The sequence below is a fragment of the Balaenoptera physalus genome (genome assembly GCF_965194825.1).
Source record: "Balaenoptera physalus genome assembly, chromosome: X".
Lineage (NCBI taxonomy): Eukaryota > Metazoa > Chordata > Mammalia > Artiodactyla > Balaenopteridae > Balaenoptera > Balaenoptera physalus.
This window is the reverse complement of record NC_138903.1, coordinates 109,728,522-109,872,700: the sequence shown is the minus strand read 5'-3', so window position 1 is coordinate 109,872,700 and position 144,179 is coordinate 109,728,522.

Genomic DNA, 144,179 nt, shown 5'->3' with positions numbered 1-144,179 from the left:
AAGAACTTCACTGACTCTATATATTGCTTTAGTGAGTACTGCCATCTTAGCAATATTAAGTCTTCCAATCCATGAACATAAAATGTCTTTCCATTTACTTAGATCTTTAATTTCTTTCAGCAATGTCTTGCACTTTTCAGTATAAGTCTTCCACCTCCTTAGATAAATTTATTTCAAAGTATTTTATTCTTTTGAATACTATTGTAAGTTGAATTGTTTTCTTAATTTCCTTTTTTGAGTGTTCACTCAATGTATAGAAATACAACTGATTTTTATGGGTTGATCTTATATACCGCAGCATTGCTGAAATCATACAATATTTTTTCCTGGATTCTTTAGGTTTTATTATATATAGGATCACGTCATTTGTGAATAGTGATAGTTTTACTTCTTCCTTTCCGATTTGGATGCCTTTTATTTATTTTCCTTGCCAAAGTTATCTGACTAGAACATCCAGTACAACATTGAGTAGAAATGGCAGAAGCAAGAACCTTTGTCTTGTTCATGATTTTAGAGAGAAAGCTTTCAGTCATTCACCATTGAGTATAATGTTAGATGTGGGTTTTTCATAAATACCCTTTATCAGGTTAAGGAAATTCCCTTATATCCTTAATACGTTAAGTGTTTTTATCAAGAAAGGGTGGTGGATTTTTTAAAATTCTTTTTCTACATTAAGATGATCATATAAACTAACATAACACTGTAAATCAACTACACATATATATATGATCATATAGTTTTCTCCCTTTGTTCTATTAATATGCTATGATAGGTACATTGATTGTTTTTCATATGTTGAACTACTCTTGGATTCCTCAAATAAATCCCACTTAGTCATGGCATATAATCCTTTCAATATGCTACTGGATTCAACTTGCTAGTATCATGTTGAGAAATTTTACATCAGTAGTTATAAGGGTTATTGGTTTGAAATTTTCTTTTCTCATAATGTCTTTGTCTGGCTTATTATCAAGGTAATACTCGCCTTATAAAATGAGTTAGGAAGTATCCTGTCCTCTTCTATTTTTGGGAAAAGTTTAAGAAGGATTGGTGTTAACTCTTCTTTCAACATTTGACATAATTCACCCTTGTACATGTCCAGTTGCTTCTCTCTTGCTACTTTCAAGATGTTCACTTTATTTTTATCTTTTGACATTTTTATTATAACATGTCCTGATGTGGATCCCTTTGTGTTTATTCTACTTAGAACTTTTTTTTTTGGCTGTGCCACATGGTTTGTGGGATCTTAGTTCCCCAACCAGGGATCGAACTCAGGCCCTTGGCGGTGAGAACAAAGAGTCCTAACCACTGGACCGCCAGGGAATTCCCCTACTTAGAATTTTTTGAGCTTCTTAGATGTGTAGATTCATGTCTTTTATAATTTGGGAAGTTTACAGCCATTATTTCTTCAAATATTTTTCTTCTTATTCTACTCCTCTCATTCTCAGTCTCCTATTATATATATGTTGTTATGCTTAATGGTATCCCATAGGTTTCTTAGGCCGTGTTCATTTGTCTACACTCTTTTTTATTTCTGCTTCTCAAGAACGGATACTCTCAATTAACCTATCTTCATGTCCACTGAGTCTTCCTTCTGCCTCCCCTACTCTGCTGTGAGCTCCTCCTCTAGTGTAACAATTTCAACTGTTACACTTTTCAGCTCCAAAATTTCTCTTTGATTCCTTTTGATAATTTTTATCTTTTTAAAAATATTCTCTATTTAGTATGACATTGTTCTCCTGGTTTCCTTCAGTTCTTTCTCCATGGTTTTCTTTAGCTCTTTGAGCATATTCAAGACAGCTGACTTAAAGGCTTTCTTTAATGAGTCCAATTTCTGTGCTTCCTCAGAGACAGTGTCTATTAATTTTTTTTTCTGGGTATGGACCAACTTTCTTATTTCTTTGTATGCTTATAATTTTTTGCTGTAATTGGATGTTTTGAATATTATAATGTGCTAACTCTGAAAATCAGATTCTTCCTTCTCCTCAGGGTTTGTTGTTCTTACTTACTGTGGGTCGTGGATACTTGCTTATTTAGTGACTTTTCTAAAGTATATTTAAAAACTATTTGTTTGTTGTATGTGGCCTCTGAAGTCTCTGTTTCTTTAGCTTGTGGTCAACTAGTGATTTGACAGAGATTTCCTTAAATGCCTGGAGCAAAAAAGAAAAAGGAAAAGGAAAAACTCTCCTGGTCTTTGCAAATTATATGTGCACTGGATACTCCCTCAATACTTACCAACCCTCTTAACAACTTTACCTTAGCTTTCACTTCCTAGTTGGGCTGAGCCTAAAGCTCAGCCACAGGTGAAAGCTTAAGGCCTTCACAGGTCTTCTCTGAACATGTGCACATGACTTCCCAGATTCCCTGTTATTTATGGGAGTTTTTCAATTCTCTTACTCACCAAAATAACTCTTTCCCCAGATTTTCTACCTGAGCTTTCAGCATGTCTATTATTTTTTTCCAACTGTAATACTTTGCCCCTAGTAGGCAGTAGTTTATTCATATGCCTTACAATTTTTTGACGAACACCCTCTATTTAGTCCTTTTCCACCCTGAGAGAGTTCTGAGTTAGGTAAAAAAACAAAACAAAACCTTGTGTCAGGCCTTTGAGGAATCCTCAGATAGGTCAAAGCAGATACACACAAGTTCTTAGAAATAAGCTCTGCTCTGCTCCCTCTGAAAACAGGTACCCACACCAAGAATGTGAGTGCTGTCTCTAAGACAACTGCCATTCCAGCAAAGGGAATGGAGTAAGGCTAATTAAAACACCACAAAACCTGACTTCCATGTGTAAGTCACCTTTTTCTTGATTCTGTTATTGCTTGGTTGCTATTAATTTTTGCCTATTTTCCAGAGTTCCAAAAAAGTTGATTTTGAAAGTTTTCACTCATTTTTCAGTGTTTATTTGGAGATATCAGCCCTTGGAACTCCTTCCTCCTCCATTTTCACTCTGATCATACTATGAAAGTAGCAGATGGGTGATGGGATATGGTCAGGAAGGAGGGCAGAAGGAATAATCAAAGGTGATATGACTTACTTTTGCTTGTATACTATTTTACCAATTATGGAGCATTCCCACCACAGTGAATATATAAAAAGTTTCAAAAGATGTGACCCTCACAGTTCACAGTGTTGAAAACCAAGTCCTTTTGTTTTGTAATATAATAGACCCTTAGAACAACACAGGGGTTGGGACACCAACCCTCCACACAATTGAAAAATCTGTGTATAATACACAGTTTACACAGAAATCCTCTGTATCTGTGGTTTCACATCCATGGATTCGAACAACTACAGATCATGTGGAAAACATCCATGTATAAGTGGACCCACACAGTTCAAACCCACGTTGCTCAAGTGTCTACTGTATTGGTAATGAAGGGATAAGGCGAAAATGTGTGATTTTGCCAGAGAATCTATACATAGAAGAAATCAGAGGTCTAGTCAGATTTAGAAGAGAATTTAGAGGTATAAAAAGCAATATTGCAGGGCTTCCCTGGTGGCGCAGTGGTTGAGAATCTGCCTGCCAATGCAGGGGACACGGGTTCGAGCCCTGGTCTGGGAAGATCCCACATGCCGCGGAGCAACTAGGCCCGTGAGCCACAATTACTGAGTCTGCGCGTCTGTAGCCTGTGCTCCACAACAAGAGAGGCCGCGATAATGAGAGGCCCGCACGCCACGATGAAGAGTGGCCCCCACTTGCTGCAACTAGAGAAAGCCCTCGCACAGAAACGAAGACCCAACACAGCCATAAATAAATAAATAAAAATAAAAACCCAAAGTTAAAAAAAAATGATTGTGGTTTGTGGCACAAGGGCAGGCACCCCAAAGCGGACGTGACATTATCATCTCCAGGGAACAACTATTCAGCTTTCTGCCCTCGTCGTTTCATTTATATATGTAATATATAATGTGTGTATGCGTGTAGGGAAATAAAGATAGGTGCTGGAGATATATGCCGTTAAAAAAAAAAAAAAAGTAATATTGCAGGTTGGAGGTCTCTGGAACCAAGTTCTAACATTTGGAAGGAAGAGGGAGAAAGCAAAATTGGGCACAGGGTGAAATCAAACTGTGCTGTAGACCTAGACATTTTTGGTCAACTCCACCGGGAGCTCTGTAGCATATATGGCCCTTCAGACTTATCCCACAGTGGACCAAAATGGTTGGGCCTTTATACCTCATCTCAAGCAGTCATTGGCTATGGGCTGCCCCTGGAAGGACGTGATCTCAAACAGGGCAATTTTCTGCAGTTGAGTCACTACCTAGAGCTGCTGACAGCTGAGGCAACTAGTCCTTCCTTGCAGGGTCTGAACGATACATCTCTGAGTCAACCGTAAGTCGAAATTCTAGTCTAAATTAGGTACATGTTAATATAACTGGCACTGTTCCATCTTCATAGAACTTTGAAGAGAGGTGTATAATACAAAGTTTAAATTAATGCTTAGATATCAATAGGGATATACATTATAAAGATAATGTCATTTCAAAGCCCTTCACGAGTGCTTCTTAAGAAAGTAGATTTTAAGTCAATTTATGTTTCAAAGGAAAATAAAGAAATTTGATAGTGCAGAGAAAGAGTTGTGCTAAGATAGGAGATATCAATACATTATTTAACAACAATTTTTGGTTGCCTGTTTTTTCCCCAAGGATGATCTGGGGACAGAATAGATGTAGTCTTCTCACTGAAAATTTCTTTAGGTACACCACGTTAGAAGTCTGTAGAACATCTTACTTTTATTGTTTTTATTCATTACCCTTTCAACCATAAAACTATACATCAATGTACTCCTCTATTAGTTATAAAATGGCAATAAGGGCACATAATCCAGATTGAATCCCTGAAAAACATAGTTATTCTAATTTTAATGACCATTCCCAATAAGATTCTAAAAGACAGCATATAGCATTATATTCTCCAGAAATATGACATTGCTGATCAAGAAGTTAGAAGGATAACATATCATAAACATAATGCCTCTCCTTCCTGACTTGTTATGGAAAAGGTATAGAAATAGTAAACATATTAAAGACTCATCAATATTAGTGATGATGATATTACAGTAGGTTATTAATAAGCTCTGATTTCAAAATTAGTAATTGCTGTCTTCTGCTTTAAATATTCTATTTGTCCTGCTATCCAGTGTTATAATAGGACACTTCTGTATTCTTTGTTATTCAAAAAATGTTTACTCCTAGAAAAATCTGAAGAATGAGTAAATGCCTCCTTTTTAAAACAAAATGCATCTAGAAGGTTTAAAGGATAAAGCAATTAAGTTGTGTCTCATATTTCTTTGTAGCTAAAACGAAAATGCCAAGACTCTTAGAACACTGGCTCATGTGTATGTAAGAGTAGACTTGCCAATGAAATTGATACAACTCAACAGATTTTTTCTCAATTTTCAGTTCTTTGCCAAATATCTTTATCATCTCATAGCAATTCTCTAAAGGCTTATAACAATTGAGAAAAAGGGAACAACTTAAAATTTTAGTCTGAATCAACAAGCTACTATATCAATTCAAGCTAGTGTATCAATTCAAATTTTAAAAGTTCCTGAGCCAAGTGGTTTTTACCTATAGTACATTATACATACCTAAACCTATATGAAGGATCATACATGAATACAAACTGAGGAAAATATAAGCAGTGCTAAGTATTGTAGTCTAACAGAAACACCAGAAGCAGCAAAAACTTCCCAAGTCAATAAACAAAACCATTCTCATATTTAGGGGTATTATGTGATGTGATCAGTAACATAAATACGTACAGAAAAATTCCTGGTATGGGCAGGAGAAATATTTTTGTTTCCCAAGGGTGATTTAACAGCACAAGAAGATGTTATACACTGTCTCTTGGAGCTCCATAGAGTCCTCATCTTTTAATAGAACACTTTTTTTCCATTTTAATTTTAGAAATGTCTGTTTTACATCAAAGAGAGGGAAAAGCTTTATTCGGTCATTCAGTCAGTCATTCAAGAAATAGTTTTAGTGCATCAGCTATGACAGGAAATAGACAAATAAATAATTCTTTAACAAATGAAAAGTTGGTAGTTGGTATAGAGAAGAATAAAGCAAAGAAATAGGAAGTGATATGGTGGAGAAAGTAGAAGGGTTGCCTCGCAGGCCACAGAGCTTCACGGGGAAGAGTTAGGAATAGGATGATCTAGGATTCTAGAAATCCTGGACTTCTTTCAGGGATTGATGAAAACAGGGGAGAGGACATCATGGGATTCATCCGGATAGTCTCACAACACATAACAGAGGTGAAGCTGGGACACTGAGAGGTCCAGAAGGGTGGTGGACTGAAGTTCTGGGCCCTCCCCTTCAGTCCTGCCAGTGATTTCCGGGAAAGAAGGTAATCTTGTCCTAAGCTAATGGAGACCTCCTCTTGACTCTGGGACTTCCTTTTGACTCTTCTTGAATGAGATGTGGAGGCCTCCACACGATAAAATAGAACATGTGTTTTATTCAACACCTCAGAAATAGCCAACAACCTATTCAATGAAAACCAAAGGAAACATTTTTACAACTGTAAATAAAGCCTCACACACACACTATTTGAGAGACTGCAAAGGTTTGTGGCACATTGACAGATTGTTGGTGAATTCTTTTTTTTTCTTGAAAAACTGTGCAAGTTCATGGGACTGGAAATTGCTGATGGAATTTACTCCATGTCTTACAGATATTTTGTTGGACAGCACAATATAAAGCAAAGTATAGTAATCATGTTTGGTTCACATTTATTCTTGAGTTTCTACAATATTTTACTGTCCACCAACATGAAAGCAAGTAACCTGAGGCACTGGCAAGACTTTATTGTGGCATTCTTCAATAACTTTTATATACTGTTTCCTTTCATAATTTGAGATGCAATAATGATTTTTGTTATAAATTTCTTCATAAATATTCTTAATGATGGATGATGCATTTATTTAAGCATCAGTGGACAAATAAAGTTATCCACGGGTGACTAACAACCTTGAATAAATACTACTTCACTCAGTTACTATCCATAGTACCTAAGAAATGCAATTACATGCTGGGACCTATTATCCCAATTAATGGACTGTTTTATATTCATTGTGCATTATACTTGAAACACTTTAGAGGCCTGGCCTTCACTTAGCTATAGGCAAAGTAAAATTTATAACAAATAACCAAGAAAAGGCTTTCATTTACTTACCAAGATATGTAGCGTGTAATTATACTTTAAGCATAACTAGGCAGGGCTCAAAAACGCCCTTTGATTTAAACCACAATAAAAGTATATTTTTAAAATCATAACAAATATAACTTTGTAATGAACAAGTCATTGTGGGTTGTTGCAACACTGGAGTTTTCATTATCAGCTATGTCTATCTTTCCCTTCTTGTAATGATGTGGCCAAAGGTTAAACTTGATTATTATTTATTATATTCAGAGAGAATCTCATTATTCCAGGCATATGAACTAAGAGAGCAACAATACACGGAGGTCTTCCATTAGTAGTATGGGTGAACAAATAAAATAGTCTGCTAAAAAGTACACAACCCCTTGTTGTGTTGCTATTTTGTAAAATGTCAGCCTGAGGCTATGTTTTACCGCAATGGAATTTGACCACTGAAGTCTAACTCTACTCCCTCTGGTGGTTTCCAAAGCTGTATTACCAAAGCTATAAAATAAAACACAGTTGTAATTCTTCTCCTTATTGTAAGAAGCATTGATCGCCTCTGATTGTATATTATAGCAAAGGGGTAGTCTATTACATGAATTTACTGCACTTTCTTCCTGATAATTACTGGAAGTTATTGAACAAGGCAGGGAGTTATAGCCAGTAAGTTCCTACGCTAGCTGAGGAAGCAAATCTACAGATATTTAGTGGATCTAAACAGCTGTAAACAACACATCCTGTTTACAGCGTACTAGAAATTTATAATTTACAGTGCATTTGAGGTTATTTTAAGAATCACACTCTCAATTCCACAAATTTAGAATTGAAATATGAACTGCAGCAAAATGTCATGCTAACTATATCATCTTTGTTTTTTAAAACCGATTTGACAACACTTAAAATGTCAAAAGTCAAACCATTTGGATTGGCTATTTCACTTTGTTAAGACAGATGAGTTTTGTTAATTTTTATTTAAATTTGTCATGTATAGCGAATATATCATCTTTGGTCATATTTATTTCTGCACTTGAAATTATAATTAGTTATGTATCTAAACTCATCTTTATTTAGTAGAAAAACTGTCCAATAATAAAAAATATAACCAATTTAAAAACATCAAGTTCCCCAAAAGAAAAAGATACAAGTTAAAATATAATACTTACATTCTCATTCTGCAAAATATACAATTAAAAAGGGGCAAACATAAGAAATAAAGAAACATTAAAATTAATCAATCAACCTCCAATTACTTCTACTGATATATTAAGTCTGAAATAAGATTATATTTGTACAACAGTCAACAAAATATAGATTGGGAATCAGCTAGTATCATTTACTATCTTATTTATATATTCTAAAATCACATAGTTTGAATATTCCCTGTCTGATAACGGAGAATTAACTACTATAAAACCAACACTCCTAGAGATACAACTCTAGGGAAAAAATGCCTGAAGGTACTAGAGAGCAAGCAGAAGCAAGCAGATACTTTAGGGAGATTATACTTGGAAAAAGGAAAGGGCAACGGTTGAGTTTCCATATTTTAGAGCTTTCTGCTTGAAGGCAGGCCCTAGGCAGTCCCACCTGACACAGATAAAATTGAATAGAAAACCCCAAACCACAATGACTTGAAGAAATAAATAAGGGACTTAGGAGCAATGACAGCAGCTGGAAAGTGAAGGCAGTATCTCATAAAAAAGAGAGCTACAGAGGAGGAGCTACAGAGGGGGATCTAGTGTGTAAAATCTTCCTATATATCTAGCTGCCTTCTGAATTACACAGGTGTGAGACAGATTGAAAGCATCCCAATTATGACTAAAAGAACTAAACAGAGATTTCAACTCCTGGCCACCACAGGGGAGACAGAGCTAGGAGCAAAGTTAACTGCCTGTTGTAACAAAAACAACAATGACAAAAAGCAATACCCTTCAGAGGAATATAACAGAATTCAGAATTTCTGGATTGTATCATTTATAATGTCCAGAATATAATCTAAGACTACCAGACATATAAAGAAGCAGGAAAATGTGACCGATATTCAAGTGGAAAGGGAACCAACTGAGACTGTATCAAGATGACCCAGATGTTGGAATCAGCATATAAAAATTTTAAAGTAGCTATTATAACTATGCTCAAAAACACAGGAAACTCTGCTTGTAAGAAATTACATAATAGAAACTTTTAGCAAAGAAATAGAACTATAAAAAAAAGAGCCAAAGGGAAATTGAGAAAAGAAAATATAATTTCTGAGAAAGAATATCACATGGCTAGATTTATTATCACATGGGAGATGACAGAAGAAAAAGTCAATGAACATGAAGATATATCAATAGAAAGTATCCAATCTGAAGGACTGGGAGAAAAATGATTGAGTCTCAGTAACCTGAGGGATAATATCAAAAGGTTAAACATGTATGTAAATTTAGTACCAGAAGGAGAAGAGAGAAAATAGGTCAGGAAAACAAAACATATGAAGAGAAAAATGACTAAAATTTTCTCAAATTTGGTGAAAAATATAAATTTAGAAACTCACAAAACTCAGCAAACCCTGTCAAGTTAATACAAGGAAATCCATACCAAGGTATATCATGTCATTTTGCTAAAACATAGATATGTAATATTTTATATCTATATACCTAAGGCTTATAAGATATATATGTACCATATATATCTTATAAGATATACATAGTACTATATATTATATATAATATTCCTTGCCCCTCTCTCTATAACACACACACACACACACACACACACACACATATATCTCCATCCATTCCCAGGCCTTCTTTAGACTTTGATAAAGTGATTCTAAAATGTATGTGGAGTCGAAAGACCCAGAATATCTAAAATAATCTTGCAAAGGAAGAATAAAGTTGAAGGAATTATCTGTATGTCAATTACATCTCATTAAACTGGAAGGAAAAAAAAGTTGGAGGACTGTTCTACTTGATTTCAACACTTACTATAAAACTATAAAAATCAAGAGAATATAGTCCTGGCATAAGGATAGACAAATGTATCAAGGGAACAGAACAGGGGGCCTAGAAATATACCCACATTATATGGTCTATTGATTTTTGGTAAAGGTACCAAACCAATCCAATAAATGTCACTAGAACAACCTACCTCGCATCACACACAAAAATTAAGATGTGCCATAGTCCCAAACTAAAAACTAAAACTATAAAATTTCTAGTAGGAAACAAGAAATTTTTTTTTTACTTGGGGGTTGGCAAGGGTTTCTTAGACGTGACACAAAAAGCAGCAATGATGAAAGAAAACTGTGATGAATTTGACTTGATTAAAAATAAAACTTCTGCTCGTTGATAGACACAATTAAAGAAATGAGTGGCCAAAACATAGGCTGGAAGAAAATATTTGAAAATCATAGTCTGATAAAATATTCATCCAGAATATATAAATAACTCTTCTAACTCAATAATAAAAAGACAAAAGCATTTTTAAGGGACAAAAGATTTGAACTGACATTTGACCAAGAAGATATACAAACAGCCCATAAGCACATGAAAAAATGCTCAACATCATTAATCACCAGGCAGATGCAAATTAAAACCACAATGATATACCATTAGACACCCTCCAGTTACAATTAAAAGACTACAATATCAAATGCTGGCAAGGATGTAGTGTAACTAGAACTCTCATACATTGTTATTAGGAATGTAAATTATATAACTACTTTGAAAAAGTATCAGGCAGTTTCTTATAAAATTAAACATATACTTACACTATCACCCAGCAATTCTACTCCTTAGTATTTACCAAAGAGAAATGAAAGTTTATGTTCACAAAAAGACTTATATGAGAATGTTCAGGACAGTTTTATTCATAATAACTAAAATCTGGAATCAATTTGGATCCACGACCAGAAAAATGGATAGACAAAATGGGATGCATTCATACAATGGAATTCTACTTAATAATAAAGGAAATAAACCTCTACTAAATACAACACGGATGAATCTCAAAACCATTAATCTGAATGAAATAAGTCTTACACAAAAGAGTAGAAAATCTATAGTAACTTTTATATTAAGTTCTAGAACAGACTAAATTTATAGTAGAAAAAAATTAGGCAAATGCCTTCTTGGGGTGCTAGCTACATGACTTAGAAGGGACATAAAGGAATTTTCTGCAGCAGTGTTAACATCCTATATCTTCATGAAGGCTTGGGGTTATACATGTGCACGAACTGGTTAAAACTCAGCAAATTTCACTTAAGATCTCTGTGTTTCATTGTATATCAATTTTCTCTCAAAAGAAAAATATATATATAACCACATATTGAACTCTGGGCAGCTGTGGCTCACCATGCGGAGGACACTGGCAGCAGAAGTTCTGGGAAGTACTCCCTGGCGTGAGCCCTCCTGAAGTCTGCCATTAGCCACACCAAAGAGCCTCTAGGCTCCAGTGATAGGTCGCCTCAGGCAAAACAAAAGGGAGGGGACTCAGCCCCACCCATCAGCACACAAGCAGATTAAAGTTTTACTGAGCTCTGCCCACCAGGGCAACACCCAGCTCAACCCACCACCAGTTCCTCCCATCAGGAAGCTTGTACAAGCCTCTTAGATAGCCTCATCCACCAGAGGCCAGATAGCAAAAGTAAGGAGGAACTACAATCCTGCAGCCTGTGGAACAAAAACCACATTCACAGAAAGATAGACAAGATGAAAAGGCAGAGGCCTATGTACCAGATAAAGGAACAAGATAAAACCCCAGAAAAACAACTAAATGAACTGGAGATAGACAACATTCCAGAAAAACAATTCAGAATAATGATAGTGAAGATGACCCACAACTGCAGGAAGAGAATGGAAGTAAAGATCGAGAAGATGCAAGAAATGTTTAACAAAGACCTAGAAGAATTAAAGAAAAAACACCTAGAAGAATTAAAGGACAAACAGAGATGAACAATACAATAACTGAAATGAAAAATACACTAGGAGGAATCAATAGAATTACTGAGGCAGAAGAATGGATAAGTGACCTGGAAGACAGAATGGTGGAATTCAATGTCTTGGAACAGAATAAAGAAAAAAAGAATGAAAAGTAATGAAGACAGCCTAAGAGACCTCTGGGACAACATTAAATGTACCAACATTCGCATTATAGGGGTCCCAGAAGGAGAAGAGAGACAGAAAGGACCCAAGAAAATATTTGAAAAGATTATAGTCAAAAACTTCCCTAACATGGGAAAGGAAATAGCCACCCAAGTCCAGGAAGCGCAGAGAGTCCCAGGCAGGATAAACCCAAGGAGAAACATGCAGAGATACATAGTAATAAAACTGACAAAAATTAAAGACAAAGAAAAATTATTAAAAGTAACAAGGGAAAAATGACAAATAACATACAAGGGAACTCCCAGAAGGTTAAGAGCTGATTTCTCAGCAAAAACTCTACAAGCCAGAAGGGAGTGGCACAATATATTCAAAGTGATGAAAGAGAAGAACCTACAACCAAGATTACTCTACCGGCAATGATCTCGTTTAGATTTGAAAGAGAAATCAAAAGCTTTAAAGACAAACAAAAGCTAAGAGAATTCAGCACTACCAAACCAGCTCTATAACAAATGCTAAAGGAACTTCTCTAAGTGGGAAAAACAACAAAGGAAAAGTACCTACAAAAACAAACCAAAACAATTAAGAAAATGGTCATAGGAACATACATATCGATAATTACCCTAAATGTGAATGGATTAAATGCTCCCACCAAAAGACACAGGCTTGCTGAATGGATACAAAAACAAGACCCATATATATACTGTCTACATGAGACCCACTTCAGACCGAGGGAAACATACAGACTGAAAGTGAGGGGATGGAAAAAGATATTCCATGCAAATGGAAATCAAAAGAAAGCTGGAATAGCAATACTCATATCAGATAAAATAGACTTTAAAATAAAGAATGTTACAAGAGACAAAGAAGGACAATACATAATGATCAAGGGATCAACCCAGGAATATATAACAATTAAAAATATATATAACCAACATAGGAGCACCTCAATACATAAGGCAAATGCTAACAGCCATAAAAGAGGAAATCGACAGTAACACAGTAATAGTGGGGGACTTTAACACCTCACTTACACCAATGGACAGACCATCCAGACAGAAAATTAATAAGGAACCACAAGCTTTAAATGAGACAATAGACCAGATAGATTTAATTGATATTTATAGGACATTCCATCCAAAAACAGCAGATTACACTTTCTTCTCAAGTGCATAAGTAACATTCACCAGGATAGATCACATCTTGGGTCACAAAACAAGCCTCAGTAAATTTAAGAAAATTGAAATCATAACAAGTATCTTTTCCGACCACAAAGCTATGAGATTAGAAATCAATTACAGGGAAATAAACGTAGAAAACACAAACACAAGAAGGCTAAATAATACGTTACTAAATAACAAAGAGATCACTGAAGAAATCAAAGAGGAAATCAAAAAATACCTAGAGACAAATGACAATGAAAACACGATGATCCAAAACCTATACGATGCAGCAAAGGCAGTTCCAAGAGGGAATTTTACAGCAATACAATCCTACCTCAAAAAACAAGAAAAATCTCAAGAAAACAACCTAACCTTACACCTAAAGCAATTAGAGAAAGAAGAAGAAAAAAAAACAAAGTTAGCAGAAGGAAAGAAATCATTAAAATCAGATCAGAAATAAATGAAAAAGAAATGAGCAACAGCAAAGATCAATGAAACTAAAAGCTGGTTCCTTGAGAAGATAAACAAAATTGATAAACCATTAGCCAGACTCATCAAGAAAAAAAGGGAGAAGACTCAAATCAAGAAAATTAGTAATGAAAAAGGAGAAATAACAACTGATACTGCAGAAATACAAAGGATCATGTAAGATTACTATAAGCAACTCTATGCCAATAAAATGGACAACCGTGAAGAAATGGACAATTTCTTAGAAAAGTACAACCTTCCGAGGCTGAACCAGGAAGAAACAGAAAATATGAACAGACCAACCACAAGCACTGAAATTGAAACTGTGATTAAAAATCTTCCAACAAACAAAAGCCCAGGACCAGATGGCTTCACAGGTGAATTCTATCAAACATTTAGAGAAGAGTTACACCTTTCCTTCTGAATCTCTTCCAAAATACAGCAGAGGGAGGAATACTCCCAAACTCATTCTATGAGGCTACCGTCACCCTGATACAAAAACCAGACAAAGATGTAACAAAAAAAGAAAACTACAGACCAATATTACTGATGAACATAGAGGCAAGAATCCTCTTTGTTTATTCAAATTCTTTGCTCAAGGGAAACCATAAACAAGATGAAAAGACAACCCTCAGAATGGGAGAAAATATTTGAAACTGAAGCAACTTGACAAAGGATTAATCTCCAAAATATACAAGCAGCTCATGCAGCTCAATATCAAAAAAACAAACAACCCAATCCAAAAATGGGAAGAAGACCTAAATAGACATTTCTCTAAAGAAGATATACAGACTGCCAACAAACACATGAAAGGATGCTCAACATCACTAATCATTAGAGAAATTCAAATCAAAACTACAAGGAGGTATCACCTCAAACTGGTCAGAATGGCCATCATCAAAAAATATACAAACAATAAATGCTGGAAAGGTTGTGGAGAAAAGGGAACCCTCTTGCACTGTTGGTGGGAATGTAAATTGATATAGCCACTATGGAGAACAATATGGAGGTTCCTTAAAAAACTAAAAACAGAACTACCATACGATCTAGCAATCCCACTACTGGGCATGTACCCTGAGAAAACCATCATTCAAAAAAGAGTCATGGGGGCTTCCGTGGTGGCACAGTGGTTGAGAATCTGCCTGCTAATGCAGGGGACACAGGTTCGAGCCCTGGTCTGGGAAGATCCCACATGCCGCAGAGCAGCTGGGCCCGTGAGCCACAATTACTGAGTCTGCGCGTCTGGAGCCTGTGCTCCACAACGAGAGGCCGCGATAGGGAGAGGTCCGCGCACCGCGATGAAGAGTGGCCCCCGCTTGCCGCAACTAGAGAAAGCCCTCGCACAGAAACGAAGACCCAACACAGCCATAAATAAAATAAATAAATAAATTTTTAAAAATTAAAAAAAAAAGTCATGTACCACAATGTTCACTGCAGCTCTATTTACAATAGCCAGGACATGGAAGCAACCTAAGTGTCCATCATCAGATGAATGGATAAAGAAGATGTGGCACATATATGCAATGGAATATTACTCAGCCATAAAAAGAAACAAAATTGAGTTATTTGTACAGACGTGGATGGACCTGGAGTCTGTCATACTGAGTGAAGTAAGTCAGAGAGAGAAAAACAAATACCATATGCTAACACATATATATGGAATCTAAATTTTTTTTTTAATGGTTCTGAAGAACCTAGGGGCAGGACAGGAATAAAGACGCAGATGTAGAGAATTGGCTTAAAGACATGGGGAGGGGGAAGGGCAAGCTTGGACGAAGTGAGAGGGTGGCATGGACACATATACACTACCAAATGTAAAATAGATAGCTAGTGGGAAGCAGCTGCATAGCACAAGGAGTTTATCTCGGAGCTTTGTGTCCAACTACAGGGGTGGGATAGGGAGGGTGGGAGGGAGACACAAGAGGGTGGAGATATGGGGATATATGTATATGTATAGCTGATTCACTTTGTTATACAGCAGAAACTAACACAACATTGTAAAGCAATTATATTCCAATAAAGATGTTTACAACAAAAAAAGGAAAACTAAAAGACACTGATGAAAGAAATCAAAGATGATACAAACAGATGGAGAGATACACCATGTTCTTGGATTGGAAGAATCAGTATTGTGAAAATGACCATACTACCCAAAGCAATCTACAGATTCAATGCAATCCGTATCAAATTACCAATGATAATTTTACAGAAGTAGAACAAAAAAATCTTAAAATTTGTATGGAGACACAAAAGACCCCGAAGAGCCAAAGCAATCTTGAGGGGAAAAAAACAGAGCTGGAGGAATCATACTCCCTGACTTCAGACTATCCTACAAAGCTACAGTAATCAAGACAATATGGTACTGGCACAAAAACAGAAATATAGATCAATGGAACAGGATAGAAAGCCCAGAGATAAACCCATGCACCTATGGTCAACTAATCTATGACATAGGAGGCAAGGTTATACAATGGAGAAAAGACAGCCTCTTCAATAAGTGGTGCTGGGAAAACTGGACAGCTACATGTAATAGAATGAAATTAGAACACTCCCTAACACCATACACAAAAATAAACTCAAATTAAAGACCTAAATGTAAGACCAGACACTATAAAGCTCTTAGAGGAAAATATAGGATGAACACTCTTTGACATATATCACAGCAAGATCTTTTTTGACCCACCTCCTAGAGTAATGGAAATAAAAATAAACAAATGGGACCTAATGAAACTTAAAAGCTTTTGTACAGCAAAGGAAACCATAAACAAGACGAAAAGACAACCCTCAGAATGGGAGAAAATATTTGCAAATGAATCAATGGACAAAATATATAACATCTCATGCAGCTCAATATTAAAAAACAAACAACCCAATCAAAAAATGGGCAGAAGACCTAAATAGACATTTCTCCAAAGAAGACATACAGATGGCCAAGAGCACATGAAAAGCTGCTCAACATCACTAATTATTGGAGAAATGCAAAAATCAAAACTACAATGAGGTATCACTTCACACCGGTTAGAATCAGAATCATCAGAAAATCTACAAACAACAAATTCTGGAGAGGGTGTGGAGAAAAGGTAACGCTCTTGCACTGTTAGTGGGAATGTAAATTGATACAGCCACTATGCAGAACAGTATGGAGGTTCCTTAAAAACTAAAAATAGAACTACCATATGACCCAGCAATCCCACTACTGGGCATATACCCAGAGAAAACCATAATGCAAAAAGACACATGCACCCCAATGTTCACTGCAGCACTATTTACAATAGCCAGGTCATGGAAGCAACCTAAATGCCCATCAACAGATGAATGGATAAAGAAAATGTGGTACACATATACAATGGAATATTACTCAACCATAAGGAGGAACGAAATTGGGTCATTTGTAGAGACGTGGATGGACCTAGAGACTGTCATACAGAGCGAAGTATGTCAGCAAGAGAAGAACAAATACATGTGGAATCTAGAAAAATGGTACAGATGAACCAGTGTGCAAGGCAGAAATAGAGACACAGATGTAGAGAACAAACATCTGGACACCTAAGGGTAAAGGGGGCGGGGATGAATTGGGAGATTGGGATTGACATATGTACACTATTATGTATAAAATAGGTAAGTAATAAGAACCTGCTGTATAAAAATAAATAAATAAAATTCAAAAAGAAAAAACTATCCCAAAGCTTGGTAATTAAAAATTACAACCATTTTGCTTTACCACATGATTCTGGGAGTCAGGAATACAGTCAGGGCTTGGCTTGACAATTCTGCTTCACATACTGTTGACTGGAATCACTCTGTAATATTCAACAAGCAGCTAGACTGATCTGGAGGGTACCAGACAGTTTCACTCACATGCCTGGAACCTTGGCAGAATTGGCTAGAAGGCTGGCCATAGGTAGGCCCTTAGCCCTTTCCTTGTTGTTTCTAGAGCTCTCCCACTGGTCTTTCCAGCCATATTGTTAGATTCCTTACATGACAGTTCAGGGTTCCGAGAGACCATCGTGGAAGCTCTTTTAATGGTTTGGCCATCATATTCTGTTAGTCAAAACAATCATAAACCAGCCCACATTTAAACAGAGGAATGTCAAATACTTTGCAGCTATCTTTAATCTGCCAAACCTAGCAGAAGCATTTGTTAACTGAAGCAATTTTGGTATTTAAGTGTTTGAACTACTGAATACATATGAATTGACTACTTATTATAAGAGGACAGAATTTAGTGATACATGGTTTGAAAACGTGAGTCTTGCCTTCAGTGAGCTTACTGTTTAAATTATGAAAGGAGTGGTAAATATAAACTTAATACAATATGATAATTACTTTAATGGAGAAATATACAGGGCAGCTGGGAACATAGAAGAGGGGGCAGAGAGGAGTCAGGGAAATTTTCCTAGAAGAGAGAAAAACTCTGTAGACTGTAAGAGCAGTAGTGGAAATTTGCCATACAGATAATAACAAGATGGTATTCCGTAAAGAGGGGGGAAGCATGTTACCTGGAAATCGTAACATTAATTCCAATATGATAACATTAATTCCACTATGTTAAGGAGGGACGCTAAGAACTAAGCAAAGCCCTTTGTCATTATAAAGAAAAATTAAAGCAAATAAAAAGCTACCAAACATCCTATCAACTAAGGTGAAAAACCTTGTCTCCTGCTCTGATCCTCTGGTTTGAAGAACAGAGTCAGAATGAATAACCTCTTCAAAGGTCCCTAGTGAGATAGCCAAGGGCAGAGAGTCCTTTTCTCAACAGAGCCTTGATCAGATGCTTTCATATTAGATTCCCACAGGAGTAGGGACAGCCTCAGCCATTTCCCTGTCTAGTCAGAGATATCAAAACTTACAAAAAACAGATCCCAATCTCTCTTCACAAAGATTCAGCTTTACCTGATACCAAAGCCCTAGTATTAAATTATTACTAAAGAGAGAAAAATAATCACTCCTTAGCTCAGGAAGTCTCCTTAGGACCATTCTGTTTACTCTGATTATGAGAAAAGCCTAGATTGAGAAAGCAAGTGTGCAATGTTCACATAGTTGTAATATTCTGAAACACTGTCTGTCACTGATAGCAATTAATGCTATAATAAACAAGGAGACCTGTGATGGGCAAGTAAGAATTGTGGTGGACAAAAGAAAAATAAATGTGAACAATCAATGAGTTAATAATTGGTCTCTCTTTAATAAGAATCCCAATTTCTTCTTTAGCTATGGATCTTCCAGTTCCATCTTTCTCTCCTGTGTATATAATTTACATGTACATTTCTCCTGGTTGTGAACAATTTTTTTTCATATTGACACAATTATATTTTCATTTGAATGAATGTTTATCTATATAGCACACATGCTTAGGACTAAGCCTAAAGAAAAACAGAAAGAAATTTTGATGCATTTTCCCAAACTTCTTTTGTCTAATTGAAAATTATTAAAATTGTTTTATTATTATACATGGCAAGCTTCCCTAAAGGTTGTTGGCTAAACAAATATGTATGTCTTTTTACTTTAAATTTATTGACACATCATATTACTTTGGAGAAGATAAAGGATTTATCTTTAGTACAAAGTCATTATTGCCATAATATTTCACAACTGACTTGCCATTTCCTCTATTATCATAAAATCCAAATTATCCCTGATGACCACCCAAGTCAGAGCTAAAGACAGAATAAAAGGAACCATATTAAAGGAAATTTTAAAACTATTCATCATTGTCCTTGTCTTATTTTTTTTAATATAAAGAACTTCAGATAAAATATTTAGAATTATGCCCTTTTAATCTTTTTTTAAATAAAATGGATCTTTTTCTCCTAAAACTATTTCCTTCCAAAATATTTATATTTATTTTCCACTCAATGCATATTTTATTATTTAATCAGATACAGGAAATTCTTGTTACATAATAAGAGCTAACATTACTGAGTCCCTACAATGTGCCTGATACTGTTTTACTTGTTTTATATAATAATACTAAATATAATATAATAATATAATAATATTATATTATATAACATAATAATATTATATAATAATATAATAATACTAAAAGCAACATTCATATTGACAGATAACATTTAATGAGTCAAGTATTATTCTAAGTACTTATATTCATTTAATTCTAACAACCTTATGAGATAGCATAATCATTACAATTGTACAGATAAGAACACTGAAATGCATCAAGATACGACTTATGACACTAAAGCATGAGCAACAACAGAAAAACCCAGTTCAACTTGACTTCATCAAAATTAAAAACTTTTGTTCTTCAAAGGACACCATCAAGAAAGTAAAAAGATAACCCACAATATGGGAGAAACTATTTGCAAATCATATGTCTAAGCAACTTGTATCCCAAATACATAAGAATACTTATGATTTAATAATAAAAGACAAATAACTCAACTAAAAAACGGGGAAAGGTCTTGAATAGACAGTTCTCCAAGGAAGATACACAAATGACATCATTAGTCATCATGGAAATGCAAAACAATACCACAATAAAATACAACTTCACACCCGCTAGTATGGCTAGAATAAAAAAATCAGAAAATAACAAGTGTTGCCAAGGATGTAGAGAAATTAAAACCCTTTAGCTGTTCTAGTGCACCATGTAAAATGGTACAGTCACTTCTGAAAATAGACTGGCAGTGTCTCAAATGATAAATATAGAGTTACTATGTGACCCAGCAATTCCACTCCCAGATATATATCAAATAGAAATGAAAGCATATGTCCACACAAAAACTTAGATATAAATGTTCATAGCAATATTATTCACAATAGCCAAAAGATGGAAACAACTAAAATGCTCATCAACTAACAGATAAACAAAATCTGATTTTCCATACAGTGGAATATTATTCTGCCTTAAAAAGGAATGAAGTTCTAACTCATGCTTATATATGAATGGATCTTAGAAACATTATGCTAAATGAAAGAAGCCAGTCACCAAAGATCACATATTATATGATTCCATTCATATGAAATGCCCAGAACACGGAAATTTACAGACACAGAAAGTAGATTACTGGTTGATAGGGCTGAGGGAGAGGGAAAGGGAAAGGGGGATGCTGGGATGATAGCAAAATGGTACGGGAGTTTCTTTTTGTGGCAATAATAATGTTCTAAAATTGACTGTGGTGATGGTTGCATACCTATGAATACACTAAAAACAACTGTATTGTAAATGTTAAAGGGACGAATTGTACGGTATGAGTTATATTTCAATAAAACTGTTTTTAAAAAAGATTAAGTAACCTGTTCAAGATTTCACAGCTGGTAAGTGACAGAACTGGGATTCAAACTCAGGCAGTTGGGTCCCTGAGTTCAAACTTTTACCCAGCATATCCGTAGCCTCTCATGTGTTTTCTTTTGTTTAATCTTTATAATAACCCAGAGAGATGGGTACTGTTATTAAATGCATGTTATAGATAAATGATAAATGAATATATAAACATGCTCTCTGCCTTTGGGGAACTTTTAATCTAGCATGGAGGAGATACATGCATTAAAAAATAACTAAGTATAATACAAGGCAAAATAAAATGAATATTATAATAAAGTATGGAATACTGATATAGTGCAGAGATCAGAGAAGCATTTGTTGTATAAAATTATTGTTGTAGAACATTCAAGAAACTTAATCCATATAGCACTATTCCTTTAAATGAACAAAAAGGACTTAGAACCATTTTTGGAAACTGCTCAAAAACCTTCACTGCTCTGTCTTACCTACCCATCATCACATTGCCAGTAGAATGAAATTCAAACTTCTTATCAATGATATTTAGGGTCTGTCACCATCTGGCCTTAAATGTACCTCCTAGCTTCTTCAATGACTGCATCCTAACACATATCCTATGTGCTAGCCATAGTAAGCCATGTATTTTCAGGCCTCATCACTTCTGTCATGATTCTGGTATGGAATACCCATTTCTCCCATTTTCCCATCCATTTGGTATTAATTATTCCTTCCTCTGCACTCTACATCAGCTTTGTGTACCACTATAATAAAGCTTATTTCAACTTATTTTGTTCCATCTTGTATTATACTTCATTTCCCCCCCAACTCCCACTAAATTACACACTCCCTGAAGGCAGAGCCCACATCATCCTTTCCAGTACTTTAAACGTCAAAAATGTTTGCTGAATGAAATCCTGCTAGCTCTAGATGGCAATTATATAATTGTTTCCCCTATTTTACCTGTGTTCTTATTTAGATATTTGTGTCACAAACTTGTTATATACTTCATTAGCAACTGTCACTTGGAACAATTAGCTTATGCATGAACTGTAATGCATAGACCAAGTGCCCTGGAGACTCTGACTTTATATTTTGTATCTGTATCTCTAATTCTGTGACTAGTACACATTAGGCCCATAGTGAAGTGTTACTGAATGAATAAACAAACATTCAGATGAGACTATTTCTCCTAGTAACATAAAACATGCACCCAATTATTATAGATATCATATCTGAGCAATATAAACAATGGACATAGCAGCTTAAAAGTTGTATAAGTAAAGATTAACACCTAATAGTGCAAATACTGGTTTGTCACTCTCATTTCCCTTAAATTGCACTGCCAATCCTTAGTTTCAGGACATTTGTAATCACAGTTGTTTCTTAAATAACTCAAGAGTCTGGTTATAAAAGGGAATTAACGTAAAAACACATTTAAATGAGTGTCGTGTCAGAAAATACAGTGTTACCATGAATGCTATAATTAAGGCTAAAAAGGCAACTAGACTATAAGCACATAATTTTAAGGCTTTTATTTCTCACAGAAAGATTTGTGAAGGTAAACGTTTTCATGGTTGTTCTTAGCCTAACTGTCCATTTTATTTTAGAAAGTTTTAGAAAATGCGTCAACGTTTTGTAGTGAGTCTGGCCTAAAATACATATTCTAGTCACTACGAAATTATTTATATGCTTTTCTCACTGCTAAATGATTCAAAACAATTTTACATTAAAATGTCAAGCTTGTCACGTGTGCAATACTGAATGGTGACGTGTGACGTTACTATAATCAAGTGAGTTTGATTTTCAAAATTGAAAAAATATTTATGGAATTTTAAATAGCATACTTAAAATAGTATGCACTACAAGGATTACTGTTTCTCTTCAAAGGAGACAAGTCTGATGTTTGCTCTACTCTCTGCAGTTGTAGATATTAAAGGTTCCAGTAGTCAGAGAGAGAGGAGGGAGAGGAGGAGGAGGAGGAAGAAGGGAGGAAGTGGGGGAGGGGGGGAGAGAGAGAGGTTGATTCAGCTCTCTCTTTTTAAGGAAATGTGTTCTTTTTAAACATTTCTTCTTGGTGTTCCAAGAACATTTATATGACAAAAACATTACTATTCTATTGGAAGAGTCAGGAAGAAGAAATAATTCTCCACTGCAGTAATTGATCCATGCAAAGCTCATTTTAAAAATTATTATATTATAAAATAAACACATGAGATTTACCCTCTTAAATTTTTAAGTACAATACAGTATTATTAACTGTAAGCACAATGTTTTACAGCATATCTCTGAATTTTTCATCTTGCATGACTGAAACTTTATATGCAATGAAAGAACCTCCCCATTTCCTCCTCCCCCCAGTTGCCAACAACCACCATTCTACTTTCTGCTTCTGTGAGTTTTACTACTTTAGATACCTCGTATAACTGGAATCAAGCAGTATTTGTCCCTCTGTGCTGGTTTATTTCACTTAGAATAATTTCCTCAAGGGTTCATTCATACTACAGCATATGACAGAATTTCCTCCCTTTTTAAGTCTGAATAATGTTCCACTGTATTTATATATCACATTTTATTTGTTCATCCGTCAATGGACATTTAGGTTGTTTCCACCTCTTGGCTCTGAATACTGCTGCAATGAACATGGGAGTGCAAATATCTCCGGCAGATCCCGATTTCAATGTTTTTGAACACCCAAAATTGGGATTGCTGGATAACATGGCAGTTCTGTTTTTAACTTTTTGAGGAGCCTCCATACTGTTTTCCATAGCAGCTGCAACATTATACATCCCCGCCAACAGTGTGTCAGCATTCCAATTTCTTCACATCCTTACCAACACTGGTTATTTTCTGGTTTTTTGATAATGGCCATTCTAACAGATGTCAGATGATATCTCATTGAGCTTTCAATGTGCATTTCCTGATGATTAGTGATGTGGAGCATCTTTTAATGTGTCTATTGGTTATTTGTGTCTCCACTTTGGATAAATGTCTATTGAAGCTGTTTGCCCATTTTTTAATCAGGTTATATGTTTTTATGCTAAGTCATAGAAGTTCCCTATGCATTTTGGATATTAACCCCTTATCAAATATATGGTTTGTAAATATTTTCACCCATTCCATAGGTTAGTTTTTCACTCTGTTGATTGTTTCTTTTGCTGTACAGAAGTTTTTTAGTTTGAAATAGTCCCACTTGTTTTGGTGTCATGTCCAAGAAATCATTACCAAGCCAAAGTCAGAAAGCTTTTCCGCTATATTTTCTTCTAGGAGTTTTACAGTTTCAGGTCTTAAATTTAAGTCTTTAATATCAAGTTGATTTTTGTGAAGGTCCAATTCCATTCTTTTGTATGTGGATATCTAGTTTTCCCAGCATCATTTGTTGAAGAGACTATCCTTTCCCCATTGTGTATTATTAGCACCCTTGTCAAAGATCATTTGATCCTACATACATAGTTTTATTTCTGGGTTTTCTATTATATTCCATTGGTCTATATGTCTCTCTTTCTGTCAGTGCCAAACTATTTGATTACTGCAGCTTTGTAATATATTTTCAAATCAGGAAGTGTGAGGCCTCCTGCTTTGTTTTTCTTTCTCAGGATTGACTTGGCTATTCGGGGTCCTTTGTGGTTTCTTACATATTTTAGGATTGTTTTTTCTATTCCTATAAAAATGCCATTGGGATTTGATAGGGATTGCACTGACTCATTAGATTATTTGGGGTAGTATAGACATTCTGACAATATTAATTCTTCCAATTCACAAACGTGGAACATCTTTCCATTTATTTTTGTCTGCTTTAATTTCTTTTATCAGTGTTTTGTAGTTTTCAGTGTACAAGTTTTTTTGCCTCCTTTTTTAAGTTTATTCCTAAGGATTTTATTCTTTTTGATACTGCTGTAAATGAGATTGTTTTCTTAACTTTCTTTTCTGATTGTTCACTGTTAGTATACCAGTCAGTGTATACAATTATTCATTGTTAGTGTAGTGTTCATTGTTAGTGTATCAATGTGCACAACGGATTTTTATGTTGATTTTATAGGATGCAACTTTACTGCATTCATTTATTAGTTACAACAGTTTTTGTGGAATCTTTAGGGATTTCTATATATATGATCATATCATCTATGAATATAAATCTACTACTTCCTTTACAATTTGGAAAATTGGAAATATTTCTTTCCTAACTTCTCTCTCAAGGACTTCTAGTACTATGTTGAATTGAAGTCACAAGAGCAGGCATCCTTACCTTGATCCTGATCTTAGAGGAAAAGCTTTCGGTTTTTCATCATTGAGTATGATGCTACCTATGGGCTCTTCATATATAGCCTTTGTTATGTTAAGGTAATTTCCTTCCATTCCTAGTTTGTTGTTTCTATCGTGAAAAGGTTTTGAAATCTGTCAATGCTCTTTCTGCATCTATTGAGGTGATCAAGTGATTTTTATGCTTTCTTCTGTTAATGTGGTGTATCACTTTGATGGATGCTTTTTTTCATGAGATGGTCAGTCAGGTTCAGCCACAAGAGGGGGACACAAGAGGGGTACAGGAAAACAAAATGTATTATACTCACAAGCCCTAGAGAGACAGAGTCACTGCATTCCATGAGGGGACCACATAGGGTGAGCACCAAGGAAGCAGGCTCCACCAAGCAGGTAGGAGCTGAGAGAAAGAGCAAGAACCCATGGGCAAGTGCCTTTATTGGGGGTCTGGATGGAGTACCAAGCAAAAGGCATGAGGTGATTTCATTGGTGTGTTTGAATGTCGCAGTGAGGGGAGGGCAAAAAGGGGAACTAGAGGCAGGGGCCAGCCTTATCACACTAGTGCACCAGTCACCTGAACAGGGTGTAAACAGCCTGTTTGTGGGGATGTTGAAACAGAGGTAAATAATTAAGTTTTTAAATTTACTATAAAATTTACTTTTGTATGGTTTTAAACCATCATTACCATCACAGGGATAAACTCTAATTGGTCATGGTGCATGATCCTTTTAATGTGCTGTTGAATTCAGTTTGCTAGTATTTTGTTGAGAATTTTTGCATTTATATTCATAAGGGATACTGGCCTGTGGTATTCTTTTCTTTTAGTTTGTTTTTGTTTTTGTTTTTAAATTTCTGGCTTTGGTATCAGACTAATACTGGCCTCATAAAATGAGTTTGGAAGTATTCTTTCCCCTTCAATTTTTCCGATGAATTTGAGAAGAACTGGCATGAATTCTTTAAATGTTTGGTAGAATTTATGAGTGAAGCCATCTGGTCCTGGGTTTTGCTTTGTTGGGAGATATTTGAATACTGATTCAATTGACGTACTAGTTACAGGAATGTTCAAATTTTCTATTTCTTTATGATTCAGTCTTGGTAGGTCAAATGTTTCTAGGAATTTATCTATTTCTTCTAGATTGTCCAATTTGTTGGCATATAATTGTTCATAGTATTCTTTTTTAATGCTTTTTTATTTCTCTGGCATCGGCTGTAATGTCTCCCCTTTCATTTGATTTTGAGTCTTCACTCTGTTTTTCTTAATCTAACAGAAGATTTGTCAATTCTGTTTATTTTTTAAAAAAACAACTCAGTTTCATTTATTTTTTCCATTGTTTTTCTATTTCCTATTTTATTTCTGCTCTCATCGTTATTATTTCCTTCCTTTTGTCAGCTTTGCGCTTAGTTTGTTCTTTCTTTTCCCTGAGGTGTACAGTTAGGTTGTTTGAGAATTTCCTTCTTTTCTATTGTAAATATATCCCTATAAACTTACTGCTATATTGCTTTTCCTGCATCCAATAAGTTTTGGTATGTTGTGTCTTCATTTTCATTTGTCTCAAAATACTTTCTAATTCCCCTTTTGATTTCTTCTTCGACACATTAGTTGTTCAAGAGTTTAATTTTGACATATTTTGAAATTTACTTTTCCTTCTGCTATTGATTTCTAGTTTTCATTCTATTATAGCCAGAAAAGATACTTAGTATGATTTCAATCTTCTTAAATTTTGTTTAAGAAAGGCTTGTTTTGTGATCTAACATTGATCTATCCTGGAGAAATGTTGTGCTTGAGAGTGTGTATTCTGCTGTTGGGTGGATTTTTTTTTATATGTTTGTCAGGTCCATTTGGTCTTTAGTATTATTCAAGTCCTCTGCTTCCTTATTGACCTTCTGTCTGGATATTCTATCTGTTATTGAAAGTGGGATATTGAAATCTACATTACTGTGTTACTGTCTGTTTCTCCCTTCAGTTCAGCTAATGTTTGCTTCATATATTTAGGTACTCTGATGTGGAGTGCACATATGTTTATAATTGTTACATCTTCCTGGGGAATTGACCCTTTTATCATTATATAATGTCCTTTATCGTCTACTGTGACAGTTTCTGACTTGAAGTCTATTTTGTTTGATATAAATGTGGCCACCTCTGCTCTCTCCTGTTGCCATAACCATGGAATATCATATTCCATCCTTTCACTTTCAAGTATGGGTATCCTTAAATCTGAGGTGAGTCTCTTTGTAGACAGCATAGAATTGGATCCTGTTTTTAATTCAGTCAGCCACTCCATGTCTTTTGATTGGGGAGATTAATCCATTTACATTTAAAGTAATTATTAACAGGGAAGAATTTACTATTACTATTTACTATTGCCATGTTGTTGATTGTTTTCTGTTAGTCTTGTAGTTCTTTTGTCTGTCTTTTCCTCTCTTGCTGTCTTCCATTGTGTTTCACTGATTTTTTTGTAATGACACACTTTGTTTCCTTTCTCTTTTCCTTTTGCATATTTTCTATTGGTATTTTCTTTGTGGTTACCCTGGGGATTATATAAAGCATCTTGAAGCTATAACAATTACTATTTATTTTAAACCAATAATAATTTAAGTTCAATTGCATACAAAAACTCTACACTTTTTGCTCTCCTTTCCCAACACTTTATGTTAGTGATGTGACAAATCACATCTTTTTATACTGTGTATTCATTAACATATTTTTATAGTTTATTTACTTTTAATTTCTATGCCAGAATTAAAAGTGATTTATGTACCACTGTTACAATATTACAATATTATGTATTTGCCTATATATTTACATTTACCAGTGAGCTTTATCTTTCATATGCTTTTATGTTGCTGTTCAGCACATTTTTGTTCCAATTGGAAGGACTCTCTTTAGCACTTTTTGTAAAGCAAGTCTATTAATGAACTCGCTCAGCTTTTGTTTGTCTGGGAATGTCTTTATCTCTTCTTCATTTTTAAAAGAAATTTTTGCCAGGTATAATATTGTTGGTTGACAGGTTTTTCTCTTTTGGGACTTTGAAAGACTACCATCCTGCTCCCTTCTGGCCTGCAATGTTTCTGCTGAGAAATACACTGATAGTCTTATGGGGGTTCCCATGTATATGCTAAGTCACTTTTCTCTTGCTGTTTTCAAGTCTTTGTCTTTGAATTTTGACAATTTGATTATACTGTCTCTCAGTGTGTTCTCTTTTTAAACACCAGTCCAGTGGTATTCTTGAATATGGATGTCCACTTCCTTCCCTAGATTTGGAAAGTCTTCAACCAGTTTCTCTGAATAAGGTTTCTGCCCCTTTCTCTCTTTCTTCTCCTTCTGGGACTCCTAAAATTTCATGTTTCATAAGTCCCTTAGGCTTTCTTCACTCTTTTTCATTCTCTTCTCTTTTTTGCATTTCTGACTGAATAATTTCAAATGACTTGTCTTCAAGTTCACTGATTCTTTCTTCTGCTTGATCAAGTCTGCTCCTGAACCCCTCTAGTGAATTTTTCAGTTTAGTTATTGCATTTTTTAGCTGTAAAATTGGTTTTGTTCTTTTATGTATTTTCTCTTTGCTGAAATTCTTGTTTTGTTCACACAATGTTTTCCTGAGCTCATAGAGCACCTTCATGATGTTTTGTTTGTTTGTTTGTTTTTTATGGTGGTTATTTTTAATTCTTTGTCAGGTAATTCAAATACCCTCCATTTCTTTAGGGTCAGTTTCTAGAGATTTATTTTGTTCCTTTGGACAATTTTTCCCTGTTCCTTAGTGTTCCTTGTAACTTTGTGTCAGTATCCATACATTTGAAGAAACCAGGCTGTATAGACTGACTTTGTATAGGGAAAGATCATCAATCATCCTGACTAGAGATTTGGGGGGGCCTCTCAAACCTTTTCTGTGGATGTGACTTCTCTAACCTTCTGTGTGTAGGTTCCTTATTAGAGGGATATGCCAGTTTCTTTTTTTCAGGAGCTTGCTATCTCTTGATCCTTCTGGTGTCTCTCTGCTGTCCCTTTGGACCATGGAGTAGTAACACACCACCCATCCCTTTTATTATTTCCAGTGGCTCTCAGGTGGTAGAGTACCCTCAGTCCTATCTACATCCTGTTGGGTGAGACAGAATCCAGTTCCTCATGCAGCTCTCCAAAAAGCCAGAACATTGTACACTTGCTCCACTCTTCTCTTTCCCCCCTAAGGGAAAGGCCACAAGCTGTATTATCCTCTGTCTGATTTACCACAGGCCCTTTGGAACAGTAGCATGAGTCCAGCTCTTCTATGTGCTCAGTGCCCCAGGCTTCTAGGGTATGCCAGATCCTGTTCATATTTTGAGAGAGGTGAGACAGATACCAGTCCCTCAGGTCACCCTTAAAAAAAGCCAGAATGTTCCTTTCTTCTCTTTCCCCATGAGGAAGAGACTATTAAGCTGTATTGACCTTTGTCTTCTGTACTACAGATCCTCTGGAGCAGCAACATGCTGCCCAGAATTTTTGTTTTTAAGTCTTAGTGGTCTCCATGCATCTAAAGCATGAAGGATCGTATCAGTGCTCCAAGAAGGTGAGACAGAAGCTCGTATTTTGGGCAGCCCCCTGAAATGTCAGAACACTGGACATATGATTCCTCTTTTCCTCCCCAGGGAGAAGCCAGAAGCTGGGAGTTTCCTCCCAATAGGATGGCACTGTGTCAGGGAAAGAGAGTATCAGGAGGAGGTGACATGAATTTTCCTACTGGCTTCAATGTGGTCAGTTTCACACTCACCTGGGGTGCAGGAGCCTCTTAACCTTCTCACGAAGGAAACTGGTGCACGTATTATTGAATTGGTGTCTCTGTGAAAGGAAGGTCTGTTGCTTACTTTTCTGCCATCTTGCTGATGTCACTTCTGTTAAAATCTCATCTTGACTGGTAGAATATAGATAGAATTATTTGGGAATATTATTTTAATTCCTATGGAATTAAAGGAGATTTCCAAAGTACTATGTTAAATTAGACTTTTCTAGGATCAAAATGCGTGTTTGTCATGTTCTTTTTAACAGGAAGCAAACACCTAAACTTTGCCTATTTTAACCACCCAACTTCACAACAGAATGTCTTGACTAAGTATCCTTTAGTTTTCATCTAGTTTAGTTTAGTTTATTTATTACTTATTCATTCTTTCATTCATCCATTCTCTAATTTATTTATTAACATTCTGCACTTTAGTTAGGTGGCTTAGGAGAAACAGAGTCCACAGAGCTTAGCAAACTATGGCCCAGCTCCAAACTGACACATCACATGTTTTTATTAAGGTGTTATTCGAATATGGCCACACTTATTCATCTTATCTAGGCCTATTTTCATTGTACAATGGCAGAGCTGAGTAGCTATTACTAAGACCATATGGCCTACAAAGTATTTATTATCTGGTCTTTTATAGAAAAAAATTTGCCTACCCTCCTCTATGCTATAGTTAGTTCTCATTATTGGCTTGTGTAGACATTCTTCTTTATATAAAATAGTGATATTTATAAATGTTTGTGTTCAAATTATATTTTTGTCAATTGAATCGTGTTATAGGAACCCCATCTCTAAGTTCTGTCATCCATGAAGAAACCCTTGGGAGTACAAATAGTACACTGCATATGTTCTACTGGATTTAAATTCAAAAGAACTTTTTCTATAGTAGCACCCAGATAGAACAGCATGGTGTACCAGTGGAATGGCATCAAAGAGCATTTTGCTCTTAAAAATAAGAAATGTGTCTTTTATAATTCACTATTTAAAAATTCTCTGTTTTGAAAATAGGATATACACAAAAACACCATACACCCGAAGTTGAGATTGTTAATTATCACCCTGCACTTTTAGTGGACTATTTAATGTTCATTTGAAACCTAATTGTGATTATTTATTAATTTCCTGCTCTATTTATTTTAAACCTGTAATTTTTTTAATAAGAGGCTGTTTTAAAGTAAGTTGCACTTTTACCTTTACTTAGAATGTATTTTTACCCACATACAGTGTAGTTTATACATATAAATACATTTTTCATGAATAATTGCAAACTAGAAGGCTATTTCTAATGTGTATATTTTATTACTTTATGTAAGAATCTTCCAAAATCTTTCTGTAGCTGTATCATGTTCCTTTTTTAATTTTCCAAAATACAGCCAAGTAAAGATATCTCTGTGAGTAATAAAATTCATTTTACTTAGTCATGTGTACATTTTAAATAAAGAGATCATTTGGATAACCAAACAAGATGCTATTTGGCAGCAAATGTAGTAGAACTCATTTGACATGTTTCTTTATCCATTTTATGGTCCTCTGGTTAGAAATGGAGGGGAAAAAAATGAATTCAGCATTTCTCAGAAATTACACATCATTATAAAAATAATATAAACAAATATCCAACTTTTCTTAAAAAAGCTAATCAGCTTCTCCTTTAGATTTTTACTATAAATAATTAGCTCATAGAATGATTTTGCTTCCATAAATGAAAACAACATAATTAGATTCCAAACAAAATGTAAGTATCCCACCACATAAAACTGTATGGTAGAGAGACGTTCAAGATGGCAGAGGAGTAAGACGTGGAGATCATCTTCCTCCCCACAAATACATCAGAAATACATCTACATGTGGAACAAACCCTACAGAACACCTACTGACCACTGGCAGAAGACCTCAGACTTCCCAAAAGGCAAAAAACTCCCCACATACATGGGTATGGCAAAAGAAAGAAGAAAAAACAGAGACAAAAGAATAGAGACAGTACCTGCACCTCTGGGAGAGAGCTGTGAAAGAGGAAAAGTTTCCACAAACTAGGAAGCTCCTTCACTGGCGGAGACATGGGGTGGCAGGGGTAAAGCTTCGGAGCCACAGAGGACAGTGCAATAGGGGTGCAGAAGGCAAAGCGGAGAGATTCCCGCACAGAGAACCGGTGCCGACTAGCAATCACCAGCCTGAGAGGCTTGTCTGCTCACCCGCTGGGGCGGTTGGGGGCTGGGAACTGAGGCTCGGGATTTGGAGGTCAGATCCCAGGGAGAGGACTGGGGTTGGCTGCGTGAACACAGCCTGAAGGGAGCTAGTGCGCCACAGCTAGCCGGGAGGAGGTCCAGGAAAAAGTCTGGAACTGCCGAAGAGGAAAGAGACCACCGTTTAGGGGTGCACAAGGAGAGGGGATTCAGAGCACTGCCTAAATGAGCTCCAGAAATGGGCGCGAGCCACGGCTATCATCGCAGAAAACTGAGACAGGCATGAGACACTAAGGCTGCTGCTGCAGCCACCAAGAAGCCTGTGTGCAAGCACAGGTCACTATCCACACCTCCCCTCCCAGGAGGCTGTGCAGCCCGCCACTGCCAGGGTCCCGTGATCCAGGGACAACTTCCCCGGGAGAACACATGGCACACCTCAGGCTGTTGTGATGTCACATGGGCCTGTGCCGCCGCAGGCTCACCCGGCATTCTGTGCCCCTCCTTCTCGCCAGCCTGACTGAGCCAGACTACCTAATCAGCTGCTACCTTAACCCTCACCTGTCTGGATGAAGAACAGGCTCCCTCAGGGGACCGACACGCACGGAGGAGACAAATCCAAAGATGAACCCCAGGAGCTGTGTGAACGAAGAAAAGAAAGGGAAATTTCTCCCAGCAGCCTCAGGAGGAGCAGATTAAATCTCCACAATCAACGTGATGAACCCTGCATCTCTGGAATACCTGAATAGACAACGAATCATCCCAATATTGAGACAGTGGACTTCGGGAACAACTGTAAACTTGGGGTTAGCTTTCTGCATCTAATTTGTTTCTGGTTTTACGTTTATCTTAGTTTAGTAGTTTCAGTTTATTATCATTGGTAGATTTCTTTATTGATTTGGTTGTTCTCCTCGGTTTTTTAATATATAAATATATTTTTTTCCTTTTTCCTTTTCGTGAGTGTGTATGTGTATGATTCTCTGTGTGATTTTGTCTATATAGCTTTGCTTTTACCATTTGTCCTAGGGTTCTGTCTGTACATTTTTTTTCTTTGTTTGTTTGTTTTAGTATAGTTTTTAATGCTTGTTATCATTGGTGAATTTGTTTTTTGGTTTGGTTGCTCTCTTCTCTTTCTTTTTTCTCTTTTTTAATACTTTTTAACTTTAAATAATTTTTTTAATTTTAATAAATTTATTTCTTTTTATTTTATTTTTTCTTTCTATCTTTCTTTCTTTTTTTCTCCCTTTTCTTCTGAGCCATGGGGCTGACAGGGTCTTGGTGCTCCGGCCGGGTGTCAGGCCTGTGCCTCTGAGGTGGGAGAGCCGAGTTCAGGAAATTGGTCCACCAGAGATCTCCCAGCTCCACATAATATCAAACAGCGAAAACTCTCCCAGAGATCTCCATCTCAAGGCTAAGACCCAGCTCCACTCAACGACCAGCAAGCAACAGTGCTGGACACCCTATGCCAAACAACTAGCAAGACAGAAACACAACAACACGCATTAGCAGAGAGGCTGCCTAAAATCATAAGTTCACAGACACCCCAAAACACACCACTGGATGCAGTGCTGCCCACCAGAAAGACAAGATCCAGCCTCATCCACCAGTACAGATGCACCAGTCCCCTCCACAAGGAAGCCTAGACAACCCACTGAACCAACCTTACCCACTGGGGGCAGACACCGAAAACGAGAACTACGAACATGCAGCCAGTGAAAAGAAAACCCCAAACACAGTAAGTTAAGCAAAATGAGAAGACAGAGAAACACACACAGATGAAGGAGCAAGATAAAAGCCCACCGGACCAAACAAATGAAGAGGAAATAAGCAGTCTACCTGAAAAAGAATTCAGAGTAATGATAGTAAAGATGATCCAAACTCTTGGAAACAGAATGGAGAAAATAAATGAAACATTTAACAAGGACCTAGAAGAACTAAAGAGCAAAGAAACAATGATGAACAACACAATAAATGAAATTAAAAATTATCTAGAAGGAATCAATAGCAGAATAACTGAGGTAGAGGAACGGATAAGTGTCCTGGAAAATAAAATAGTGGAAATAACTACCACAGAGCAGAATAAAGAAAAAAGAATGAAAAGAATTGAGGACAGTCTCAGAGACCTCTGGGACAACATTAAACTCATGAACATTCAAATTATAGGGGTCCCAGAAGAAGAAAAGAAAAAGAAAGGGAGTGAGAAAATATTTGAAGAGATTATAGTTGAAAACTTACCAAATATGGGAAAGGAAATAGTCAATCAAGTCCAAGAAGCACAGAGAGTTCCATATAGGAAAAATCCAAGGAGAAACACACCAAGACGCATATTAATCAAACTACCAAAAATTAAAGAAAAAATATTAAACGCAGCAATGGAAAAGCAACAAATAACATACAATGGAATCCCCATAAGCGTAACAGCTGATCTTTCAGCAGAAACCCTACAAGCCAGAAGGGAGTGGCATGACATATTTAAAGCAATGAAAGGGAAAAACCTATAACCAAGGTTACTCTATCCAGCAAGGATATCATTCAGATTTGACGGAGAAATTAGAACCTTTACATACAAGCAAAAGCTAAGAGAATTCAGCACCACCAAACCAGCTTTGCAATAAAGGAACTTCTCTAGGCATGAAACACAAGAGAAGGAGAATACCTAAAATAACAAACCCAAAACAATTAAGAAAATGGTGATAGGAACATACATATTGATAACTGCTTTAAATGTAAAGGGATTAAATGCTCCAACCAAAAGACATAGACTGGCTGAATGGATACAAAAAGAAGACCCATACATATGCTGTCTCCAAGAGACCCACTTCAGACCTAGGGACACATACAGACTGAAAGTGAGGGGATGGAAAAAGATATTCCATGCAAATGGAAATCAAAAGAAAGCTGGATTTAAATGATAAGTTAAACAAGATGGACTTAAATGATATTTATAAGACATTCCATCCAAAAACAACAGAATACACTTTCTTCTCAAGTGCTCATGGAACATTCTCCAGAATAGATATCCTGGGTCACAAATCAAGCCTCGGTAAATATTAAAATGTTGAAATTGTATCAAGTATCTTTTCTGACCACAATGCTATGAGACTAGATATCAATTACAGGAAAAGAACTGTAAAAAATACAAACACATGGAGACTAAACAATACACTACTAAATAACCAAGAAATCACTGAAGAAATCAAAGAGTAAATCAAAAAATACCTTGAAACACATGACGATGAAGACACGATGACCCAAAACCTATGTGATGCAGCAAAAGCAGTGCTAAGAGGGAAGTTTATAGCAATACAATCCTACCTCAAGAAACAAGAAACACCTCAAATAAACAACCTAACCTGACACCCAAAACGATTAGAGAAAGAACAAACAAACGCCAAAGTTAGCAGAAGAAAAGGAATCATAAAGATCAGATCAGAAATATATGAAAAAGAAATGAAGGAAACAATAGCAAAGATCAATAAAACTAAAAGCTGGTTCTTTGAGAAGATAAACAAAATTGATAAAGCATTAGCCAGACTCATCAAGAAAAAAAGGGAGAAGACTCAAATCAATAGAATTAGAAATGAAAAAGGAGAAGTAACAACTGACACTGCAGAAATACAAAGGATCATGAGCGATTACTACAAGCAAATATATGCCAATAAAATGGACAACCTGGAAGAAATGGACAAATAGAAAAGCACAACCTTCCAAGACTGAACCAGGAAGAAACAGAAAATATGAACAGACCAATCACAAGCACTAAAATTGAAACTGTGATTAAAAATCTTCCAACAAACAAAAGCCCAGGACCAGATGGCTTCACAGGCGCATTCTATCAAACATTTAGAGAAGAGCTAACACCTATCCTTCTCAAACTCTTCCAAAATATAGCAGAGGGAGGAACACTCCCAAACTCATTCTAGGAGGTCACCATCACCCTGATACCAAAACCAAAGTTGTCACAAAAAAAGAAAACTACAGGCCAATATTACTGATGAACGTAGAGGCAAAAATCCTCAATAAAATACTAGCAAACAGAATCCAACAGCAGATTAAAAGGATCATACATCATGATCAAGTGGGGTTTATCCCAGGAATGCAAACATTCTTCAATATATCCAAATCAATCAATGTGATAAAGCATACTAACAAACTGAAGGAGAAAAACCATATGATCATCTCAATAGATGCAGAAAAAGCTTTTGACAAAATTCAACACCATTTATGATAAAACCCCTCCAGAAAGTAGGCAGAGAAGGAACGTACCTCAACACAATAAAGGCCATATATGACAAACCCACAGCCAACATCGTTCTCAATGGTAAAAAACTTAAACCATTTCCTCTAAGATCAGGAACAAGACAAGTTTGCCCACTCTCACCACTATTATTCAACATAGTTTTGGAATTTTTAGCCACAGCGATCAGAAAAGAAAAAGAAATCGAAAGAATCCAAATCAGAAAAGAAGAAGTAAAGCTGTCACTGTTTGCAGATGACATGATACTATACATAGAGAATCCTAAAGATGCCAACAGAAAACTACTAGAGCTAATCGATGAGTTTGGTAAAGTAGCAGGATATAAAATTAATACACAGACATCTCTTGCATTCCTATACACTAATGATGAAAAATCTGAAAGAGAAATTAAGAAAACACTCCCATTTACCACTGCAACAAAAAGAATAAAATACCTATGAATAAACCTACCTAAGGAGACAGAAGACCTGTATGCAGAAAACTATAAGAAACTGATGAAAGGAATTAAAGATGATACAAACAGTTGGAGAGATATACCATGTTCTTGGATTGAAAGAATCAACATTGTGACAATGACTATACTACCTAAAGCAATCTAAAGATTCAATGCAATCCCTATCAAACTACCAGTGGCATTTTTCAGAGAACTAGAACCAAAAATTTCCCAATTTGTATGGAAACACAAAAGACCCCGAATAACCGAAGCAATCTTGAGAAAGAAAAATGGAGCTAGAGGAATCAGGTTCCCTGACTTCAGACTATACTACAAAGCTACAGTAATCAAGACAGTATGGTACTGGCACAAAAACAGAAATATAGATCAATGGAACAGGAGAGAAAGCCCAGAGATAAACCCACGCACATATGGTCGCCTTATCTTTGATAAAGGAGACAAGAATATACAATGGAGAAAAGACAGCCTCTCCAATAAGTGGTGCTGGGAAAACTGGAGAGCTACATGTAAAAGAATGAAATTAGAACACTCCCTAACACCACACACAAAAATAAACTCAAAATGGATTAAAGACCTAAATATAAGGCCAGACACTATCAAACTCTTAGAGGAATACATAGGCAGAACATGCCATTACATAAATCACAGCAAGATCCTTTTTGACCCACCACCTAGAGAAATGGAAATAAAAACAAAAATAAACAAATGGGACCTAATGAAACTTAAAAGCTTTTGCACACCAAAGAAAAACATAAACAAGACCAAAAGACAACCCTCAGAATGGGAGAAAATATTTGCAAATGAAGCAATTGACAAAGGATTAATCTCCAAAATTTATAAGCAGCTCATGCAGCTCCATATCAAAAAAACACACAACCCAATACAAAAATGGGCAGAAGACCTAAATAGGCATTTCTCCAAAGAAGATATACAGATTGCCAACAAACACATGAAAGGATGCTCAACATCACTAATCATTAGAGAAATGCAAGTCAAACCTACAATGAGGTATCACCTCACACCGGTCAGAATGGCCATCATCAAAACATCTACAAACAATAAATGCTGGAGAGGGTGTGGAGAAAAGGGAACCCTCTTGCACTGTTGGTGGGAATGTAAATTGGTACAGTCACTATGGAGAACAGTATGGAGGGTCCTTAAAAAACTGAAAATAGAACTACCATATGACCCAGCAATCCCACTACTGGGCATATACCCTGAGAGAACCATAATTCAAAGAGTCATGTACCATAATGTTCATTGCAGCACTATTTACAATAGCCAGGACATGGAAGCAACCTAAGTGTCCATCGACAGATGAATGGATAATGAAGATGTGGCACATATATACAATGGAATATTACTCAGGCATAAAAAGAAACGAAGTTGAGTTATTTGTAGTGAGATGGATGTACCTAGTGTCTGTCATAGAGTGAAGTAAGTCAGAAAGAGAAAAACAAATACCATATGCTGAGACATATAAATGGAATCTAAAAAAAAAAAAAAGGTTCTGATGAACCTAGGGGCAGGACAGGAATAAAGACGCAGACGTAGAGAATGGACTTGAGGACACGGGGAGGGGGAAGGGTAAGCTGGGACGAAGTGAGAGAGTGGCATGGACATATATAAACTACCAAATGTAAAATAGATAGCTAGTGGGAAGCAGCCACATAGCACAGGGAGATCAGCTTGGTGCTTTGTGACCATTTAGAGGAGAGGGAGATGCAAGAGGGAGGGGATATGGGGATATACGTATGCATATAGCTGATTCACTTTGTTATACAGCAGAAACTAACACACCGTTGTAAAGCAATTATACTCCAATAAAGATGTTAAAAAAAAAACTATGGTCATGATTAACAATGTCAGTTTCTAATGTACAATGCTTGTCTCTATGTCCCATTTTCAAACATAGACTATGTCACTTTTAATAGCAAATTTTAAAACACATATTTTATATTTTTAACTTTAAAATCTTCTTTGGTGTCATTTCACTGGCTCACCAAGTCACCTCTAGCTATGTTCTGCTATAAAGTACTTCTCTGTTTAGAAATTTAAACCTCCAGAATTTGTGCCATTACACTAAAACATATCTTATATCTTTTTGCTTAAATAATGGTGGATGCTTCCAATCTTCCCATTTCTTTAGTTTGTCAAGCAAAATAACAGAGTAGATTCAAGTGACCTTGGATATCTTTTATTTTAAAAAGAAATGTTTCTTTGTTAAGAGATTCTGTGTACTTTGGCAATGATTCTCATGGTGAGATCAAAGGCTATCAGTGGCAACCCATTAATTTAGTGCCAATTCTGCTCTTATTAAGCTTAGCTAATTCAAGATAACAAGTACAAGCGTTAGTCCCAATCTGAGTTTATTGAACCTGCTTAAGCAATTGATATGAGAGTAAGTCAAAAGTTGTCTTATTTTTAAGGTGGTTCACTCATCATCTTCATTCTTTTATCACATACAGTCTTAATTTGTCTTAATTTAATTTAAGTAATCAATAAACATTAAGGACCTACTCTCTATACTATATAAAAGATACTATATTGGGCTCTACTGGTCATAGATAAGTAAAAAGCAATCTATATATACATACATATATATATATATATATATATATATATATATATAACTAAGTTGCAGTAGATATTACATAAGTTCCTTTAATATTAATAAATGGAAATCTATCCCATTATTTGACAAGAAATTAAGACTCTAGTTAGGATTTAAGTTAGTGGAAGACATCAGAGTATCTGCCTTCAATTATTCCTTCCAACAAAAGATTTTTAGCTGTAAATTTAGTCACGAAGTTTTACCAGTATCAGGGAAAAACACAAAGTGTTCTTCTGCACTGAAGAAAAGCTAAAAACGTTGGCAGAAAAAAAAAAAAGCCAACACACCACATTACAGGATTTGGAACATTTTATAATAATGACACAAGTTTCTCTATTCATTCTATTATGGGAATGGAGTAGCAAACCCTGAGTTGCTTTTTGAATATAAACATTGAAATAGCCAAAGAAAATATGGGCTTCGGCAACAATGAAGTAGTCTGCTTAATATTTCCTCTTCATATCCAGGACCTCTTGGTAATTCATGAGAATGGGATACTTTGACTGGCTGCTGCTATTGGGATCTTGGGATTTTGGAACGTTTGGTCATTGTGTAAGGAAAATAGAAGGAAAAACGCCAAAATGGAAAAGAGGTTTTAGTGCTCAGATAATCTATCTAGCTCTGTAAATTCAAGCTTGTCCCCCAAATTGGCATGGAAATTCACCAAGTATGTATTTTCATTTATTGTTTTTTTACTTTTTATTTTAAAATAATTTTAGACTTACACAAAGTTTGCAAAAACAATACACAGTTCTACCATATGACCCAGCAATCCCACTACTGGGCATATACCCAGAGGAAACCATAATTCAAAAAGAGACATGCACCCCAATGTTCATTGCAGCACTATTTACAATAGCCAGGACATGGAAGCAACCTAAATGTCCATCAACAGAGGAATGGATAAAGAAGATGCAGTACATATATACAATGGAATATTAGCCATAAAAAGGAAAGAAATTGGGTCATTTGTAGATACATGGATGGACCTAGAGACTGTCATACAGAGTGAAGTAAGTCAGAAAGAGAAAAACAAATATAGTATATTAACGCATACATGTGAAATCTAGGAAAATGGTACAGATTATCTTATTTGCAAAGCAGAAAGAGAGACACAGACATAGAGAACAAATGTATGGACACCAAAGGGGGAAGGGGGGAGATGAATTGGGAGATTGGGATTGACATATATACACTATTGATACTATGTATAAAATAGATAACTATATAGCTCAGGGAACTCTACTCAATGCTCTGTGGTGACCTAAATGGGAAGGAAATCCAAAAAAAGAGGGGATATATGTATACGTATAACTGATTCACTTTGCTGTACAGTTGAAACTAACACAACATTGTAAAGCAACTATACTCCAATAAAAACTAATTTTAAAAAATACACAGTTCTATTTAATGCCTTCACTCAGCTTGTTATGTCTTTCATAGCCATAGTAAAGTTATCAAAACTAAGAAATTAACTTCGGTATGCTACTAATAGCTAAACTACACATTTTGGATTTCACCAGTTTTTCCAATGATGCCATTTTTTTTTAAAAAAAGTCTTTATTGAATTTGTTACAATATTGCTTCTGTTTTATGTTTTGGTTTTTTTTGGCTGTTAAGGCACGTGGGATCTTAGCTCCCCAACCAGGGATCAAACCCGTACCCCCTCCACTGGAAGGCAAAGTCCTAACCACTGGACCGCCAGGGAAGTCCCAATGATGCCATTTTTTAAATCTTTTTTTAATTTTAAAATTTGTAATTGTGGTAAAATACACATAACATAAAATTTACCATCTTAACCATTTTGATTACACACTTTAGAGGTATTAAGTATATTCACATTGTGCAACTCATCTCCAGAAATTTTTCATATTGCAAAACTGAAAGTCTATACCCATAAACAAAAGCTCCCCATATCCCTCTTCCCCCAGGCCCTGGCAACCACCATTCTTTTTTTTTCTATTGAGTTTGATTATTCTAGATACTTTATATAATTGGAATCATACAGTATTTATTTTTTTGTGATGGGCTGATTTCACTTAGCATATGATCTCAAGGTTCACCCATGCTGTAGCATGTAGCAAAATGTCCTTTCTTATTAGGACTGAATAATATTCCATTGTAGGTTATATTACATTTTGTTTATTCCTTCATCCACCAATGGACATTTGGGTTGCTTTCACCTTTTGGCTATTGTGGAGAATGCTATGAACATGGGTGTACAAATATCTCTTCAAGACTCTGCTTTCAATTCTTTAGGATATATACCCAGAAGTTGAATTGTTCTATTTTTATTTATTTTTATTGTGAAGTATAAAACACCTAGAGAAGAGTGCACAAAATGGAAATGAACTTAAATGAGTTTTCACAAAGTGAACATCTATGTAACTCCTAGCCAATTGAGATCATTATCCCAGAACACTCTCCAAATCCTACTCCTTCCCTATCAGTACTCCTTCATTCCTCTCTGAATTTAACCACTCTTTTAATTTCTAAACATCACAGTTCAGATTTGTGTATTTTGGGACTTTTTATAAATTGACTAAAACAATATATATTCCTTTGTGCCTAGCATGTTTCATTCACATATGTATATTTGTAAGAGTCACCCATGTGATTGGTTGGTTACATGTAGCTGTAATTCATTCATTTTCATTATCACATACTATTCACTGTGTGACAATAACACAATTTCTTTATCAATTCTACTCTTGATGGGCATCTGGATTCCTTCAAGTTTAGGGATACTCCAAGTAATGCCACTATGAACATTCTTATATATCTTTCTTGGGGCAAATGTACACATATTTCTTTAGGGTATTTATCTAAAAGTGAAAATCTTGTGTTGCTCCACATTATTGCCAATATTTGGTATTTTTCATCATTTTCATTATAGTCATTCTGGTGGTAAAATCTTGTGGTGCATTTAATTTTCATTTTCCTAATTACTAATGAAGAGCACGTTTACACAATTTATTGGTCATTTGAATGTCTTCTTATGTGAGTGTCGGTTTAAATCCCCACCTACTTTTTATTAGGTTGTCTATATTTTTCTTATTGATTAGTACAAGTTCTTCAGATGTTCTGGATATGAGTCTTTTGTCAGTTACGTGTGTTATAAATGATTTTTTCCACCCTGTGTCTTGGCTCTATTTTTAAACTCTATTAATGATGAACGTTTATCAAGCTTTTCTTTTATATTAGTGCTTTTCAGTCCTCTTTAATAAATCTTTTCCTACCTGGAGTTCATGTAGATAGTCTTGTGTTATCCTGTAGACATTGTGTCGTTTTGCCTTTGATTTTAGGATGTGGAATATGCATTTGCATATGCTGTGAGGGGCCAAATTTACTTTATTTTCCATATGAAAATCCAATTGACCCAGCAACAGTTACTAAAAAGGTTGTCTTCTCCTCACTGTTCTGCAGTCTCTTTCGCCCATATATGTGAAGGTCTTTTTTTTTAACTCTATTATGTTTCATTTGTCTTTTATCCAATCCAGTACCAATACTACATTCTCTTCATTACTGTACCTTTAAAATGGACACTGATATCAAGTAGACCAAATACTCTGAAATCCTTCTTCTTCAACATTGTTGCACTATTCTTGGCCCTTAGTATTTCAATAATAAATCTTATAATCTGTCAAGTTCCACTTAAAATCTATTGGTATTTAGTTGGAATTGCACTGACTTTTTTTTTTTTTTTTTAATTTTATTTATTTATTTATGGCTCTGTTGGGTCTTCGTTTCCGTGCGAGGGCCCTCTCCAGCTGTGGCAAGCAGGGGCCACTCTTCATCGCAGTGCGCGGGCCTCTCACTATCGCTGCCTCTCCCGCTGCGGAGCACAGGCTCCAGACGCGCAGGCTCAGCAACTGTGGCCCACGGGCCCAGTTGCTCCGCGGCATGTGGGATCCTCCCAGGCCAGGGCTCGAACCCGTGTCCCCTGCATTGGCAGGTGGATTCTCAACCACTGCGCCACCAGGGAAGCCCTGCACTGACTTTTTAAATTGCATTTTCTTATTGATACATAAGTCACGTACCATAAAATTTACCATTTTAAGGTGTACACTTCAGTGGTTTTTAGTAATTCACAATGCTGTGCAACCACCACTATCTATTTCCAGAATATTTTCATCACCCCAAACTGAAACCTCATATTTGTTAGTAGTCATTCCCTATTCTCTCTTTCCCAACCCTCTGGCAACAAATCTACTTTCTGTATCTATGGGTTTGCCTGCTCTGGACATGATATAAATGGAAACATAGAGGTATCCTTTTGTGGCTGGCTTCATTCACTTAACATGTTTTCCAAGGTTCATCCATGTTGTAGTATGCATCAGTACTTCATTCCTTTTTAATGGCTAAATAACAACCCACTGTATGGACACACCAATTATGTTTATCTATTCATCACACCAATTATGTTTATCTATTCATCAACTGCTAGACACTTGGCTTGTTGGCACATTTTCGCCATTATGAATAATGTTGCTATGAATATTTGTCTACAACTTTTGTGCAGACATATGTTTTCATTTCTCTTGTGCATAAACTTAGGAGTGGAATTTCTGGATCATAGAGGGTAACTCTGTTTAACCATGTGAGGAACTGCCAGACTGTTTTCCAAAGCACCTGCACCATTTTACATTTCCACCAACAATGTATAAGGGCTCAAATTTTACCACATCTTTACCAACTTTCCTTATTATCATTTTTTTAAATCTGCATTCCCCTAACAACTAATGATGTTGCATACCTTTTCACGTGCTTGTTGGCCATTTGTGTATCTTCTTTGGAGAAAAGTCTATCTGGATCTTTTGTCTATTTTACGGTTGGGTTGTTTGTATTTTGATGATTGAGTTATAAGAGTTCTTTATATATTCTGGATACAAATCCCTTGTCAGATAAATCGTGAGCAAATATTTCCTTCCATACTATAGGTTGTCTTCAGTTTCTTGATAATGTCCTTTGAAGGATACAAGTTTTCAATTTTGATGTAGTCCAATTACCTATTTTTTTCTTTTATTGATTATACTTTCAGTGTCATAACTAAAGAAACTGTGAGCTAATCCAAGATCATATTTATACCTGTCTTCCTCTAAGAATTTTACAACTTTAACTCTTGTATTTGGGTCCATTTTGAGTTAGTCTGTGTCTATGGTGTGAGGTAGGAATCAAAATTCATTCTTATGCATGTGGATAAACACTTATTCCAGCACCATTTGTTGGAAAGATTATTTTTTACCCCACTGAATGGTCTTGGCACCCTTGTCAAAAATCAACTGATCATACACAGCAAAGGAAACCATAAACAAAACGAAAAGACAACCTACAAACTGTGAGAAAATATTCGCAAACATGCGACTGACAAGGGCTTAATTTGCAAAATATACAAACAGCTCATATAGCTCAATATCAAAAAAACAAACAACCCAATCAAAAAATAGGCAGAAGACCGAAATAGACATTCTCCAAAGAAGATACACAGATGGCCAACAGACACACGAAAAGATGCTCAACATCATTCATTATTAGAGAAATGCAAATCAAAACCACAATGAGGTATCACCTCACACTGGTCAGAATGGCCATCATCAAAAAGTCTACAAACCGAAAATGCTGGAGAGGGTGTGGAGGAAAGAGGACCCTCCTATACTGTTGGTGGGAATGTAAACTGGTGCAGCTACTATGGAAAACAGTACGGAGGTTCCTTAAAAAACTAAAAATAGAGTTATCATATGACCCAACAATCCCACTCCTGGGCATATTTCCAGAAAAGATGAAAATTCTAATTTGAAAAGATATTCGCATCCCAATATTCATAGCAGCACTATTTACAATAGCCAAGACATGGAAGCAACCTAAGTGTCCATTGACAGATGACTGGATAGAGAAGATATATATACACAATGGAATATTACTCAGCCATAAAGAAGAATGAAATATTGCCATTTGCAGCAACATGGACGGACCTAGAGATTATTGTACTAAGTGAAGTCAGACAGAGAAAGACAAATGTTATATAATATCATATATATATAGGGAATCTAAAAAAATAATACAAATGAGCTTATTTACAAAACAGAAACAGACTCACGACAGAAAGCAAACTTATGGTTACCAAGGGGAAAGCCAGGTGGCAGGGGAGGAATATATCAGGAGCATGGAATTAACATATACAAACTGCTATACATAGAATAGAACAGATAAGCAACAAGGATTTACTTTATAGCACAGGGAATAATATTCAATATCTTGTAATAACCTATAATGAAAAATAATCTGAAATATATATATATATATAACTGAATCACTTTACTGTATACCTGAAACTAACAGAATATTGTAAATCAACTATATTTCAATTTAAAAAAAAAACAGCATGAGGGGAACTCTGAGAATCAAGGGGAAAAAAAAAAGGATAACCAACACAGATTTTTTAAAAAATGGAGGTGAGAGTCACATAACACAATTAACCATTTTAAAGTGAACATTTCAGTAAATCAACTATACTTCAATAAAAAATAAAGTGAACAGTTAGAGAAAGGAAGGAAGGGAGGGAGGGAGGGGGAAGGGGGAGGGGGAGGGGAGGGGGAGGGCCAAGGGAGGGAGGGAGGGAGGGAAGGAAGGGAGAGAGAAAAAGTAAGAAATGAAATAAAATCTACGGCTTAATGCTTTTCATCAGTTTTGGAAAATCCTTGACTGCTATCACATCAAAGATTGTTTCTGCTTCATTTTCTTTCTCTTTTCAATACGTGACTACATTACAATATGTGTTAGAACTCCTCCTATACCCCTTATGCCCTTACATTCTTTTTCTGTATGTCTTAAAAATTATTTTTTCTCTTTGCTTCAGTCTAGATATTTACTCTAACATATTCCATTTCCCTACATAACTCCTCAGCTGAGTCTAATCTCTTAAACCCATCCATTGAGTTCTTAATTTCATTCATCGTATTTCTTAGTTTTAAAAATTTTATGTGGCTCTCTTTTATAGTTTTTAGAGTTTTGTTATGTTTTTTGTTTATAATCCTTGATCTTAAAAGGCAGTTATTTTAAAGTTTGGTTTTCAGAATTCTATGATCAGAATTTTCTGTGTTTCTCTCTTTGTTGTGTATTGTTTTCTTTTTGTTCATTTGTTTGGTTTTGGTCACCCTGTTTCATTATCCTCATGTGCCTGGTTGGTTTTTTATGGTGGACTGGCTGTTGTATATTAACATCATAAAAAATATACTGAGGCCTGGGATGATGTTGTCTTTCTCCATAGAGGACCTGCATTTGCTTCTGGGAAAGGGGCTAGGATACTAATCATGTAGATCAGTGTAATCCAGTTATACAGTTTGAGATTATTTGAAGTATACCTTTAGTCCACCAAGAGTGCCAGAGTATTTCTAGCTCACCCTTAATCTAAGTTATAATTCTTTGGAGTCTGAACCCAAAGCATAAAGGGTTTACAAAGTTTTCCACTCCGTGGTGAGCCATAGATAGCCCTATAAACTGTGTTCAGCTTCTCAGGCTCTCAACAGCCTCTTCCAAAATCAACAAGTATCCCTTGAGAAAAAGCTGCCCCAAAGAAGAACTCAGTTTCCTTCTTCTCCCCAGTTCTCAACTCCATAATTCTTCAATACCAGTTAATTTTCCTATGTCTTCCAACAGATGCTTTTAAACATTTGGTCCAGGTGTTCTAGGTGTTCTCAGTAGGCAAGTTGGTCAGCATTAGCTAGTCTGCCACAGGAAGTGGAAGTTTTCCTAAATAGAAGTTTAATTAAAAACTTCAGGGCTTCCCTGGTGGCGCAGGGGTTGAGAGTCTGCCTGCCAATGCAGCGGACACGGGTTCGAGCCCTGGTCTGGGAAGATCCCACATGCCGCGGAGCAACTAGGCCCGTGAGCCACAATTACTGAGCCTGCGCGTCTGGAGCCTGTGCTCCTTAACAAGAGAGGCCGCGATAGTGAGAGACCCGCGCACCGCGGTGAAGAGTGGCCCCCGCTTGCCACAACTAGAGAAAGCCCTCACATAGAAAGGAAGACCCAACACAGCCAAAAATAAATAAATTTAAAAAAAAAAAAAAAAACTTCAAAATTCTTCCAACCAGTATGTTGAAACTTGAGTGCTTTCTCCTTTCCCTGCCCTGAAGTTCAACTGTTACCCCAAAAATAGACCAAGAGGAAAGGAGAAAGGAGGAAAGTGAAAAATAATGCACAACCTGAATAAGTCTTCCGATCATTCAAGAAGTAGTTTTATGTTAATAATAAAATGTGCATTAATTAAAGGAGCAATCACTATGATGAATATTGAACACTACTTATTTCTAAAACTTTAATTCCCAAACTTATTATTGATTAGTTCCGCCTTTCCCTCTGATCTAAATGCCACTTCTGCCATATACCAATTTCTTATTTATGTGCAGTTCTGTTCTACTGATCCATTTCTTCCGCTCTACCCCACCTCCTTCTCTCCTCCCTCCCTCTCTCCCTCCCCACAATATGACACTTTAGTTTTGTACCTTTATAATATGCCTTAGAAACTAGCAGCTAAAATGGACCTTTCTTTTTCCTCAAATTGTTTTGATAATTCTTCACCATTTTTCCATTGATCTGTGAAAAAACTAGTTGTCACTGACGGTAACTGCACTGAATTTATAAGTAAATTTAATGAGAATTGATATCTTGACAATACTGAATCCTTGCCTTCCACCATTATGCATCTTTAATTTACACTATACTTTGGACACTTAATAAAGTTATAAATATAATTTTCTCTAAATAGTTCTTACACATCCGTTATTAGACTTACACCTAGTTACCTCATGAATCTTTTGAGAATATGATTTTTTAAAATTTCAATTGCAATTTCTAGTTGCTGTTGCTGGTGTGTAGGATCACTACTGGCTTTTGTATATATTAACATTAGGTCCGAGACCTTCAAGATGGCAGAAAAGTAAGACATGGAAGTCACCTTCCTCCCCACAAATACATCAAAAATACATCTACATGTGGAACAACTGCTACAGAACACTACTGAACGCTGGCAAAAGACCTCAGACTTCCCAAAAGGCAAAAAACTCCCCACGTACCTGGGTACGGCAAAAGAAAAAATAAAAAACAGAGACAAAAGAATAGGGACACGATCCGCACCTCTGGGAGGGAGCTGTGAAGGAGAAAAAATTTCCACACACTAGGAAGCCCCTTCACTGGCAGACATGGCGGGTGGGCGGGGGGGTGGAGCTTCAGAGCCACAGAGGAGAGCGCAGCAAAAGGAGGGCAGAGGGGAAAGTGAAGAGATTCCCGCAGAGAGGATCAGTGCTGACCAGCACTCACCAGCCTGAGAGGCCAGTCTGCTCACCCACCGGGGCGGGTGGGGACTGGGAGCTGAGGCTCAGGCTTCGGAGGTCAGACCCAAGGAAGAGGACTGGGGTTGGCTGCATGAAGACAGCCTGAAGGGGACTAGTGCACCACAGCTAGCCTGGAGGGAGTCCGGGAAAAAGTTTGGAACTGCCTAAGAGTCAAGAGGCCTTTGTTTCTGGGTATGCGAGGAGAGGGGATTCCTTCCCACTGGGCCCACAGAAGGCAGAGCACCACCTAAACAAGCTCCAGAGACAGGTGTGAGCCGCAACTATCAGTTCAGACCACAGAGACAGGCATGAACCGCTAACGCTGCTGCCGCTGCCACCAAGAATCCTGTGCGCAAATGAGGTCACTACCCACACCCCCAGGGAGACTGTGCAGCATGCCACTGCCAGGGTTCCACGATCCAGGGACAACTTCCCTGGGAGAACACACGGCACGCCTCAGGCTGTGGCAATGTCACGCCAGCCTCTGCCACCTCAGGCTCACTGCCCATTCCAATTATAACTACCATACCCCTCCCTCTCCCCGGCCTCAGTGAGCAAGAGAGCCCTAATCAGCTGCTGCTTTAACCCCCTCCTATCTGGGAGGGAAAAAGACGCCTGAGGGCGGCCTACGTGCAGAGGCAGAGCCACAAGCAAAGCTGAACCCCAGAAGTTGTGTGAACAAAGAAGAGAAAGAGAAATTTCTCAGTGCAGCCTCAGGAGCAGCAGATTAAATCCCCATAATCAACTGGATAAACCCTGCATCTGTGGAATACCTGAAGAGACAACAAATGTTCCCAAAATTGAGGCAGTGGACTTTGGGAGCAACTGTAGGCGTGGGGTGTGCTTTTTGCGTCTGATTTATTTCTGGGTTTATGTTTATTTTAGTTTAGTTTTTAAATGCTTGTTATCATTGGTAGATTTGCTTGTTGGTTTGGCTGCTCTCTTCCTTTTATATATATATATATATGTGTGTGTATATATATATATATATATATGTGTGTGTGTGTGTGTGTGTGTGTGTGTGTGTTTTCTCCCTTTTCTTTTTTGGTGAGTGTGTAAGTATATGCTTCCTTGTGTGATTTTGTCTGTAAAGGTTTGCTTTTACCATTTATCCTAGAGTTCTGTCTGTTCGTTTTGTTGTTTTAGTTTTTGTTCTTGCTTTTGTTTTCTTTCTTGCTTTCCTTCTGAGCCGTGTGGCTGGCAGGGTCTTGGTACTCCAGCCAGGTGTCGGGCCTGAGCCTCCAAGGTGGGAGGGCCGAGTCCAGGACATTGGACCACCAGAAATCTACTGGCCCCATGTAATATCAATCAGAGAGCGCTCCCAGAGATCTTCGTCTCAACACAAAGACCCAGTTCCACCCAAGAGCCAGCAAGCTCCAGTGCTGGACGCCCTGTGCCAAACTAGCAAGACAGGAACACAAACACACCCATTAGCAGAGCGGCTGCCTAAAGTCATACTAAGTTCACAAACACTCCAAAACACACCACCAGAAACGGTCCTCCACACCAGAAGGATGAGATACAGCCCCACCCACCAGAAGGCATGTACCAGTCCCCTCCACCAGGAAGCCTACACAACCCACTGAACCAACCTCACCCACTGGGGGCAGACACCAAAAACAATGGGAACTACAAACCTGCAGCCTGCAAAAAAGAGATCCCAAACACAGTAACTTAAAGAAAATGAGAAAACAGAGAAAAATGCAGCAGATGAAGAAGCAAGGTAAAAACCCACCAGACCAAACAAATGAAGAGGAAATAAGCAGTCTACGTGAAACAGAATTCAGAGTAATGATAGTAAAGATGATCCAAAATCTTGGAAATAGAATGGAGAAAATACAAGAAACGTTTAACAAGGACCTAGAAGAACATAAGAGCAAACAATGATGAACAACACAATAAATGAAATTAAAAATACTCTAGAAGGAAGCAGTAGCAGAATAACTGAGGCAGAACAGATAAGTGACCTGGAAGACAAAATAGTGGAAATAACTGCCACAGAGCAGAAAAAAGAAAAAAGAATGAAAAGAATTGAGGACAGTCTGAGACCTCTGGGACAACATTAAATGCATCAACATTCGAATTATAGGGGTCCCAGAAGAGGAATAGAAAAAGAAAGGGTCTGAGAAAATATTTGAAGAGATTATAGTTGAAAACATCCCTACCATGGGAAAAGAAATACCACCCAAGTCCAGGAAGCGCAGAGAGTCCCATACAGGATAAATCCAAGGAGAAACGTGCCAAGATACATATTAATCAAACTATCAAAAATTAAACTAAAACAAAAAATGTTAAAAGCAGCAAAGGAAAAGCAAGAAATAACATACAAAGGAAACCCCATAAAGTTAACACATGATCTTCCAGCAGAAACTCTGCAAGCCAGAAGAGAGTAACAGGACATATTTAGAGCAATGAAAAGGAAAAAGCTACAACCAAGATTACTCTACCCAGAAAGGATCTCATTCAGATTTGATGGAGAAATTAAAACCTTTACAGACAAACAAAAGCTAAGAGAATTCAGCACAACCAAACGAGCTCTAAAGCAAATACTAAAGGAACTTCTCTAGGCAGAAAACACAAGGAAGGAAAAGACCTACAAAAACAAACCCAAAACAATTAAGAAAACAGTAATAGGAACATACATATCAATAATTACCTTAAATGTAAATGGATTAAATACTCCAACCAAAACACATAGACTGGCTGAATGGATACAAAAACGAGACCCACATATATGCTGTCTACAAGAGACCCACTTTAGACCTAGGGACACATACAGACTGAAAGTGAGGGAATGGAAAAAGATATTCCATGTAAATGGAAATCAAAACAAAGCTGGAGTAGCAATACTCATATCAGACAAAATAGACTTTAAAATAAAAACTATTACAAGAGACAAAGGAGGACACTACATAATGAGCAAGGGAACAATCCAAGAAGAAAATATAACTATTGTAAGTATTTATGCACCCAACATAGAAGCACCTCAATACATTAGGCAAATGCAAAGAGCCATAAAAGGGGAAATCAAAATTAACACAATAATAGTGGGGGACTTTAACACCTCAGTTACACCAATGGATACCTCATCCAGACAGAAAATTAAAAAGGAAACACAAGCTTTAAATGACACAAAAATACCAGAGAGACTTAATTGATATTTATAGGACATTCCATCCAAAAACAACAGAATACACTTTCTTCTCAAGTGCTCATGGAACATTCTCCAGGATAGATCATATTTGGGTAATAAACCAAGCCTGGTAAATTTAAGAAAACTGCAATCATATCAAGTATCTTTTCCGACCACAATGCTATGAGACTAGATATCAATTACAGGAAAAAAACTGTAAAAAAAACAAACACATGGAGACTAAACAATATGCTACTAAATAACCAAGAGATCACTGAAGAAATCAAAGAGGAAATCAAAAAGTACCTTGAAACAAATGACAATGAAAACACGATGAACCAAATCTATGGGATGCAGCAAAAGCAGTTCTAAGAGGGAAGTTTATAGCAATACAATCCTACCACAAAAAACAAGAAACATCTCAAATAAAAACCTAACCTTACACCTAAAGCAATTAGAGGAAGAAGACCAAACAAACCCCAAAGTTAGCAGAAGGAAAGAAATAATAAAGATCAGATCAGAAATAAATGAAAAAGAAATGAAGGAAACAATAGCAATGATCAATAAAACTAAAAGCTGGTTCTTTGAGAAGATAAACAAAATTGATAAACCATTACCCAGACTCATCAGGAAAAAAGGGAAAAAATCAAATCAACAAAATTAGAAATGGAAAAGGAGAAGTAACAACTGACACTGCAAAAATACAAAGGATCATGAGAGACTACTACAAGCAACTCTATGCCAATAAAATGGACAACCTCGAAGAAAGGGACAAAATCCTGATGGTACTTCATCTTGCAAGATCAAACCAGGAAGAAATAGAAAATACGAACAGACCAACACAAGCACTGAAATTGAAACTGTGATTAAAAATCTTCCAACAAACAAAAGCCCAGGACCAGATGGCTTCACAGGTGAATTCTATGAAACACTTAGAGAAGAGCTAACAACTATCCTTCTCAAACTCTTCCAAAAGATAACAGAGGGAGGAACACTCCCGAACTCATTCTATGAGGCCACCATCACCCTGACACCAAACCAGACAAAGATGTCACAAAAAAAGGAAAACTACAGACCAATATCACTGACGAACATAGATGCAAAAATCAACAAAATACTAGCAAACAGAATCCAACAGCACATTAAAAGGATCATACACCATGATCAAGTGGGGTTCTGCCCAGGAATGCAAGGATCCTTCAATATACGCAAATCAATCAATGTGATACACCATATTAACAAATTGAAGGAGAAAAACCATATGATCATCTCAATAGATGCAGAGAAAGCTTGCGACAAAATTCAACACCCATTTATGATAAAAACTCTCCAGAGAGTGCGCATGGAGGGAGGAAACCTACCTCCACATAATAAAGGCCATATATGACAAACCCATAGCCAACATCGTTCTCTGTGGTGAAAAATTGAAACCATTTCCTCTAAGATCAGGAACAAGACAAGGCTGCCCACTCTCACCACTATTATTCAACATAGTTTTGGAAGTTTTAGCCACAGCAATCTGAGAAGTAAAAGAAATGGAAGGAATCAAACTCGGAAAAGAAGAAGTAAAGCTGTCACTGCTTGCAGATGACATGATACTATATATAGAGAATCTTAAAGATGCTACCAGAAAACTACTAGAGCTAGCCAATGAATTTGGTAAAGTAGCAGGATACAAAACTAATGCAGAGAAATCTCTTGCATTCCCATACACTACAGACAAAAAATCTGAAAGAGAAATTAAGGGAACAATCCCATTTAACACTGCAACAAAAAGAATAAAATACCTAGGAATAAACCTTCCTAATGAGACAAGAGATGTATGCAGAAAACTGTAAGACACAGATGAAAGAAATTAAAGATGATACAAACAGTTGGAGAGAGATACCATGTTCTTGGATGGGAAGAATCAACATTGTGACAATGACGATACTACCCAAAGCAATCTACAGATTCAGTGCAATCCCTATCAACCTACCAATGGCAATTTTCACAGAACTAGAACCAAAAATTTCCCAATTTGTATGGAAACACAACAGACCCAAAATAGCCAAAGCAATCTTGAGAAAGAAAAACGGAGCTGGAGGAATCAGGCTCCCTGACTTCAGACTATACTACAAAGCTACAGTAATCAAGACAGTATCGTACTGGCACAAAAACAGAAATATAAATCAATGCAACAGGATAGAAAGCCCAGACATAAACCCACGCACATATGGCCACCTTATCCTTGACAATAGAGGCAAGAATATACAATGGAGAAAAGACAGCCTCTCCAATAAGTGGTGCTGGGAAAACTAGACAGCTCCATGTAAACGAATGAAATTAGAACACTCCCTAACACCATACACAAAAATAAACTCAAAATGGATTAAAAACCTAAATATAAGGCCAGACACTATCAAACTCTTAGAGGAAAACATAGGCAGAACACTCTATGACATAAATCACAGCAAGATCCTTTTTGACCCACCTCCTAGAGAAATGGAAATAAAAACAAAAATAAACAAATGGGACCAAATGAAACTTATAAGCTTTTGCACAGCAAAGGAAACCATAAAGAAGACGAAAAGACAACCCTCAGAATGGGAGAAAATATTTGCAAATGAAGCAACTGACAAAGGATTAATCTCCAAAATATACAAGCAGTTCATGCAGCTCAATATCAAAAATACAAACAACCCAATGCAAAAATGGGCAGAAGACCTAAATAGGCATTTCTCCAAAGAATATATACAGATTGCCAAGAAACACATGAAAGGATGCTCAACATCACTAATCATCAGAGAAATGCAAATCAAAACCACAAGGAGGTATCACCTCACATCGGACAGGATGGCCATCATCAAAAAATCTACAAACAATAAATGCTGGAGACGGTGTGGAGAAAAGGGAACCCTATTGCACTGTTGATGGGAATGTAAACTGATACAGCCACTACGGAGAACAGTATGGAAGTTCATGAAAAAACTAAAAATAGAACTACCGTATGACCCAGCAATCCCACTACTGGGCATATACCCTGAGAAACCATAATTCAAAAAGAGACATGTACCACAATGTTCACTGCAGCACTATTTACAATAGCCAGGACATGGAAGCAACCTAAGTGTCCAGTGACAGATGAATGGGTAAAGAGGATGTGGCACATATATACAATGGAATATTACTCAGCCATAAAAAGAAACAAAATTGAGTTATTTGTAGTAAGGTGGATGGACCTAGAGTCTGTCATACAGAGTGAAGTAAGTCAGAAAGAGAAAAACAAATACCGTATGCTAACACATATAAATGAAATCTAAAAAAAAAAAAAAATGGTTCTGATGAACCTAGGGGCAGGACAGTAATAAAGATGCAGACGTAGAGAATGGACTTGAGGACACAGGGAGGGGGAAGGGTAAGCTGGGACAAAGTGAGAGAGTGGCATGGACATATATACACTACCAAATGTAAAATAGATAGCTAGTGGGAAGCATCTGCATGGCACAGGGAGTTCAGCTCTAGGTGTTTTGTGACCACCTAGAGAGGTGGGATAGGGAGGGTGGTAGGGAGGCTCAAGAGGGAGGGGATATGGGTATATATGTATACATATAGCTGATTCACTTTGTTATACAGCAGAAACTAACACAACATTGTAAAGCAATCACACTCCAATAAAGATGTTAATAAATTTAAAAATAAAAAATAAAAATAAAATCATTTATCCATAAAACAAACAAATATAATTAGGTCCAACAAGACTGCTGATTAGTTTTAATATTTGGTCTTAATATTTGTTTGGATTTTTATTTAGATACTTCAATCATCTTCTTTGAATGCGGAGAATTTTTATTCCCTCCTTTCTGATAACTGTTTTTCTTTTTTCCTTTTATTTTTGTACTGGGTAGAATTTCTATTGCAATGTTGAAAAAGATGAGAATGGGCATTTCCGCTTGCTGACGTTAAAGAATGCACTTAATATTTCACTATGATATCTAAATAGGTTTTTGGTAGATAGATACCATTGATAAGGTTAAAGAAGTTAATAGTTTGCTATGATTAGATGTTAATTTCATTAATAGCTTTTCCTGTATCTCTTAAGATGATACTGTTTATCCCTCTTGTTAATTTTATTAATAGATTCTCTAATATTAAACCATTCTTAATTTTTAGAATGTAATATATTTGAGTTACTTTTTAAAAATATGTTGCTGGGACTTCCCTCGTGGCACAGTGGTTAAGAATCTGCCTGCCAATGCAGGGGACATGGGTTCGATCCCTGATCCGGGAAGATGCCACATGCCGTGGAGCCACTAAGCCTATGTGCCACAACTACTGAGCCTGCGCTCTAGAGCCCACATGCCACAACTACTGAGCTGGCGTGCCACAACTACTGAAGCCCACATGCCTTCAGCCTGTGCTCCGCAACAAGAGAAGCCACTGCAATGTGAAGCCCTCACACTGCAACGAAGAGTAGCCCCTCCTCGCCGCAACTAGAGAAAACCGGCGTGCAGCAACGAAGACCCAACGCAGCCAAAAATAAAATAAAATAATGTTGCTGGATTATATTTGCTAATATACATCTCAGTATTTTTGCATCTATGTTTCTGATATTTGCCTATTATTGTCCTTTATTTTATTATTCTTATCAATATGGTGTATCAGGGTCACAAATTTCCCATAAAATAAGGAAAAACACTCCCTTTTTCTATTCTCTGGAAATGTTTGAATAAAGAAAGGGATTATCTGTTCCTGGAGGGTTTCCAAAACATGCGTTTTTACACCCTCTGGACCTGGTACTTTGGAGAAGGAGTAGATTAATAACATTAATTCAGTATATTTAATGTTTGTAGGACTATTCTGAGTAATTGAGTAAATTGATCTAACTTTGTTAATACATATTTACCTGGAAGTTTTTCCATTTCATCTTTGTTTTCTTATCTAGTGGAATAGAGTTATTGATAGTAATGTTATAACTTCAAAAGTTCCTACCAAAGCAATACAATGGCCTCCTTTTCATACTAATACTATTTAATTGTGCCTTCTACTTGTTCAACAATATTGCCAGAAGTTCCTATATCTTCATAATTATTTCAAATATTTAGTATTTCAGTTTTTTATCCTCTCTATTGTTTCTCTGTCTTTTCTTCGAATTAATATCTGCTTTTCTGAGTTACTTCTATTTTTGGGTGGGGGGGGGGTTGCTTTATACTGTTTTTTGTCCAACTTTCAAAGTGAATGCTCGCCTCAGTAATTTTAAATATTTCTTTTCAAATACGTTCCTTTTAGGCTCTAAATGTCCTTCTTTAACTGCTTTTTCTGCATTCTACAAGTTTTGATTTATAGTGATTTCATTATTCTTCAGTTATAAGTATTTAATAATATCCATTATGGTTTCTCATTTGGATCATTTATTTATTTAGAAATTTCTTCCTTTAGGTGCTTTTAATTTCCACATATGGCAGTTGCACATGCAAGCTTTATTTGGGTGACACAACGACAGGTTTGCATGCATGCTGGAAGTCCCTCACAGCATGAGACTGCCCAAGGGTTTGGTGCTGGTGCATGGTTACCATCCAGAAGAGAATGTGGGCAAGGGAACTCCAGGAGAGGCAATCAGAGATGAGGTCCACGTGTCTAGGTGATGTGGCTCAGCAGCACTGCAGGGAGTCTCTGGGTCAGAGCGCTCTGAAGGGCAGCAGTGGCTGGGAGTCTTTATAGCCACAGGGTTTATCTTATCTGTGGCTAACAGATGTCTTGCAGTTTCACTGGCTTTGCAAAACAGGCAGACTCTCTAAATGGCTAAAAATCTGCTTATTTGGGGATGTTTAAAACAATCAGATGTGTAAAAATTTGAGTTGGTGCCAGAGGGCATTTGGGCTAGGATGTCAGCCTGCTCTGTAGGAATAAACAACCTAGGCGCCAATATACAGAGGCTATCTTTGGTTCATTTATATAACAATTTTTAAAAGGGCATGTGCAGTAGTTTAATATATCATGTTGCCTGAACTGCTATGCTTAGTTTTTTATCAATGAGCAGCATGCTGAAATAGTTTATATTTCAAGTATACTGGGCTAATTCTTAAAGAACTCTTTTAAACTCCAGTAGTAATTCCACAATGAATGGTAATAAAGTAGTACTTAGCTGGCTATGGCCAAGACTGGGTCTTCCTATATAAGCCAAAGTCAGTGAAATGTAAGATGTTTGAGGGGAAGGAAACTTGAAGCTAAATCATCTGATCCAATGCTTCGTTTTAAAGATGAAAAAGTTGAGTCATAGAAAGACTAAATAAATTGTTTACAATCACATGCTAACTAGTGATGGAACCACAGCTAGAATCCAGGTCTCTTGGTTCTTAGTCTAGTAGTCTTCCAACTGTACTACAACAGGCCAAACCTATTAGTTGTATTAATAATTTAATAAACAAAACCTACCAATTGTTTTGTCCCTACAATATTCCATTTATTTTAGCTACATTCCTCATTTTGTCTTTATCAAGTTTTATGTTACAAATGAAAGCAGAGTAAAAGTGTAAACACACATAAAGCCAGGGTTAGCATCTAGGTGTCACTTCCCAATCTCTTCCTCTTTGTGCTACACAATGGTAATAGTGGGAATATATTTATAGTTAGTAAAGACACAGTGTAGTTAATGCTACATTGCTATGCTGAAATTTTATCATGACTAGCACTTTTTCTTACTAAATCAGCTACATCAAAGTGTTATCTGAAAAGAGCAACAAGTAAACAGTTTTATCAACTCAATTCATTCTTAGCAATGGGTGGTAGTTTCAGTAGGTGTTTTTATGAGTATAAACAAGTTTCTGCTTGCTCCCTAACAACTCTTACCTCATGAGAAAGAAAGAATATACAGGAGATATGAGGGATGCACACAGTGGGCTTTATTTTGTTGTGCTCATTATTGTTTTGTGTTTCAAACAAAGTAGAGTAACAAAGAGTATTTACCATGTACTCTTATCAGTAACTCTTGTGACCCAGTCTTTTGTCAGCCTTTGTGGACATGTGTTTGTTTAACTACCATCTTAACTTATGAAATTGAAGTAAGGAATGCTTACCAGTTGCTTCAATGTTCTTTTTAAATTTAGGCACGTTTTCCTCTTCAAATGATATGAGTGACATCTTTAAAGCTAATTTTGGCTCCTCAAATAAAAAAAGCTGAGTATACAGTAAGCACAAAATTTACATTTATATGCAGACATGAGAAAAGCAAGAGAATATGCTGTGAAAGGTGAATATTTCAGAAATATTGGGAGCATGCACATTTCAAAGTAAGTTATGCTGATAACCTATCAATCTTGGAATGTAGATCATCTGTAACAGAAGCACTTCATCTGAGTCATGTTAGTTTTATAGAATAAGGGATTCTTTTCTTAGTTTATTAGTCCTCTTCTATTGCTTTTAGTACAAAGTGTTCCACAAGAAAGATAACACTGATGACCACACATCATCATTTCATAAGTGTCTCTGGCATTAATCAGTGTGTTTGAATCCAACGAGCGATTATTTTAGCTACATTTAAATCCTGATTGCATCTTATTCTGCTTTGGCAATGCTCACAGTGTGATCTTCATTAGAATGTATTTTAAGCTTTCACATGCTGGCATGGCCATTATTTGTATCCTGCACTGTGAGCAGTAAATCATGTGGAAGATGCCTAGATGCAGGGTCCCAGGCTCCAAAATTTGCCTTCTTTTTGTTTTCGTTTTGTTCTTAGTGTTTTTCAAGGACTGAAAGGGGGTGTAGAATATAACCATCTCTGGAAACTAAGTCCATTTCCTGGAGAATCTCAGATCCATACTATTTTCAAATAAATTTAGACGTCTGCCCAGTTCCTCAAGTACCTTCACTCTGTTGAGTAAACATAAAATAGATTGGGTGTATCCAGGCATTTTGGTCCATATCAGAACTCTGCATAATTACTTCAAATGCTTTGGGTAGTTGAAGCAAATGTTAAAGAGCCTAATGTCCTGAAGGTTTTCCTACAGCACCTGCACATTTGTGTCCCTGCTGTGGAAGCTCTTTTAATTCACTTCAGAAAGGGCCTCAAGGCCTCACACTTGTTACATTCCCCTTAGCAGTGTGAAGCTCTAATGTCAGAAGCCATTTATAACGAGTTTTTCAGTCATCATGAGTTAGGTCAAGTTGGGCATCCACACCTGACTTCTCGTCGCATGTACTCTTTTATTCTGCTTGGCCATTCAGGGCATATCTATGTCACATTCTAAGGAACAGTTTCACATAATGTTAAAAATCATGGGATTCTGAATCAGGTAGACTTGAGTTTGAATCCCAGCTCCCACCTTACAAGCTTATGACCTAAGGCAGTGGTTCTCAACAGGAGGTAATTTTATACCCTGTCCTCAAATGCCCAGAATATTTGGCAATGTTTACAGATATTTTTGGTTAGCACAGCTGGTAAGTGCAACTAGTATCTACTGGTAGAGACTAGGGAAGGTATTAAACATCCTACAATGCACAAGATAGCCCCTTAGAACAGAGAATTATCTGTGCCAAAATGTCAATAATGCCACACATATCCAAATATCCATTTGTCAAATAAGGCAAATTATTTAGCCTTTTTATGCTTCCTCATATTTAAAATGGGAATAATACAGTCAACTCTCAATTATATGGTTCAAACTGACTATTTGGACGTTAACTTTAATTAGGGCTCAACGAGTGACCCAGGATATATACACAAGGGGTAGGGAGATTGCTAATTTTGCCTCTAGGAGTGGAGGAGGCAAACAGCCTTGTGATTGAAGCAGGGCTGGAGGCAGTGGGCCACAACTCCTCCTGCTAGGCCTCTCCATCCTTTACCAGTCCCCAGTTTAATCAGATATATTTAAGTCTGGTTTAATGTCAGAGAACAAGAGAGTACATAGTTTCCTAGTAACTTGAGTTAGTTGCCGAGTCCTTCTGGAGATAGCGCCCCCTCCTTCTCTCTGTGTTTTCCATCAGTAACTCTAATAGCTAGAATTTCAGACCAAGTCAGAAGGAACACCATGAAAGTGCATTATAAGAGACAGTTTTCTTCCAGTTGGTCCTTTCAGCATCTCACACAGCATACCAGGCAGCTAGCTATTCTTCTGAAACAGAATGCAGCCTACAGGTAAGCACACAGGACATGTATAATAACGCTTACATAGCACTATGTGCAAGGCACTGTACCATCTAAGTGTTTTACATTACTCACTCACTTTAGTCCCCACACGAACCCTATGAGGTAGCTACAAATATCTTATTTTTACAGATGAGAAAATTTGGGCACTGAGAGGCTAAATAACTTGTCCAAGTTTACACTGCTAACAAAGTGGAAGGGCCAAGATTCAAACCCAGGATATCTGGCTCCAGAGTCTCTAGAGTCTATGCTATTAACCACCATACAAATCTGAGTCTCAAATAAGGAATACAGAAGGGACTTGGAGTACAACAATCTGTATTCCAAAGGAGAAATCTTGCTCGAAAGGCAACTGAAGTTTTATGAATTGGGTAGAAAGGAAAATGCAGTTCAAATACATAAAAGCTAGTCCGATTTTAAAGTGGAAGTTAATACAGCATAGAAGAATGTACATAGGCTCTGAAGTCAGAAAGACTTCTGGGCCTAAATTCAGGCTTCTTAGATAAAGGAATTCAGTGACCTTAGGCAGATTACTGTAGTCTCTGATCCTCACTTCTTTTTGAAGGCCAAATTAACCAAATTTGCAAAATACCTTAAACAGTGGCTGGTACATAATAGTCACTTTATAAATGTTCAGTTGCATCCTTGCCACCAACATTCTGCTCACATCTATCCTTCCCCAAGGAAGACTAGACAAATAAACATTCTCCTTGGAATACCCTAACCTACAAAGAACCACACCCTAGATCACATAGACGAGATGGTGGCCTAGACAATATAGAGGGCTATACATCCTCACTGTGCTTCGACTAGGAATGTATCTCTGCTACCTTTGAGTATATGTCTCCCTACTTCAAGACTAAGGATGATATGGCAAACCCACCATCATCAGAGAAATTTAGTGTTACCAAATTAAACAATTTTAATAGACTACACAAGCTTAGAAAAACCAGCAAAGAAGGGTAAATATTATATTGTGAAATATTTGTTTCGCATTACATACACATATGCGATATAATTATATATATGCACATATACTTATGTGCACACATATATAAATATATATTCATACACACACACACACGCACATACACACACACACATATATATGTATATATACAATAAGCCTTGATGTAAAATGCATATCTTTTGTAGTTAAAAAAAAATTGAAAAGGACTACATTAAAGTTTGGGATTTGGTTTTCGTTTCTGACAGGATGTGTTCACAATGTGCCATTCATAATCTCTCAGAGAGAGACTGGCCCTGATCACAAAGTCCCCCTTGTGATCACGGCCACAGAATTGTAAGGTGATTAGCTAACACTGAGGTATAGAGCAGACTGTGACAGTGAAAATACAATGTGTTTCATTAAAAAGGATCATATAGTTATTTCTTGGTGTCCTACTTGTCTATCGCAGTACTTTGAACAGAGTAAATGGTCAGTAAATAATGTTTGATTTGATTTCATGAAGTAATTTAATAACAGGTAAAGCACCACCATGATGCTTTCAGAACCATGTCCTAGAGTAGCCACAGAAGAACTTTTTTGCTGGCTCAACAAATTTTCCAAAAAAAACAAACAAACAAAACCCACTTCACTTTAATTTTAATTTTCTCTTCTGGAAAGGTAAATAATTGGTAGACAAAGGATACACTCCAAAATAGTATCTTTAGATATCAGATTTTTGCCAGATTTTAACAGGATAGAGAAATTTTAACAGGATAGTATCATGTGGGTCAGATGACACTAAAGTTAAGGGAATGTACAACTAGTTGAATAACTAAAACAAAGGATGCAATTTAACAGAATAATGTCGACCTAAAGTGGAATAATGCTAACCTAAAAGGAGATCAACAATATGCCAAAGAAGTTCTCTGGTCTATGGCCTGTTTAATAATTTGATTAGTGAATTCTCTGAAAATATGAATGGCATATCTAGCAAATTGGTAGATGCCACATATCTGGGCAGAGGAGAAAATGCTTTTGTTGGCAAAAATCAGAATCACTATGGATTGATCATCACAGGTTTGGCAAATGACAGGTGAAATCTAACAAGATGAATAATTATAGAGATAAGTGTAAGGTCCTGAATTTGGATTCAAAAAACCAACTCTACAAGTGCAGCATGGGAAAGACATGACTCAGCAACAATACATATTAATACAATATAGAAAGGAAAAAGATTTGGACATTTTAATTTAAAATTAATACAAAATGAGTTAGCCTTCAAAAAGTGGGTTACAATTTAGGTTATATTAATACAAGCATAGTATTTAAAAGATGGGAGTCAATAATCTTGCTTGGACCACACCTGGGCACGGTGTTCAGTTTTGTGAGCGATAATTTAAGAATCTGTTTATATGAAAGCAGTCAAAATGATGAGAGAACTTGAAATCATTTTACATGAAGAATAGGTAAAGGAACTAGTAATGTTTAATCTGAAAAAGAGAAGCCAAGATAAAGACACTAGATTACTCCTGTAAACTCCCAAAAGAAGAAATTGGGACTGCTGGGTGAAAGTTGCCACATGTCAGCTTTCATCTTGGTATAAGGAAAAACTCTGCTTTCTCCAGGGGTTATAAGTTCCTGGGTAGAATGAGGGAGTAAACTATTTACCTGGACACTTGGAAACCAAACAATCACTTTGAGGAATGTTGCAAACAGGACTTAAGTATTGGAATGTTCTGATGTCCAATGACCTTTAAGGTCCTTTCCAACTTCCAAAGTAAATACTTTTAAAAATAAATATATATGCTATACATCCTTTTGTAGACTTAGCATTGTCTCTAAATAACAATAATTATAAAAGGTAGAATATTAAAACTCCACAGGACTGCAAATCCTTACATTAAACCTTTTACATGATACCTATTAGCTGACACTCTTTTGGCATAAAACAAATTTGAAACTAGCAGTAGAAACGTATATTTTGAAGCAAAAAGTATAATAAACTCCATGATAACCTTCAAGTAGTTAGATGAAAAGTAATATATCTCTCTGATGACTGACAGATTAAAGGAGACAAAATTTCACCTGAATATTTTCAAAATATCTGTATACCTGCACTCACACATATTTAAAAAAAAAAAAAAAAACTAAGGCTATGGCAGATTTTCTTTTCACTTTTATTTTACTATTGGATAAATGGAACCTGAAGCCCCAATTGCAGACGGATTTGCTAGGAGCAAATAGTAGGGGACTTTAACACCCCACTTTCACCAATGGAAAGATCATCCAAAATGAAAATAAATAAGGAAACACAAGCTTTAAATGACACAAATATACCAGATAGACTTAATTGATATTTATAGGACAGTCCATCCAAAAACAACAGACTACACTTTCTTCTCAAGTGCTCATGGACCATTCTCCAGGATAGATCATATCTTAGGTGACAAATCAAGCCTTGGTAAATTTAAGAAAATTGAAATCCTATAAAGAATGTTTTCCAACCACAACGCTATGAGACTAGATATCAATTACAGGAAAAAAATCTGTAAAAAATACAAACACATGGAGGCTAAACAATACACTACTTAATAACCAAGAGATCACTGAAGAAATCAAAGAGGAAACCAAAAAATACCTAGAAACAAATGACAATGAAAACACAATGACCGAAAACCTATGAGATGCAACAAAAGCAGTTCTAAGAGAGAAGTTTATGGCAATACAATCCTACCTCAAGAAACAAGAAACATCTCAAATAAAAACCTAACCTTACACCTAAAACAATTAGAGAAAGAAGACCAAACAAACCCCAAAGTTAGCAGAAGGAGAGAAATAATAAAGATCAGATCAGAAATAAATGAAAAAGAAAAAAAGGAAACAACAGCAAAGAACAACAAAACTAAAAGCTCGTTCTTTGAGAAGATAAACAAAATTGATAAACGATTACCCAGACTCACCAAGAAAAAAAGGGAGAAGAATCAAATCAACAGAATTAGAAATGGAAAAGGAGAAGCAACAACTGACACTGCAAAAATACAAAGGATCGTGAGAAATTACTACAAGCAACTATATGCCAAAAAAATGGACAACCTCGAAGAAATGGACAAATTCTTAGAAATGCACAACCTTCCGAGACTGAACCAAGAAGAAATAGAAAATATAAACAGACCAGTCACAAGCAATGAAATTGAGACTGTGATGAAAACTCTTCCAACAAACAAAAGCCCAGGACCAGATGGCTTCACAGGCGAATTCTATCAAACATTTAGAGAAGAGCTAACACCTATCCTTCTCAAACTATTCCAAAATATAGCAGAGGGAGGAACACTCCCAAACTCATTCCACGAGGCCATGATCACCCTGATACGAAAACCAGACAAAGATGTCACAAAGAAAGAAAATTACAGGCCAATATCACTGATGAACATAGATGCAAACATCCTAACAAAATACTAGCAAACAGAATCCAACAGCACATTAAAAGGATCATACACCATGATCAAGCTAAGTTTATCCCAGTAATGCAAGGATTCTTCAATATACACAAATCAATCAATGCGATACACCATATTAACAAACTGAAGGAGAAACACCATATGATCATCTCAATAGAGGCAGAAAAAGCTTTCAACAAAATTCAACACCCATTTATGATAAAAAAAAAACCCTCCAGAAAGTAGGCATAGAGGGAACTTGCCTCAACATAATAAAGGCCATATATGACAAACCCATAGCCAGCATCGTTCTCAATGGTGAAAAACTTAAACCATGTCCTCTAAGATCAGGAACAAAACAACGTTGCCCACTCTTACCACTATTATTCAACATAGTTGTGGAAGTTTTAGCCACAGCAATCAGAGAAGGAAAAGGAATAAAAGGAATCCAAATTGGAAAAGAAGAAGTAAAGCTGCCATTGTTTACAGATGACATGATACTATACATAGAGAATCCTAAAGATGCTACCAGAAAACTACTAGAGCTAAACAATGAATTTGGTAAAGTAGCAGGACACAAAATTAATGCAGAGAAATCTCTTGCATTCCCATACACTAAAGACAAAAAATCTGAAAGAGAAATTAAGGAAACAATCCCATTTACCATTTCAACAAAAAGAATAAAATACCTAGGAATAAACCTACCTAAGGAGACAAAACACCTGTATGCAGAAAACTATAAGACACTGATGAAAGAAATTAAAGATGATACAAACAGTTGGAGAGATATACCATGTTCTTGGATGGGAAGAATCAATATTGTGAAAATGACTATACTACCCAAAGCAATCTACAGATTCAATGCAATCCCTATCAACCTACCAATGGCATTTTTCACAGAACTAGAACAAAAAATTTCCCAATTTGTATGGAAACACAAAAGAACCCGAGGAGCCAAAGCAATCTTGAGAAAAAAAAAAACGGAGCTGGAGGAATCAGGCTCCTTGACTTCCGACTATACTACAGAACTACAGTAATCAAGACAGTATGGTACTGACACAAAAACAGAAATATAGAACAATGGGACAGGATAGAAAGCCCAGACATAAACCCACGCACATATGGCCACCTTATCCTTGACAATAGAGGCAAGAATATACAATGGAGAAAAGACAGTCTCTTCAATAAGTGATGCTGGGACAACTGGACAGCTACACGTAAAAGAATGAAATTAGAACACTCCCTAACACCATACACTAAAATAAACTCAAAATGGATTAAAGACCAAAGTGTAAGGCCAGACACTATCAAACTCTTAGAGGAAAACATAGGCAGAACACTCTATGACATAAATCACAGCAAGATCCTTTTTGACCCACCTCCTAAAGAAATGGAAATAAAAACAAAAATAAACAAATGGGACCTAATGAAACTTAAAAGCTTTTGCACAGCAAAGGAAAACATAAACAAGGCAAAAAGACAACCCTCAGAATGAGAGAAAATATTTGCAAATGAAGCAACTGACAAAGGATTAATCTCCAAAATTTACAAGCAGCTCATGCAGCTCCATATCAAAAAAACAGACAACCCAATGCAAAAATGGGCAGAAGACCTAAATAGGCATTTCTCCAAAGAAGATATACAGATTGCCAACAAACACATGGAAGGATGCTCAACACCACTAATCATTAGAGAAATGCAAATCAAAACCACAAGGAGGTATCACCTCACACCGATCAGAATGGCCATCATCAAAAAATCTACAATCAATCAATGCTGGAGAGGGTGTGGAAGAAAGGGAACCCACTTGCACTGTTGGTGGCAATGTAAATTGATACAGCCACTATGGAAAACAGTATGGAGGTTCCCTAAAAAAACAGAAATAGAACTACCATCCGACCCAGCAATCCCACTACTGGGCATATACCCTGAGAAAACCATAATTCAAAAAGAGTCATGTATCACAATGTTCATTGCAGCTCTATTTACAATAGCCAGGACATGGAAGCAACCTAAGTGTCCATTATCGGATGAATGGATAAAGAAGATGTGGCACTTAGATACAATGGAATATTACTCAGCCATAAAAAGAAACAAAATTGAGTTATTTGTAGTGAGGTGGATGGACCTAGAGTCTGTCATACAGAGTGAAGTCAGTCAGAAAGAGAAAAACAAATACCATATGCTAACACATATACATGGAATTTTTAAAAAAATGGTCATGAAGAACCTAGGGGCAGGACGGGAATAAAGATGCAGACCTACCAGAGAATGGACTTGAGGACACGGGGAAGGGGAAGGGGAAGCTGGGACAAAGTGAGAGAGTGGCATGGACATATATACACTACCAAATGTAAAACCGACAGCTAGTGGGAAGCAGCCGCATAGCACAGGGAGATCAGCTCGGTGCTTTGTGACCACCTGGAGGGGTGGGATAGGGAGGGTGGGAGGGAGACGCAAAAGGGAGGAGATATGGGGATATAAGTATATGTATAGCTGATTCACTTTGTTATAAAGCAGAAACTAACAAACCATTGTAACACAATTATACTCGAATAAAGATGTTAAAAAAAAAAAAAAGCACCTGAAAGAAAATGACTGGTTCCACTAATCATGTCATTAATGGTATTAATCACTGTTACATTCCTAACCATGTTTATCACTGCTTCTGGGAAAGCAGCTATATGGCCACTAGGCAGTAAGGTATCCTTCAATATATCATAGCATAGTTTGGCATCCCAAAGCATATCATAACATATGATCATCATGAAACTTAGGTACTTAAAACATTAGGTATTCAAAACATAAATCTTATCCACGTGAATGTACATATTTACACATAAACCAATGATTTCCAGGAGTGATGTGTTCTGTGCAGTTTAAAGCCACAGCTATAAATATCAAAAGTTAACAGAAAATAATAACAATAAATAAACACAAATACTCTAATATATATAGTTCCCTTTACTCGGTAAACCTTATGCATGTTTGCATTTATTTTTTTAAAGGTAAAAAATAAAAGTAGTTCTACAGCATCATGTGTTGTCTCTCATGCTATAGAGGATAAACACATTTTCAAATATTCCTTCAATCATTTTCTCATCATTATTATTAGGCACTATTAGTTTTATTTTGCCCTTTTATCATCTCACAGAATATTACAAGTGCAAACAACAGGGATCAAAAGAAAACGAATGTTACGTGCATCTGTAAAATGTCACAGCAGATAAAGTCATTCGTTTATTTGGTCACCTTTTCTCTGGCCAGGAGAAGCTATGTCTTTAAGCTTCAGAGAAATCTTGGCCTCTCATATGAGATCACACACACAAACACACACACACACACACACACACACACACACACACACACACACACAACTATGAACTATTTTAATCAAACATAAAGTATTCAGTGTGTAAAACCAAATTGCAGGCAGAAGAAAAGGTGATTACTCCAATCTAATAATGGATACTATATCTTTCTTTTAAAAGTGAGGAATATAACAAAGAGCCATGCTGTGAAAATATTTTTCCAAAAGACAATATGTTTTTCTTTTCATATTATCTTAGCTCAAAGCAGTTTTATAAAGCACTCAATTTTTCCTAGAGACAGAATGTAATTATATGTGAATTATTCTTTGCTAGTGTTTTAGCTGATCATGTGACTCATTATTATGAGGAAATCAAATCAATATGTTCACTTTGCCTTTCTTATAAAGGCAAAAGGATGCCCAATTTGAATCACTGCCACGTTTTCATTTTTTTTCAGAGAAACCTCAGAGCCGAATCCTTCACCTTCAGTGTTACAATAAATCTTCTTACTTATAACAAATCAGGGGAAAAGTGGCTTTTTTTCAGTTAAGACTTTCTTCTACATGTCTAAATATGGAACTATCCAGAGGTATGACAAATTCCATAAAAAAATAGCTGAAGGTGTTAGATACATGTAAGACCTTTGTGTGTGTGGTTTTAAAGAATCAGTTTATTATTTCAAAGTTCTGTTGCTATGTATCTCTCATAAGAGGTTAAGAGAGGTTTCTGTGTTTTCATAATAAATTTTTAATTTATTCTAAGTCCTTTAATTATTTTTCCAATGAAACCTATGACCCACTTATTCTGCAATGAAAAACAGTGTTGGGGTGTATGGTTCATGAATGCAGAATATGACCTGTATTCAATAAAAAGTAAGCTAAGAACCCAATGCACATATCAAAATTAGTTCAGGGTGTTCATAAATGTGGAAAGTTTTATCTTCTAATTTTTCAAATAGTTTCATAAAATTTTAATTTTGTTTACATATATAAAACATGTTCATTGTAAAACTTGAAAAGAACCACATTTTAAAGGTCTTGAAATCCTTCCACCAGAGATCACAACATTTAATATTTCATTCACATTCTCTTCATATTTCTATATATCCACATGCATACATATTTTAAAGAAAGTACAGCAGATGAGAAAGAAAACTAAACAAAGAACAGTGAGCCAGCTGGAAGTTCACATGATTTTAAACATGAAGAAAATACTGTGAGCTCTGTATCAGTACTAGTAGTAGGCAGCTTCTGACATAGTCCCATGATCCCTGTCTCCCCAAGTTCACAATCTTATGTAATCCCCTCCCCTCCATTGTGGGCTGGACCTAATAACTGGCTTCCAACAAATGGAATACACCAAAAGTGATGAGATATCTCTTGTGTAACTAGGTTACAAAACACTGTGAATTCCATCTTTTCAGTTCTCTCTCACGCTTGCTTTCTTGCTCTCTTGCTCTCTCTTGCTCTCTCTTGGTTTTGCTCTTTTTGAGTGGTTGCTCTGATGAATCAAGCTGGAGAGGTCCACATCGCAAGGAACTAAGGATGGCCTTCAGCCAACCACCAGCAAGGAACTGGGGCCCTCACTCCAATAACCCCTGAAGAACTGAATCCTGCTGCATTAGTTTCCTATTGCTGCTATAACAAATTATCACAAACTTAGCAGTTTAAGACAACATAACTTTAATATCTTACAGTTCTGGAAATCAGAAGTTTGAATTGAATCTCACTGGGCTAAACTCAAGGTATCGGCAGTGCTGCATTCCTTTCTGGAGGTTCTAGAGAAGAATCCATTTCCTTGCCTATTCCAGTTTCTAGAGGCTAACTGAAATCAAGCAGAACTCCGTGGGGCCCTCCCAAGTACAAAAGCCCTTCCTGTCCCCCGTTTCTTGTTTGTAGGAAAAAGGTTTCAGCCTCTTAGACCTCCCCTGTGTTCCAAAGGGCAGATTCAAACAGTTAACTAATTAGAGGAGTGAGGGAATGCAGAAATAAAGAAAAGGCAGTCAAAAAATGATAATGCAGCTGATGTGGCAGGGTCCTGGTTCCTCCTCAAGGGATATACATAACAATCTGATACATATCTCAGAGTTCTTCTACAGGAACTAAGCCCCCCACCTGGGTGGAGGATGGCAACTTCAGGCTGAGCACAAGCACATAGACCCCAGACTGGTTGGAACCAGAAGGCTGATGATAGAGATTCCTGGAACATCACCCTGTTACCTCCCCACCAACCAATCAGAGGAAGGTCACACACCCTGCAGCCCTCCCCCCAAATTTTGCCTATAAAAACTCTTCCCTGAAAACCACTGGGGAGTTCAGGTCTTCTGAGCATGAGCCACCCATTCTCATTCCTCGGTCCTGCAATAAACCTTTCTCTGCTCCAAACTCCTACGTTTTGGTTTGTTTGGCCTCACTGTGCGTAGGGCCCATGAACTTGGCTTTGACAACACGACCACATTTTTTGACTCACACCCCACCCTTTTCTATCTTCAAAGCCATGCAGCAATGAATGGACAGCTCTATCTCACTGTATCACTCTCACACTGATTTCTCTTCTGTCTCCCACTTCTACCTTTAATGCCCCTTGTGATTACACTGGGCTCACCCAGATAATCCAGGATGATCTCCCTATTTTAAGGTCAGCTGATTAACAACCTTAATTTCTATCTGCAACTTTAATTCCCCTTTGTCATGTAACATAACATATTCACATGTTCCAGGGATTAGGACATAGGCTTCCTTAGGGAACCATTATTCTGCTTACCACAACTGCCAATAACCAAGTGAGCTTGGAAGTGAATCCTTCCACAGTGGGGCCTTCACATGAGCCTCTAGCCCTGGCTGACACTTTGACTGCAGCCTCGTAAGAGACCCTGAAGCAGAGGACCCAGCTAAACCATATCCAGATTCCTGACCCATATAAACTGTGAGATAATAAATGTATATTGCTTTAAACTGTGAAATTCTGGGTAATTTATTACACAGCAATAACTAATACAGTACTTTAAATTATTGTTTTTATTTGCACATTTTCGCTCGATTTTATTTTGGCATCCTTTTAATTAAAAATAAATGTACTCCACTGATTTCAAGTTGTGGAAATTAGGAGTTACATTTAAGTTCAATAGCTAAAATGATCAATTATGACAGTGTTTGTAATGAAAAGCTCCAATTTGCAACACTCACACAGTAATTCTATTACATCAACAATACAAATCACTCTTCTTTTAGCAACAGACTGATCCTCAAAATATGATTACAGTATAGAAAGATGATCAGTCAGAAGAAAAAGCATGGTGGCCCAGCTACACCACAATGCTTGTAATTATAAAGAAATTGTGGTACATTCAACTGAAATTTTAGCTGCTGAAATCAAATTAATGTGTTGCTAGTTAAATTTTTTCTTCTTCAGAAATTAAGAATGCTTTTTTCTTCTTTGTAAAACAAGGAACACCAAGAGACGATATTACTTTAAAAAGTGAAAAGTTGATTTATCTTTTAAAACTTTTGTTATATTCAATGGGTGAGATCTATACCAATTGATCTGTAACTGATTCACTCAATTGGTTAAATCATGGAGATAATGAGTGAAGCTAATTGCCCTAGGTAGACTAGAGCTCAAGACTTTGTTTCTTTAGCACTATGTTCCCATCAGCCAAATGATCACTCTTTTAAAAAACCATTAGGAGGGACTTCCCTGGTGGTGCAGTGGTTAAGAATCCGCCTGCCAGCGCAGGGGACACGGGTTCGATCCCTGGTCCGGGAATATCCCACATGCCACGGAGCAACTAAGCCCGTGTGCCACAACTACTGAGCCTGTGCTGTAGAGCCTGCGAGCCACAACTACTGAAGCCCACGCGCCTAGAGTCCGTGCTCCTCAACAAGAGAAGCCACTGCAATGAGAAGCCCGCACACAGCAACAAAGACCCAACACAGCCATAAATAAATAAATAAATAAATTTATGGGGGGGGAAAAAAAAAACATTAGGAATATTAGTCGAAACTCTGTCTCTCATTAGTAAGAAAGTCTAAAATTGTACATTTCCATATGCTTGTATTTGGTAACTATTCAGAGAGATTACCTGTTTAATACTAATCAGTTAGGTTTCGTTGTTACTTCTGAGAAAAAAAAAATCATACAAATTATTTTATAAACTGAAGCCAGTACTGTTCTAAGTGCGTTTTCATATATTACTTCATTTAATCCCCATAACATCCTTATTCAGTAGGTATTATTATTCCCATTTTATAGATGGGAAAACTGAGGCACAGAAGTGATAAGGAACTGGCTTAATATCACACAGCTAACAACTGGCAGTGCTGAGATTCAAATCTAGTTTACTCACTCTACTAGAAAAGAGTTCTAAGAGCTTTGAGAGTTTTAATTGTTCTTAAATTCAGATGTCTAGGTAGAAAAAACCGTATTTAGGATTCTCACGGGTTGAATTGTGTCCCCTAAAGATTCACATGGTGAAGCAGTACTAAATTCCAGTACCTCAAAATGTGACCTTACTTGGAAACAGGGTCACTGCAGATGTAATTAAAGATGAGGTCATTAGGGTGGGCCCTAATCCAATACGATTGGTATCTTTATAAAAAGCGGAAATATGGACACAGAGACTGAGGCACACATAGAGAGAAGATGATTTGAAGAGGAACTGGTAGAAGATGGCCATCTATAAGCTAAGGGAAGAGGTCTGGAACAGATCCTTCCTGCACACCCCTCATAGCCCAACTCTGCTAACACCTTTATTTTGAACTTCCAGCCTCCAGAACCGTAAGAAACCAAGCTGCTTTTTGAAGACCACACCGAAACAAAAGATATGACCTGTGAGATGTTAAAAAAGCTCTGCTGAACCATGCCTCTTTCTACAAGTTCAGGAAAACTAACTTCATTTAAAAATGAGCAACAGAAAATGACAGAAGTAAAATCCCAAACAAAGTTATTATAAAAGAGAATACAGAGCAGAATGACATCTCTCCTCTCAATGTGCGTTTGTCCTGGAAGGGAGCTTGGGATGCAGTTTTGAGAGTTCATAACACCTAGGTGATCCAACCCCATCAACCTTACCACATACCGCCTGCACCCATTCTAGTTCCACTTGCTTTTCTCAAATTGGTCCACTGTGCTCTCTAGTAAATACTTGTAGAGTACTTTGGTTCGCAGAGTATTTTAGGGTTTTCCTATTTTCTGGTCTGTGAGATGATCCATTGTTCCTCTATGCTCATTCCCTCACAGATTGCTCGGGTCGTGTAGCTGTCATTTGCCCCCAACCTCTTATACTTAGGGCTTATGAGAATATCTTATCACATACATTTTTGCAGATGCTGTTCACGGATTAATATTAAAATGTTAATATTAATATATCACATGCACAGTTCACTCACCCTTTCTGGTGTCAGCAGTCCCGGTCCCGCCCCTGCTCAGCCTCGGGGCCTGAGCCCGGTCCCCAACACCGGACCACGGGCCCCTGCGAACAGGCGCCACACAGTGACTCTCAGTGGGGGAGTGTAGGGGGGATGAGGCATCCATGAGGATGGGGTTTGCTTGATAGGTGGTGCGAACCAGACTCCTTGTGAACGAGTCTGGGACCAGAGGCCTCTAGCCTCTGCCACAGCCCGGTATTTCTCACCCTAGGGCTGTCCTGCCAGCCGCCGTAGAACCCCCGAGATCCCCCGAGATCCCGCGAGATCCCCCGAGATCCCCCGAGATCCTGCGAGATCCCGCGAGATTTGGCTTCCTCTGGGGAGTGTAGTACCGGTGGCGACACCTTTAGCCTAATTCTGCCGTTTTATGAGCCGACTCACGCAGTCAGCGCGTCCCAGCCCATTCTCTCCCTGCCTCTCCATCTGTACCCACATTTACACCTCCACACACACCCGAAGCCACAAAGTATACCCTGCGCGCTCCAACTGCACTCTGTTTTTACCTTCCCGGCAAACCCCACACTCCACCCACCCGGACCAGGCCCTGGTCCTCGCCCCGGCCTGCAGGCGTCCTCTATGCTGTTGAAAAGGGAACATTTACGGATGGAGGGGCTTGGGTAAATGGGCCAGTTTCCCCATTGCAGGGTGCTGGCAGTTGGGCTGGGTCTGAGAGAGCAGTGCCCTGAGTCTTTTCTTCAGGGGAGAGGCTCCAGGTACAGGCAGCGATGGTCTCCTGGGACGAATTCTAGACACCTAACTAGTGCTGGGTGGAACAACTGGCCCCAACGATGTGCAGTGGAACCGGTGTGTTCGGGTTGCTTTGGCCTTGGACCTTGGGGCCCCATGGTTCCTGGCCAGAGGCCCACGTCACTGCCCCAGGAGAGACTTGTGCCCCTTGCATGTGCAGTTCATTCCCCCGTTCTGGCCTCCGGCAGTCCTGCCCCTACACAGCCTCGGAGCCAGAGCCCTGTCCCGGACACCTGGCCACAGGCCCTGAGCAGGGGCGGTGCTGCACTGTGCCTCTTGAGTAGGAGGGAAGGCATTGAGGAGGATTGGGGTTTGCTTAATAGGTAGCATGAGCCACACTCCTTACGGAGGAGTCTGGGACAAGGGGCCTCCAACACTGGGGCACCCAGGTGTAAAAGAAAAAAAATTTAATTAATTTAAAATAAGGCTATAGGTATAAAGTTTCAATTATGCAAAATGAAAAAGTTCTAGAGACCTGCTGTACAACATTGTGTTTATAGTTAACAGTGTAGTTAAATTTTACAGTTAAAATTTTGTGAAGAGGGTAGATCTCATGTTGGTTTTTTATCACAATAAAAAAAGGCTATAAAATATGTACAATTGCATGTAAAGGATGTTTTTTTAAAAATCTGTTATGCCAGTCTGTGTATGTGTACAGATATGGAATTAAACACATAAAAATATAAACAGTGGTACCTCTAGTGGTGAGATTCTGGTTGAATCTTTTTTTTTTCTGTTTTTCTGTTTTCTAATTTTTCTAAGTGAAATTAAGCTACGTTTATAGCTTTTTTAAAATATAGCTATATTTATAACCAGAGACCTACTCAGGAAATTGATTTTTGTTTCAGATCTCCTTGGTTCCCTCTTACATTTCTGAAATCAAAGAGGACTGCCCCATAAGGAGACAGAACTCCTGTCCAGGATCAGACATCTCCTTCATTTGAAGCATGGTTGCATCCCAGGAATCATTTTTTACCACTTTCATCATTCCAGTCCCTTGGTTTTTACAAGGTATAATTCTCTCATCCCTAAGGGATCTTAAGAAATGCTGAGCCCTTTGTTCCTGTCCATTCTGCCACTGAAGCTGCCGCCACCTCTTGTCTACCACAGGGACTTTTTTCCATAACCCACACCTGCCAATATGCTATGCTAGCAGCAGATGCTCTCACAGGAAGTGCTCTTATTTGAGGTGCTTCTGATTCTGCTTTTGTTAGTGGGAGTGGAAGGGGTTAAATGATAGATGGTATACTAATTGTGGAAATGGGAATGGGTGTTTGAAGGCACTGCTCCTGTGTAGGGTCCAGTAGCAGGTATGAGTGATAGAATGGGTGAAGAGGTGGAGTGGAAGAGAATATTGCTATGATCCTTCACTTTCTCCACACAGAATTTTTCTTCTCTTGCTCTGAAGCTCCCACAGGATTTAAAAGGCCTCTTCCCACCTCCCCTGCACTCTCCTGCTCAGAGAAATACCCATATCCCTCCTCCAGCATCACCATCTTCATAAGTGCCTGTAAGGGAGGAGTACCAGGCCCACCCCTACCACCAATAATGGCATTAGTTGCTGCCAGGCCTGATTCTTTCCTCCTTTGCTCCACCACCATTTATACTCTTCCTCTATTGCACCAGCACTGAATTTACATCCAGCAGGAAAAATACCAGCACATGCCCATCTTTCCAAGTGCACAGGGCACATTAGGATCTACAAAATATCATAGTATCTCCTCTCCTCCCCCTCAAATAGTTTCACGTTTATTCCCCCTGACAGCCCTCTTCTTTTCCTTTATTCCTATCCCAAGTAACCAAGGCTGTTACGGTTAGTCATCTCTGAGAGAAGAGAGTTCTGGTATGACAGGGACATTTTTATCATCCACCCCCTCACCTCACCATACCCATTCCAAAGGTGTTCAGATCTTGGCCCCCCTTATCCCAGGGGAGGTTTATGCTGCCAGCCTGTATTTGGTTTTCTATAATCCTGACCACTTGAACCGAATTAGGCTAAGAGAGACAGGAGTGACTTAGAGAACAGAAAGGAGGAGAATGCTGCTTATGATACCTAAGCACTCCTTACTCCGTGCCAGGACCCCAGGGAGAAGGCAGAGCCCCAAAGGGAAATGGCTGCATAGGGTATTTAGAGAGACTGGACCCTGGGCATTAGGGCTTCCAGCACTGGAAGACACCTCCAACCCCCACTGGCTGTGGAGAAGTAGACATGCCCACCCTCAAGGGACCACGTGGACTTGGGACAGTGAGAGTACCAGGGACAATAACAATGGATTGAAAGCCCCATAGAAGGCCCTCCCCCTCCCATTCTTGGGTAATTCACAGGAAGGGGAGAGGCCCTTCAATAGTGAATGAAATTGAACTTTCCATCACCTCAGTGGGAGAGAGGGAAGATGCAGATTTAAACTGCCGCTCTGAGCAAACCTGCCCCAAGGTACACACTACACAGAAGACACAGCAAGTAAGTGCACACTTTATTACTAGTTAGAATCAGGAAACCTCTGACAAAGGTTGAGCTTGGTGAGCTGGAATCTCCTGGGGGAACTCGAGGACACCTTTTGTTCAGCCTGGAGGCTGATCTGACTTCTCAGCCCCTGGGCTCCACTTGCCTCTGAGAAGCTGGCAGAGAACACACCAAGTGGAAGAGAAGGGCCCAGGAGCATTCTCAAGAGGGCTTGTCCCAGTCCAGTTCTACTTTTAATCCAATTAGTCCTCCCAAGCGAAGCGCCATCCACAGCACGATGTCTGTCCTTGGAATCCATTTTGTTCTTCATCCACTGACCGGAAAGGGGCTTGCGATGGTGGCTGCCTGAAGCTGAGGGCTCAGACACTCCCCCAAGCACTGTCCTTCTTTAAGACAGTCGCCCAGTGGTCTTTCAGACAACCAGGAAACTAGCTGTCCCTCGCAAGGGAGGAAATCAGGAGAGTATCAGAAAAGTCCTGCCTGCGATTTTATTAGGCCACTTTTCCACTCTTTGCCACTACTCATTTGTCTCACCTGGGACCAGTGAGGTGAGCAGTTCGGCAATCAAGTCCCTTCACGAAAGTCTCTTTGAGGTTGCTCCCAGAACTGCAGAAATATCTGGATGTTATATCAATTAGGTTTACCTGAAGGTTACCATACATGCAAGACAAATAAGTCACCTCTGATCTGTAATGTATCTCAAATTATGCTCTCTCCTGTCATCTAACCAAACTCACCAAAAAGAGTTATGTGTGCACTAGATAATACCATATAATTCTAGCTCCTATCATATACTAGGCAATCAATAACTATTTAATTACTTAAATGAAATTCAACAATTTGCTATCATCTATAGTATTTAACACTGCTGAATTAACTTCTGAATTAATTCCATGTCCCAACAGAGAAATTAAAGCCTAACAAAATTATTTTGCCCCCCTTTTCCCCCTAATAAGTGCCAAAGCATCTCTTCTTCCCCGACTTCTCACTCTTCTTGGCTTCAGCCAGTGGTGGGGGGATGGGGGTCTCACTGCGGTGTGGGTCAGTCAGAAACGAAGAGTTACTTCTTTAGACTCTTGGGAGATCTTCTAACGGGATAGGTTCAGATTCTTCAGCAACAAGCAAATTCCGTGGGGCTCAGAGACACAAAAATAGGCCCTCACCTATAAAACTTAAAAACAAGAAGAAAACATGAACACTGCAGTAGGTTACAAAGGAACAATAGCATTTTCAAGGAAAAGCAGTGCTCCTAAAATTCAATACAGCTTATAACTCTAAAAACACATGGCTGTTCCCAGGCAAAGACATGGTATTTTCAGGAAAAGAAGGTTAATGAAACAGACATGAGTGAAAAAGAAAACAAATTCTTCATGACTTCAGCACCTCCAGGGTGTCAGCGAATCAGCATCAGCCATCCAGAATCCAGCCCCTGCAAACTTAAAAGAAATTAGGAGAAATCCCTTATTTTAAAAGTGTGATACTCGAAGTAGTCTATCTTTGTTAAAATAAATGTACAAAATAAGAATATAAATGTCTGTGTGTGTATATATATTTGTGTGTGTACTCAGATGATAAAATTTGCTTAATTTGGGTAATGGGATAATGAATTATTTTATTTAATTTTCGATATCATGATTTTGGTTTTCAAATTTTCTGTGAAGTAAATGAATTACTTTTGGATCAAAAGAGGGGGGGTTGTTAGGAAACCGGTTTTTCTTTGGAGTGTTTCCATTCTTACTTACCTTCCTGAAATTAGTGGGTTTGTCCTGGGTCCGGGCCCTCACTCTCAACAGCCATGCAGACTTTCTTGCATTTATAGCACGCCTTGCGCCATGGAAAATTACTCCCTTTACACCACGGGCAGTCCCAATTCTTAGGACTGGAGCATGAGTCAGGCTTCCCCCGACGCTGGGAATCTGAAGCCTTTTTCCCTTTTGGCCGCTTGGCCTTCTTTTCCTGAGGCTGCTGGTTCTTTGGGCTTTTTCTCACATCACGGCTTCTGCTGCCTCCCGGGGGAGACGTCCCCTGGGAATTCTCTGGACCACCTTCTTGGTTGTGGCTCTTGCCCTTCCCCAGGGGGTGCTCTTCCTGGCGCAGCACTGGACGTTCGTCCTGGCTGTGGCTCCTGCTGTCTCCCAGGGGGGCTGTCTCCTGGGGCCTCGCAGGATCTGCTTCCTGGCTGCAGCTTCTGCTGTCCCCCAGGGAGGGCATCCCCTGGGGGCCCACAGGATCTTCCTCTTGCCTGTGGCTTCCGCTGTCCTCCAGGGAATACTCGCCCTGGAGGTTCTCAGAATACTCCTCCTGGCCACAGCAATTCTGGGCATACACTAGGGCCATCTCTTCCTGGGCCCCCACTGCAGCCCACAGGCCAGGTGGGTAGGTTCCCGGAGCACAGCTCTCGGGTGTGACTGCTGCTATTGTTGTCGCTGCCGCGGCTGCCGCTCCTTCCATAACTGCCGAGGATGGTAAGGAGGTCGCGTCCGGGAATCCCACTGGGAACGGCACATGGAATGGGAATGGCTGTGGCACCGGCACTGGCACAGGGGGGTGCATGACCTGGGCCCAGGGGCTCTGGGATCCCGGTACATAAACCACAGCTGCTGGGGCTGCCATCTGGCCCTCTGACTGAGGCATGCCCTGTGCCCCCATAGCTGCCATCGTGCCCTGCTCCCCTGCACCCACGGCCCATGCTGTGGCCCCAAGCTGCCCAGGCAGAGGCCAAGGCACCATTTCATGGGCCCATGGGGCTACACGGACCGATCTCTCGAGCTGGAGCAGTTGCCCACGCAACATATCTCGCTCGCCCAATGCCTGCTGCAAGGCGGCCTGCGTGCATCGTAGCTGCACTGCCGCCTCGTTGCGCTCCTGCCACAGGCGCCTCAGCTCGGCGGAGAGGGCCCAGGAAACCGCCTCGCGTTGCTCTACCTTCTCCTGGAGCCACCGACCCAAGCGCGCCTGCTGCGCCTCCTGCCTCGAGCCCCCACACACGCTCAAGGCCAGCACGCTCCAGGCACAGGCACTCCTGGTGTTGCGCAGCACCAGCGGGTCAGCGACGACGCCGCGCAGCAGATTCTCTGACTCTTTCCAGGGCCGCGAGGAGGCCACGTAAAACTCGGGGCCGCCCCTGTACATGAGGACGTTACTGCTCGTGAGTCTGATCCCCTCGCTGTGGCGGAACCCGCTGGCACGGTCCCCAAGGTCCATGGCTAGGGCCGCTGCGGCCTAGTCAACCAACCGCCTCACGGGAGTTGCCGCCCACCGCCGCCGCCGCCGCCGCCGCCACCGGTAAAGCCCCTCACGTCCCGGCTCAGTCCTCCTTCAGTTCTAGCCCAGTCCTGGCCTCCTCCTCGGCCTCTTTCCTCTGTCACGGTCCGGCTTTCCTCACAGAAAGTAAAGCAGAACCCCTCACAGCGCCAACCCCAAAATGGCAGACGCAGGCGTCACACCTCACAGGCGAGCTCTGACTGGCCCCGCAAGACCTGCTGGGAGCAACCTCGCTGCCAGAGCCCCTCCTACCGGGTGAGCAAGGCCTGCTGGGAGCAACCTCGCTGCCAGAGCCCCTCCTACCGGGGGAGCAAGGCCTGCTGGGAGCAACCTCGCTGCCAGAGCCCCCCCCCCCACCGGGTGAGCTGGCCAGAAGCTGCACCAGGTGCTGCAGTGAACCGAGACGTGGCAGAGGCCGGAAGCTGCACCGGGTGCCGCAGTGAACCCAGACGTGGCAGAGGGGAGGAGGGAGTTGGAGCAGGCAGCGGGGCGCAGGTGCACAGTGGCAGCTGGCATAGCGGATCCCTTGGAGATGCTGATAGTTGCCAATCCCACACCTAGGGCCTGCAACCACACACACATACACACTCCTGTTCTAAAAGGAAGGGTGAGTCAATGGAGGTCAGAGAACTTCTGGGGGAGGGAGGGAGTTGAGGTGGAGGAGACTGGGGCTGCAAGACCCCTAGTTTAGGGAGGTAAATAGGGTGCAAACTTGGCGTCTATCAAAACCCAGAAAAGGGGAGGGACAATGTTGGGAGAGACTTGAGAGAGAAGGCTGTGCTTGCACTACTGTAACAGGGAAGAACAAAATCTGACTCCACGTTGGATCCGTTTCTTTTACTTTGACCTTTGCTTTCCATTGTTTTTGTTCTGTCTCTAGCTATAGGCATACATAATGGCCTGCCTCAGGGAAACCTGCCCCTCTGCCTGAATGTTAAGCTAAAGTGCCTTTTATTTACAATAGCCAGGACATGGAAGCAACCTAAATGTCCATCAACAGATGAATGGATAAAGATGTGGCACATATATACAATGGAATATTACTCAGCCATAAAAAGAAATGAAATGGAGGTATTTGTAATGAGGTGGATGGAGTTAGAGTCTGTCATACAGAGTGAAGTAAGTCAGAAAGAGAAAAACAAATACAGTATGCTAACACATATATACGGAATCTAAGGAAAAAAAAAAAAAAAGCCATGAAGAACCTAGTGGCAAGACGGGAATAAAGACACAGACCTACTAGAGAATGGACTTGAGGATATGGGGAGGGGGTGGGGTGACATGTGACAGGGTAAGAGAGTGTCATGGACATATATACACTACCAAATGTAAAATAGATAGCTAGTGGGAAGCAACCACATAGCACAGGGAGATCAGCTCGGTGCTTTGTGACCACCTAGAGGGGTGGGATGGGGAGGGTGGGAGGGAGGGAGATGCAAGAGGGAAGAGATATGGGAACATATTGTATGTGTATAACTGATTCACTTTGTTATAAAGCAGAAGCTAACACACCATTGTAAGGCAATTATACTTCAATAAAGGTGTTTAAAAACAAAAAACAAAAAACAAAACAAAACAAAAAAAAACGTATCCAGTATATGAAAGTAGAAAGATAGAGTTGTTAGAGAGTACATATAAGACTATAATTGGAATATAGAGAAAAAAAAGAAAACATATTAAGAGGATATAATTATGAGGGTAAATGATTTTATATATAATAATAATCATATCTTCTTAGGTCAGTAATAGAAAAATGAAAATAAAATGGAAAAATCTGGTATGACCCCAAAATATTAAAAAGCTACATTCAATGTGTTTATATATGTCTCTATGTAGATAACCAGATAACAGCTTTCCCTGAAAATAAAAACATTTTCATGCTTGGACCTGTTCAACTTACCAAGTATAGAATAAATATTATAAATAACTGCACTGTTTTGCTAGCTATATAAAAAAGCATTCAGGTGTAACAGGAGCAATTATCAATATTACCAGATCTAATTTCCAAATTGGCACTAATCACTGTTGAATATTATGTGAAGGTAGAAGTGATTCCATTTAAACTAAAACTAAAGTTGCTCACTGATGATCCTTTCAATAGTCTCTTGCATATTTATATTATAAACAATAATATGGTGTTAAAAAGTTTCTCTTCTGGGCTTTTTATATAGTAATAAATAATAGATAACTTTTTAGTACTTACTATGTGCTAGATGCTGTGCATAGTTTGTGAGCTTTATTTCATGCAATCATCACCACAACCATGTGAGTTAAGTAACAGTATTACCTTCATTTTTTAAATAAAGAAACTGGGGCTTAAGAAAGCTAAATAATTTTTACAAGGACCCACCACTAGTATGTGGTGAAGCCAGAACTAATACCATGATTGGTCTGAGTACAAAACCCATGCTCCTAACATTACACTCTACTGCCTTCAATGACACTTTTCCCCAGAATGCTGAGACCCAAACTAATAAAGTCAACACATGATAGATATGATTATACATGTGCAAAAGTCATACTAAAAGAGAAAATGTCTTTCAATCAAAAAACAAAAACAACTCTTGCCTATAACCTATTAGGTAGCCTAAACATATTTTAAAAATGAGTCGAATGAAGAGAAATAAACAATTTGAAACATAGGAAAGCAGGAATCAGAGGGTACAAATTGAAATTGGCATTAAAACCTGTACAGTGTAGAGGGTGTTCTAACCAATGGATGGTAACATTCTGGTCCTCTGGTCAGATCTGTCTCTATAGTGGAGACAGAGGCATCAGACCAGAGCATTCCATGACAAAACTCTATTAAATCTTCATTACATGTTCATCTATTGTTTCCTGATAATATTTGGACTTCCAGTTTAAGTTACAAATACGGAGGGAACTCCCTCATCATCAACCCAAGTGTTGCAGTCTGCTTGACAGGCTTATAATTGTAAACAAATAAAGCAGCACTCTGATTTTAAACATTGATCCTTTTTGAATTAAACTAATGTAATCTAGTCTCATATAAATTGGTAATATTTGGGAACCTGATCAAATTGAGCATTTGGTCTACCGAGCTGAGAAGCATATCCTGGATAGGGTATCCCCACAAAGATATATCCATCCCAGGTAACAACTCTATGTCATGATTCATGCAGCCACAGGTTCACCTACTTGACCTAAACTAATCAAGATAATCATTATAATTTTAGGGAGAATCAGATACATAGTGCCATTTGTAATGTTTCTCATTGTCTGAAAGCCCTACAAATAATTGAAATTACAAATAATAGCATTTGTAAAAAATAAAAAATGTTTGGTTACATGTTATAATAACTGCCAGTATTCCACTAAAGCAACACCCCTCTCTGATGTTCTACTTCAAGAATTGACCTTCTATAACTGATGAGTATTAGCAATTAATTTTAGATGGCTGTAATAGAATACCATTGCTTTTGATCCACCAATTTAGGTCATCATTGTTCATATTTCTAGTGGCAAGCTTAGTGTGTTTTACTTCCCAGGAGAGTTATTTCCTACTCTACCCCTGGGCTTCTGTTGTTTTCCTCTCAATAGTCTCTGTCAGAAAGCTAAAAATATTGCATTACCCTTCTGAGATTGCATTCTAAATTGACAGGAAAATTAGGATGCAGTCATGTGTTCCCATCCCTGCGCTTATAGTATGTCAATAGGGTAAATAAACCCATGAGTTATCGCCCATTTGGTATTAATCCAGACAACATTACAAATGGTCCTATGGGTGAGTGTTATGATAAAAACATAAGAAATGCCTTTTATGTCTATGCATGTCAATTTAATGAAGCTACTGCAAACAACCTTTCTTTTATTAATAAATACCATGGATCTGCAACTCACAAAATTATCTTAAAAATGTAAGAGTTTTTTTCAATCTGTATCATGTCTTGGAAGCTAGAAATTCCAGTGCTCTTCTACCTGGTCTATGTACAAGAAATGAAGGGAACATCCTTCTATTAATCCTAAGTATTGCCCTCTTAGCTTCCTACTCAATTCTCAATTTCCTGGATTCTAGATTCTATACTCACTATCGTAACTGATCTTGCAAAGCTTTTAATTATAAGCTCCAAGGGAGATTTTTTAACCCTTACTTTTCTGGACCTCTCTACTGTATTTGGTAATGATAATCACTCTCTTTTCCTGAAATTCTTCATTCTTGACCCCCAGGCCCCCAAATTCCTCCAGTTAATTTAGTATATCTTCAACCATTTTTTTTTGTTTGCATTTGCTCAGTAAATATTGATGTTTCCCAGAGTCTGTATCATTCCTCTTATCTTCTCACTTTGCACCTTTCCCCAGATGATCCAATTCATGCACAAGTTCTTAAATATTACCTATATATTCATAACTCCTACATCTATATCTCTAACCTATATCACTCCTTCAGGCTTAAGACTTGTACTAAATTGCATGCTAAATGTCTTACAGAACTTAATACCACAACTGAGCTCATCTCTAAATCTCGTGTCACATCCTCTCCTCCCTCTGTAATTATTTGGTATCTATTGTCATCATCTATTCAATCACCAAAACTAGAAATTTTAAAGTCATCTAGACTCCTCCCTCTCCTTCCCTCCTCCTATATCCAATTGGTGGCTATATCCTCCTTAATATTCCCTGGGTCTGTCATCACTTTAACATCCATACCACCATTATCCAAGGCAATTGTCATCATTTGCCTAGACTAGTACAACAGCTTCCTAACTGTTCTCCCAACCTCTTATATATTCCCTTTCAAATTTATCTTCCAAAAAGCTTCCAGGATGATATATTTTTAAATTTATATATATATATGCTATGCCTAAAAATAAATGAATGCCCATATTTCCTACACAGTAATGCCCAAACTCCTTAATATGTTTTTTAAGCTCTTCATGATTATCCCTATTGGCCTTGCCAATCTCATTTTTCATCCATTCCCCTATCAAATGCTACATTCAAGCAATGTTGAACTGCTTGTAGTCCCTTACACATGCCTTCCTGTTTCTCTTTTTTGTTTGTTTGCCAAGCCATGTGACAGGCGGGATCTTAGTTCCCCAACCAGGGACCAAACCTGTGCCCCCTGCAGTGGAAGCATGTAGTCCTAACCACTGGACCTCCAGGGAATTCCCCCTTCCTGTTTCTCTTGTATTTCCTTTGTTTCTGCTGTCTTCTCTGCCTAGCTCCAAATACTCTTCACCTTGTTATCTTCTAATCATATTTTAATATTCAAAATAAGTATCACCTTATCCAGAGAGCATTTCCTAAAATTCCCACATCAGGCTTTTATGGACTATCCTATGAACTATTTTATTTTATTCATCTTCGTGTCTCCAGCATCTAGCACAGTACCTGTTACACAATGCATGACTATTGAAAGAAGGAATTCCGAAGGGCAACCCTACTTATTAAATATGGACATACAATGAACAGTCCTAAACTCATTCTTTCCCTTACAATGTCTAACCTTCAGCTTCCGTCTTATCAGATTAAAGAAGCTTACTCTTCATAGTCTACTCTTGAAGATTTGCTCCTCAATCATCCTGATTACTTGTTACTTATATTTAGAACTTCTCCAGTTCAAACACACCTTCAAGATATGGGGATAAATTTTTAATTTTTTAAACAAAGTAGAATGCTGTATTTTTTATGTTTGATATCCACTGTGATTATGCTTTTTATTTTCTTGAACTTTTGACCACAGTAGCATGCTAAATTGAGGTCTTCAGGATATTCATGCATTCAACAAATATTTAACAAGTGTTTTTTTTTTGCTAGGAGCTGATGATTCAGCACAACAGATAATAACAACTAAAACCAGGGTACCTACTCTCATGGAGCTTTCATCTTGATTTGGGGATGGGAGAGGTCGACATAGACAACAAACAAATAAGGAATAATAAAATATGAATGGCAAGTGCTATAAAGAAAATAAAACAGGTGGATATGATAAAGTGTCCTTGGGTGCCTGGAGAGGCTATATTAGACATACAGCTCCATTCTATAGATGGAACTGATAAACTAGGAATCCATTAGCCTATGAGTATAATTTGGATTATTACCCTCATGCTGCATACCATATGAACTTTCACTCGCCACTTTCCTGCCCACTCACCTTTAAAAGTCATACCTCCTTTCTTTAATCACATCTTGTAATTCATTTTAGTCAGGGAAGTGTTAAAAGTGGTCCCTCAAAGTCCCTGGTTGAATTCATGTCTTTGCATTACAGAACGTTAGAGTGATCTCACAGAAGATGCATTTTCCTTGTTTTACAACCTCCAACTTAGCATTTCACTAACCTAAAAGACTGTGATATTAACTGCCAACTTGGCAAATGTATTATGGATTCACTCTTCCACATAGTTTTATTCAACAAACATTTAGAAAACATTATATTATAAATATATGAAAAATAAGATTAATCTTAGTATTTATACCTGTGAGACATCCCAGTTCCCACTTTATCTAGAGAAGTACATGCCTAGCATCAGTGTGTCTTTGTAGCTCTTTTCTCCTCATGAGCTCAGTAACTCCCTTTAAAGTAATAAAACCCTTGTTTCTTTGTGAAAAATACCCCAAAATATCCAACTGCTGGTGTTTGTGATAGAAATGAAGAAAAAGAGAAAATGAGAAGCTCTAAGGTAGTGATGGTTCTGAGCCATCAAAAGAGAACTTCTATGTGTGAAATTACAATGATTATAGTGGTATTTGCAATATTGAGAATTTCCAAAAGTCTCTGGATATGTCCTTTGTGAACATTGAGAGTATATAGAAGCATTTTCTAAAATTGCCTTACCATAAGAATCACCTGGGTTACATTATATCAGGCCACTCCTCCTGATTACCATTCAGGAAGTGAGGTGAGGGCAGGGAATCTGTATTTTTAACAATTGTACCGGGTGAATATAATGACCTGACAGGACTGGGAAACACTGATCTATATTACTTTCCTCATAGGATAAAGATTTCATGAAAATAGATTGGAAATTTTTTCACAAATAATAGGTACTTGATAAATGTTTTTATCCCTTTCTCTTTCTTACTTGTTTTTATGTCCCTTTTATGAAATTGTGATATTCAAGGAGGTTTGTATATCTCACTTCTAGAGCTCTGCTTCCTATGTGAAAGGAGAACCAAATTCTTACATTTTCTCCCAAAATTTTGCCATATAATCATTGTTATTCTATTTAAGCAATTTGTTTAGGCCATTCATCATTGTTATTTTACTTTCATCATGTTTTCCATTTGAGTGGCCTTCAAATCTCAATATTTTTCTTAGACTTAGAAAAATGATAATTTTATCCAATTTGTTACTCCTTGGGAAGAATAGATTGGTATTACTATAACACTATTTTAATCAGGGCAATCATAGAACTAATTAGGGGCAGAAGTAAACTGGAAAAAATTTCTCAATTATCAGTCCAGTACTCTTATCACCACACTACACTCTCAGCATATATTAATGTAAACAACTATAAATGCTCATTTCAGACATGATACTACATATAGAAAATCCGAAAGATGCCACCAGAAAACTATTACAACTAACCAATGAATTTGGTAAGCTCGCAGGATACAAAATTAATGCACAGAAATCTCTGGCATTCCTATACACCAACAGTGAAAAATCAGAAAGAGAAATTAAGGAAACAATCCCATTTACCATCACAACAAAAAGAATAAAATATCTCGGAATAAACCTGCCTAAGGAGGCGAAAGACTTGTACTCAGAAAACTATAAAACACTGATGAGAGAAATCAAAGATGACATAAACAGATGGAGAAATATATCATGTTCTTGGATGGGAAGAATCAATATTGTAAAAATGACTATACTACCCAAAGCAATCTACAGATAGAATGCAATCCCTATCAAACTACCAATGGCATTTTTCACAGAACTAGAACAAAAAATTTCACAATTTGTATGGAAACACAAAAGACCCAGAATAGCCAAAGCAATCTTGAGACAGAAAAATGGAGCTGGAGGAATCAGGCTCCCTGACTTCAGGCTATACTACAAAGCTACAGTAATCAAGACAGTATGGTACTGGCACAAAAACAGAAATATAAATCAATGGAACAGGATAGAAAGCCCAGAGATAAACCCATGCATATATGGCCACCTTATCCTTGACAATGGAGGCAAGAATATACAATGGAGAAAAGACAGCCTCTTCAGTAAGTGGTGCTGGGAAAACTGGAGAGCTACATGTAAAAGAATGAAATTAGAACACTCCCTAACACCATACACAAAAATAAACTCAAAATGGATTAAACACCTAAATGTAAGGCCAGACGCTATAAAACTCTTAGAGGAAAACACAGGAAGAATACTCTTTGACATAAACCACAGCAAGATCTTTTTTGACCCACCTCTGAGAGTAATGGAAATAGAAACAAAAATAAACAAATGGGACTTAATTAAACTTAAAAGCTTTTGCACAGCAAAGGAAAACATAAACAAGACAAAAAGACAACCCTCAGAATGGGAGAATATATTTGCAAATGAAACAACAGACAAAGGATTAATCTCCAAAATATACAAACAGCTCATGGAGCTCAATATCAAAAAAACAAACAATCCAATTAAAAAATGGGCAGAAGACCTAAATAGACATTTCACCAAGGAAGACATACAGACGACCAAGAGGAACATGAAAAGATGCTCAACATCACTAATCATTAGAGAAATACAAATCAAAACTACAATGAGGTAGCACCTCATGCTGGTCAGAATAGCTATTATCAAAAAATCTAGAAAAAATAAATGCTGGAAAGGATGTGGTGAAAAGGGAACCCTCCTGCACTGTTGGTGGGAATGTAAATTGATACAACCACTATGGAAAACAGTATGGAGGTTCCTTAAAAAACTGAAAATAGAACTACCATCTGACCCAGCAATCCCACTACTGGGCATATACCCTGAGAAAACCATAAGTCAAAAAGAGACATGTACCACAATGGTCACTGCAGCACTATTTACAATAGCCAGGACATGGAAGCAACCTAAATGTCCATCAACAGATGAATGGATAAAGAAGATGGGGCACATATATACAATGGAATATTACTCAGCCATAAAAAGAAACGAAATTGAGTTATTTGTAGTGAGGTGGATGGACCTAGAGCCTGTCATACAGAGTGAAGTAAGTCAGAAAGAGAAAAACAAATACCGTTTTCTAACACATATATATGGAATCCAAAAAAAAGTGGTACTGATGAATCTAGTTGCAGGGCAGGAATAAAGATGTAGACATAGAGAATGGACTTGAGGACAAGGGGTGGGAGGGGGAAGCTGGGGCAAAGTGAGAGTAGCATCGACATATATACACTACCGAATGTAAAATAGTTAGTGGGAAGCAGCAGCGTAGCACAGGGAGATCAGTTCTGTGCTTTGCGATGACCTAGAGGGGTGGGATAAGGAGGATGGGAGGGAGGCTCAAGAGGGAGGGGAAATGGGGACTATGTATGCATATGGCTGATTCACTTTGGTGTACAATAGAAACTAACACAGTATTGTGAAGCAATTATACTCCAATAAAGATCTATTAAAAAAACCAATAAATAAATTGTTAGCTCTTATTTATTCTAGAACATCTTTATTCTGCTGAATCTAAAAACATTTTTACTCAAACTGAATAATATTTGGAGTAAATGTTAATTTAATTCTTGAATTATCAAATTAGATTAGTGGCATTGTTTTTCATTTCTAACCTTTTCATCCTTTTGCATAGCAGAACTAGATATGTCAGGGTTAACTGTGAGGGGGAAAAAACATTCTAAAATGCATTCATTTCTGTTAACCTGAGTTTCTCAGAAACAACATCATTAGGGAAACTTCCAGTAACACATAGATTTTTAAATATGGTGCATCACCAAATATGACTCACCAGAAGTTTATGGGCTAATCGTAAGTTATCTTTGCACTTACGTTCTCGTTTATATCATTACTTTTCCACCCATATGTCCTGTTTTCCCAAACTAGATGATTAGCTCCTAGAGAGCAGAAACTACCTGGTAAACCTTTGTTTTTAACCCAGGACATAGTAAATTGTCATTAAATGCGTGTTGTTTTGTTGATCACTTTCTTAGAGTATTACAAGGCACAAAGGGACCTCCTGGGAGCATCTAACTGGTTTAAACCCATTCTTAAAACTAGGTGAATGGCTAAACCATAATTCACACAAACTGGCAGCCCTCAAGTTGAATCTAGCCTTCCTATAATAATTGTCACAAGATTTTTAAAAGAAACAACCTCAATAATCCCACATCCATACCTCTCTGACATTTGTCATCTGCCTGTCATAAGTCAGTCACTAATGCCATTTTCCTCATGAAAATTTCTAGAGGTAAAGAATTTAAACATATATAGATCATCACCCGGATGATCCATAAAGTTTACTTAGTAACCAACTCAAAGTTTCCCACTTTTATCATTTTCTTTACTCTTTTCCACTTCACGGTAATCAGAGAGTAGACAAAAACCTTTCACATTAAAATCTTATATTGGAAGACTGTGACCAAGTCACCCCTTAGTCATCCATTCTCCAGAAGTAAGCCTAATTCACTTCCTTATCTCCGTAAATCTATTTTCTGTATCTTTCATTCTATCTCCCTGCCTCTAATCTCGCCCATTCTAATCCCTACCACCACCAGTGATTTGAGCCAAATGTAAACAGAAACATGTTAATTCCCTACCTTAAGCCCTTCCCTGGCTCCCCATTGACCCTGAGGACCCAACTTCTATCAAACTCTTCCACATAAACTCTAGTTACTTCCTTTTTTGCATTCTATTCTCCAGCAACTCTACTCTTGTGTTTTCCCACTGTTCACTTATACGCCTTTGCTCAAGACGCCCTCCTTACTTAGAATATCCTTCCCAAGCTGTCTCCACCACTTTCTTACCCATCCTTTAAGGTTCCAGGTTTCCATTGTTATTCTCATTCTCCATTGATTTCCACAGTGAGGAGTGCACACTTGAGGGAGTACACAAGATGGTGCTTTGGAGTGTGGAAAATATTAGAACTCTTATGTGTATATATTCTTATATCATCTTTTTAATATTGACATTTTGGTGGTATCTGTAATAAAAATATTTACAAAATATACACATATACAGTTAAACGAATATACCCATACATGCATAGAAGCCAAACATTTTTATGGATGAAATACATCACCAATAAAATTTGGAACGTATTGCTTTGCTCTTTTCACTTTTCATGATTTCTCTAAATGATAGTGTCCACTTCTGTAGCATCAACTAACATATAAGTACAGATGACTCTATATTTTGAGCCCAAACTCCTGACCTTCACATTTAAATTTCTAACCAGCTACTGAATATCCCCACCTAGGTGTTCTGGAGTTATCTCAAAGTCTACCTAAGTATGAACCAGTTGTTTGTTCCTCTCTATTTCCCCAATCTATTTTTCCTCATATGTTTCCTACTTTTGTTAAATACAAAGTTTTCTAAGATAGAAACCTAGAAGCCTTTTTGACTCCATTTCTTTCAAATACATTTCTTATTCCATGTTCCTACAACCATGTCTTTATTTGAAGCCCTCAAATTATTAAAACCGGACTGTTGCAAGTGTCCTAACTACTTTCCCTACCTCCAGTTTTCCTTTCAGTTCTTCCTTCAGTCTACTGTCAAAGGACTCATATAAATTGCAAATGAGATTATGTCACTTTTCAGGACTTCCCTGGTGGTCCAGTGGTTAAGACTCTGCACTTCCATTGCAGGAAGCACAGGTTGGATACCTGGTCTGGGAACTAGGATCCCGCATGGCACGTCGCCCGGCTAAAAAATAAATAAATGAAAGAGAGAGATTACCTCACTTTTCCTTCTTAAAACTGTTTGTCAGTCACCACTGACTTCAGAATACAATGCATGATCTCTTAGCATAGCCTGGCAGACATAGGAGGCCCTTAATGATGTCCAGGGTCATTTTCTGACCCTCCCACAAGATACAGACAATGACTTGCTGTTTTCCAAGTACACCATGCTCTCATTGCTCAGTGATCTTGCAGGACTCAATTCACATGGTCAATTCAATTCAATTCAAATTCAAATTCCTCCTCTAGGAATTCTTTGCTGATAACAATTTGTTCCAAGATTGGTTATGTCCATCAGTTGTTAACAAAGAAATAATTATTTAATCGTTAATTAACAATTACTCTTGTTGACCTTCTTAGGTGTTCCCAAAGGTCCAGGTGCACAGTTTTAGTGTGTGTGGAGTGTGAGTAGAGATTATTTTTGAATGAATGAATGGTCTAAAGCTATTTTCTGAAAAATCTCCAAGTTATCCATATGTCATTAGAAATTCAAAGGAAAAATTTTATTTTATAAGATCTCAACTAGTTCAGAAAATGGTGGAAAGGTGATTTGTTTGCTTTTGTATAGATTCCATGAGGTTTAGAGCTATACGGGAACAATAGCAATCTATTAGACTCACTTTCATTTTACTGGTTCAGGAAACTAAGGCTTGGCATTTACATACTTGTCTAAGGTATGTATTGTAGGTAATAAGCAGCAGAGCTGGAAATCAAAACAACCTCTTCTGTCTCTCTTTTCAGTGTGTTTTTTCCCCACAACAAGAGAGTTCTTCAGCCTTTTTGGGCCATAGACCCCTCTGACAGTCTGGTGAAGCTTATGAGCCTCTTCTCAAAATAACACTTTTAAATAAATAAAATACATAGGATCACAAAGAAACTAAATATATTGAAATAAAGCTATCAAACTATTAAAAAATTGTGATATAGTAAAATACATGTTCATTAAAGCAGTAGGTAACAAGATCTATTGGCATGTTTAATAGCCATCCTAATTTTGAAGTAGTGATGAGCATGAATGATATTTTGAGATATCTACAAAAACTAAATGTGATTTCCATTGATGAAAAAGTCAGAGGTACAACTAATACAACTGTGTGGGTTTTTTTTTTTTTAACCTAAATTGATAATTGAAGGAAGTGCTAAATTTCAGTAACAGAGTAGTGGAAGTAAAGAAGTAATAATTTTCCCGTAAAAATTCATGGATACCAGATATTTGAACCTACACATGTAATAAAATTGTACAGAACTAGACACACACACACACACACACACACACACACATGCACTTGACTATAAAACTGAGGAAATCTGATTGTGATCAGTAGATTGTATAAATATTGATATCCTGGCCTTGATATTGTACTATAGTTTTGTAAGATATTACCATTGGGGGAAATTGTATTAAGGGTATACAGGACCTCTCTGTATCTTACAATTGAATGTGCATCTATAATTACCTTAATAAAAATTCCAGTTAAAAAATTCATACTCCAGGTTAAGAACCTGTAGGGGAGCAAAATTTGCCACCCCAAAATATGCCTCTTTAGCATATTAATTATTTTAAGCTAGTTATTTTCCAAGAAACAGCAGACAAAGGAAAAGCTCTGAAAACCAAGTAAGAGTTACCCTTTTGTAAGAAACATTTACATTTATAAGGGAAATCTTCATTTGTAAGGGTGTCTCTCTCCCTGTACCAGGAAGAGGAAGATGACCAAATCTCTAGAAACTCATCAGTGAAGTGAAGGCAATGACTTAAATCTTCATAACAGCACTGTGCTGTTCTTAGTAACCTCCCATAACTGACTCTCCCTATCCTCAACATCCTTTTTGTCTTTAGCTGAGTATGGTATTTAAGGTGAGGGCTTAAGTCATTTTGTACTCAGTTTTCCTGGGTCTGTCCCATGTATACATGTTATTAAACTTATGTTTAATTTTCTCCTGTTAATCTCTCGTGTCAATTTAATTCTTAGACCAGCCAGAAGAACCTAGAAGGGGAGAGAAAATTTCTTCCTCCCCAACAAACACTCGCAATATCAAAATCTTGATGTAGTGTTTCCCCAAGTGTTCTCGAAGATGTGTTCCAAGGCATTGAAAGGTACTGAGAAGTCAAGAAATATTTTTAAGAAAACTCTAATTCAGACTTGTCCAAGGCTATTTGCCCCCAAAAACCTTATTTTTGTGGAATACTTATTAGTATCTCAAACAGACTTGCATTCCACAGACTCCACTTTGAAAGTGCTGCCTTGTTCATCAAGGAATCATGTCAGCTCTTATCACAAGAGCCCAAGAAAAGCATTCAAGATAGCATTTGAATAAGGATATTGCATCAGACTGTTACCACTTTCCTTTCATCATTGTTTTTGAGCTACATAGTTTGCTTTGGGGTGGAGTCTGTTTGGAAGGATAAGGCAACCAGGTGGAAGGACTATGTGGGTGTACTGTAACACTTTCACACTCATTATTTTCCTTTGCAATTCAGTGAGCTGTACTGAATTGAAAATAAATCTGTCAACAACCAAAGCAAAAGAAAAAATAAAAATGTTCTGAGGAAAAGAAGAATCAATTTAATGGAACATAGCAAAAAAAATATATATATATATATAAATATAAATATATATATATATATATATATATATATATATATATATACACACACACAGAAAGAGAGAGAGAGAGATGCACACATACACTTACCATGAGATATGTACAGAACTCTTTTCACAAACTTATGCACATAAACCCACATTTAAAGAAATTTAGGCATTTGCATGCTCTTTTGAATATTCTTAGAGAAGGTACTTCTAGGTTGAGTCTTGTTCAGCATATCAGCCCTTTTGAATTTTTCTTTCCCAAGATTTCTGAGGTAGTACTATATGCTTTGGAATGATTATAAGTTGCATTCGACTTGATGTAGTACAGTGTGGTGAAAAGAACACTCGGCTTGGAAACATGTAAGGGGGATCCCAATCACAACAATGCTACTCACTATGTGACCTTAGGCAAGTCATTTTGAAACAGGAGGGAAGGGGGCAGGGCACAACCTCTAAAAGAATGACATAGTCCGAGGACATGACATAAACTGATTAGAATTAAATAGGTCCAAGATGGCAAACAAGTTGACTTCCACCAGACCTCGAGCTTCAGTATATGCTCATTGTAACACACCCTCAAGCACCATGACAGTTCCAAGGCCGACTATAAAGGTCAAAGAGTGGGCAGTGGCCCAATTCCTGGATATCCCCACCCCTTCCCCAAAATAGCTGGAATACTCCTCCAACTCATTAGCCTATGAAATTACCCACCCCTATAAAAACTGACAACACCGTACCCTGGTGCCTTTCTCACTTTCTGAGATGGCCCACACTCTGACTGGGGAGTGTGTTTCTCTCTAAATAAATCTACTTCTTACCTATCACTTTGTCTCTCACTGAATTCTTTCTGTGACGAGACATCAAGAACCTGAGCTTCATTAAGTCCTGAGACCAGATGTGTGATCTCAGTTAAAAGACCATGGGTTGGGGGCTTCCCTGGTGGCGCAGTGGTTGAGAGTCTGCCTGCCAATGCAGGGGACACGGGTTCGATCCCTGGTCTGGGAAGATCCCACATGCCGCGGAGCAATTGGGCCCGTGAGCCACAACTACTGAGCCTGCGCGTCTGGAGCCTGTGCTCCTCAACAAGAGAGGCCGCGATAGTGAGAGGCCCGTGCACCGCGATGAAGAGTGGCCCCCGCTTGACACAACTCGAGAAAGCCCTCGCACAGAAACGAAGACCCAACACAGCCATAAATAAAATAAATAAATAAAATTAAAAAAAAAAAAAAAAGACCATGGGTTGGACTTCCCTGGTGGCACAATGGTTAAGAATCTGCCTGCCAATGCAGGGGACACGGGTTTGAGCCCTGGTCCAGGAAGATCCCACATGCCGCGGAGCAACTAAGCCCGTGAGCCACAACTACTGAGCCTGCACTCTAGAGCCCGCAAGCCACAACTACTGAGCCTATGAGCCACAACTACTGAAGCCTGCGCACCTAGAGCCCGTGCTCCGCAACAAGAGAAGCCACCGCAATGAAAAGCCCATGCACCGCAAAGAAGAGTAGCCCCCACTCGCCGCAACTAGAGAAAGCCCGAGCGCAGCAATGAAGACCCAATGCAGCCAAAAATAAATAAATAAATTAATTAATTAATTAAAAAAAAAAAAAAGACCATGGGTTCAAGTCCCAATCTGGGTTTTGGCTGGGTTCGAGTCCTGGCCTGTGGGTTCAAGTCCCAATCTGAGTTGCACGGTTTCAATTTAGCCTCCCTTGGACTTCTATATGTGGTTTGTTGCCTACATTTATAACTGAGAGAGAATAAAGTGTAGGCCAGCTGACCTCAAAGGAATCTTTTAGTTATATAGAAGCAATTGTTATCCTTGAGCTACTGTACAAAGCATGTATTATGTTCAAGTCAAAAGTATAACTGCTAACATTTAATGAGTTTTATTGTACAATAATTTTTCTGTGTGTTTTACGTATATTATTTATTTGGATCCTCACTAAAATCCTAAGGGTAACTGTTACTATTATCCGTTTTACAGATGAAAAAATCTGAGCCATAGAGAGGCCAAGTAACTTGCCCAATGTTATGCAGCTAATGAATGGAAGAGCAGAGATTTGAACCTAGGTATTCTGACTTCAGAAACTCTGAGATTAACCAAGGTGTTGAAGGGGGGCAGAATTTGCCACCCCCAAATATGCTTCTTTGGTATAAGGATTATCTTGAAGGGAAATCTCCATTTGTAAGTGTCTACCTCTCTGTAACAGGAAGAGAAGGATGACTACATCTCTAGAAACACTTATCAATGGAGAAGGCAAAGACCTAAATATGCATAGCAATGATAACCGTGTTACTGTGCTTTTCCTGATAGCCTCCCATAACTGGCTCCCCAGCACCCAACATCTTCTTTTGTCTTTAGCTGGAATTGATATTTAAGGTGGTGACTTGGGCCATTTTGGAGAGTTACTCAGTTTTCCCAGATATCTCCCATGTATACAGGAAGTATACATGCTAATAAATTTAACTTTATTTTTCTCCTGTTAATCTGTCTTTTATTACAGGGGTGGGGGGGTGGGGAGGTGAGCCAAGAACCTAGAAGGGTAGAGGACAAATTACTTTTTCTCTCCTACAGTATAAAAGAAACTGAAGAAATAAATACTCCCACAAAGAGAGAAGATGGGACCAAAAGAAAAAAAAAGAAAAAGAAAGAAAAAGGAGAACACTCTAACTAATCAATTTCAGTAGTTGCATATTCCATATGTTTGTCAAGAACTTGAGTGGTATTACACAGATGGAACAATGTGAAGCACTCAGGAAGCTATTTTGCTGCTCTGAAAGCTATCCAGTAAAAGAAAGACACTAACAAAGAATAAGATTTAGTGGCCTCAAATCCTTATTCCCTGGCCTGCACTTAAGAAAATAGATCAATGTGTTGTTGCAAAAGCTTATGGATAAAATGTTTTCCTTTTGGTATATTCTGTTTGGAACATATAAAATAAAGTGTGTGTTCTCCATAGATAAAGAATGCTAGCCTGTATGCACGTAAGAAATCTTAATAGTTTCCAACATGTCAGTGAATACTTGTATAACAAAGAATTTAGTTGGCCTTTGTCCTCAGTTCCTGGGAAGTAACTTCTATATTCTTGGAATTTCCTGAGTGATAAGAGTGTCTTTGTTATTCATGGCAGGTGCTGATAGTTTATGCTAATGAGGGGACACATGGTGGGTTTCTATAGAAGCTAGCTAAGATGACTTAGGGTAGGAGAGCTGGCCACGCCAGAAAGAACTATATGATTAGAAGTTCAAGGCTTTAAGCCATGTGACCTCCAGGGAGGGGCGGAAAGCGGGAGATTGAGTTCCGTCATGTGGCCAGAGATTCGGTCAATCATATCTATATAATGAAGCTCCAATAAAAAGTCCAGACACTGAGGTTCAGGTGAGCTTCCTGGGTTAACAATACTGTGTGCATATTGTTACACACTGATGTGCCAGGAAGATGACACATCCTGAGTCACTGGGAGAGGACCCTGGAAGCTTCACATTTGAGACCCCACCAGATCTTGCCACATGCATCTCTTCTTTCGGCTGATCTTGATTTGTGTCCTTTTTACTATTATAAAACTGTAATCCTAAGTATAGTACTTTCCTGAGTTTTGTGAGTCATTCTAGTGAATTATTGAACCTAATGGGGTAATGGGAAATCTTGAATTTATAGCCTGTTGGTCAGAAATGTGCATGGTTTGAGACCTCCCTTCCCTCAGGCTGGTGGCCGATGTCTGAGGTGAGGACAGTCTAGGGAGGATTGTGCCCTTAACCTGTGAAGTTTGGCTTAACTCCACATGGCTAGCACCAGGAGTCTTTCCAATAATCCAGTAAAACCTGACTTAGAGTATGACATCAGAAATATTTAATAAAAGTTGACCACTACGGATTTCCATAATGCATCAGGACTATACAAACAATATTCAAATATATATTTATACATTTTTTCAACACCATAAATCATAATGATGTTGCCAAAATAACTTTTCTAGTCAATCATTAAATCAAACTCATCATTTATGAAATCATACATTTCAGTGCACAAAACTGAATTTTTGGTGTAAACCAAAACATTCACTGTTTCTTTTTCTCACTAAAATCAAAGCCTTTTGACCAAGATATTTTCATCTCACTAAGTAAACTGATTATATTCATCAGCTTTATGTCAGCATTAGACAGGTAATTTTCAAACAAAACTTTTTTCTCACTGAGTCTGAGTCCAAACTTTAATCTTATATCTGTGTTCTTCAAACTCAGCTTACAGTAACATCAATATGGTTAGGAAAAACTCTTAATATGTAATATGCAGATAATAGTGTTAAGTTTTCAGTAACATGAGAGTTCTACAGCTATGTCCAGTGATACTGAAACTTGTTTTCAGAACAAAATAAGGCCATTTTGTTTGCTGACTGTAATAGATTTCCTAAATCAAGTTTAAAGAAAACACATCCCATTAAGTAAAAGAAGACTACGGTTAAATAAGGAAGCTAGTAAATAAGGAATTAATTGAACTCATCCCCAGCATTTAGAGGGTGGGTCGATTTGTTTAGTGTTTCTGAAGGAAGCTGAGACTGTCCAATCTGATTTTCTAACAAAGTGAAGGACTATTGACCATTAGCGCTTAGTTCAGTTTTCCAGTCCTCATGATGAAGAGCAGTTTTAGATCCAGTGCTTCATTCATCTTTTCAATAAATTTTTACAGTTATCCTCCACTTTTCAAAAGTTCACTTGATGCCACTTCTGTTTTACTAAAGACCTACATTAGCATCTGTTTTCACTAACAGAAAGAAATCCTAATAGGATTTTCATTTTTACGAAAAAAAAAGGCAAAAAGTGAAAATAGGATTCGGTGTTTGTTTTTCAGTGAGCCATTACAGAAGCAGTGGGCACCCCAGGCAGTGGGAGTGGAAGCTCCTTCCCCACGGACTACACTCAGCATCTCAGCATCAAGCCACCATAGCTTTGGACCGGGTTTGTGAGTACCTGTGCTTTATCTCAGTTTATTTTGTGCATCTGTTAGCAAGATGTGTCTTACGGTAACTGCTTCTTCACTTTTCGCCATTTTGGCTTATGAAAGGTTTCATAGGAACGCTCGACGTTTGGATAGAGGGGGAAACCGGTATTGATTACTTGTTATGTACCCAGCACTGTTAGGCACCCAAAAAAACAGAGATGAAAAAAAACTCAGTTTCTGCCCTAAGGAGCTCTTATCTAATGGGAAAAACGACCAAGGAAGCAATGTGGTAAATTCTGTAAAAGTGATATCCAGTGTTCTACGGGAGCAGAGAAAAAGGAGCACTTAGCCAGTAAGTATCAGAAAGTTTCATGGAGGAGATGGACTGCTTAGGCCAAGCCTTCAAGCTGTTGTTTGAAAACAAGTCAAGGCAAAGACGGGGAGTTGTAGGCATAGAATAAAGACATGGAGACAGGATGACCACTCATCCTGCTTTTCCCAGAACTGAGGGGGTTCCTGAGACACAGGACTTATAATGCTAGTAGGAAGGTCCCAGGCAAACCAGGATAAGTTGGTCAAATTTCAAGGAAATTGTATGCGTATAGTGAGTCAGCACCAGCATTTTTAAAAAGAACGTAGTAAGATTCAGTGTTTTTTCATAATATTTTTGTTTCAGAAATGTGGTGTGTGGGTGTAGGTGGGTGGGTGTACACGCACGTGCATGTGTATAAGTAAAACCCAAGTAGAGGACTATTTTCATTTCTTTTTTTCAACATTTCTTAAGCGCTTTTGAGCAACTACCTGTTCAGAGAATAAACAGGGACCTTGTTTTCCCAAGTGAGCCCATCTTGGAAGACAGGCTATACGTGCTTAAGACCTGTGTAGTAAGGAGGCCCTGATCTCATGAGTCCCACACTTGATTTAATGTTCTGCTGTCACCATCATGAAATTCTTAATAGTTTTGCCTTTGAACTTGTGTTTCGTAAATCAAATCCAAAGGTACAATGGAGTATGGGCATGAGCGGAGGAAATATGCATGGCGCCAGCATACATACCAAAAGCTCAGGCTCAGGAACACGATGAGCACTGTACTTGATTGCCTGAGACCCACTTGCTACCTTAGGGCAGTCTGGGGCTCTGCTGGACCCTAAGGAATGACTGGGGTCACGACCCAGACCCATATATATGCAGCTACAGTGATGGCAGCAGCAGTAGAATTAGCAGCGGTGGTGGCAGTGGCTGTGACCTAGGGAAGAGGAGGGGTTCCTCATGGGGGCAATGCTGAGAACTGCAGTGGGAGGTCAGCTTGCCTGTCCATCCTGGCATCCCACCCCTGCAGCATCTGTACAAATATTAACTCTCTGAGCAGGAACTGCAAGAGCTCGGGAACAGGCAGTAAATTTTTTCAGTTAATTTTTACAAAGTAAAAGCATATACATGGACATTGCAATAAAACATATCAAGGAATTATTAGAATTCTTTTAAGAGTTTAGAATTTCTGGATTTGAAAATTGCTGCAACATTGTAAAGCAAATATCTACAGGCTTAGTAATAGAAATTAAATTTAAAGAACACTATTTCCATTTGAGCATCACATGAACCAATTATTAATGGGGAAGAAAATTTAAAAATTAATTTTCCTTATAATTGAAGATAAAGCAATAGAATGTATAAACAGGCATTTTGAGCTATGGACACACTTTCAGTTTCTTCTACAACCGTAACAAGTTACAGAAAATGTCAGAGGACACATTAAAATGCCATTATATGAGTTCGCATTTAAAATTAAATTCAGACTTACATGAAACTGAATTGTATGAAGAGTTAAATATTTTTAAAAAAATTGTTCTGAAAAAAAATCAGCTTTAGATGTACTAAAATTTTTATTTAGAACTAATTTATCAGAAATTGTCTCAATGTCGTCATGGCCTCTAAAATACTCTTAACAGTTGCATCAGCAGAAAGATCCTTATCAAACAAAAATTATCAAAAATTATTTGCAATCTTGCATTTGCCAAGAGCAACTGATGTCACTTTCAGTTCCAGCAATTGAAAATGAAGTAGCTCAGATACAGAGAACCAACTAATGGTTACCATAGGGGAGAGGGGTGGGCAAAATAGGTGAAGGGGATTAAGAGGTACAAACTACTAGGTATAAAATAAATAAGTTCCAAGGATGTAATGTACAACACAGGGAATACAGTCAATATTTTATAATCACTTTGTATGAGGTATATTATATAAAAATATCAAATTATTATGTTATATACCTGAAACTAATATAAGTTCACTGTACCTCAATTTTTTAAAAAAGGAAAAGAAAATAAGGTGGCTAAAAGTACACATTTTGATGACCTAATAAATGAATTTACAGAGCAATGAGCCAGAAAAATCCTTTGATGGATCAAGATATCACACTAATAAAGTATTATTTATTGTATTTTATAAAAGTATTACACCAAAATATTTTTTTCAATTTGCAAGGTTATGTTTTTATTCATGTGTTTTTATTACCCCTATTATGTTTTATAAGTAAAAAGTATTTCAAAGAAAAAAGCTTTATATTTTAGTACTTTCAACTACTTTTTCCTGCTTTTTGAACAAGAGACCATACACTTTCATTTTTCACAGGCCTTGCAAATTACGTATCCCACTCTTGTTGCAAGTATTACCATGAGTAAGAGAAACAGAGAGAATCTAAGGCATTCTACAAATAAATTTCTTTTGTTTTTTTGGTTTTTTTCCCCAGGATCTCAGTTCCCCTACCAGGGATCAAATCCAGGCCACGGCAGTGAAAGCTCGGAATCCTAACCACTAGGCCACCAGGGAACTCCCTTGTATTTTTAATACATAAATCATCAAGCAAATAAAACTATGATATGTAGTAATTCTTATCTTTGTCTGCTCAGGATATTTTCCTAGCCCCATTTTTTAATAAAAATGAGTGAACATGTGACCCAGGCTGAGACCATCACAGCAACCCAGTTGTTTGACCTTGGTGATTAGCAATGGGATGAGCATGCCATTCTTGCATGCAATCAGAGTCCTTCCTCAGGATTTTTCAGCTGGAGGTGGTGGTGAAGTGTCTCTCTTAACTCTAGTCAAGGAACTGTAAGGATATCAAAGAACTGTAAGGATATGACTCTAGGGGTACCATAGGCTATTTTTTCCACCAAGTAGAGAAGCCTGAGAGGAAAAAGCTAATACAATGGTCCCCCCCCTTATCCATGGTTTTGCCTTCTGCAGCTTCAGTTACCTAAGGTCAAACATGGTCCAAAAAATATTAGATAGAAAATTCCAGAAATAAACCATTCATAAGTTTTAAATTGTGCACCATTCTGAGTAGCATGTTGAAATCTCATGCTGTCCTGGTCCATCCCACTTGGGACATGAATCATCCCTCTGCCAGCGTATCGTGCCCATTAATCACTTAGTAGCTGTCTTGGTTATCAGATCAACTGTCGAAGTATCTCTGTGCCTGTGTTCATGTGATCCTTATTTTACTTAACAGTGACCCCAAAGCGTAAGAGTCGTGATGCTGGCATTTTGGATATTCTCTGTGCTTAGTTTATAAATTAAACATTATCAGGTATGTATGTATAAGAAAAAACATAGTATATATAGGGTTTGGTACTCTTTGTGGTTTAGGCATCCACTGGGGAGTCTTAGAACGTATCCCCCATGGATAAAGGGGGAATACTGTATTCTCCAATGGGAGAGAGAAGCAGGAGAAAAAGAGAAAGCGAGAGAAAAAGAAATCCATGGCACTGAGACCTTACTTTACATACCTGATATTCCTAGAGCTACCCTGTTCTTGCAGTTTATTTTTTCCTTCTTTCTTGATTCAGAGAGCTGCCCTATGCACTTTCAATACATTCATATTACCCCCTTAATTTAGTTGGAGTTGGATTTCCATCTCTTGCAACCAAAATAAACCAGACTAATAGATAGATGACAACAACTTTATATGATCAAAATTCTAATGCTAACTTTTGTAGAGTATAGTTGACCCTTGAACAACACTGGTTTGAAATGCGCAGATCCACTTATACACGAATTTTTTTCAATAGTAAATTCTACAGTACTATACAATCCAGGGTTTAGTTGAATCTGTGGATACGTAGGGTCAACTATAAATTATACACAGATTTTTGACTTCCTGAAGGGTCAGTGCCCCTAAACTCGACGTTGTTCAGGGTCAATTGTATTTCATAATGTGCAAAATACATACAGTATCTCATTTGACCTTCACATCAATTCTGTGAACAAGGTAGGATAAGTATTACTATGGCTTGTTTTCCATGCATTAGATGGCAAACTTCATAAGGGAAAAATCTTTATCTTTTTCAAATTTTATAATTAGCCAGCAGCCAACTATATTTCAGAAATAATAAAACTGAGGTTCAGAGGATATGACTGACCCAAGGTTATACAAATGTAAGCATCCCGTCACAGACTGGTTCCCCTTTACATCCTGTATTTTCTATTTTATGATAGGCCCCATATTTGGCATTGGAGATGCAAAGGTGAACAAGATGCTGTCAAAGAATTCAGAGTCCAGTGCAATGGTTCACAAAGGCACACTCCTCAATTCTCACATGCCCCATTCCATCCTGTTGAAATGACTGGTCTGGTGGTAGGTTTGTATTAACTATCCTTACAAAAGGGTCTCAAAGTGCACATTGTTTATATATTTCATCGTATTTTAATTTTTATCAAATGATAAAATAACTAACTGGATAAGAAAGACCCCCCTCCATGGGAAATCTGCCACATCCAGTGCAGTACTAAAACCTGGCCCATAATGGACACTTAATTAACCAGCTGCATTGCTGCACTCTACACCCTCACCCCCAATAGTCTTATTCAGAAGTGATATTTTAGGGTAGTTAAGAGATTGGGATCTTGGGATAAAAAGAACTTGGTCAAGACTCAATTCTGCCACTTATGAGCTCTTCTACTACTATAAAGTATCATAATCTTTTTGTGCTTTACTTTCCTTTTCTGGAGTACGAGGATAATAACAGTACTTATCTCACAGGATTTGGTGTGAGGACTAAACGTACTATTTCAGTATAAAGCACTTGGCCTATATTTTGCAATGTAATATATTTTATTTTTATTTATTTTTGGCTGCGTTGGGTCTTTGTTGCTGTGCGTGGGGTTTCTCTAGTTGCAGGGAGCGGGGGCTACTCTTCGTTGTGGTGCACGGGCTTCTCACTGCGGTGGCTTCTCTTGTTGCGGCGCTCAGGGTCTAGGCACGCGGGCTTCAGTAGTGGTGGCGCACGAGCTTAGTTGCTCCGCGGCATGTGGGATCTTCCTGGACCACGGATCGAACCCCTGTCCCTTGCATTGGCAGGTGGATTCTTAACCACTGCGCTACCAGGGAAGCCCTGCAATGTAATATATTTTAAACTTTGTTGTTTTTCCTAATTCTAAGTTAAAATAAAGTATAAGAAGTACCGGCAGGTGATTAAATAATCAGAACAGAATGATCTATAGTAAATAAAAGGCATGTGCAATGCTGTGATGGTATGCTTTCATGATTAAATAAGAAAGGCCTACAGACAGCACTTTTTAATGAATTTACTCCTAAATATCTCTATTTGCTTTGACCTTAAGATTGATACCACAACCACATTATTTGCAAGCATCTAGTTTATGAAACTTGCATGGTTCATAGAATATCAAAGTTAAAATGCATTACAAAGTTAAGTTGTTACTTCGGTAGTTGAGCTTGACAAGGCACACCCATTGCAATCTCCTTTTTCCCCCATTTACTTCCCTTTTGAGAATAGTACTATCCAAACTTCTTTTGGGGACTAATATTATTTAAGTCTGAATGTGAACTTAGAAGTATTCAATAGATCAACTATCTTGTTAATTTGTAGTAATTAGCTTACCTTTTTTCTAGTCTAATTTTCAAGAGATTTAAATAGCAAAGTAGCATGCATTGATTAAAATTCTAAATTGACAAAGGCTATTAATTTGGGAAGCATAAATTTTATGCAAAATATGGTGTCACACAAAGATTTATTCATTTCAGTGTAGGATGATCCAGCATGGTGATCAAGACACATGCAGATCAGATATCAGCATCAGCCCTATAATAGTTTTCTTTGGGGAGAATAAAGAGCTGCCTTTAGATGCTGCAATTTCAGGCACTCTTAAAAAACACTTTGAATAGTTGCTCCATTCTAGTGAATTTATTTAATGTCAACAACTTCTATGTATATTTTAGCTTGCTAACAATTTCTTTTGTTCTATAACATTTCCTTAGTATAAATCAGGGGTCTGCAAACTGCAGCTCATGGGCCAAATCCAGCCTGCCATCCAATTTTGTAAATAAGGGTTTTTTGGAACACATCCACCCAGGCCAAATTGTTTATGTTTTGGCTGCTTCCTTGGCTTTACCATGACAGAGTTGTGACAGAGACAAGAGGGTCCTTTACAGAAAAGTTTTGTTGACCTCTAGTCTAAATTATTCAAACCATTACATCATTTCTCTAATATCTTGAATCTGCCCCACTTCATCAGAAACTTCACTAAGCCAAATTTGTTTGAAGGGCTCCTTTCAACTATGATAGCATAGTTTCACTTTTTCTCAAATTCCTTTAGAGTTAGAATAGACCCATTGGTCACATCTAATAATCATATATCCACTCCATGCCTAACTCTATTTGAGGTTTCCTAAATTTCCTTTAAACATTTTTACCAGTTTCCTTTAAATCCTTATTATCCTAAACCTCTCATACATGACACATATGATCCCCCCACCAAGAAAGAAGTCCTCTCTCATTTCTTGGCTATGATATATGATAAACTCCTATTTCTCCTACTTTTCTGTAGTTTTCTCTAGCTCATCTTCTTATGCTCTCTGTGAATGTTCCCCTTGGCCATCTTCTAGTCTCATGCTTTGTATATTTATTAAAAACTGATTTATTCTCATTACTTTAACTATCATATCTATGACTGCTGACTCCAAAAAAGACTACCAACAAAAATCTGTTGACCAAATGTTACCAAATGCAAGTTTGTGTGCCCAATGCACAGTGAGGCTGTTTCCAGAGAATTTAAGGTTCTTTCTTCGTCGCAAAAGAATTCAGAGACCAAGTGATAAGTAAGAATCAGATTTATTTAGAGAGAAACACACTCTACAGACAGAGTGTGGGCCATCTCAGAAGGTGAAAGAGAGCCTCAAAATATGGTGTGGTTAGTTTTTATGGGCTGGTAATTTCATAGGCTAATGAGTGGGAGGATTATTCCAACTATTTTGGGGAAGGGGAAGGGATTTCCAGGAATTGGGCCACCGCCCACTTTTTGACCTTTTATGGTTGGCCTCAAAACTGTCATGGCTCTGGTGGGTGTGTCATTTAGCATATGCTAATGTATTACAATGAGCATATAATGAGGCTCAAGATCTACTGGAAGTCGAATCTTCCGCTATCTTGGACCCAATTGGTTCTGACTAGTCTTTGTCATGTACTATGACTATATCTTTCTTTTAAAGGTTGTACCCTGCCCCCTTGCCTCCTGTTCCAAGGCCAAACAAACTGAAACATCAGAGTTTGGAGCAGAGAAAGGTTTATTGCAGAGCCAAGCAAGAATGGGTGGCTTGTGCTCAAAAACTCCAAACTCCCCAGTGGTTTTCAGGGGGAAGTTTTTATAGGCAAAATTTAGGGTGAAGGCTACAGGGTGTGTGACTTTCTTCTGATTGATTGGTGGTGAGGTAACAGGGCGGTGCTCCCGGAATCTCTTGCTTAACCTGAAGTTACCATCCTCCACCTGGGTATGGGTCTTAGTTCCTGCAGAAGAACTCAAAGATAATGTTATGTATATCCCTTAAGGAGGAACCAGGACCCTGTCCCTTGCTGCAGTATTGTTTCTTGACTACTCGTCCTTTGTTTCTGCATTCGCTCACTTCCCTGATTAGCAACTGTTTGAATCTGCCCTTTGGTATTCAGGAAGGTCTAGGAGGCTGAAGCTTTTTTCCTGAAAATAAGAAATGGGGGACACAGAAAGGCTTTTGTGCCCAAGAGGGCCCCATAGGGTCCTGCTTGGTTTCACAAACGAAACTTAATGTATTACCTGTTTTAGTAAGGAGAACTATCACCTTGACAGAGTCTTAGTAGTATCTTGGAAAGGGAAAGTCAAAGGCAGATATTTATAAAGTTTAGGGGTTTGGTTTAAGGAACCTCTTTCAATGCAGGGATCTGATTGGAACTGGACAAAATTTGTGATATAGATTCTTAGATTGGTGACTATAGCAAGGCAAGAGTTTTGAAGTATGTCCTGTTGAATAATCATTTGATGAGTGAGCAATTTGCCCATCTGAGAATGGTGATATTTACTCTGACCCGTAACCTCTTGCCTTGAGAAGGGCAACTAGTTAAGCCAGCTTATTATTTTAATAAATAACCTTTCAGAAAGTTCCTGAAACAAACAATAAAGTTATTTACAACTTTATTCTCCTAAAGAAAAATTTGCTGTACTAGTAATGTTAATATCGACCGCCTTAGTTCTGGATCTTAATAAGCAGTATGCTTACAGGAAGTTTGTTCTCACTTCTATTCCAATAACTTTCAAACAGCATCTACAAGACTCAGTCTCCTTTATTCTGGCTGTCTGCTATAACAGCTCCTATTTCCAGTTTCCATTTTATTGATGGCATTAATATGTTTCAGGAATCTCAGATTTGAACCCTAGGCACTATTCTTAATTCTTCTTTCAAAATCACTCTAAAGGGGAGCAGAATTTGCTACGCCAAAATATACCTCTTTGGCATAAGGATTACCTTGAGCTGGTTATTGTCAAGAAGGAGGAGACACAGAAGAAGCTCTGAAGCCCTAGTAAAAGTTACCCTTTTGTAAGGGCCATTTACATTTATAAGGGAAATCTCCATTTATAAGAGTTTCTCCCTCTGCAGTAGGAAGAGGAGGATGACTAAATCTCTAGAAACTCCTGGAGAAAGGAATGACCTATATCTGTGTAACAACCATACCCTCATTTCCCCAATCTTTCTTTTGTCTTTAGCTGGAGATGGTATTTAAGGTGATGACTTGGGCTATTTTCAGGAGTTACTCAGTTTTCCTGGGTCTCTCCCATGTATGCAGGAGGAACACATGCTATTAAACTTCTGTTTGATTTTCTTCTGTTAATCTGACTTTTATTACAGGCGCAGCTGGGGTGTCTCAGCCAAGAACCGGGAAGTATAGAAGGAAAATTATTTTTCCTCCCCTACTTCCAACATTCAACTAGTCCCCATGTGCTACCTATTTACTTTATGAATCTCTTTGATGAAACTCTCCAAAAAGTGATGAGACTGGCCTACTGAGGAAGTAGTTGAGCAGAGTCACATAGCATGAGACTAGAAGATGGCCAAGGAGAACATTCACAGAGAGTAAGAAGAAAAGTAGGAGAAATAAGATATTACTGTGTCTCAGAGCCAACAAATGTGAGGGGACTTCTTTTTGGATGGAGTGATCATAATTGTCACGTGTGAGAGGTTTAGGATAATAAGAATTAAAAGGAGAGTGCTTAAGCCCTCTCTATAAGGGCTATTCCTCCCATAGACTGAAGAATACCTTTGGCTAGAGGTGAACTGAAACTTTACAACAAAATGTCTCTTGACAAGGAGAGTGAGAGAAATAAAAGGACACTAATTCATCTGTAATTTACTGTTGGTAAGCCTAGCAGTAAAGAGACATTGGTCAATTGCTCTGACCCTACAGATCTAATCTTTCATCCAGGTAGTTTCCTGGATGAAAGAATAGATCTGTAGATTAAACAATGTATTAGTTAATCATCAGTTTGACATTTAGGGTTGTACAACTTCCAGAATGGCAATGTAGAAAGAAAAGGTTAAATTGCAAGACAAATGATGGGAGAGAGAGATTTGGAAACCATTGGTAAAACTGAAAGTGAAATTTGCAATGCTATGAAATGTCTTAATTAACATCTACAACCAATTAGAAGTTAGGGATCCATAAGAATTCAATTTCAGTATGCAATCAGGGTTGAATAATATTTAGCTTAATGACCAAATACCCCGAGTAGGAAAAAATAAGTATTAGCTGAATTGAAATGATGAACGCTCACTATCTTTGAGAAGCATTCAGGAGTAAAGGCAAAGTATTGTTGCTCTGTTCTAACTTACCCCAGAGGATAGAACGTACAGAAACCAACAAGCCTACTGAGCTTCCCTCAACAAAGCAATTCCTTCCCTTTCATTGACCCCCAACATTCTGATCATGGATAACTTGATATTTGGGGAAATCTTTTTTTTAACTTTTTATTTTATATTGGAGTATAGCCGATTAACATCATTGTGATAGTTTCAGGTGCACAGCAAAGCGACTCAACCATACATGTATCCATTCTCCCCCAAACTCCCCTCCCATCCAGGCTGCCACATAACATTGAGCGGAGTTCCCTGTGCTATACAGTAGGTCCTTGTTGGTTATCGTTTTTAAATATAGCAGCATGTACATGTCAATCCCAATATTGGGGGAAATATTGATTCTGGTTGCCGTTTGGCAATGAATTCCCTACTGTAGCAAATAGGTCTAAGCTATTGGTTTGGCCAAAAAGTTCGTTCGGGTTTTTCCGTAAGATGTAACAGAAAACCCAAACGAACTTTTTGGCCAAACCAATATTTTGGCAATTCTGGGAATGTCAGGTTCTTCTGGTAAATATCGGCAATCTCCAGTGATGAGAAAATAAATGGAGGTTACCTATCTTTAATTCTGAAGTTTACTACCAGGAGAAAGCAATTCTCAAACCAAATTCCACCAAAGGAACTAATATTTCTTGGCAACCCATTTATAGATAAAAGAGGTCCTTTTCTCTGCCCTCAAGTCTACCTTGCATGAAAGGCTCACTCTGAAACAAATACAATTATATTCTTCCACCCTAAATGGCAGAATGTGGAAGCCTTGTAACCATACCAAGTGGCAATATTTTCAATGAATAGGAGGTGCAGGGTCAATAAGCTTCAGACATAAAGCATCGTGCCTAAGGCTTTTGGGCTTACCGATTTCCAACACCTCACTCATATGAAGGAGTTTGGTCCTCTTGTGCTATTCCTAACCAATCACATATCTTAACACTGCTATTTATTTAAGATAGTTCATCAGCTAATTAGCTAGCCCCCAAGTGTTGCTACATATTAAAGACACTTCAGGGCTTCCCTGGTGGCACAGTGGTTGAGAATCTGCCTGCCAGTGCAGGGGACATGGGTTCGAGCCCTGGTCTGGGAAGATCCCACGTGCCGCGGAGCAACTAGGCCCATGAGCCACAACTACTGAGCCTGCGCGTCTGGAGCCTGTGCTCCGCAACAAGAGAGGCCGCGACAGTGAGAGGCCCACGCACCGCGATGAAGAGTGGTCCCTGCTCGCCGCAACTAGAGAAAGCCCTCGCACAGAAACGAAGACCCAACACACCCAAAAATAAATAAATAAATTAATTAATTAATTAATTTAAAAAAAAATTCCTATATAAAAATAAAATAAAATAAAGACACTTCATCTGGTAATTAGTCAACCCTAGGATTTTAATTAGAATTAACTTCTTTTCTCTTACCCATCACACTGCTAACACAGTCCTGAAGTATTTTAAATTCCCACTCAAACAGTATAACTCACTGACTACTGCAGGCCCACATGTGTGTTAATGTCAGTAAAGCCCTCCCCACACTCTATAACCTGGCTGCCAGGATGTGGGAGAGCTACCTTTCACAGACAACTGGGATGAACCCAGCTTGACTCTCAGCTCTGCCCTTTAATGTATAATTGAGTATTTATGTCCATTGTCCCTACTAGAATTTCAAACCCACTATCATTATCTCTTTCTCTGAATTATCACAGCACTTCTGGATCTCTTATAAGATCCTTAAGGCAGGGTCCAGTCTGTCTTGATCACTGCTCTATTTATAGCTCCTAGAACAGTTTCTGATGAATAAATGTGTCAATGAATGAACACATTAATGAATAACCTGAGTGATTCCAGGCTATTACTGAATCTCTCTAACCCTCTGAAATTTCCTTATGTTCAGAATAGGAATAGTAATAGTACCTACTTTATACCACTAATTTGATATCCTTAACTCAAGTGCACTTTACATAGTGCTACCACATTAATTTTCTTGAAATACTATCTTATATATACAACCCTGCCACTGACTGTACTTATAATATTGTTGCATAATTATCTCTTTACTTGTCTGATTTTCCCACTGGATTGTGAATTTGTTGAAGGCTGAGACTTGACATTTTAAATTGTATCCCCAGATCTAACACTGTGAAAAGCACATAGGAAGAAGCCTCAGTGAACGTTTGTTGAATGAATAAAACTGCCTGAGTCATTGAAACTGTTACAATGAACCTAACTGTAACTGCCCTCAAGAATCTGAGTACCAAATTTAATGTTACCCTTAGTTTCAAAGTTTGCCCACTCTGAAGATTTCCAGTCTATTATTAAATTGTATCATTTTAAAAGTTACCTTTTCATAGGAAATGAATTCCTCAGAGTAAGTTAACTGAGCCAGTTGATTTGCGGCTATGTGTACAAAGGCAAATGAAGTAGAAAGCTGAGTAATTGCTCTGTCAATTTAGTCAATATCGACAGACACTCTGGAGCACCCACACAGTATACTTTTTACTTAAATAGTACAGATACTTGCCTCACATCTAAAAAGAATGACCCTGAGTTTGTTCCCCATATGACATAAAACTGGTTGCAGTGAAATGGAAAATTAAAACTCATACAAAGATACTAGTACAAGGGTACTAGTTCTGTAAGTATCAGAAGGAAATAGTTCTAAAGAACTTTTCCATACAGGACAGCTACATGACATGAACCTTGAGGAGAACACCAATAGGGACTGTATAGCTTTCAAGGAAGGGCACCAAAGAGTTGAAATTTTTATTTCCACCATAAACTCATTACTTACAATTCCACACCAACAAACGAGCTTAACCCTTCTTTAAAAACATTTGTCCTACGAGTTAAAAGATAAAATTAACTCACAACATTCCCAATTGTTCACAACATTCCCAACTGTTCTGGCATAACTCTAAAATAAGCAGAGAACTTTAAATTCCTAGTTTGAATTTTTTTAATATAAAAAAGCATTTGAAAAGAAGCATTTATATTTCCACTTCTAGTTCTTCCAAATTCAAATCATTTCCTCTTCATTCTTATCTTCACAATATTTTGCTCAAAATCTGAAAATTATTCCAAGGGGTATAATATATTTTATCTTATTTTAAATTGATTTGTAATGTTAATCAGTACCATCATCCATTAAAATTACTGAATTGACTTAAATATTAAAGTATATGTGACAATCAAATGCCATTAGTCAGTAAAATTTGAATTTTGCTGGGAGGTTAGGCTTGATCTAGTTGCAATTGAGCTTTCAATCTAGTTCTAATCTTCCTGGACTCAAAGGTAAAATGGGAAACATTATGGGGTTATATAGTTCTTATTTTCTGTAAAAGGAAACAAAAGTATTTGTTTGCAGAGACTAATGTTACTGGCATTAAACTATTACATGAGTGTTTGAGTAACATGACACAGATATGGAGGAACATGACAGGCATTGACCTCCACTTAGATTTGATAGAACGTACAGAAATATTTTCCACATGGCCATTTCTTATACAGACTCAAAAATATAATGTAAGGTCTTGACAGCAGGTTGTGATCCAGTAAAGGTATTGTTGCTAGAAAAAATTAGAATTTAAATTCCACTGGGAGAATCTCAAGTTCCTGCTGCAACATTGCTGTCCATTCCCAAGAGTCTCACAAATATGCCTTTCCCCCTCTTCACCCGTCCCAGGGCAGCCAAGAGGACAAGAAGGATAACTTCTTTAAAGTTCTCCTTATCAGATGCTTTTTGTCTCGAAACACTTGAAATAAATTTAATCTGGAATGGAAGTGAACTATTAGAGCAGAATTTGCAACAAGAGGGACCCATTGTGTTTCAGGTAATCTTGGTGGAGATATACTACATTGTCTCTAAAAAGCAAATGCCAGACAGACATGAAAATTATGTCTCAAGGGCCTCTGATTTTCAGTCCTGCAGGTAAGGAGCTTAGAAGTCTTCACTCCATCCTAACAACAAATAAAAAGCTGATCAAAATGAAAAATCACCAACACTTCTTAGATCCATCAGAGAAGTGAAGTCACAGGGCAAACCAATGTCCCCAGAATTAGAGAGACAGACAGGTGGATACAGAGAAGCACAATTTACAGGGACAGAAATCCATGAGCAGAAACTTCTATGGGAATCAGTGCTGTGGTTGGAAAACCTAAAATGTAATTGCAAATTGCTAGAGGCTCAGTATAGACAAGCCTAAGGAATAAAAAATCCAAGAGGACCTAGTCATAGAGGGGCCCTCACACTTCTGTGGGTTTTACCTCCAGGAGCCCTACCAGGTCCTCAGAGTGAATATCAGAAAAAAGTCTTCTCATGCTTTGGGCAGGGGGAATGGAAAAGGAACCATTTTTAAATATGCCAGAGAATTCTATTTCTCTTAACAAGGCTTGCTGTAGGAAAAATGATTTTACCAGAGCCCAACCTGCTGGTAAAATTCTAGCATATAATGTCATTATATCAGAGCCTAGCTTACCTGGGGAAGAGGAGGGATATCCAACACCAGGCCCCTTTAACCTTCTATGTGGGGGAAGGGAAGTATACAACTCCAGCCCTCTCCAGCCATCCTGTCCCACCTAAGCAGGGGGCAGGGGTAAGGCCTTGGGGAGATGGGGGATAGAGAAGCACTGATGAGGTTCACAGTCCAGAGGCACAGGCTCACCAGAAGACTGCGACCTAATCACAAGACTATGCAATGCTTCACCTCCCCCACTAAAGGCCTATTTACTGCAATTCCTTTTACCCTGTATATCATATCTACCTTTTAAGAAAAAAATTACAAGGCATACTAAAAGGCAAAAAGCACAATCTGAAGAGACCAAACAAGCATCAGAAACAGAGTCAGATATGGCAGGAATGTTGGAATTACCAGACCGGGAATTTTAAAAAGATTATGATTATTATGCTAAGGACTTTAATGCCAAAAGTAGACAACATGAAACAACAGATGCATAATGTAAGCAGAGGGTTGGAAATTCTAAGAAAGAATCAAAAATAAATGCTAGACATCAAGAACACGTAACAGAAATAAAAAATGCCTTTGATTGGCTTATTAGTTGACTGGGCACAGCTCAGGAAAGAATCTGAGTTTGAGAATATGACAATAGAAACTTCCCAAACTGAAAAGCAAAGAGAAAAAGACTGAAAAAATACAGGAAAGGACGTCTAAGAACTGCGGGACAACTACAAGAGGTGTAACATATGTGTAATGGGAATACCAGAAGGAGAAGAAAGAAAGAAAGGAACAGAAGCAATAGTTGAAGCAATAGTGAATGAGAATTTCCCCTGAGTAAGGTAGATCAGAGAACACTAAGCAGGATAAATGACAACAACAACAACAACAAATATATATCATAGCTAAACTTCAGAAAATAAAAGCTAAAACAAAATTCTTGAGAGAAGCTAAAGGAAGAAAGAAAATCTTACATATAGTGGAGCAAATATAAGAATTACATCCAACCATGAAAGCAGTAGAGAGTGGAATAAAATATTTAAAGTATTGAGAGAAATAACCACCAACCTACAACCCTGTTCCTATGAAATTATCCTTCAAAATTAAAGGAGAAATAAAGACTTTCTCAGGCAAACAAAATTTGAGGGAATTTATTGCCAGTAAAGCCAGACTTGCAAGAAATGTTGAAAGAAGTTCTTCAGAGAGAAGGAAAATGATATGGGTCAGAAATTCGGATCAACATAAAGAAAGGAAAAACATCGAAGAATGGAGAAAAGGAGGTAAGATAAAAACTTTCATTTTAAAAATTCTGAATTGATCCAACAGATAACAGTTTGTTCAAAACAATAAAAGAAACAATGTATTTAATTTTATGTGTGGACATACATATATTTATATATGCTTATGTATGTTTATGTATAAGTGAAATGAATGACAGCAATGATACAAAGGATGGGAGGAAGGAATTAGGAATATTTTATTATAAGGTACTTCCACTACCCATGAAGCAGTACAGTGTTATTTGAAACTGGACTTGAATTAGTTGTAAATATGTATTGCAAACTCTAGGGCAACAACTATAAAAAGAAGTAAAAGAGGTATAATTGATAGTCTAAGAAAGGAGAGAAAATAAAATCATATAAATTGTTCAATTAAAACCAAAAAAAGCAGAAAAAAGTGTGGAACATAAAAATAGGAACAAAAACAAGGGCAACAAACAGAAAACAGTCACAAATATGGTAGATATTAATCCAACTATATCAATAATCACTTTCAATGTCAATGGTCTAAATATACCAATGAAAAGACAGAGATTGTCAGAGTGAATCGAAATCAAGACCCAGCTATATGTTGTCTACAAGAAACCAACTTTAAATGTAAAGACACACATAGATTAAGAGTAAATGGAAAGAGAAAGATAGACCATGTTAACACTAATCAAAAGAAAGCATAAATAGCTACATAAATTTCAGAAAGAGCAGAATTAAGATCAAGGAAAATTATCAGGGAGAAATATGTACATAACATAATGATAAAGGACTTAGAGGAGCCTGACTGAAGTTTGGTTAATGAGTCTTTGTCAGGGATTACTTCGTATAAAAATATTTCAATACACCCTTTCATAAACTTGGGCTCTGGAAAAGGAGTTAGGTTCAAATCTATGTTCTGCCACTTGCTAGCTGTGTGAACTTAAAAAGGGATAATAAATAGTGCCTCTCTTGTGGGGTTATTATGAGAAATAAGTGGGAATATATTACAGGCAGTAAGCATAAGGGTATGAAACAATGAAATACAATGTCTACCACATAGTAAGCATCTGAATGTTAACTGGTATTAAAAATAAAGTAATAATGATAATTTAAGACTGTAGACACTGTATGACCAAGGGAGAATTTACTCCACATAAAATGCATATTATATTATTGAGCAATTCATAATGTTTCTTTATGACTAGAATTGTAATACACTTTTTAAGAAATATTGACTAATATGGAATTTTGTCTTATATAGGTTTTGACTATGTTGCTGGGGAAATTTTTAACCTTTTTAGTACTGAGATAACTGTAGGAATTTTAAGGTTACATGTTTCCTCAAAGTATTACTTTATAGAAATCTGTTCATTTGCATCCAATAATATTTCTTTTATCTGCATGCTAAGTTATCTATCACTGCATAACAGATTACTATGAAATTTAGAGCTTTAAAACAACAAATACCTCATGACTTCTGTTAGTCAGGGATCCAGGAGCAGGTTAGTTGGGTGGCCTTGACTCAGTTCTCTCATAAGATTGTAGTCAAGCTGTCAGCTAAGGATGGAGTATCTGAAGACTAGCTGACAGGAGTCTGAAAAATCAACTTCCAAGTTCACTCCTGTAGCTTTTAGCAAGAGGCTTCAGTTCATCAGCACATGGGCCCCTCCGTTAGCCTGCTCTGACATGGCTTTCTCAAGAGTATGTAATCCAAGAAAGACAGAAAGAGGGCAAGTGGCAGTGAGCATGCCCAAGCCAGAAGCCACAGCCATTTACATCATTTCTGCCATATTCTATCGGTCACACAGGCCAATTCTGGTACCATGTGATGTGGGCTACACAAGGATGAGAATACCAGGAGATGGGTATCATTGGGGGTCATATTGGAGACTGGTCACCACGATCAGTGACTGTGGATTTAGATACATCTGCCCATAGAGTCTTTCAGCACCTATTCTCACTTTCTCCTAATACTTTAATCGCATTACAATAGTGTCTAGATTAATATGTATCTCATATATCTTCATTTCTGTGGCTGCAAGATCTTAATTATATTTCAAACCACAGCATGCTCAAAGGCTGAAAATATATACAAGTGTATGTAGATTTCTTTCTCAAATACAATAAATTGTGTTTAAGACATGAACTCCTCATGGAGAGCTCACAACTTATTGTAGTGCTCCTATTCTTGTATCGACCAAAAATTATGTAACATTTTAAAATGTTATTCTGATTAGTAAATCATTGTTATGACTAAATGGAAGCTGACACCTAGCCTCCCATAATGAGATTCTGTGGAATCATAAATGAATCAACACAGTTAGCTTTGAAATGACAATTTTGCACCTGATGTATCTGCCTGTGTTGTGTATCTATGGATAGTTGTATGCACCACAATAATTATCACATTTAAATATTCTCGGGACCTCCTTGGCGGTCCAGTGGTTGAGAATCCGTCTTGCGATGAGGGGGATGCTGGTTCGATCCCTGGTTGGGAAACTAAGATCCCACATGCTGCGGGGCAACTAAGCCCACACACCACAACCAGAGAGCCCACGTGCCACAGCTAGAGAGCCCACGTGCTGCAACTACAGAGCCCACGCACTCTGGAGCCCGTGCACCACAACTAGAGAGAAGCCCGTGTACCGCAAGGAGGAGCCCGTGGGCCACAGCAAAAGATCCAGTGTGCCGCAACTAAGACCTGACACAGCCAAAACTAAATTAATTAAATAAATAAATATTATAAATAAATAAATAAATAAATATTCTCCCAAATTTTTCTTTGTGGGTTATCTTTAGTGCCTAGCACAGTGCCTGGCACAAAGTAAGAGCACATTTTATAATGTTGCATTGAATCTAGGAGAAGTTGACAATGGTGCTGACATTTATCAAGAACTAAAGAAATATGCGTTTATGCATATGGCATAGTTCAGTGGTTCTCAAACGTCCATATACAGCAGAATCTGTTTAAGAACTTGTTTAGAATTCATATTTCTTGGCCCTAAGCCCAGGGATTTGTTTTGATATGTTGGAGGGAGCCATGTGATCTGTATTTTTAACAATAATTTTTAGGTGATTCTGATATAGGTAATCAGTATTTAATATTGTACTCCGAACATGTACCTAAATATAGCGTAGATGTTATCAGGTCCCTTTTAACATCCAAGCAAAATGTCTCAAGCTCCCATCTTCTCTACTGTGGAAAATTGTCACCATATCTCAGCCTCCAGCATTTCCAATGGTTCCTTAAATGTGATACCAAAAGCACAAACAACCAAAGAAAAACGAGATAAATTGATCTTCACCAGATTTTTAAATGTTTGTGCTTCCAAGAACACCATCAAAGAAATGAAAAGACAACCCACAGAATGGGACAAAATGTTTGTAAATCATATATTTGATAAGGGTCTAGAATCCAGAATATATAAAAATTCTAACAACTCAAGAACAGAAAGACAATTATCCCAATTAAGAACGGGCAAAAGGGGGGCTTCCCTGGTGGCGCAGTGGTTGAGAATCTGCCTGCCAATGCAGGGAACATGGGTTCGAGCCCTGGTCTGGGAAGATCCCACATGCCACGGAGCAACTGGGCCCGTGAGCCACAACTACTGAGCCTGCGCGTCTGGAGCCTGTGCTCCTCAACAAGAGAGGCCGCGATAGTGAAGAGGCCCGCACACCGCGATGAAGAGTGGACCCTGCTTGCCGCAACTAGAGAAAGCCCTCGCACAGAAACGAAGGCCCAACACAGCCAAAAAAAAAAAATTAAAAAAAAAATTAAAAGAATGGGCAAAAGATCAGAATAGACATTTCTCCAAAGAAGATATATAAATGGCCAATAAGTGCATGAAATAATGTGGGAAATGCAAATCAAAACCACAATGAGATACCACTTCACACCCACTACGATGGCTGCAATCAAAAAGACAGACAAAAAAAATACAAGTGTTGGCAAGGATGTGGAGAAATTGAAATCCTCATATGCTCCTAGTAGTACTGTAAAATTTGCACCCACTTTGGGAAAGTTTTGCAGTTCCCTCAATAAATTCAACATAGAATTACTATATGACTCAGAAATTCCACTCCTAGAGGCATACCCAAAATAAGTGAAAACAGATGTTCAAACAAAAACTTGTAAACCAATGTTTATAGCAGCACTCACGTTAGCCAAAAGGTTGAAATAACTCAAATGTCCATCAACAGATTCGTGGATAAACATAATGTGGTATATCCATTCAATGGAATATTATTCAGCCATGAAAGAAATGAAGAAGATATGTATATGTATAGCTGATTCACTTTGTTATAAAGCAGAAACTAACACACCATTGTAAAGCAATTATACTCCAGTAAAGATGTTTAAAAAAAAAAGAAAAGAAATGAAGTACTAATTCATGATACAACATGGATGAACCTTGAGAACATTATACTAAGTGAGAAAAGCCAGACACAGAAGGCCACATATTGTGTGATTGCATTTATATGAAATGTACAGAATAGGCCAGTCTATAGGGGCAGAAAGTAGATTAGTGGTTGCCAGGGGCTGAGAGATGGGGGAATGGGGAGTGACTACTAATAGATATGGAGTTCTTCTTAGGAGTGATGAAAATGTTCTGGAATTAGATACTGATGATCAATGTGCAACTTTGTGAATACACTAAAAACCACTAAATAGTAAACTTTAAAATGGTAATTTTTATGGTATGTAAATTATATCTCAATAAAATTTTTATTTAAAGTTTTTCATTTAATTTTTCCATTTTAGTTTGGCATGCCACATGAAAATTAATAAAAAATTTCAAATATTAAAGTGAGTATTTCAGACAATAAGGCACATCTTCGCAGTTGTGTTTTGAGGGAAGGTATTTGCTAATATGAGAGCTAATTCAAAGCTTTCTCCCTTCTTCATTTCACATTTTATCCATCATCATCTTTTTTTTTAAATTTTTAACATGTTTATTGGAGTGTAATTGCTTTACAATGGTGTATTAGTTTCTGCTTTATAACAAAGTGAATCAGCTATACATATACATATATCCCCATATCTCCTCCCTCTTGCATCTCCCTCCCACCCTCCCTATCCCACCCCTTAATTGGAAATGTTTTCAGCTCTATCTAACAAAAAATCTCTGGCCAACAGTGTTTTAGATAGTATTTAATTATATTTCGTAACTAGAAGTCTGGAACCAGGCTGTCCTAGAGTTGCTTTTGGAGTTCAGTGATATCACAGTACTACTGTTGGGTTGGTATCACTTCAATTCACTTGGCCACTGTGTTGTGATCAAAAGATTGTTGCCACAGCTCCAAATACTACATCCTTACACCAATATCTGAAAGAGTGCGAGGCAAAAAGGAATTTCTTCTTACTCGGCTCATGCCCTTTTTTTTTAGAGATAAAAATCTTTCCCAGAAAGCCCCATCAGACTTTTATTTGCAAGAATTAGGTAACGTGCCTACACCTAGACCAATTACTAACAAATCAAAGGGTAACTTAGAACAATCATGATTCATTCGCTAGAGCTGGAATGAAATCAGGGGGTCTGTGTTGTCTAATGCTTGGAAAATGCCTGCCACAGAGTAGCCAAAATCTTTTGCCACAATGTGACTGGTCTCAGAAAGACTTAATAGTTCTTAATAACTCTGAAAATAGAACCGACTTCCTGCCTCTACGTAGAGGACCCAAGTGTTTGAAGAATAAAACTGATTTCTTTCCATAAAAATGACTGGTGATCTTCCCTGATTATTCCATTTTTTATTGATGTCTCCTATGATTTCTTTAAGTATGAATAGCCTATATCCAGGGCCAGATCCAAAGTTTGTGGGGACTGAACTTATATACAATTTGGGGAATCCTCTTTAAGGAAAATAATATACAATTAGGTTCAGAAGTGAAAATTTGTTTAGAATTAGGAAATAAGTCACAACAAATTACACATTTCAATAACTGACAAATACCACAAACATCACAAAAATCAAGAAAAATAACACATTTTATTACTCAACTGACTGACATTTATTTCTTGAATGCATACTCTTGATCACCTCTTAAGATGACAATTATTTTGTAAATTTCATTGTCTATAGAGAGAATAGAAAGATAATTTAGTTTTTCACAAGATCAAAACTGGTGCCTTTTCTATTATTGTTGATAAATATGCATAATGCATGTAACTTCATACAGACATATTCACTGCTTATAATACTTCTGTAGATAAGTGCCCTACAAACAGAAATTTTGATAAATTATATTTCATATAATTTCCATCAAAAATGAAAAGAAACATATGGTCCTTTTATAGTAACATTTTCAAGAATATTGCTGATAGGAGAGAATATTTGACTAGGCTCTGGTGAGAACCAAATCCTTTGCTTATAATTTTATATATTTAATGTTTGGAAGACTTTTGCATAGACAGGTTTCTGACTTCATACATTTCAAATCTTGCTTATCCTTCATTGCCTTTATATTTCCAGTGCCAGCAGCTATAGGGTCATATTCATATCACAAAACAGCTTTAGCTTTGCATCTTCCTGTGGTAGGCACAGAGGTGACAGGAGTATCCCTGGAAGCCACTCCTACCCTGGGGCAGCTAGTAATAACTATACAGAAAAGTGACTATGAACCACATAGATAAATCCTACTAATGCCAGACTAAATGATCTTCCCCTTAGCCAGATCTCTAACGTGCCTGTGGCTATACCAACCCCAGTCTATACAAGGCAAAGGGGGTGGGAAGACAAAGGTGAAATATAGAAATGGAACTGGGTAATGGATGGAGACTGGAAGAGTTTTGAGGTGCATGTTAGAAAAAGCCTAGATTGCCTTGAAGAGAGTGTTGATAGAAATATGGACATTAAAGGTAAACTCTGGTGAGGACTTAGAAAGAAAAAAGGAGAGCTGTGGATAAAGCTTATATAATCTGAGAGATATACATACATCATCATGAACTGAATGCTGGTAGAAATATGAATGTTAAAGGTGCTTCTGTTGAGATCTCAGATATGAGAAACATGTTATTGGAAACTGGAGGAAAGGCAATCCCTGTCATAAATGGGCAAAAATTTGGCCAAATTGTGTTCTAGTGTTCTGTTGAAAGTAGAACTTGTAAGTGATGAATCTGGATATTTAGCTGGGGCAATTTGTAAGCAAAGTGTCGAAGGCACAGCTTGGTTTCTCCTTGCTGCTTACAGTAAAATGCAAGAAGAGAGAGATAAATTGAAGAAAAAATTGTTAAGCAAAAAGGAACCTGAACTTGAAGATTTGGAAAATTCTATCCTATGCCTCCCCCCTATTGTATTTTGGAAGCAGATAACTTGCTGTTTTCATAGGTTCACAGCTGAAGAGGAACTGTGCCTCAGGATGAATCAAACCTGGAACCTTTCCATATTTGATTTAGATGAGACTTTGAACTTAGAATTCATGTTGGAATGAGTTAAGACTTTTGTGGCTGTTGAGATGGGATGAATGTAACATGCATGTGGCAAAGACATGAATTTTGGGGATCCAGGGGGCAGAGTACTATGGGCTGAATTTTCTCCCCCCCACAAATTCATATGTTGAATTCCTAACCTCCAGTAACTGAGAATGTGACTGTATTTAAAGATAAGGTCTTTAAAGAGGTACTTGAGTAAAAATGAGGTTACATAGGTGGACCCTAATGCAATATGATTGGTATCCTTATAAAAAGAGGAGATTAGGACACAGATACGGACTAGGTGAAGACACAGGGATAAGATGGCCATATACAAGCCAAGGAGAGAGGCCTCAGAAGAGACCAAACCAGTTGACACCTTGATCTCATATTTCTATCCTCCAGAATCGTGAGAAAATAAATTTCTGTTGTTTAGGTCACCAGTCTGTGGTACTTTGTTAGGACAGCCCTAATGAACTAACACAGTCCTAATGAACTAACACAGTCCCTCTTAGGACCTTGCAAGGGACCCATTCTAGTAAGGGTCTCTGAAGTTTAAGTTTCATTAGCTTCATGAATATAACCATCTCTGTATCTCATAACTTATCACTTAATTTGGTTCTACCTTGGATCATTCATCAATCATTCTATCCAATTCTATTTTAAGTTCCTTGAGGGCACTGATAGTTTTCTGATTCTTCAGCATCCACCCTTGTCTTGCCCCTCTTATGTCCCAAAATAGAATTGAACACAGTAGGTATCTAACAAGTAACTTTCATTGATTTATTCATCACACCTACATCATAAGCTCATGTAGAGTTCTTAAAAATTTATTAAAGAGAGAATTACCATCTCCCTAAGATTAACTTCTTCTCTGCAAAGTCATGGTTATTGTTGTGAGTAAAGATTTTCACATGATACTTTTGTTGAAAGCCAAGGTAATTTTAGTTTTGTAGTAAATACTGTCATAGGCTGAAATTATGATATATAAAATGCTAAGTACCAGATATCAAATAAATATTTATTAGTAACTAAAAATAAGAAAACTGATTTATATCTAGGAATAAATGTCATGAAAAGAGAACTTCAGTAAGTGATCAAATGAGTATACAGAATCACTAACTTCATGTGTGTTGAGGCCATGGCCTAACCAAACCCCTTCTTGAAATCAGAAACCTAGTTTCACTTTTTCATATTTTACTACTCTGGTGATTGTTTGTAAAAAGATTTTATTCATAAGGTAAACCGATGCCTGTTTAAAAGGATCTATAAACATTCTAAATCCTATCCATTTGTAATGTATTGTTGCAAATTCTGTCTTTTTTATTGATGGATTCTTAAAATTGGCTTGATTTCTATTTGCAGTTCTTAAAAATTACTATTGATTTAATTATTTTCTGGTTAATAATTTAATAGGTTTTATTCTCATAATTCATTAAAAGAAAACATCAAGGGCTAGAAAACATAATTACTATTATTTTCATAATGATTTACTTGATTCTCCTGATTGTTTCCTAGGTGTTGTCTTGAGAATGGAATGTGGGATATCTGACATATGGGGAAAATGTCAGACATCGCCCTCGTGAAAGAGTAATAAAATGCAGCAGTTCTCTTCCACAGGAGAAATAAAAAGTTAAATAAGTCCTATATCTCCTAAATATTATGGTGTAAGAAAAAAATATAACTAAATACATATTATTATGTAAGAAAACAGCTGGTAAACTGGATTTTTAAAAGTAGAATTAAATATACAATGAAAATAATTTAGTCAATGGGAAGCAGAAGGTTTAAGATGTGTCTATGCAAACCCTGTCTCCTTTTCAGTCATGGATCAATGTTTTGTATGTGATAAAATATCAAAGTTCATGGGCATCTTGACAAAATGGTTATGGTACTAAGTTTTGCTTGCTTATTTAGCCAACAACCTATTACTGTTGATGATTTCAGATAATAACTGTGCTTAGAAAAAAATCTTGCTTCTGTTTAACTTGCCATGCTAAAGGCTAAAAATGTGTTTTATAAAAAGGTTCTGCCTTGGGAATTCCCTGGCTGTCCAGTGGTTAGGACTCAGCGCTTCTACTGCAGGGGGCATGGGTTCGATCCCCGGTCAGGGAACTAAGATCCCACAAGCCACGTAGCGCAACCAAAAAAAAAAAAAAAAAAAACAGGAAAGGGGCTCTGCCTTGATTATCATCATCAATATATAAAAGGGTAGATAATGAATGTATTTTCTAAGTTGGGTTCCATGATGTGAAATGCTGAAATAATAAATTTTACTTTCATAGAGTCATGAAACAAAATAGATAGGTGTTGTAACTGTTCTCTTCTAATTGTGGTTTTGACTAGGGTCCCATTAAATAAATATGTTACCTGACTGTAAATATAGTATATGCTCATCATAGAAAATTGGGAAAACAGGAAAGTTTAAAGCTAATATTCTATATACAGTTGTATCCCATTTTCTTTTTTTCTCACACATTGCATATCTTATGCATTTTCCCAAGTACTTTATAATTCTTTGTAAACATCATTTTCAGAGTTTCTTTTTAATAGTAACTTACAAAAATGGCCTAAATAAAAGGTTACACTTAGAAGTATATTAAACATATTTAAAACTACACTATGTTGAGAAAGTATGTATGTAACCAGAGACTATTATTTGTTGTTTGTTGGACAATACTACATTCTAAAACACTTATCCTTTCTAGTGTTGTTCATTTACTTGAGCTCTCATTTATGGAAATGAATAACTATGTCTGTGAATAAATGTGTCTAAAGCATATAACAAAAGCATGTCATTAATACTTCCTCAGAAATATTTTAGCTGTGGTGGAAGTGGGAGTAGACTTTTAATTCGGACTTCCCCTAACTGATAATTATAGCTTCTAGTTAAATTGATGTAAACATACAATAATTCAAATACTCAGCCACAGGACTTTTTAGCACCTTAAATTATGTCTTCCCTAATTAAGGAACTCATTAAGCTAAAGTTTCAGGTAACACATATTCTCAGCACTTCACTGAACTTAGGTCAGTTCCTTGGTTTTATTTCAGGCAGTGTCTGTTCTGAGATTTTCCAGACCATTTTTTCAAATGTTAGGGGAAGGACTATAACAAATTAGTGAACTGTCTGTCCATGAACCTGTCGAAATTCTTTACCAATAATTAAGAAAAATATCCTACTTTCCTCTTGATGTGGTTTCCTTAGAATAGAAAATAGTCAGAACCTTGAGATTATTTTTAACAAAACCATTTCTAAAGAGAGAGAGAACAGGTGGCTTAAAGAGAGAAAGAATTTTAACTTATGAAAGTGACTAAATCTTTCTAAATCTATAAATAGCATTCCAGTCCTCCAGTTGTTCAACTCTTAAAATTTAAATGCTTTTGGCTATAAAAATATTACATTTAATAATTTTGAAATGTGCTTTCAGTAATGCATTTTTTATTTAAAAATGTCTTAACATTGAGAATGTCATCGTGAATTATGAAACTTTTCTATATTTAATTTTATTTGGTGCCATGGGCTATGAGGAAAAGATTTTAGTGAAATAAGAGCTAATAATAACTTCACTTTAACATTAATTATTTTTCTTTATTTATTTTTTCTTCTTTTATTAGCTAATCATGATTGAGTGCCCCTTAAATCAGGACACCAATGACACTTTGTTTCCAATTAACAGTAAAAACCTTCTTTGATCCTTTGACTTTTTTTATGAGATGAATTTATATTTTCCAGACTAACATGCATGACAACATAATTCTCTATACTTATTAATATTCAATTTTGCTGCTTTAATGAGAGAAACCAGGAGAAATGTAATGTCATCTGCTTATCTAAGGCATTAGTATCTTTTGCTAATATAAAGAGACCAAAAACGCTTTTGAATAATAATAGCCAACATTATTTGAGCACTTGCTATATGCCAGACACTGTTCTAAGTGCTGAATATGTATTTACCTATTTAATATTCAAAACACCCTTATGAGGTAGAAACAATTGAACAGTGAACACAAATAAATATGCCTAACCTACTTCTAGGTTTAATTTTTTATTGATTCCATGGCTCTATGTTAACATTAAGATGAAACTCTGAAAATGATGCTTCAAAAAAATATTTAATGACCTGGAAAATATGATTTAATGCTTAAACTCTATATACAGTGCTATATTAGCTCTATTTTATACAGGTGCATATTCATGTATATATAGAGAGAGGAAGTTCACCCAATATCCATAGCGTTCCCTCTAGATAATGGAATTTCAGGTGATTTTCATTTTCTTCTTTATACACTCTGAATGTTTTGAACCCAAGCAGCATCCACAAACTTAGCATGACAATAGAATATTAACAAAAATCACATGAAGGATGTGGACTGGATTGATAGAAAAATGTATTGTATGTTAGCTATTAATACTCCAAAGCAGAAGAAGGAAGAGGCTATAAAAATCGTTGATCCAGTTTCAGCTGATAATCTGGTGATCTAGGAGCTATTCATAATAAAATGTGTAGGAGACAATCCAAGCATTTTCCTTTGTTCTAATGAGCCAAATGGTCATATATGTAACCCTTACTGATCCATTACTAAAATTAGATTGAAGTAGCCACTGCTAAGGATACAAAAATAGAACTCAACAGTGCTTTTCAACTTTGTGTTTTGTAAATCCAAAGAGGCCCATTTAATTCTGATCCATATTTAACAGGAAGGATTTGAATGAAGTATAATGAATTTGAAAGAGGTTATAATATTTTTTGAGAATGTGTATATTCACTAAAAATATTAATTTGAAAATAGGGTCTTATACTCTAGTAAAGGCAACATATTGAAGTTGATATAGAACACTGTCTAAACCAGTGTTTCTCCAAGTGTGGTTCCCTAGTTATGTGTATCAGAATCATCTGTGGTACTTGTTAAAAATGCAGAGTCCTAGGTCCCCTCCCAAACTAACTGAATCAGAATCTCTGGGAGTGGAGACCATGTTATATGAATTTTCAGCAAGCTCCCTACATGATGTTAAGCGTACTAAAGTTTGATGATCACTGTCCTAGAGGTAAGATTTAGTCTCTGACAATGAGATATTTTTTATGTTCACAATATAGAACCATAAAGGAGGATGCAGTTGGACTGCAAAACTCAAATTAAGGACTCAATTTTCTCTGAGGAACACAGTGCTGAGGACAAACCCCTCCCATTATGCCTCTTGTGGTAATTTAGACTAGTGCATCTCAAATGTGGTTGAGTCTCAGAATTTCCTGGGAAGATTTTTAAAGCACAAATTCTCAAACTCCACACCATACCTACTGAATCAGAATCTCTGGGGAAAGGATGTGGGAATTTGTCTGATTTTTTAACATTTTCGGGCGATTTTGCTATTTGCCAGTTATGTTTGGAAGCCTCTGGTCTAGACTACATGGTAGGCCAAGGTTTTCATTCTGAGCTAGTTTTCCTTTCTACCTTGAAGTTCATTTTTCCAGGCCCCTGAGTCTGCCATAGAATGAAACTGCCTGTTTTTTGTTTTGTTTCATGTTTTAGGAAATTGATCAAAATGCTGATCACTATGATATCTTATAGAGACTTGCTCATGGGTGCAACAGTGTATCATTAGCTCCACTGACACTGATTTCTGTTAATCGCGTTGTGCAAATAAACTGTGGCACATTGGTTAGACTGAACATTAACAGCAAATATGAGTGATCTACTGCGAGTAGGTTATACATGTATAAAACCAAAGGATTGAAATTTTAAAGCTAATTTGACTAAATTTATTTACCACCCCATTGAGAGGTGGGATTGAGGCTCATGGACCTTAATTATAATAAAATGTTCTGTGATTCTTTCATTGGTAAATGAAATTATGTGGAAACTGGCAGTTCCCTCAAATTCAAAAATAATTACACAAGAAACCTTTTAATAAATATACCTAACCTCTTTCTGGTTCTTCATGGTTTTCAAAAATCTTTCACATACATACATTTTCTTATTTTATTAGACCCTCGGAGGAATATGTGAGGTAGGAATGTCTAATATTATCTTTTTCATTTTATAGATGTGCAAGTTAAGGTCTCGATATTAACTAATTTGTGTGTAAGTTTGCCTAGAGCTAATACAATCATAGAACTTAGCCCAGAAACCAAGGCTGGTAAGACCAAGTGTCTTCCCCCTACTGCATTATGCTACCTCCTTCACTGAAACCCACTCAAGGTGGCAAGCACTGGACAAATTGACTTTTTTCTCCTTTAGAGGAAAGAAAAAGGGAAGAAAAAAAGTCTTTAATTGGAGTATTTTCTGAATTCTACCCTCACTGAATGCTGCCTTATTTAAAAAAAAAAAAACAAAACTCATTTTCAGAAGAGTTTGTTTAGTCCAACCCTCTTGCAAATAAGTCAGTCACTAAGCTACAAATCCAAGTGCACAGCAGGTCCACACTGGTGCATTCATTATATGAAAAAGATAATAATCTTTATTGATAAACAGAGTTTCAGACCACTAATACATTACTTCATAAAACCATGAAAACAAAGAATGCTATGCGAGACTGCTCCAGATATTCTTACTAATGGGCAGCTAATAAAAAGAGGTCAAACTGTCATGACTGTATTAAGCACATGAATATAAGGAGAAAAAATATCAGCAGTCGGATGGAAACTTTAAGGATAAAAGAAGATTGTAAAGATGTTATTAAATAAGGAATTGAAAAGTTAGGTCATGCTGGCCTCATCAAGGTACTATTAGGTTACTGACAAAAACAAAAAAATAAAACAAAATGGGGGCATTTTGAAAAAGAACATATGTCAGAACAGTGATGCAGAATGAAAGTAATTATTTTTACTTTAGAAGATAACCCTTTAGATGCTGCCTGCCTTGTGACAGTTTACAGTGACATGGAATACTCAAATACAGATCAACCTTTCCAGCCCAACAGGAATTTCATGTGAAGCACATTGGTAGAAACTAGAGAAGTTCCTTCAATACAAATCAAGGATTTTTACTAGACCTTAAAAAATCATTTCTGTTGCTGAAGAACAAGACTTTTATCTCATTCTGTAACTGTCATCTCAGCTGATGATTGTGCAGCAGAGGTTTCAAAATAGAGGAGCCAGGTCTTAACAAAAAAGTATAAGCGGTTTTTTAAACCTTATCAGCAAAACTTTCCTTGATCAAAGCTGACTTTATCCAAACCAGATTTTTGCACAGTATTTATGTGTTCCTAGAGGGTAATAAGCACGATAAACCCAATGAATAAAATAAAATATATTTAGCCATATTCTCTCCTGTGCCTAAGTCTCTCTCTGGGAAGTGAGCAAAGTGGTTAAGGAGGTGCATTAATGTTTTTAGGCTACTTACTGCATAACTGCTAGAAGGGCCTTAGTGGGCTCCCTAAGCCTCTAACTTACTCCTAAGGAGAGACTTACTGGGAATATTAACCTCCAGATTATATAAAAAGCTTGATCAAGTGTTAAAGGTACAAAGGAAGTATTACAGTCAGCCTTCCATATCCCCAGGTCCTGCATCCGCAGATTCAACCAACCACAGATCAAAAATATTAAAAGAAAAAAAATTCCAGAAAGTTCCAAAAAGCAAAACTTAAATTTGTCATGCTCCCAGCAACTATTTACATCACCTTTACATTGTATTTATGACTATTTACATAGCATTTACATTGTGTTACTTATTATAAGTAATCGAGAGATGATTTAAAGTATAGGGGAGGATGTGCATAGGTTATATGCAAATACTACGCCATTTTGTATAAGGAACGTAGCAAATCCCTGCGGGTCCTGGAACCAATCATCAGCATTTGGATATCGAGGAATGACTGTATTCTAGATATGCAAGGGATACAGTCAGCATGACATAACTCTTAGCCTAGCTGAAAAAAAATGCTCCAGAAACCACAGTGGGCCATGTTGCCCAAAGGAAGAAACAGAAGCTAATCTACCTGGAATAAGTGAGTATTCTTATTTTCTCTTACACCGAGAATTATTTAATAGCCCAGCAAGGGTTGGTTCTCCATTACTCTGTCATATGATCATATAAGGAAAAATCACTTATAACAAGGATACCAAACACTTATCTGGGAAGAAGATGGATGTATATATATATATATATATATATATATATATATATATATATATATATATATATATATATATATGATTATGGTTAAGGGAGAACCAACTTTAGCAGGGAGATATATATATATACACTCCCAGATCAGTATTTGATACCCTTGTTATATTTCATTTTTTCTTATATTTTTTATATTTATAGCATTGTCATCTAATTGTTTTAAAATAGAAATATTATGTTTTTTAAGTGAATTTTGTTCTTCTCTTTTTTTTTAAATTTTCTTATTGAAATAGCAACATTTCTTCTATACTTAGAAAAACAGGCAAGGAAAAAGAAAAATAATAACTCTCAAAATCCTGCCACCTAGAAACAACTGCTATTAACATTTAGTGTTCTTCCATTCACTCATCAGTATAGAAATACTTTATGTTAAAAATGCAAGTTTTATTGAGTAATTGATAAGATTGAATCACTTCCTTCTACCTCGGTAAATCAAATGGCTTTACATGTTATCCCTCCTTTACAGACAAAAATCATAACTCTTCTTTGACATATATGGAGACCTGTTCATATAAATGTTTAAGTGGATATTAAAGTATGCTTTTCATCCTGTTATTTTAAATCTGGAATATGTATTTAATCTGGTATTCAAAGATTTTTGAAATTCTATCAATTAATAGATGGTTGATTTCTTAGACAGACCCATCTTACCTGAAGTATAATAGTGCTTATAATAGTGTCTTTCACAAGAGTCAGGACTCAGTGTTCACCCTGGATTCACCTTTGAATTAGAATTGTATCATGGATGTTTAAAAAATTGAGTCTTTTGATTAAAAAAGGAGAGAGGGACTTCCTTGGGTGGCACAGTGGTTAAGAATCTGCTTGCCAGGCTTCCCTGGTGGCGCAGTGGTTGAGAATCTGCCTGCCAATGCAGGGGACATGGGTTCGAGCCCTGGTCTGGGAGGATCCCACATGCCGCGGAGCAACTAGGCCCATGAGCCACAATTACTGAGCCTGCGCGTCTGAGCCTGTGCTTTGCAACAAGAGAGGCCGCAATAGTGAGAGGCCCGCGCATCGCAATGAAGAGTGGCCCCCGCTTGCTGCAACTAGAGAAAGCCCTCGCACAGAAACGAAGACCCAACACAGCCATAAATAAATAAATAAATTAATTAAATAATTAATTAATTTAAAAAAAAAAAGAATCTGCTTGCCAATGCAGGGGACACAGTTTCGATCCCTGGTCCTGGAAGATCCCACATGCCATGGAGCAACTAAGCCCATGTGCCGCAACTACTGAGCCTGCACTCTAGAGGCCGTGAGCCACAATTACTGAGCCTACATGCCACAACTACTGAAGTCCGCGTGCCTAGAGCCCGTGCTCCGCAACATGAGAAGCCACTGCAGTGAGAAGCCCGTGCACGGCAACGAAGAGTAGCCCCCGCTCGCTGCAACTAAAGAAAGCCCGCGTGCAGCAACGAAGACCCAGCACAGCCAAAAATAAATAAATAAATAAATTTATAAAAAAGAAAAGAAAAGGAGAAAGAGAAAGAAAGAAGGAAAGAAAGAAAGAAAAGGAAAGGAAAGAAAAGAAGCAGTATTTTTTACCTCTAACATGAGGAAATCCTTACGCTTTAGAATTTATAACAATATATCTGTGGCAAAATATAACCTGACTGATTTACTATGTAAAAAGATTGTGAGAACTAGGCATGACATATCAAAGTAGTGAGGCATTTGACAAAAATTTGAAAAAGATACACTTGAGTGGAAATGACTGAATATTTTTAATTAAAATTAGAAAAATAACTAAGGCATTGGCGCTCAATGGAAAAAAATACACTTAAAGCTTTGTGTTCTATAAAGAGAATTTTGAGTATGCACCAATATGCATGCATTAATATTTTTATTTACTATGTAAATAAATCAACTCTATGGAACCAATTCTTCCACTGAGGCATGAAGAAATTATATAGGAAAGTAACTCTCAAATGAATCAATGAAAGAGTAAGTTATTTAGCATTTTACAATTCTCTTTATTCATTCATTCCATTTCCCACATGAATATGCCCCAAACCTCAGAACCAGAATCTGTAAAATTACAACCTACAATAAAATGCACTTTCCAGGAAAGTGCTATGTGCTAGCACTTTGTGTATCTAGATATGCTTATCTTTGAGATTTTGGAATATTTAAAATGCATTATGCTTATAAGTATCCTTTTTGAGATACCCACATTGAAAACGTTGTTTTAAAACAATACTTACACTGCACTCTACTTTCTGCAGTTATAGGCCACACTCTTCCCCAAAGTATTTTGCAGGGCTTTTACTGGCAAAGAATTTCTCACTGCCTTCATATTTCAGATATTGGTTTACAGGAAATTCATACACCCTTGGAAAGTTCTGGGAAAGGGTAGTACACATTTGTTCAAATCTTTTTTTTTGTTTTGATTAAATATGTGTGCATGATATAGAGGAAGTTAATCGTGTTGCATACAAAACACTGCTCCAAGTCACAAGGTGTTTCAGGGATATGGGAATGCAGCTAATAAAAACATTTATAAAATAGAATAAGTCAGGTAGAACTCTCAGAAGTTCTATTTCTATTATAGATCCTTTGCATAACAGAGCAAATGGAAACATTTAGATAACATTTAGCTACATCGATAAACAAAAATTCTAACACTATTTCACTGTGTGTCAGTAACACAAAATAAGAGATCCTTCGAAATTCCTGATGGAGATAAAAATCAGCAACAACTAATCAGGGAGTGGGAAGAGATCTGAAGAGGTTAGGGTGCCTAGCCTCAGGCTCCTAAAAGTAACTGTACTCAGCTGAGATAGAGCTTTTGCACCATCAGCATTGTCAGAAGCATTAACACCTTATTCATCTGCAAATTCCAAATTCAGAATTTCTGATGATCAAAATGGATTTGGGTTTGAAGTTTGCTTTTGTAATAACTGTGAAAGAAAGATTTTCCATGTAATTAAGGGTTTGAATCAGACAACCGAGGGAAATGTTCAATTTGATAAGAAAGTACACTTTTCAAGCCCTCTTTAAAAATCACTTTGATGGTTTTTATTTCCTTCATCATAAAAGCACCATGGAAAACTTGGGGAAAATACAAACGCAGAAAGAAAAATCAAAATCAAAATTTCCAATAATCCAATAACTCAGATACCCACAACTAATATTTTAGACAGCAGATGTTGACAAACTTTCTGTAAAGACCCAGATAATATATATCTTAGTCTTTGTGAGCCACATAAGATCCCTGTCAGTTTTGCATTTTGTTTTTGTTTTGTTTTATTTTGTTTTTAACAAACCTTTTAAAATGTAAAAACCCTTCTCCTTCTTAGCTCAAAGGTCATACAAAAACAGATCCTGAACTGGACTTGGCCCATGGGCTATAGTTTGCCAACCCCGTTTTAGTGTATATCCCTAAAGGTCATTTTTCTTTTAAAGATTATTCTTTTCAATATAAAATATTTTAAACACTCAAAAACAATATTTAAAATATTAATATTTTACATTATCAATTTTCAGTATTAAACTTTGCTGGATCTTATTTGAACTCTTCCTTCAAAAAGAACTCAATATTACAGATGCAGCTAAAGTCTCACCCCCTTCCCAGGAATCAAGTTCTAGAGGTTTTATTTTCCTGAAGTTATGTATATATTATTCCTGCACATAATTTTTAGACTTTTACTATTTCTACATATACCCATAATGATACTTTTTTGTGTGATTTTTAAATTTATGTAAAATAATTGTATTATATGTACCTTGTGTTTTACATTCAACATTATGTTTTAGATGTCTCCAAGTATTTCCCCCTATTTAAGTCCCCTTAATAATGCTATATACACACGTATAAATTCCTATAAGTCATTCTAACCTATTTTAGAGTGCTTGTATTTGACCGTACCCCATTAACAATTAGTCTGCGTTACTGAATGCATTAACCTCACATCTTGTACATCATAGTTTAGAGCTGAGGGGACTCAGAGACTATCTAGTCCAAACCCCTCATACTACAAACGAGTAAACAGGCCCAATGACAGTAACTGGCATGTCCAAGATCCCATAGCAAGTTAGTACCATATTCAGAACTAGAACTGAGCTTTTGTGCTTATACTAATAAAGCTAGTACAACCCATGTCCTCTTAATTGGGGCACAGTAACAATGGCAAAGTATTTACCTTACCTTGCTGGCATTTGTAGAATTGCTGGAACTCCTGCTCCCTTCAACTTGCTCCATTCAGTGAGTCCCTGAGGAATATCTCACATGAACATGAACATGTGCATTGCCTGATTATCACATGGTGTCCATCACGTTCCTTTCAGATGTCCTCAAGATCGTAGTTCTCTGGAGGGTAATCTTCTTGGATATGTTCTGCCATTTTCTTTCCCTGGCTGCTATAATTGACAGCTCTCACCTGCAATCACAAGAGCCCAAATACATGATGTCCTCTTTGGTGTCTCCTTTATGCCCTTCTGTAGGCTGGTTTGGTTTGTTGTTCTGGGTGCTGTGCACATGTTGTATTCTAAAAGTGACCACAAATGAAGAACATGTCTATCACATTACTAAGTCCTACAGAGATTTAGTGAAGCAGATTTTTACAAATTTAGTGCAGCTCCTCTCCTTTGGACTCTGGCAGAAGAACATGAGGACTGGACAATGGGATAGTGAAAGTGACAAGATCATTCTACCCATATGAAACTGACTGTTGTCCCTTGGACAAGGCTTATCTGCCACAATTTTCTCTTTGCTAATAATGAACTCCATCCTCACGCCCAATCCAGGATGGTCTCTAACCCTTCATAAAAATAGTTACCTTGCAGTCTATTCTACCAACCCTTCAGATATGCCCAGATAGTAGAGCTCTAAGATGATCAGTCTATTTCTCAAACTAAGATTTCCTGATGTAAAAATTCTACAGAAGAAATTTTTTTATTACTTCAGTCTAGCCTTTCCTATAATCTTCTTATTCTGGTATTAAAGATTTAATATAAGAACACATTTTCTTCTAATCCAAGCAATACATTCTTTTCTCCCCCTCTGGCTTTGTTGAGATAAAATTGACATACAACATCATGTAGGTTTAAGGTATACAATATGATCATTTGATATATGCATATATAGTGAAGTTTACCACAATAAGGTTAGTTAACCTTCACCTCACACGATTACCATTTAGTTGTTGTGGTGGTAACAGTAAAGGTCTGCTCTCTTAGCAACTTTCAAGTATACAATACAGTATTGTTAACTATAGTCATTACGCTGTACACTACATCCCCAGGACTTATTCATCTTAGAATAAGCATCTAGCAAGCACCACGTTACTCTCTGTTTCTATGGGTTAGATGTTTTTACACTGCACATATAAGCAAGATCATACAGTATTTGTCTTTCTCTGTTTGACTTATTTCACTTAGCATAAGGCCCTCAAGATCCAGCCACATTGTTGCACATGGCAGCATTTCCTTCTTTTTTATGGTTGCATAATATTCAAATATATATACATATATATTTTATATATCATCTTTATCTGTTCATCTGTTGATGGACACTTAGGTTGTTTCCATGCCTTGGTTATTATGAACAAAGCTGCAATAAACATGGAAGTATAGATAATTCTTTGAGATAGTGATATTTCATGTCCTTCAGATATATAACCAGAAGTGAGATTGCAGATCATATGGTAGCTGTATTTTTAATTTTTTATTGAACCTCCATACTGTTTTCCATAGTGGCTGTACCAATTTATATTCCCACCAATAGTAAGCACTACATTCTTGATCCACAGGAAATGTCATGTGAGATTTCAGTATTTAACTACTAGGACTATGAATAAAAATTTAACTATTTCCTATTCATTTTCCCCCCTTTTTCTCTTAAAAACTAGTCAGGGTTAGTGTAGTAGACATAATAATGCCCCCCCACAAGATGTCCATGTCCTAATACCTGTAACTTTTGTATATGCTACCTTACATGACACGAGGTACTTTGCAGGTTTGATTAAGAGTAAGAACCTTGAGATGGGAGATTATCCTGGATTATCTGGGTGGACCCAATATAATCACAGGGGTCCTTAAAAGTGTAGAACCTTTCCAGGATGTAGTTAGAGGGAGATATGACTACAGAATAATTGTCAGCTAGATGTGATGTCGCTTACTTTAAAGATGGAAAAATGAGCCATGAGCCAAAGAATGTAGGTAGCTTCTAGAAGCTGAAAAAGGCAAGGAAATGAATTCTCACCTAGGATGTCCAAAAAGGAATGCAGCCCTGCTGATATCTTGAGTTTATCCCAGTGAGACCTGTGTTGGACTTCTGAACCACAGAACTATAAGATAACACATTTATATTGTTTAAGCCATTACACAAACTTGTTATGGCATCTGTTACAGCAGCAGTAGTGACAAACCACTCCAGTTAACAACCCATTTACAGGCTCTTTTATTTAAAACCTGCTTTGTTCCTAAAAGGCTAAAGTAGTGTACAAGGATGCATACCATAAAACAAGACAGTATAAATTAAACATTGGCACAAAAGGGATAAAAAAGCAAATCAAGGACAGCAACATAAAATGAAACCTAAGAATGAGGTTAATACAAAATGCATACCATACATACATATATTACAGGTGAGCTCTAGCTTTCTGGTAGCCAATGCAAAGAGGGAAGCCTGATCAGTTCTAAGGATACTATATGCTATCGTAGTATTCATTTTATAACAATCGACGATTTGCTTAGAAGAAGTTCACTTTAACTTGAGACTTGAATCAGATGAGAAGTTGTCCCGAGAAAGTTTATATTATGCAATAATGTCCCCACCCAAATTCGTATGATAGAGACAAGTCTAACTATGCTGAATTATACAATTAGTGATATATTTTGATGAGTCCACTTTGGTTTACAATTTGCACAAATCAATGTAACAATGATCTAAGTTAAAAATCCTCACAAGCTGTCTTTCTAATACTTGAATCATTTGGAATTCCATCTCCTAAAATCAAGTAGTTTTAGGGCTTAATGACCTTAAATATCCTCTAGTTTGACTCGATACCTTTACAGAGGAAGGAATGGAGAGTCAGAGTGACATCGCAATCACACCACAAATTACCATCAGAGCTGGGGATAGAATGCAGGTGTTTCCACATTTGTTGGCTCCTCCCATATACCTCTGTAAACTTCCTTAAAAGATGAGGCACAGTTTCTTTAAAACGAAGGCTTAACCTCCTTATTTTGACATATTCTTCATCATAATTCCAAAGGGTACATATTCTTCCTCTGATCCAAGCACTGAATTCTTGATACCTAGGCAACTCACAAATATTACCTTTGGCTCTTTCAAAACTGGAAGAGCTAACTGGGGAATGAATTCTGTTCTTTTAGTAGACCTAGGTTCCTTCCATAGGTAGATTCCTTTCTTCTCCAAGGAATAGAATTTCTTTCTCCCTGTACACTTTTAAAAATAGAAAATTCAGTGTAGTACAGGTATAAGAGACTCTTAGTAGAGGAAAAAAAAAAAAAAGAAAGATGGTCAACACTAAAGAAATGTTAGCTACTTATCATTCATTGAGAAAAATGCCTTTTAAGTCAGAGGAATCACAATGTGGCTTCATTTAGTCACACAATTCTGTCTCAAACCTTCCTGGTAAAATAGTGACAACAGATTGGCTTCAACCAGAATTCAGAAAGATCTTTTGATCTTACCTCATGCATTATCTCCCATCTGAAGACATAGATCCTTTTTTTTTTAACTGAAATATAGATGATTTACAATGTGTTAATTTCTGCTGTACAGCAAAATGATTCAGTTACACATATATATGCATTTTTTATATTCTTTTCCATTATGGTTTATCATAGGATACTGAATATAGTTCTCTGTGCTATACAGTAGGACTTTGTTGTTTATCCATTCCATATACATTAGCTTACATCTTCTAACCCCAACCTCCCACTCCATCCCTCCCCCAACCCCCTCCCTCTTGGCAACCACAAGTCTGTTCTCTATGAAGACATAGATCTTTTTAAAAACAGCAAGAACTTAATACACGGTAGAGGGAAATGAGTGACAGAGCAACAAAATTTTAAAGGGTTGTTATTAATTTATATACTGGATATCATGTCTTTGTTTTGATTATGGTATTTAATGGATGAAAATTCATTGTTTTTATTGAATATTTAAATTCTGGTTGTACATTGTCTATTTCAATACTGTAAATCATTGAGATCTTTAAATGCCAGAAGTTGATAAATGTACGTTAGGAATGTTATTATCTTTTAAAATATGGAGCAGCATTTTCATACTTAGGGAGTTTCTATTCTAACTAAAACAATATGTTCCCATGTTTAACATTCTAGAATCAGAAATATTGCATCAGCCATGCAGATGGAGAAAGCACTAGACTTTACAATGAAATTTAAAAAGAAACAGTAGTTACCAAAGAGCCGTAGGAATGAATGCACACAGAAGGGGCAGAACATGCCAGTTTAGAATTGACGGATTGCTAAGAATAAAACTGAGCAATAGCAATAAGACAATATTCTTTTTCAATAGTTTTTTCAATCATATCTGTACTTAACGACTCTAATATATTTCTAAGCAAACAACATAGAAACTAGAGTCATATTTAGGGTGAAATGACTGTCACAAAGCAGGTTAAATAAGTCCTTGGAAAAGTAGGACACTTGGAAAAGTTTACAGGTACCCCACCCAGGCACAGGTGTCTTTTTCAGGATAGGGAAAAAACATGTGGATTCTCTCTAGCCACCTGGCTAACCAAAACAATTAGCTTTCTGGGGATATCCTGCCTTGTTTCGTATCAGACAGCTAAAGTGCTCTTCTACGGCTTTTAGTTTTTTTGCCAATGGTCCTCAATCCTGCCCTGGAGGACCCACCTCCTTTTTGTTTTCTTGGTTTGTTAAGGAGCTCTGAATGGGATCTGTGGCTCCTATAGGGGTACGTGGATGGTTTCAGAGATGTGGTTCTTAAACTCCCTGAAACTGTCTACAAATGTATAAGAATATACAGTTGATTAATTGGGTGTCCATATATATCCAGTGACTCAAACTTGACTTTGAAGACACAAAGGCATAGAATTATGATGATTATAGTATTTACAATGCCTTACATACTATCACACATCACATACCTTACAAACTACTTTCATATAAGGGTCTATCGATGAAGAGCTTATATCTCAGTTGGGACCAAAAATATACACTTAAATTGTTTAATAAATATTTATTAAGTTTCTACTATGTGCCAGGCTCTGTTCTAAGTACTCGAGAAACACCCGTCAATAAAACAAAGATCTCTGCCTTAGAAGATCATCTTACATTTTGCATTTAACAAATGTAAAACATGAGAAGAGTTTGAAAGCTATATATACTCTTATGCAAAGTGAATAGCAAAATGGTTATAGGCTGCAGAGTAAAGAACTTATATTTAAACCTCTACTCTTAAAAAAAGCACTATCTTATATATCAGAAATACCCTGCCTTTCACACTGCTTCCTACTTTCAAATAATGTTAAGGAATTAAGTTTGAAACTTGCCTGGCCCTAAATCCTAGACTTAGCCTTAATAGCCTTCAATATTTTTTATTTTGGATCTTCTCATTTAGGTTGATTGTAGAAACAGCTGGTCTATTTCAACACAAAAGCCTAGAGGTGGAAGTAACCATGATTTTTTTTTTTTGGCCTCTTTACTAGAATAATACATTATTTCATAGTGGCACAAACTTAGACCATGTACATTACAAAGTATCTCTTCCTGTTTGGGTTTTGTGCCCTGCTGGCACTGTGCCTGGTAAAAGTGGTAAACAAAGCAATATCATTTTTTCTTTCCAATTAGTAAGAAGGTAGCAATTTATTTTTAGGAGCACAGAAAATAGAATGTACACATTTATTTAAGTTGTGAAGAATACCAAGAAAAAAAGCATTTGCTGACAAAGCCTAAGAAATTTGGATGGTGATGTATATAAAACCATGCAGATGAAAGAAATTTTAGTCCAACATATTAATTATTCAATATGTAGTTTCTGGGTTCTTAAAAGAAACTCATGCCTGAGAAGGAAAAGCTGACATGGTAAAATATTATAATGTTTAATTATAAATATTATATTACTAAATATTCTTACTAGTGGACTTTCTATCTTTTGGTCTGGACTAGTTAGTGTGCCTAATGTAAGCTAGAATATAGAATTGCCAATTTGTTCCTTTTAGAGGATGTTTGGTAATCGGAGAGAAAATCTCTTTTCCCTTGTCACGGTTACCCCCCTCGTCAGCCACTGTGCAAATGCATGTATTTAGGGGAGTGCGGAGGGCTCAAAACAGAGTATCCCCTTGTCTAGGAGAGAAACAACACTGCTCCTAATAAGTGAGCCACAGGTGTCACCTTCACGTACAAAAGACAGTATGTACCGTCTTTGCATCATGCTCGTGACTCAGATTACCAGAACTCTTACCAGTTTTATTTTCCTCCCACCACCCCCTTCTACATAGAGTATGTATTAATTTAGCCTGAATGCTCAGTTCCTAATATTACAGAAGGTGTTAATCTTTTCTCTAAGGGTCAGAATGGGTTCTGGTAGATCATAAAACTGATGTTCTGGGAAGAATTGCTGTAATTGCTGTTCTAACAGAGTTCTTTGTGTCTTTGTATCTATGGAGGGAAGAGAAATTTTTCCCTTTACTAATTGTCTTTCCTTCTCCTTAGAGTGCCGATTTCATTTAGTAGGACAATTTTAAAACTATCCTTTAGAAAATGATTTTTGTCATTCTTTAAAATATCTAATTCTTATGGGGCTCATTATACAGGTTCTCCAGTGAGGCTTTCTACCTGTGTGACACACAAACAGCATTTTCTCTTCTCCTTTTTCACATCCTTAATACGTCTATACTCTCTACTATGAAAATATATCTACTTTTGCTTTAATCCCTATCTCTTTATCTGTTGTTACCTTTAGGTCTATCATGAAATCACTTTAAATCCAATAAATAAAATTTTATTTTTAAAGTGCTCAGTTCTCAGAATTGGAAGAATGCTATTACTGAGAAAGTGGCTATCAGAACCCACCGAACATGGCCTTGAGGCACCTCTCAGCCCTAATAAACCAGAAGAGCCAGAGGTAAGAGCCCCCAACTCAGAGCTTCAGATGAGCTCACCATCAGAGTCAATTATCTCTTTGGCTCTTATCCAGCTGCTCAGGTTCATGGAGCAGTCTGCTTGGGCTGCCACGACAAAATACCATACACTGGGGCGTCTTAAACAAAAAATATGTATTTTCTCACAGTCTGGAGTCTGAAAGTCCAAGATCAAGGTGCCAGCAGAGTTGATTCCTGCTGAGAGCTCTCTTCCTGACTTGTAGATGGCCACCTTCTCACTATGTCCTCACATGGCCTTTCCTCTGCATGAAGAGAGATCTTTAGTGTCTTTTCCTCTTCTTAAAAGGCCACCAGTCCCATCGGATTATGGCCCTACCCTTATGACCTCATTTAACCTTAATTACGTCCTTGAAGGCCTATCTCCAAATGCAATCACAATGGGAGTTAGGGCTTCAACATACAAATTTTGGGGAGACAACGTTCAGTCCATAACAGTACTATTCTTCTCTATCCTTGAATCTCTATTCTGAGGATTCAGTTCTCCCCCCTCCCCCCTTCCACAGTATAACTTACCTTGGCGTGCCTCTTAGGTGACATTAATTGTATTTGGCTTTTCATTTTACGGTCTCTCTATTCCTGGTTCTTGGTTCCTTTGCCTCTATGTTTCAGGTACCACTTCTGTAGGCCTGTGTATTTAGACTGTTCAGTGAGTTGTCTCCCCAGCTCTTCCCTCAGGAGACAGATTTTTCTACGAAATGATAGAATGATTTTTATCTGATAGTAACATTCTAGTTGAATTCCCTTAAAGATAGGTGAACCTCACCCATTACCTAGCTCCTACACACCCACCCAGGCCCACGCAAGCACCTGACCCTGCTCCTCCCCGTCAGTTACTGTAACCCTAAATTCCAGTCAGGAAGCCCTGCCCTGTCCTGCCTGACTTCTCTGAATCCCACATAAACATCAAACAAACCACATACCCTATAGTTTCATTTGTTGCTTTGTTTTTCATAATAACCAAAGTAGCACTGCCATTCAGTGGTAACCCATGAAAGCTCAGTTTTTTGAAGGATAAAATACAGTTATTTTTAACATTGAAATTGAACCTGAAGAGCTGAAGTCACTCACTGACAACACTATCATGAGATTTGTTTAAATTAATTAGATTTTTCATGTCTTTTACTAAATTTTAATATATCATTGTTCCCACCCCTCGTCAACTGTACTTTTTAAAAATTGAGCCATATATCAGATGATACATGTCTGTATTCTAAACTCTTATATAACAAAATAAGTGTTCCCATGGTTTTGTGATATAATTTCTTCTATAACAGTTTTTGGAATCTTTTCACTATCAAGTTTTGTGAAAATTCCAGGTAAATGGCTTAGATTTTTGAGGGATAAGAAGGTGGCGTGGGTAAAGGAGAAACTATTTCTAGTGAGAAAAAGAATCCTCTGAAGAACTTTGTGCACCAGTGAATACCAAAGAGAGAATTGAAATTGATGTCTCTGGGGCAAAACAGCTCATATAGCCTTAGGCAAAATTC